This window comes from Thermobia domestica, chromosome 5 (genome assembly GCF_964235325.1).
Source record: "Thermobia domestica chromosome 5, izTheDome1.hap1.1, whole genome shotgun sequence".
NCBI lineage: Eukaryota > Metazoa > Arthropoda > Insecta > Zygentoma > Lepismatidae > Thermobia > Thermobia domestica.
Window position 1 is genome coordinate 271,898,316 of NC_137458.1, and position 144,179 is coordinate 272,042,494.

General features: G+C 36.3%; 1 protein-coding gene across 1 annotated transcript; it reads left to right on the top strand.

The window, feature by feature from the left end:
• The first annotated feature begins 14,994 nt into the window (after positions 1-14,994).
• On the top strand, positions 14,995-89,496 carry LOC145684851 (uncharacterized). The gene is made up of 3 exons (XM_081757216.1): positions 14,995-15,136; positions 44,159-44,251; positions 88,420-89,496. Exons 1-3 carry the CDS (start codon positions 15,122-15,124, stop codon positions 89,380-89,382), a joined length of 1,071 nt encoding a protein of 356 aa, XP_081613342.1. The 5' UTR covers positions 14,995-15,121; the 3' UTR covers positions 89,383-89,496.
• The last annotated feature ends 54,683 nt before the right edge of the window (positions 89,497-144,179 follow it).

The window sequence follows — 144,179 nt, forward strand, 5'->3', positions numbered from 1 at the left end:
AATTATTTTATTAACAACTATATCTCACTTCCTGTTTTACACGAAATAGCATTTTAAAAAGCGAATGAAATCCAAACTGAAAAACTGAATAAAAACGTTGCTTTTCACCAAATTTTCCATCTGATAAAAAGTTTTCTTGAAACACTAATTACAGCATATAAATAATATAATGTACTTACGATTTAGTATAGTACCATTGTTTTATGATAGAATTTATAGTGGGGGGCGCGGTGGCTCAGTGGTAGAGCGTTCACCTCCGGTGCTTGGGGTCCCTGGTTCGATCCAAGCTCGCGCCGTGTGGACTTTGTGGTGGACAAACACCGTGCTCATGGGTTTTCTCGGGGTTCCGTTTCCTCCCACTTTCTTCACTCCACCATTTCATTCATTTCTCATAATCACCGTCTCCTTTGGCCTAACCGGCATAGGCGTGGGACGTTAAACTCAAAGATTTCATTTCATTTCATAGAATTTATAGTACCTTGTCAAAACGTTTGTCTTCAAACTGTCAAATACAAATCGCCGTAAATTATGTAATCTACTGTCACAAAAAGTATACCATATTATTTTCGGATCGCTATAAGGAAGAAATACCATACTATTTTGTGATCGGTATGGTAAAATACTATTTTTCCATACTATTTTACCGTAAATTATTAATTATATGTAAACATTGTTATTTTTAAATGACTGAAGCGAAGTAATCTCACGATGATGTTTTAACATCTGGTCATTAGGGGAGCCAGGAAATCATTTGGTTAGCCTTGCCCCGATGGGCCCCCCGTGGCTACACCCCTGCCTAAGACGTACCTGGAAGATCAAAAATAGTACCCATCAGTATCAACGACCTTCTGAAAACGTTCGGGATGGACATGGATTCCTTCGCGGTAGAACTTGGTTTGCCGTGAAGCAAAGAAGGTATCAAGTGCATTTTGCACCTTTACTACGGAGTTGAACTTTAGTTCTCTAATGTGAGTGTCCAAGAAATGGTTCAGGGATAATCGGACGGTGCATTGTCCAGGGAGTATGGATGGTGTCCCGGGTCACTCTAATCATGTGGGGCTTAGCGTTGTCTCGTAACGGGAGAACCCCTTAGCGATTGAAAAGTGCTGGCTCCAGGGTTTTGAGTTTTTCTTGAACACGGCTCAACTGCTGACAGTAGACAGTTGCATTAATGTTCTGCTCTGACCAGCCGGTAGCAGTTAACGATGCACGATGTCGCGAGCAGTCCACCAAACACCCAGCAGGACTTTCTGCTGCATTACTGGTTTCAGCTGTTTTGGAACCAGTTCATGGGATTTTAACCAATGATGACGACGCCATGGAGCTTCTCATCACATGTCAACATCCTGTCCAGAAATGGCTCCTTCCTCAGACGAGACAGCAAAGAAACACAGGTGTCTGCACGCGTAGTCTTCTGACCCGGAGTTAATTCATGTGGGATCAATAGACTCAAATTGTAGTGTTTCCCAAGTTGATGGAGGTGCTGCCGGATGGTTTCTCCACTCACATTGAATGTTAGCCCCAGTTCCTCACAGGTCTCTCCACTGTTCGCCTCAATTGCTACCTAAAGATCTTCATTTTGCACATGTATTGGTCTTCCGGCACGTGGTGCGTCTTTCGTGAGTGTTTTGTCACCGTCCTTAAACTTTCTAAACCACCCTTGCACTGTCTGCGTAATCACGACACCCTCACGAAAGGCCTGAGATATCTTCCGCCCCGCTGCAGTGGCGTTTGATCCAAGTTTGAATTCGTACAGCATACACGCCCTTATGACGCTCTGTGGAGGTTCCATATTCACTATGTCCTTACACAAGTTCATGTTGTAACTGAACTGCCACAAGCAGGTAGAATGTTGGATATACCCCCACCAACATTTGACCTTCGCCTTTTATCCATTCGCATTCAACTCACGGTGTGAGGATCAATTGAACACAGACCTCCACAAAAAGCGACAGGACTTTCTTGGTTACCTTTATATATCTCACAGGACATAATATGTTTCGTATAGAGAATTATTAAACTTAGTTTTAATATCTCGAGCTCCGGAAGTCGGAATGTCAAAACTCCAGATTCGTGTTCCTCGTGATCTAGTTTACAAAATATATAAAAATCAGGTGGGGTCCACTTTGCTTCCCTGCAGCCTACTTTTCAAACGAAATTCAGTTTTCCAGAGTGTACATTTTGTTTCAAACTGAGTTCTGCCCTGGCTAACATACATAAATTCGCTTCTATAAGTGTCGTTAAAGTTACACTTGAAATTGTCGTTCGGCATTCTTGTAGCTTATGAAGGCATGAATAATTCAAGTATGTTTGTCACAACATCTACAAAAGAATATTCATTCGTATAGAACCTCCAATACATTACATTAAAAACACATGAACTACACAAAGAAAACTATTGTGCATTAGAGCAGATCTCTTATTAGCGAATGGCCCTACACCCGCGCACTGCTCAGATAGCTCACAGCCTGAGCCTGAGCGCGAGTCCAAATTTAACTCAATCGCGATTAAGATTGTCAAAGGTGTAGCGGTTTACGTTGAATATACCAACACTTTATTCACTAAGTCGTCTTAGATTTTTCTCCAATCCCAAAAAGCGGGTGAATTTTCGTGATTAAGATAGCGAGGGACGAATATAGAACCTGACAATCGGGTGGTACCCGCAAAAATCGGGTAATATGACAACACTAAGCTAAATAGAAAATAAGGTAGGCCTATATCCCTATTTAAGATCACTACATCTGCAACTCATGAAATCCAATTTGAAATCTCATCCACTTAGACTGAGATCTTTTATATTATCATTACTCTTTCACCTTGTTTCTAAATAGTACTGCCACTCTTTCTTTTGTTAACAAAAAAACACCACCTCCCTTTCTTAAAAAAAAAGAAAAAAAATTAGATCGTAATACACAATTTTATTGTTGATTTGTTGCGACTCCGTTAAATGTGAATGTTGTGGTTTTGCATGTGTTGACTGGTTTCTTATCGCACGTCCCAGACACCTGCAAGAGTTCATACGTGCAGGGAACACCGATCATATTTTATTCTATATCTTTTTACTTCCCAATAACGATAGCCATGCCTCTTTGTGAGAAACTGCAACTTATGTTCTTTTTTATTCTGCCAATTGTAAAAGAATACTAAACAAGAATTTCCCTACACGTTAAGACATTTTAAGAAAAAATATCTTCTTTCACCTCTACAAATTTTGAGCATTTTTCCCCTACGCCGGGAGAAATTTCCCTCCATCTGGCAACTGTGAGCCGAAGATGGGAAAGATTCTTTGCTGTTTCCTCGTCGTTACTTGATATTAGTGCTGTCGAATTTTTGTGACTTCTGCAGTTTTCGGTTTTTGAGAAAATCGGTTTTCAAAACCGAAACCGCAAAAGCGGTTTTCAAAACCGAAACCGCAAATGCGGTTTTCAAAACCGAAACCGCAAATGCGGTTTTCAAAACCGAAACCGCAAAAGCGGTTTTCAAAACCGAAACCGCAAAAGCGGTTTTCAAAACCGAAACCGCAAAAGCGGTTTTTAAAACCGAAACCGCAAAAGCGGTTTTCAAAACCGAAACCGCAAATGCGGTTTTCAAAACCGAAACCGCAAAAGCGGTTTTCAAAACCGAAACCGCAAATCCGTTTTTTTAAACCGAAACCGCAAAAGCGGTTTTCAAAACCGAAACCGCAAATGCGGTTTTCGAAACCGACATTTCGGTTTTATGAAATTTCACTTTTTTCAAAAACCGGTTTTCGGTTTTTTCAAAAACCGGTTTCGACAGCACTAATTTTGATGTGCCACATTCAATTGTGTTTTTCTTATGTATGTGTGTGTCTTCAGGCCTGAGCGCATGTGTTTTGAACATGGGCGGATTTATGGGTTGTCTGCTGTGGGCGGATATTCCGGGGGTTTGTATTATCCCTCAGTCATATCGGGGTTCGAGAGTTTTTCCGCAGGAAATTGTTAATATAAAAAACTTGGTTTTTGAGCATTTTTGTGCATAATTTTTTATAATACAACATAAGGGGATATTTTTAAATATTTTTTCAGAAAGTTGCTGGTAGGGGATCAAAGTTTCTCCATGCCTCCCTCCTCGTAAGAACAGAGACGATCTAAAATGGTTTTTAGTCATTACACAAATAGAAATGCAATCTTTTAGGCAACATACCTTCACTGTGTTTCAATATTTAGATAGCTGGTATATCGAGTCAAAATCGCAATAAAACATACTGCCTCTGCTTTCTTTCCACTTCGAACACTGATTAGGATCCATGTTCATATGAACGTTTTTGCTTAGAATCACCCATCCTGTAGTATTGCCCCTTCCTCCAAATGCAATGCAAATAATTTTTCTTATAATTCCATATCCGAGTATGCCTCTTTTAGGTCCACAAGCCTTCAAAGTTGCCAGCTTGGAATAGCATGTGTCATTCAGATTAAAGCAAAGCGCCTGAAATGTCCATCAACCCGCTATACTTAGCTCCTCTACTGGTTGCCTTTTATAAGGGTATCAACCTTAACGTCCTAATGGCAATATTAAACTAAATAGAGTCAAAACGACGCCTAAAATGTGGTACAGAAAAATAAAAACAAGTTAAAAAAAAAAAAAAAAAAGAATCTGAATGAGAACTGGAAAATCTACTCAAAATTTGGAATTGACTAGCGAACACCACAAGTTTCTAGCACTTGTGGTTTTCGTGATCTCATTGTCGAAAGGATTGGCCACAAAAAAATAAACTTTTCCTGAGCACAAACACATAAACCTAGCATTTTAATATATAGACTGGCTGAACCTGCGCTTTCTACTCAGCGCATCATTCACATATGAGCATGAACCTCTTTGTCATTCCTCACATCTGTACATGTCCCTTTATAGACGAAAGTGAAGGACGTCTTGATTAAATTCGGCAAGGGGGTATCATAAAAGGGATTTATTATTATTATTATTATTATTTTTCAATATCTCGCACGGTTTGCAAGATATGAGCCTAGTTCGTGTTATAGTTTCTAATGCATGCATGATCACTGCTTTTTTTCATCTTGCACACAGTATATAATAAGCAAATACATTACACACACAATTAATTATAATGTCAGTGACATGGTCTTCATTCGACAAAACACTCCAAGCAATAAAGATTCATCTTAGCCTGGAAAAATGGTTTAGTTTTTCATTATAATTTGGCCATGAAACAAACGCCTGAGAGTTATACAACCCCTATATACAACAATATGGTGTTGGACTGTATAACTGGCAGGATATGATGCTTAGCTTTTTCGAAATTTCAACACTTCGAGTACAACCATAAAAATGTAATAAAGAAATGGCGGCCACATTTTTTAAATATTTAATTAGGACTGGACAATCTACACAAAATTTGCAATCGGCCTGTGAAAACGGCACGTTTCTACCACTTTGGGTTTTCGAGATCTCAATGTCAAAAGGATTGGAGGCAAACATATAAACTTTTCTTTGGAGATAAACATACAAACGTAGCATTTTAATATATAGACTAGCTGAACCTGCTCTCTCTACACAGCGCATCATTCACATATAAGCATGAATCTCCTTGTTATTCCTCACATCTGTACATGTCCCTTTACAGACATAAGTGAAAGACGTCTTGATAAAATTGGTATTTTGTAATAAAAAGTACAAAATAAATAATTTTAATAAACAGTAGAATTAAAATAGAAATATTATTTAAAAAATAATTAACCAAGAACACAGACAGCATGATAAGTCATCAATTGCTGTTGAGTTCATTTTTCTAGTCGCTGCCATAACCTAGATTTTTGGGTAATCCAAATTCTGGTCACACTGTAATTTCTATGGATGGCAACACTGAAAATTCTTCTGATTCGTATTTTCGGATGTAGAATAACATTATCTATTATTGAGGTAAGTTACATTTCATTATCACTTTTCACTTACGAAAAACTGGCAAAAGAAAAATTGTTAGCTTTTGAAAAATATTTAGTGGGCTGTCCCGCCAAAATTTTTCTCTGTCCGTGTGTCCGTCCGTCCGTTCGTCCTGGAGAAAATAAAATATAATGAACTACTTAATGGATAACCACCAACTTTACACAAAAGTGTAGAGGGTACAAAGTTAAAAATCGAATTTCTCGATGGAGGCAATATTCAAACAGAAAAGTGGTTGAAACCAACCGTTTTCGGTTTTAAAGTTGATCAGTAAATAGGGCAGAAACGGAAATATATAGCTAGAAGTGGTTACTTAGAGCCAAAAGATAAGGGATAGCGAGAAGTATTTTTTAAAAATCGATTTAACATTCTAAGAAGTCATAATTTTCTTTTAATTCTCTATTTGAATCAAACTTGGCAAAAATCATCCCTACATTGAAATCAAAACCCGAGCTAGACCCTGGCGATGGCCCCGCATAACGTAGTCGGTAACGCGTCCCGGGTTCGATTCCCGGTTGGAGCACTCGGTCGAAAAAGTGTAAAACGGATTCCAGGCCAGCCACCCTGAATGAGGTTTTCCTGGGTTTTCCTCATTCACAACAGGCAAATGCCAGGATGGTACCTAACTTATAGGTCCCAGGCAGCTTTCTTTCTTCCCTTTCGCTGGATTGTGTGCTCGCTGAAGGACGCCATCTCTCAAACCTGACGGGCTAAATGGCCATAGATGTCGAAAGCCCAGAAATGTAAACCCTAATCTAACCTAGGCTCTGGTAGTGGCTGAGTTTCTAGTATTAATTATTGAATAGGTACCTAGATATTAAAGTGTTTATTATTATTATCATTATCATTATTATTATTATTATTATTATTATTATTATTATTATTATTATTATTATTATTATTATTATTATTATTATTATTATTATTATTATTATTATTATTATTTATAGCCGACATCCTAGCTACCTTAGAGAGGGCTACGTCCTCTTTTAGGAAAGCGATGGGATAAGACTGAGAATTGTTATCTCTTCGGTTCGTTTATATGATTTATTTATTCTTAGGATGAATTAGACTGAAGGAACACAATTTCATTAATAGTTGGTGTGGTTAGAAAAATGGAGATAAAAGTTACACGAATACTAATAAATTACATACGTATATAACAATTATCCATGATATTGATTAAATGAGGACAAACTATCAATTGTTGGCAGGTAGCGGAAAGGGCTTAGTGGTAGAAAACTTGCCAGATAAACACCATGTGCATGAGTTTCTTCAACATTCTCCTATTTCCTCCCACTTTCTTCATTCCTCCGTTTCATTCATCATCTTCACCATCTTCCTTAGCCTCGGCGCATAAACGTGGGACATAACACTAAAAATTTAGTTTAATTGTTGACCTAGTAACTAATAACACAGTGTGAACGGCACACGAATGAAGTGAGAGAGAAGAACATACATAAATGTAAAGATTTGATTTGGTTTTAGTATTAAATTTATATTACTGGAGATGAGAAATACAATAGACAATACAGAAACCAGTGGCGTATTTACGATTTTGTTTCCGGGGGCTTTGCTAATTTTAGTCCTGGAAATGTGAAAATTCGGTTAGATATTTCACTTACTTTAATAAAATTTCGGGGCGGCTTAATCCCGGAAGCCCCCTAAATACGCCACTGACAGAATCTAAGGGATTTCTTGCATAAATGCCATCGTTAGTGCTGTAGCTGTGTTAAGTCAAGTTCAAGGACGTTGACGTACTATCTTCAGTCAAGGGAAAGGAAGAATATGAGAGGCTTCGGGCATTCACTCCTTTCCCTGAAGTTCTGAAACGTGAAATCTGGTATGTATGTGGTTATCGCATAGTCTGCGTTTCTTGATGACACAGGCATCGCCGGCGAAAACATAGGAAATATTTCGTATTTCGATGATCACGTACAATTTTGTTCAAAAACCCTGTCTGTTAAAAAAAAAAAAAAAAATGTGATTTTAGCGCAAATTAATCAAATAAATGTATGTTTTCTTCTTTAAGATCTTAATTTCAAGTCCAAATAATAACTTAGCCTATGCATTCTTGTGAAATTACAGGTATAAAATGAGATGGGTGACAAGATTTCTTAAAGAAGCCTATGCTTCTGTCTATTATTAAATTTCCGCAGTGCTTAGAACAAGATTAATTTTAGGGGGCGCGGTGGCTCCGTGGTAGAGCGTTCACCTCCGGTGCTTGCGGTCCCTGGTTCGATCCCAGCTCGCGCCATGTGGACTTTGTGGTGGACAAACACCATGCTCGTGGATTTTCTCGGGGTTCTTCCGTTTCGTCCCACTTTCTTCATTTCACTCATCTCTCATCATCCTTTAGACTAACTGGCATAACAGTGAGACGTAAAACTCAAAGATTTCATTTCATTTCATTTTCAAGATTGATTTTAAAATATATTAATTTGCACAAATATTTATAGCGTAGCATTCACGATTACTACTACTGCTACTATTACAACAACTACTACTACAACTACTATTACTTCTTCTACAGCTACTATTACTTCTTCTACAGCTACTACTACTACTACTACTACTACTACTACTACTACTACTACTACTACTACTACTACTACTACTACTACTACTACTACTACTACTACTACTACTACTAATAATAATAATAATAATAATAATAATAATAATAATAATAATCAAGGTAATAATGATAATAGAGGAAAACAGTTGAATCGGGAAGGGTTCAACTCAAATCTTGCGGTCGGCTGTCCTAAACATAAAAAAATGAAATCTTTCTGTTTTACGTCCGACGTTCATGCCAGATATGCTAAAGAGACTGTGATGATAAGAAATGAATGCAATGGTGGAATGAGTAAAGTGGGAGGAAACGGGAAAACCTCGACAAAAGCTATAGACGCAATTGTTTGTTCACCACAAAGTTCACTTGGCGCGAGCTGCGATAGAAATAAATAGGGACCCCACGTACCAGAGGTAAACTTCCCGCCACTAAATCATGCACCACCCCGTTCCATAAGATGACCAGGCCAGAATTTCAACATGCGAAAACGGGACACGTATGAATCGAGAATGGGGAGGAGGGAAATCAGAATAGGTGAAAATTCACAGATTGCATTTCGGGCGCCAGCAGTGTTTTCAAGTTACAAAATACACAAGTAAAAGTGATACCGCAGCTTTTGTTAAGTAATGCCCTACAATTGCTAAAATAGTCTTATACACAGTCATTTTAACGAAAGAGCGAGAATTTTCTCTGATCATTTATATGTATATTTTGAACAACAATTTTGGGATACTTTGTTCATATTTACTCAAAAACGGGACATTTAGGTTTTCTGTTTGAGATGCAGAAAAAAATGAGACAACCGTTGAAAAAAAGAGGACTGTCCCGGCTAAAACGGTACATCTGGTCACCTAACCATTCCATGATATAAGTAAGGTGATACGGCAAAAAATCATGTCCTCCCTGTACTTTTTAAAGTTATCTCCATCCATTTTGCGTTCTAAGTAGTCAAATAATTATATTTGAAATTCCATCAATAATAACTAACTGAAGTGTTTTCTACCAATGAATAGCTGTGCCCAGTGGCGTATTTACGATTTTGTTTCGGGGGGGGGGGGCTTTGCTAACTTTCGGGGGGGGTTGCCTGAAAATGTTAAAATTCTGCAAGATATTTCATATACTTTACTATAGTAAGTAAGATTTCGGGGAGGGGGCTTAAGCCCGGAAGATAGCCTAAATCCGCCACTGGCTGTGCCAATGTGCAGTAGTGCAGTTTATCTAAATCTTACCATAATTATTTATTGTCTTCTTTTCAAATATTCAGTCCATTACGTATCTAATTAACTTTTTTAAAATTTTATCGCATATTTTTATACGATAGGACACTATTTTCATTATTCGATTAAAAAGTACTGTTGTGCTGCCAAAATGTCTTGAGCCGTGGCAAAAATGCGAACTAAAGTTCACACCCTCACACACCCAAGCATTGAGCCAATAAGGGTTCAGCTGTTGCTAAGCGAGAGAAAGCGAGTGGAATACCTTCAGCCGATAGCAGCGCTTGCAACGGAAGACTAGGGATCAAGTCAATGTGGTATATTTATAGTAAAGCTTATTCTTTTACTTCGTTTATTTTGTTTTCAAAGCCTGGAGGCAGCGTAGAACACGTTACGTATAGTTTCACGCCTTTCTGCGTCGAGACAAAGAGGGTGATGACGTCATAACTTTTAAAAAAATATTTTTTGTTAGCCCTACTTTTATTATTTTTTGGAGGGTTTACTTTTGCACCTAGAAAATTGAAATTTTCCACAAACACCCCTTAGTATTTTCCAGATTTATTTCAGATCTCTGCGTTAACACAGGGATCCAGAGGGGCCCAAAGTTGGAAAAGAGGGACTTTTCTATCAAAAATCCTTAGTTCCCTCAAAATTTCCCTTCTTGGGGACATGACAGGCTCCTTTGGGTGGTACCGTTTGAAAGGCTGTTCTATTCTGAAGACAGTGATGTACGAATCATGATCCTAAGATAAATATGGATGATGCTGTAGCTGCTTGACTAAATGTCTATAATTTACCTAAAAGAAAGCCAAATTTTAAGGTTAGTTAAATGACAGAAATTTTCCTGTCACTGGAAATCGAACCTGTATTGTTTTGTTGCAATACAGTTAAAAAACAAACAAATATACAAATATGACCGAGATGAATTCATGGAACTCAAAAATCCACAATCGATAAGGAGCTGGAGGGGTTAATCTCCTCAACAGGCCACATTTTAACTTTTTCAATTTTCAATGAACAAGCAAAATGTCTCACATCACGTGCACTAACTTTAAGTCTATAGTGGGAAAAGTAATTTTTTTAATAAATTAAAATGAAAAGTTAAACCTCTGCAAAATGTAATACATTAAATTAAAAAAAAAAGTAATGTAAGAAAATTTAAAGTTAACTTTAAAATTAGGTAATTCAAGTGCTAATTAAAAATGACATTTTTCACTACTATGCAATGAGAATTGTTTTGAATTCTGAACGTTAATATGAGATTTCATGGATAAAGTTGAGGATATGGGAAATTTGACTAATTTTATGAAAAGTTACTGTTTTTAAACAAAATGCATAACTAATAAACAGTAAAATTAAAATACCATAGAAATTAGAAATATTTATTTCACATGGTTTCTGAGAGAGAGATTAAGGAATACTTTTTTAATTATTAGGAGATATTTTAAAACTATTATTGATTAAAATTTTAACTCATGAAACAATTAATTAATTCAATTACAACAAGATATCACAATTTTAACTGATTAATGTACTCGTTAACTCTTTAATTGATTAATTACCAACCTCGGCAAGTTTAATCGAGGAATTTCGTTGAAAACAATCAGCTAAGCTATTTGCCAGGTGTTTAATTGCCTGTAGGCACAACACCTCTCGTTACGTTATCGTACGACCAACATTTATCTTCTATCGCTGTAAATAATCTTCAGAGAAGTGACTCTTTGTCACTTATTAAAGGTTAAAAAAAAGAAAGAAACAGAATCAGTAGCTAGTACATTTTAAAGTATTGATTCAATATCTCATCCCAGTGATCCTCGGAGTAAGGGAGGACTTAAGGAGTAATGCTGATGGAAAAATAATGGAAAGTTCTGCATCTACAGCTAATTCAACACTTTCTAGCTTGCTCATCTGATTACTAGGCTTCCGATTTTTGCATATTTACATGGTTTGTTTCTCTAATGTGATATAAATATGCTGCCTTAACAGATATCCATTACAACTGGGCTGGAACTGAAATAACCAAGTTTTATGGTGCATATAATGCATATTTGGAAGGTTAGGATATATCTCTACCGTCACTGCATATAAATGCATAAATCATGGAATAAAAAAAGGGGTTTCCCCTTTCCAAAACTTTATTCATTTAAAAAAAAAATAAAAGATTTCTGAAAGGAAGAATCTCGAATTCATAGATGTTCAACGATTTAGTATAGAAATTTAAGATAGTTACCGTATTTTTCCAAGTGAAATGCGGATCCTTATCATTATAATGGAAATTACTGGAGTTCGAAACGTGTTAGATGTCTGGGTTGGCAACGATCAGACGGCAACAATAGCGCCGGTCTCTTGGTGGTGCTGTTTTAAGCAAAACTTCGTACTACGTAAGAAACAGTAGAATAGTAACTATACGTACTATAGTTAGTTAGTTTGTGTTAGTAACTATAGTTAGTTTGTGTTCATTCGTTATTGTAACATAAGTATAAGCACAATTCTATATATCATACTAATTTCTTTAACCTATGTGACCCAATTTTTTGTACTGGAACTTATTCAAATTGTAGACACTCATTTATATTAGCATATATATAGAGAGAGGAAGGTTACCAAAGAGCACGCACTTAATATTCATCTTCAAAAAGCTCTGAAAGTAATGAAGCAAAAATTATATAAATTTTCATTGAAGTTCAGGCTACATTGTAAGAAATAGAAAACTTTACTACTAGATGTAGAAATGGGGATGTACATTGAAAAGTTAAAAAACCCAAATGCGTACTCTTAAGAAATAGTGTCCCAAAGAGTGCGTTTTGCGGTCCCTAAGAGTGCGCACTCAACACTTATCATACTTGAATTCCAAACCTCTTCGTAAGACGAACACTGCTCATGTCACCATCGTTTACAATTAATGCAATAAATCCAGTCTTCGTCAATTGGTTCTTCATTCAATTCGTGACACACTGCGCATGAAGATTTGGTTGATCTCAGCTACAATCAGGATTTGGTTGATCTCAGCTCAGGTTTGCTTTCAATTGTTCGTAATTTTATCCAAAATGTTTATTATTACTAATAAACACCATGTTATTTAACTATAGATGATTCTAAACTATTTTGCTTTTGTTTCCAACAATTTCTTGATTACACGTCCATGTGGTTTTAAAAATTATATTATGAACATACACGAAATTTAAAATATTACAGAAAATCTTCGTTCAGTTTCACTCACAAATTATGATTTTATTAGTAAAATTAATGTTTTTTTTTTTTTTTTAATTCATAGTTCGTGGTTTCATCACATTATCCCACCAACTGGAAAAAATTCCTGAAAAACACCTTTAGTGTATGTCTTTTTTTTTAATTCTTAGTTCGTGGTTTCATTACAATCGTAATCGAAGCCGCCATGTTTCCCTCAGTATCTTCTTCCAGAACATTTCCAGAAGCTTCATTTTGATCATTTCCTCACTTCTTAGGACGATGTCATCATACCATGAAGTGCAATGACAAACTACCATGGACCAAAGACCTGCCTTTGGGTAGAACACCACATCATCATCATCATTATTGTAATTTAAGAAATTCTGTAAATTTAAAATACTTCTTATAGATGATTGTTTCTTCTTATAGATGATTGCACTTTTCTGTTGGTGCTTGTATCGAAGACAAACAATTACAAATAATTCTACAATCCATTCAAACATCCTATTACACTCCGATAGTAACTGATAAGAATAACCACATTGTTTGTAATATGAATGCTGCTACCCACACACTCTCTCAAAGAAATTGTCCCAAAGAGTACGCTCGCGTTCTTTAGTAACTCACTAACGCGCACTCTTTGGGAAACAGCAGTCAACTCGAGTAAAATTCATCCAAGTTGCTGCACATGCAAAATCCTCGAAACAAAGCCATGGTAAACAATTCTATCTGCATTTATGTTTTCTACCATGCAACATGGGTACTGTAGTTAGCTATTATATAACAAAAAAATCTTAACTAAGAGTACTAAAATATTACATCAAGAATTCAAAAAAGTTATTTTTATCTGTATTTTCTGTTTGCAGCGATAAGTTAACTTCCCTTTTCTTCGTATCAACTCTCACACAAAGACGCATCAAATAGCGTAGCAATAATAATTCTGTGTTACCACTTCAGTGTAATTGGCACTGCGCGCTCTTAGGGCGTGCGTGCCCTTTGGTAACCCTCCTCTCTCTCTCTCTCTCTCTCTCTCTCTCTCTCTCTCTCTCTCTCTCTCTCTCTCTATATATATATATATATATATATATATATATATATATATATATATTATAGGATTATTGGATACTTATTTTCTTGCTGTATATTTACCTTTTCATAGCATATTTTTGCAATTTTTAATACATGTGGTGGACAAACACCGTGTGCGTGGGTTTTCTCGGGGTTCTCCCGTTTCCTCCCACTTTCTTCATTCCACCATTTCATTCATTACTCATTATCACCGTCTCCTTTAGCCTAACCGGCATAACCGTGGGACGTAAAACTCAAAATTTCATTTCATTTCATTGCATGCATATATATATATATATATATATATATATATATATATATATATATATATATATATATATTTTTTAAGTGCATATCAATCCGTGAACGAAACCACGTAGCTGCCTGAACATGTGCAAAACTTCTTGTGGCTCATTCAAGATTGAAACAGACGATGTTAAATATGACCCACCAAAGAAACCTTCATCGTTATTTTTTTTAAATCTGAACTTCATATTTTCTTTAATAAATTAGAAAAATCTGTTAGATTTTTCTGCAAATAAGTATGTATACAATGTTTACTAGTGGATAAACAAAGAAACAAACGCAAAGGTATATATTTATAAGTAATGGAGTAGAGTTCCAGAGAAAAAAAAATATTTATCATGGAAGAAATCTAAGCATAGTGTGAATGAAGATGTGTTTCATATTCATACGACCGTTGAAGTTTCCAATGGAAGGAACAAATGTAAAATCAGCTGGTTTGTGTCCGCTCACACACATATATATATACGTATACATACGTATCTTTTAGCGTGTGTTTGTGTTTATGTCAAAAATAAGCTTCCCTTTCTTTCAAAAAGAGAAGTGCATAGCTTGAGGCGCAGGTGAAGGCAAAATCAGAGCACACACCAAAGATGAAAAAGACACTCTCCATCGACTGGGATTGGCGCTCGCTCGTATAGCAGCAGCATCCATCCGATGCGATGACCTGCATTTGGCCAACCTGTTTGCTTACAAAAAGAAAGAGTTAAAAAAAAAGTACCTTTAGGCGGCCCGCTCTTGGAGGTTCTTCTTTTTCTTTTTAACCGACATATATAAAAGTAGTTTTCCCGCTGTCGAAAACGTCATTTCTCAAATACATGAGACCAAGACCTTGACATTCTCCGTTAGAGGAATGATGTCTCTAGCGGTAAGTATATGCAACATACATTTTCTTCCTCTTAGCTGAATCTTTTCATTCACTTCTAGTGTTTTTTTTTTTTTTTTAATCAATGTGTAGTGATTATTGTAGAATGTGTTCAAGATGATATCAGTTTCGGAAGAAAGCCAGTGTGAAGTTTTACTGTGTTTGTTGTGTTCAACGATTTCCGACGTTAACTGACTTAGTCACTAGAATTAATGCGTGAAATATGTTATTATTGCCAAGAAAATTCAAGACACTAAATTGTTTCCTTCTAAGCCGTACAGATGGCAAGAAGGAAATTCAATTTGTTTTATTTCAATTTAGTTTGACCTTGCTTTAGATAGAAGTCAAGATCATTTCAATTTTTTATAATGAGCTCAACTATGACCACCGGACATGAATCACAGGGTTACAATTGAAGCTATATTACGCAAACAAGAACAAACCGTAAAGTCTTGTAAGTGTACATGATAAAAGAAGAAAGTTAATACATTTTGGCGAAGTGGGTGATTTGTGTGGATGAGGCTACGATTCCAATGAAGTGCTGATTGATTATGAAAGCTCTTGAAGAACTTTCGGACTAACAAACAGTGATGAAATGTGACAAGATGTTCGTTCTGTGTAATAGCTGAAAACAGTGTTAAGTCGTGAGATGTGGTGCCTACAGTCTTTCTATCTCAACTGTGCCCTTTCTGGCGCTGCTGTCGATATGTGACTTCCCGTACCTTCCTCGAAAGAGGGGAGACAAGTTGCTGCGGCCGAGATCATTCAATTGTTGGATGCAGAAGCGTTGCTACAATGGATTATTTCACGGACTTCAGTGTGCTCTGTCTTGTAGCCATGCTAAGTAGCTTACGATCTTCACTCGTGTAGACCAATTGACTGAATGACAAATTGGCAACACAACTGAGGTCCATCCATTTCTCTTCCCTAAGCAAAGAGAGGGTTTCATTTGCTAGAGGGTGGCGAGGATGGGGCTGAAGTATAGTTCGCATATTTTCCGAGGGCACAGTTGGAATAGACAAGCTTTAAATCTTGCGAACTGTTTAAATCATTAAATTGCTCCTGTGTATCATAACAGTGTGGTCCTAGGTTTCGTTTCTGCTAGAAGTCAAATTTTGGGCGTGTACTCAACATAGATGACATTTGGGAACAATTTGAATTAACATATACTGAATTTCAGTCTACAAACCCAAAAATAATGACGTTGGAAATAGACACTAAAGTATTACCAAGATAAAATCAAACATGACTCATCTAGTGAATGCCAACAGAAGCAGTAGGAAGTTACCAAAGCTTGAGACAAAGGTGAAATTATATATATAAAATAAACAATTTATCAAATGTATTTCACGAATCAAAAATGTATCAATTAATACATGTTTCCACATTTTCCCTATTCGATATGAATAATTCGTGCTTTTCCTCTAAATGAAAATCAAACAACAAACGAAAGATACAAATAGAGGGATTGCAAAAGACAGTTTGGCAAATTACGTTATTACAAATAACTACGTAGATCTGTTGTAAAACTAAGGATCGTGTGTCTGGAACAGAGAAGGTGAAACAGTGTATTTACAATATTAATAAAAGATAGAAGGAACTATAGAATTATCATCATTTAAAAACGTAAAGAACAACTCTGAACTATAGATGTGAGAACTGAAAATTCTGAAATAAACAAGAAAAAAGTTTACATAGCACAATTCCCCACTAAGTGCATACGAAAAAACGGGAAAATTTCTGTTACTTATTTCAAAAACATTATTACAATCATCTAGGCTCAACGATTGGTGAACATTCTAAAGGATGTATACACACCCTATATTGAAGTAGGTGTTCTAATTTACTGTATAATATTCTAGTGTTAGGATTAAATCTTTCAAGGTTATGAAGTGACGAATATACGTACAGACTATCTGTAAAAATAGAGTTGCTTAGAAGCAAAAATTGTAGCTGGACAAGAAGTGATTTTGTAACAATATATTGGATATTCTGCTTTGTTTATGTGTCGCTGGATTGTGTTGAATATTTAATGGAGGCAACATAAAGTAGTTAGTCAAATTTTGTGGTATGTATTAATCTTTAATACTAATACCACTTGACTTTTTTTTTTAGCGTAGGCCTAATTATGATTATATAAAACAGGAACTAAGAAAGTAATAAATACAAGCTGTAACGTTGCCTTATTCAAACTATACTATTTTATCTTTGGTAAATCATTTACTAAGACCACCACACGTTTAACAAATGCTTTAGATATACCGTATGTGATTAAATGCCTATAATAACTGAATATTAACAGATGATATAACCCACTTTGATAAAAACTAAAATCATAGGATAAATAGGCTACATTCCAGGGGCGGATCCAGGACCGACTTCTGGGATGGGGGGCGGTAGGTTGTCATACTGCTACTTTTAAGGGCTCCAAACTTTGGGATGGGTTTTATTTATATATATAAAATAAGAAAGCTTCCTGTTTTAGGCGGGGGGGGGGGGGGGCGATCGTCCCGATCGCTTCCCCCTGGATCCGCCCCTGCTACATTCGTGCTGTTTTCACTAAATATTCCAGACAATCCCTCTTTCGTTCGTGTCATATAGTTGCACCAGACATTAAGTCTGTGTGTGCTACAAATGTTAAATAGTTTTACGTTTAAATTATTTTATATATATATATATATATATATATATATATATATATATATATATATATATATATATAATTAAGAGATTAATAAATCCACAACAACAATAATGAAAGTTTGTTATAAATTGTCCTTAATCTCAAAATTACTATAATGTGTAATCGTTCCATATTCTTCTCTATAGTCTTTCTATGATATTTGGAGTATTGACCACCGCTATTTACATAGAAAGCTTCACCTGTTGAGATAGCTATGTATTCTTACTTTGAGGTTGATACATTATGTTAGATATTGGCATGAACAAAGTATTATATTGCCTGAAGTCTTAATATATCATTGAACAAGTTAAATTGAATTGAATATAAATTGTAAAATATTTAGTTTTGATTTTGAAAATGAGTGATCTGGAAATCTTATTTTAGTGTGTTATACACGTAACAGTAAATTTAAATAATTTTTACAATTAATTGTAGGTCTATTTGTGAGAAATAAAGAACTATATACACGTAAAATGTTCCAACAACCAAACACACAACAGAAACACTCCCAAGCATATACGCGCCATCTTCTAAACCCCTTTCTACAATCCAGCGACATATAATTAAAACAGAATACTCAGTACATTGTTCAGTTTCATTTACAAAGTTACGATTTTTGCTTTTAAGTAACTACTATTCCTATATTCACCTGTGTACTAATGTTACAACGTTAAAAGTTTCACTTGTGCTGTCTTAAAGTCAAAGCAGAAATAATTTCACTGATGTCTTCCTGAGGGTACGCACTACAGAAAGATTTATCACATTCTATGATTTCCTTTTAAAAATTTGGATCCAATCCAATATATCGGTTTTCAAGATGGTCACTGATATGCCCTATTAATGTATCTTTGTTTGTTTGCCCCTTTTTAACTTATCACTACTACAGTGCCGTGCCGTGGAAAATCAGCGCCCGGAGCGAGAGTATACGACGGCGTCCCGTACACATGAGTGCAGTCGACAGACCAGCCGCGAAGCGTAAGAAACGTTCTCGAAACCTTGAATAAATCCTTGATTTTGAACACATTTTATGACTTTCTTCCTTCCGTTTATATATATATATATATATATATATATATATATATATATATATTTTGCCTCCCGAATATTGAGCCTCCATACTTCGGCGCCCGGGGTCGTCACTCCGTTCGCCCCCCCCCCCCCCCCTCACGGCACAGCACTGACTACTATAGACTAAGCTTTGATTTCATATTTTCTACACTATTTAATTTTATTTCGGAGTAGGCTATCTTCAGTATAATAGACCTGGTTGAAAATTCCTTGGCACGGAGGATACTATATACGTAAGATTTTTGTTCATACTTTAACCTTGGTTAGGGATGCGCACGAGACTAGTCTAGACAGAATTTTTCTGACAAAATTCGAGTCGAGACATCGCTTTTACAGCACATTTTCGAGACGAAACAGCCTCAAATCTTGTCACGTGCGCATCTCTAACTTTGGTTCGAGATCTCCTGCATGAGAATCAAACCTTAGTCATTATCTTTCTTAGGATCACGCAGGTGGGACATTGTAAAGGCCTCCCTCGTGGCTAAGCTGATAGCGTCGTCATCTTTGGCGTGGGAAACCTGGGTTCGATTCCCGGGTTATGCTTCAATCTCTACCCCTTGGCGAAATTCTGCGTAGACCGCTGAACTGGATGATAATATCCTAAGAGAAAAGAACTGTAAGAGGAAATCTTCCCTTGTTGTGCAAGTGTCATGTATTACTAGTTGCTACTTACTGTATTTCCGTGCACTATAAACAGTTTCTATAGAGCATCAGAGCCTTGCAGCATCTACAAATGATGTGGCACAAATCAGCTTTAATTGTTTCACGTGAAACCGGGAAGTGAAATGTAAAACGTAAGATTTTTATCTTCTTTCTATGTCGATCTACTCAACATAAGAAAAGGAAATGGTTAATTGCAATAAAAGGAAGGAAAAAAGAGGAAAATAAAATAGAGAAAGGTTTATTGTTTTCGTATTTCATCTTAAAGACAAGGATAAGAAAAGAAAAGAGAAACAAAAAGAAATGTGGGTATAGTAACAGAGAACAATAATTAGCTATTGTAGGAACAGTACTGTTAGTTGTAATGAATAACAAAAATCTAACAAGATACCCTGCAGCGAACATGGGAAATTTCTTGCACAATCAACACCAGGTTGTTTTTGTTGTGTTTTTAAAGCAATGTTGAAGTACTGACGATGCAGAATTCATATGGGAATTCGGGAGAGACTGCAATCTTTAAGGATGATGTCTACTATTATCATCATCATAAGTTAGGATTTAGGATTTAGATTCCTGGGCTTTCGGCATCTATGGCCATGTTAGTCCCTCACATATGAGGGATGACGTCCCTCGGCACACTATCCGAGGAAAGGGAAGGAAGAAACGATGGGGGAAGAAAGGAAGTGGCCTGGGACCTATAAGTTAGGTACCACCCCGGCATTTGGCTGGTCTGAATGAGAGAAACCCAGGAAACCTCACTCAGGATGACTGGCCTGAAAAAGCTTTTTACACTTTTTCGATCGAGTGCCCCCTCCTAGGGGAATCGAACCCGGGACCGCTCGCACTGAAGGCTCATCATCATAAGTATTCTGCCATTATTTGCAGGTTACTTGCCGCAACTGAGAAGCTTCCGTGTACCATGGTTTTCGGCTAACCATTTTGTCTTCACATACGGTTTTCCTGTTTCAATATCATCCATTAAAAATAGCCCCCTTTACTCACTCAGTGTCTCTTGCCTATCACCATGCTCTCTAGCACGTCCCTCATATTACAATATTTCCTTTGCAGACAGTGGATAAAAGTTAAGGGGAACGTGAGAGGACGCCCTTCCCCCACTTCCAAAAATATATACATGGCATTCCTCCACTTCCTAAAAATTACAATGAGCACGGGGGACGGCGTGATCTCATGTGTCTCCCTATCTTTTCGGATCCCCTTTTACCCCTGCTTGCATATATACAGATATAGTACATATATAACAACACTTCTAACATTTTAAAAAACTGTCAATTTTATTATTGACAAAGGACGATATACTTTTTAACACCAAAAAATGTTTTTTTTTAAATCGCGAAAACTACGCATGAGAATTTCTTCCAACACACATGTTATTTTATTTAGTTCGATGCATTCCATCGACTGATATGTGTCTCAACTTTTGATATTATTTTAGTTAAAGAGACATTAGGGCTGTATTTCTTGTTATTCATAAAAAAAAGTATTGTCATCTTCAGTGATGAGCGCAAGAGTCTTGCATGCAAGACCAAGACAAAGACCAAGACCATACTGCAAGACCAAGAGCAAGACTCTTGCACAAGTACCTGCTCAGTAGTAGAGCGTTCACCTTTGATGCTGAGGTCCCTGGTTCGATCCCAGCTTGCACCATGTGAGCTTTTTTGGTGGATACAGACCGTGTGCGTAGGTTTTCTCGGGATTTTCCCGTTTCCTCCCACTTTCTTCATTCCACCATTTCATTCATTTCTCATCATCACCATCTCTCTTAGCCTCAGTGCATAATCGTGGCACGTAAAACTAGATACTACATCATTTCAAAACGTATTAGTGGTGTTCTTCTAAAACTGAAGAGAAATGTAACATTGAACATCAGTAATTCCGTACACCATAGGTGTCGACTCTGGTTCCGAGGCTCAAGCATCCGTTGCAAATTTTTAATGTGTGCTCATAAAATCAATATCGAAATAACATTTTCATGACATCGACAAAAACTTGTGTATGTGACCGCAAGTTTGGTTTCATGGGTGGGTGCTTGTACGTTGAAAAATTGTTTATCAATATAACTTTTAGCCTCATCAGATGGCACACGAGGATTGGGCGATATAATATTATACAACAATAAATAATCCATATTCACAAATGAGATTGATTTTGTACAGTTATTCCAAATAACTTGGAGTTTGATGCTGTGTTTTTGTATTTCTCATATAGGTCAAAAGTATTTGTATAAGTTGAGTTTATACAAAAGACATGGACAGTTGAGTCGTTTTCAGTTTTTACTCAAGTTATACTAAAATATTAAGAGGTTTGGTTATAATCGTTATTATTTTAATTTTTTTCTCTATTTTTGGCCAATATTGCTAACATATCATCAGCATAGCTATTCTGCCATTATTGGCAGGTCACTTGCTGCATCTGAGAGGCTTCGATGTACTGTGATCCTCAGATAGTCTCTTCGTCTTGACGTAGCAATTTTCTGTTTTAATACCTTCTTTCAACTGTGGCCTCCTTTGCCCCTCCCTCTCTTTCTTTCCACCATATTCTCTAGCATGTCCCTCGTAATAATGTTCCTTCTCTGCCAATGTCCCAAGCAGTTCCTTTTCCTCCTCTTAATTACATCTAAATTCTTCTTTTCTCCCCTACTATTTCTAACACCTTCTCATTCGTTTTCCGTTCAACCCAGCTAATTCTCTCCTTTTATCGAAAGCCTCCAATATTTTTTCATCGCTTTTGCGTAATGTCCATGTTTCTGTTCCATAGGGTACATATTGGAATCAGTAAAATAAAATCTCAATATTTAATTGGAAGTTTGTTCAATACAAAGATTAGCTAATCTTAGTTGAAAAATATATCTACCGCCTTTAGAGTGTAAAAATAATGTAGCAATTTATGGTATTTCAGTAATCTGTGCCGCTTTGATTTTCTTTCATGCGTCTCCCCAATATGGGAACCAGTAGAGTATTGAATCTGTTAAAAAATGTAAAAAAGATTACGAAATGTTGTAATTTATCTTATAAGTAGTGAAGCGTGGGGACCCATTGAAAAAAAAATAAAGGTTATCACCTATGTTGTATACTATCATCATACTTACACGAAGGTAAACTATATTTCATTTAGAAACATACATTGTATTTCCGTTACTATTGGCGCATTGTAGAATTTATCCAGAGTAAAATTTACTTATAAAAGGCATAAGATTTCTTACAAGCAAAACTTGCAAGACTCTTGCAGCAAGACCAAGACCAAGACCAAGACTGGGTGTGCAAGACCAAGAACAAGACCAAAGGTTCCAGTGCAAGACCAAGACCAAGACTGGATGTGCAAGAATAAGACCAAGACCAAGACCACCCGGGTCTTGGTCCTGGTCTTGCATTTGCTCATCACTAGTCATCGTCCTTCGGAGCCCTTGTCGCTGGTCTAGTGGGCTAGCGCGTGCTTCTTTCGTTCACGTGGTCCAGTGGTTCAATTCTTGGTGGGAGATCGCAAAAAAAAGAAAAAAAATCACACAATCTTTCACTTTCATTAATCATCCGTCTGTATTATCCCAAATGGCATAATCGCAACTAACTAATAGACCCTGTGTCTATGGAACCCGGAGATTCAATGTCGCATTCACAAAAGCTCTCCACTGACTTCTATCCTTAGCCAACTGGATCCAGTTTCTACTTTGTATTCCTATTTCTGTGAAGTCCATCTTAATATTGTCCTCTCATCTGTGCCTAGGTCTTCCTAATGGTCGTTTTCCGATTGGCTTTGCAGTTAAAACTTTGAAAGCTTTCCTACTTTCTTTCAGTCTGGCTATATGACCTGCCCACCTGCCCCTTCTAGACTCGGTGCCCCTAACAATGTTTGGTAAACGGTATAAATTATGCAGCACCCCGTTATGAAGTTCCCGCCATTCCCCATCCTGGTTCCTCTTGGGTCCGAATATTCGTCTCAAAAACAATACAGGAATCGAATGGCATAATCATAGGGCACAAAAAAATTCTTGCTTTTCTCGTAATGAAAAGATGATTGAGGGCATATTTCATGCTCAGTTTCCCCCCAATAAGTATCATGGTTCTTGTACAGTGTCAATCTTTGTTTACAAAGGATTTTTTTCAATTTTATCGAAAACTGCACATGGAATTTTAAACTCATATCAAAAAACCTCATTTTAAACTCATGTATATCATTTTGTTTAGCCCTATAAAATCTGTCGATTGCTAATGTAAGTCCCATCATTGAGCAATATTTTTTTTTTGCGTTAAACTCGAATAATACTGGAGAAATAAGTTTGCGATCCAACTGTTAAGATATGTTATAGAGACAATTTGAAATTATATTCATACTTTTAAGAGAAGCTTTGAAATCATAGTACTTATTTTTTCTGAAACATTTATTTTACTGAATCTTAAAAGAAGTACATTAACATGTTCTCAGTTTCAAGAAAATAAACTATTCCGAGACACGGAGTTCGCTAAGGATTTACGAGTAGCTTTTTTAAAAAAAGACAAATAAAGCTTTGAACACTCTGCTCCAATGCATTTCTACAGTTACAGCTTTCTTAGCTTGCTAGAGTTGACTTGGAATTTATAGTCCCTTTGTAGTTCTGAGGTTATGTGAAAAGTGGACCTAGAATTTAAGGTGGAATTCACAACATGTTCAAATTTCAAGGTATTTCCCTTCAAATCGAACCCAAACCTTTGTGTTTAGAGCTTGAAATCCTTGTATTTTAAGTATTGAATACAAATATCATTAGCATTGAATTAATATTCACACTTTTTTTTCTATCATTCCCTGCAAAATTTGCGGCATATATGTCGCAAAGTGTTGAAATATATGTACAGATGGTGATCAGAAAAATGGAAACACCTGTAGTTGGCAACACGTCAGATGTATGGGTTGGCAGTTGTGTCATGGCGCCCGCAGCTCCGGACCGCTGGTGGTGGTGTGTTAGGTCGGTCTCCATACTATGTCAGGCGCAGTGGAACAGCAGTGTCCAGTGGCTGCAGCAGACGGAGGTAGTGTAAAATGGGAGACCTCTCAGATTTTCAAAGAGGGCAAATTGTTGTGCGCGGTTATGTGGAGTGAGTGTGACGGCAGTGGCTACTGTGTTAGGTGTGTCGCGTGGGACAATGTCGAAGGTGATGACGGCCTACACAACACACGGGAAAACCACATCGGGGAAGCGGAACAGTGGGCGGAAGAAAATCATGAATGACAGGTCACGCCGGGTATTAAAGCGCATTGTCACGCAGAACCGTCGTGCCACTGCGGAGCAAGTGACGGAGGAACTCAATCAGCACCTCCCCCACCCTGTTTCGACAATCACAGTCCGCCGCGAATTACATGACATGAACTTACGTTGTCGTGTTGCACGGGCCAACACATAACGCTTTCGCACGCCGCAAATGGTGCCGCGACCATGCAACTTGGACCGTTGAGGACTGGAAACGTGTGATGTGGTCGGATGAGTCATCCTTCACCCTATTCCCAACCACGGGCCGTGTTTATGTGTGGAGTACGCCTCAAGAAGCTTATGATCTGCAGTGTCTCCGCCCAACTGTGAAACATAACGGCGGCTCGGTGATGCTGTGGGCCGCCATATCATGGTTTTCATTGGGTCCTGTGGTCACACTTAGCGGACGAATCACTGCCAACGATTATGTCGCAATTTTAGGAGACCACTTGCATCCTATGGTCCGGATGTTGTTTCCGGACAATGACGCCATCTTCCAGGATGGTAATGCACCCATTCACACAGCTAGCGTTGTTGCAGCGTAGTTTGAGGTACATCGGGATGAAGTTCAACACCTCCCCTGGCCCGCCGAATCCCCAGCTCTCAACATAATTGAACATCTGTGGTCCGTCTTGAAAACACGACTCCGGCGACGATTTCCACCTCCATCCTCTCTCACAGAACTGGCCGATGCCCTGCACGAGGAATGGTGTAAAATTCCACTTGCTACCATTCACGACCTCTATGCCTCCATCTCACGTCGCATCAAGGCTGTTCTGAAGGCGAAAGGTGACCCGACACCATATTAATCTGGTCAGTAGCAATTTCGTTCAGGTGTTTCCATTTTTCTGATCACTATCTGTATATATAACCATGGTTAAAAAATTGTGTTTTTATACAATTACGTGGGTAGAGATAACTAAGGATAAACCTTCAAATGGATACTGTTACAAGTTTTTAAATTAATTTTTAAATATAATTATCAAATATTTGAGCTGAAATTCGATATTAAGAAGAATGAAACAAAGGATAAATTTATCAATTATTTATATATGGTCAAAGTAAGACATCTTTGAACTTTGCCATACATAATGTTTCTACAAAGGTCTGAGTTCATCAGCCCCATCTAATGACGTTAAATCTACTGAAATCTACAATTCATTGGCTACAAAGAAATAGCCCGTTCATTTCTATCTTTGGGAAGGGGAAATGAAATTCCTTAAAAAGAAAATAATAAACTGCACTTTTTGTGGGCAGAATTGTGACAACTATTATATATAGCACGAGTTTCTCAGTCGCAGGAAAGAGTTAAAACTTCATGAGCACACGCAGGGCCAAGATGGGCATTTTCCCTCCCTGAACTTCCGAAAGGGGTCCGGCATCTCAAAATACAGATCAAAAAATACTGGATTGGCTTATTTACCCACTGAAGTATAGTCGAGCATTTCTAGTTGACTTTCATTTATTTTTTAAAAAATAAATCTTTATTAAACCCACCACAAAGTCCACACGGCGCGAGCTGGGATCGAACCAGGGACCCCAAGCTCTGGAGGTGAAGACTTAGAAGGGATATAGAGGAAGTCAAAGGGAAATTAAAGGAAAGTAGCAGAAAAGAAGAAGAAAAGAAAAAGAAGAGGGGATCAGAAAATCTTTTGATAGAACTAAGAGATAGTGGAGATCAAAAGAATTTTTATGGGATAGGTATATCAGATGATCTGTGGTGAAACAGAAGAAGATAAAAGAGAGAGACGAAGACATAGAAACAACAGAAAAGTACGGGACAATTACCGAAATACAGTAAAAACAAGATTCAAATGAGCACTAAAGGCACTTCATATCCCAAATCTATTGTTCGAGACTCGAGCTTGAACTTTCATAATAAGACACATGTCCCCTCATACAACTCTGGCCTGGATCCAGGCAACTGTACAAGTTGGGGTTGCCCTAGCCCAGCCCAAATGATGAGAAGTGCTAAGTTAATAGTTTTATTTGTTGTTTCTGATCATTAAATAATTTTCATCCATTCACTGACTCTTATGTAATGAACCAAACACATGTTTGAGTTAGCCAGGGAAAAAAAATCCAGGAGATAAACGCATCTTCCATAAATTGAAGTTTTGGAGAAACTGTTATTATCCCCAATTCCATTCCATTGCTTCGGCTTGCCTTTACGAGCCGATTCGAATTAATTAAAGATTAGTCAGCTTCATCACCTAGGTTATGACTCATATTTTAACACATTTACCATTAGTACATACACATAACAAAGATCGTTAATTTGCATTAAACCTTAGAATTTACTACTTAAAACTAGAGTTACCACTTACTGACACATTCATATCGTATTGACAATGTATTTAAACAGGTAAATGGGTTAAATATTGCTTTAAGAAAGGCAAACACCACCTAACTACTGTTTCGTAACATTTATTACATTCACTAAAAATAAATAAGAACACAAGAAAATATATTAGTTACATGCAAATATACATACATATATTAGTGTACATTAGGGTGAATCGAAAAAAAAAACTTTTTTTTCGCAGTCGATAACGGCTTATACAGGAAAAGTTGCCCACCTATAACAGTAGTTCACTGATTTTTTTCCACATATATCGGACAATGTCTTCCGGTGCTGCAATCGGCCTAGTTTTGGAAAAGTCAACTTAGGCAACACGCATTACACAGTATGTAGACTGTCTATTTTATCTTCCAATGCGGTTCGGCGTAGCATATTTCTCTACATAATCGTTCTTCAACTTTATTCACTGTACTGACATCACCAATATGTAGAGTTCTTTGGTAATTTTAACCATAAAATGGCTTAAAATAACCCAGAGTACAAACGAGGAGGTGAATGCACGTCGTGCTCCGTCTACCCACCTACCCAGTAGACAATAGACATGTTGTTAAGGCCTAAAGTTTAGATGACGAAGTCTTGTTTCGACTCAAAGGTATGAATATTTTTCCTGGACAGCAGTCTTGCTCGAATGAAGCCGTCTCTTTCTTCAAATCCATATTTCTTCTCGGACGCTACAGTAACTTCTTGTACCATCCTTTCCATGGTCTGGGTATGACATGGAAATGCCATTATCGACTTACACTGCATTTGTGATGTCTTCTTCAACTTCTTACCATGTAGGTGCTTTAGTCAAGGGCAGTACGTTGACTTTGACGGAAGACCAGCTTATCATATCATAATAGTTTTCAGTTTCAAAGTTAACGTCAGGCACGACAAACTGTCGAATGGATTTCTTGGGTGCCATGACGCAGGCCATTTTATTCGTCTCCATCCAAGAGTCCGAATAACTGGGGAAGAGTCGGTGATCATCGCCAGCAATATATTTTCAGGATGTGCGAAAAACCCGTTTGTTTGGAGCACCGAAAAGACTATTTTCTTCAAGTTATCCGGTAAAATTGCTGACGAAAGCTGGCTGAAAGCGCGGGCCAATTGTCGCGCCCCGTCACTACAAGAAGGATACCGTCGAATCGCGAACCACATTGTTGCGTAGACCTTCACAATGAATATGACAAGCTGTTAACATGTCAAAAATTTCATGGGTAACTGTTCCTTCTAAATATTATTTGTGCAGTTTCATCTACTTATATCAGTAGCTTATTTTTTTAAGCCTAACGACATCTAAACTTTATCCTAAATAAATAATGAGCGCCAGTAATTTAACACCAATTAGCTAATACAAGACGTGCACTTTAATATCACTTTGTATTCCCATATATACTGATATAAATTATAACATATGTATAAAATTTAGATATAAGAGTCAATACATTTTATAACTGTAAAAGCTTCAAAAACTACAATATAAACAACCACAATATATACCCTTCTTTTTCTTCTTTTAATAACAATTTTACATTGCAATGATCTGATCAGTATTATTTCAATTAACACGTCTTTCCAATCTCCCAACATCTTCCCCCGGTCTCTGCAAGACAATGTTTTGTACTATCTCCTTCCTTTCCTCCTTGGACCAAATTGATCGTCGACCTCTGCACTATCTTCCTTCTTGATCAAATACCTTGCCATGCTAATTCTGAGCACTAAGCTCCCACTACTTCTGCGCACATAGCTATTATTGAGCACTAAGCTTCCTGAGCACACAGCTCCACTTACATTTTCAAGCTCACAGCTCCTGTTGAGCACTAAGCTCCATGAGCACACAGCTCCACTTAAATTTCCGAGCACACAGCTCCTGCTGAGCACTAAGCTCCTTGAGCACACAGCTCTTGTTGAGCACTAAGCTCCCTGAGCACACAGCTCCACTTAAATTTCCGAACACATAGCTTCTGTTGAGCACTAAACTCCAAGAGCACACAGCCCCATTTAAACCTCCGAGCGCACGGCTCGTGTTGAGCACTAAGCTCCGTGAGTACACAGCTCTAATTAAACTTTTGAGAACTAAGCTCACTTTTCCATCTATAACTTTACTTATGCCCTTTACCATTCCATTTTCGCCTTCACCGAATCTAAGTTTGTGTACCTCAAACTTCCACCATCTTATCAATAGTCATGAGCCGAACCATAATTTTTTTTATAGCGTTGGTCCGTTTTAAGTAAGACTGCGCAATTTGTTAACATGTCAAAAATTTCATGGGTAACTGTTCCTTCTAAATATTATTTGTGCAGTTTCATCTACTTATATCAGTAGCTTATTTTTTTAAGCCTAACGACATCTAAACTTTATCCTAAATAAATAATGAGCGCCAGTAATTTAACACCAATTAGCTAATACAAGACGTGCACTTTAATATCACTTTGTATTCCCATATATACTGATATAAATTATAACATATGTATAAAATTTAGATATAAGAGCCAATACATTTTATAACTGTAAAAGCTTCAAAAACTACAATATAAACAAGCACAATATATACACCCTTCTTTTTCTTCTTTTAATAACAATTTTACATTGCAATGATCTGATCAGTATTATTTCAATTAACGTCTTTCCAATCTCCCAACACAAGCCAAACTAAAGAAGGAGTAGGCGACTCTTCGCTTATGTAAAGGCACTGAATGCGGCATGTCGTCGTCAGCTAACGGGAATAATTCATGCCAACTATATAAGAAGGCCAAATATATGGGAAAATCTAATGTGGTGGCATCATCATAGAAGAAAAGCAATCCTCATTTTTATACTGTACATAGCATTAATTTTCTTTCTATGCGGATCGTCAGCACTAATTTTTGACATAATTTACAAAATTAGTTCAAGTTATCCGGTAAAATCAAATTCTACATAACTACACTAAACACGAGTACACTTTTCTGAACACCAATACATTTTTCAATCGGAAAATGAAATGAAATCTTTAAGTTTTACGTCCTACAGTTATGCCGGTGAGGGTAAAGGGGATGGTGATTATGAGAAATGAGTGAAATGGTGGAATGAAGAAAGTGGGAGGAAACGGGAGAACCCCAAGAAAGCCCACGAACACGGTGTTTGTCCACTACAAAGTCCACACGGCGCGAGCTGAGATCGAACCAGGGATCCCTATCACCGGAGGTGAATGCTCTGCCACTGAGCCACCGCGTCCCATTTTTCAATCGGCTCTAATGCGAAAACATGAGGGGAATAATTAGGACCAGGTGGTCATTGTACCAAAACTAACCCATTTCCTAAATTATATTATTATTAAAATTGATCCCAAAGGCATAGATTAAGGAAGATTCTTTTCTGGAAAGAAAGGAACTCTCACGTCATTATTCAACCGATACTGTGTTTTGGAAGCTTGGTCAAAGTAAGAGCAAAGAGGAGTCCCTACGAATTTACACGGACAATTTAACATTTAACTCAACAGATATAAAAACCTCGTATACCGCCATGTCTAGTTTCACTAAATTACGAAAATACTACACATACAAAAAACTATGCATGGACAGGCTACCGCAACTTAACTGAATTGGCGAGGAAAAGGGAATATTTTGAACGTTTCAAAATCTCCAAATCTTAGTTTGAAAAGGGCACAAAACCAGAAAACCAATCCACTAAAACTTCACACCTGTCCTAGGACGTTTACTATTTCGAGCATGGCGATCACAAGGGAAGGTTCCATATTTAGTCGCTCTTGGTGTATTTAAGATAAAATTCCAATACTTCAAGTCTCCATTTTGACACTGGGTTGTTTATTTAACTGTTTAACTTAAGATTACCTGGTTTTAGTAGCTCTTCCTCAACATTTGTCAAATTTTGTACAGCGGCGATGTATGTGCTGTTAACTCTACGGTAGCTGAAGAACAAAGACGAAGTAAAGACGAGCCAATTACTAAGGTGGCATATAGTTCCCAATTGCAAAGCAGAATTTCGCGGCGGAAAATATAAAACGAATAAAACAATAGTAAAAACTAGATCAAACCAGATTTGTTGCAGGATATGGGTATCTCATCGGGACGAAGGGGGATCGTGAGTGTCCTACCAGATTTCGGATTGGTGGAAAATTCTATCCAAGTTTTGACCTATGAATTTCATCGAAATAATGCATATTTTATAATTATCGGAATGAGATGCCCATACACAAAAATTTACGGAGAAAAATAATATATGAATAAAAGAAATTATTTCCCGAAACTCTATATTTCTTAATTATTTTGAAACTTCTAAATTAATTTTTTATTTGGACAAAAACAAAATGGATTTGGTATGTAAACTGAAAGTTATACAATAAAACATGATAATATATACTATTGTTATACAGTATGATTGAAAATTATTCGGACCGGAAAAAAATTGATACTAACTCAGCTGTAATTGAAGGTTACAAAATCTTCATTTAAGGTCTCTTTCTGTGATTTGCTGATATTATCCGTGAATAATCGTCACAAGCAATGTTCCTTCTAGACATGTTTCTTTGGGGGACACTTTCCCCGGAGCTCTGAGAGTGCTCCCCGGAGAAGACCAAAATAATACGTCTATAATACAATAATGAATAGAATAGTACCGTGTGAAAATAATATGTCCCCTACGAATACTAAGTGTGCCTCCCGGAACATGTTTTCTGATAGAAACACTAGTCACAAGAGTGTATGAATTAAATTTTTTAAACATTTGTTTGAGCACACAAAATATTATGGGACAAAATCATGTTTTAATCCTTTCCCTGATTACCTAGTGTCAATTAACTGTTCTGTTTCGTTCAGTGCAAAAAATTGTATCCCCTAGAACTTTCCGGAAAGCTGCGCGCACACACACACACACACTCAAAATTCACTGAAGTTCACACCACGTGTCTAAATATTTATGCATCCATACTTCTTGCAATTATATAATATGATAATTACATTTAAAATCTAATTTAAAAATGTATTACTAATCACTGAAGGTTATACTTAGCTACCGGTAGGTAATTGTAATGTTACAGGAAATACACCTGCTTTTTAATCGTTTTTAACTATATTTCAACACTATGCCACACGAAATACAAAATTTCCGGTTAAAAGGAAGGAAACGAAATGAATATTAAATTATTACTACGGAAAGGTTTGTGTTTATTTACGGCTTGAAATGAAATATAGAAATGCACAAGGTTTAAAGCTTAAAATAAAATGGAATCGAATGCGTAGTTCTAGGCATAGACGTTGTTTTTAGGAAAAGTATTTAGCAATTATATCGCTCCCACAGATCTACACCTAGAACTTTTTGTTGAGGGGGATTCATACTCAAAATCCGGACCGGATGAGCGCTCGTATGGTGCAGACGCACGTATATATTTCTTTAAAATTACAAAGATTTTTGGGGACCTGGGAGACCTCCCGTAGGTGTGTTCCTCGCTTCCGTAGATTTTGTTTGAAACGGGAGATATTATTATTATTATTATAAGAGGAAATGGAGAAACCCGACTTAATTCACTGATTCAATGTTGTTATCTTCTTTCTCACCTCAACCATAGGTTGAAGGGCAACATGGAAATTTTAAAAATTTTCTCTCTCTTGGGAGAGCTGTTTTATACTTTGATAAGGTCTCTTCTTCGTAACTACATGTAGATATTCTACCCTTGGTCTTCCTCTTCCTGATTTAACTTCTGCCTTTCCCTCTATCAGCACGGTGATCCAATCGGAGTGCCGAATAAGATGGCCAAGCATACTGTTTCTTCTTTTTCCTATTATCTTCATAATCCTTCGACCTTCATTTCATTAACTTCTTTAGTGCGTCTTCGTTCCTTTTCCTTTCGATCCAAGATATGTGCAATATTCTGCGCCAACACCACATTTCAAATGCTTCCAGCTTGGATATTTAAGCTTTTCTCAATGTCCACGTCTCTGATCCATAAAGAGCCACGCTTTATACCAGGGTCTTAATAAATCGTTTCAAATGTCCAATGACACATTTCTTGATGTTAGCAGTCCTTTTTTTCCTATTCAATGCTTGCTTAGCCTGTGCTATTCTGGAACTTATGTATTTTTCGCTGTTATAACAAAGTCATATGCTCTACAATAGAACAAGGGATTGTTTTTCCTTGTATTGTAATGCTTGGCTGGAAGTTCGCTCATACACCTTTGAAAATTAGAAAAAGTCATACATTCGCAACAAAGTAAGAACACCTGACGTCAGCGATATTATGTTTAGAATTTTCTGAATAATACCTATTCGGAGTACGTATTTGACTTATTTAGTTATTAGTTTACGTGCCATACAAGTATTAGTTCTTTAAATGGTTTATTTTGAAGTATCACAATCATCTGTTAATTTTACCTTATCTGTTAATCAATCAATCATTTTAGTACAATAGAACTACTATTTTCATTTCCTCGAATGCAAAAAATTTTTTCTGTATTTTCCGGTTTCCAGTTTCCTTTGAAAGCCTGACATCTAAGTTTCTGATATCTGCATAATATCATTATCGAACAATGTTCCTGATCTCTTATTTTAGAAAGTGCAAGGGTGGACAGAAACGTAAGCAGGAATTTATTTCGAGAGAGGGGTCGAAATTCAATTTGTAAAATTATCCAGGTTTCAGGGATACCCACCCACTACGTAACGTCTCTGGGGATAGGAATGGAACTCCAAAATTTAGAAGGTGATCATTAAGTTTAATCGGGTACTCACAAGCACGTAAGTCAAGGGGGAGGGAAAGGCGTAAGCACACTGTCGGGGCGACAAACTAAAGTACCAGCGTTTCATGCAGAACAAACAACTACCAAATAAACTTGAGGTCACCGATTGCTGCAATAGAAACATTCTTTAATATATTAACGCTTGAAAAATACACGAAGTTCTACTCACTAAACTTCAGCACGAAGATCTAGAGGAAGGATCAAAAAACTACATCTACCCGACGAACTTTTTATCAGCGGCCCAGAAGATTAATTTTGGTGATCGCCAGCAGAAATATTTTCCTTCCCTCTTTTTTTTTCTTGGAATTTTACTAAGGGGATGCCATCTCCTAGCATACCCCATTTCCACCCCTGAGTTTGTGTATTAAAGTACTGTAATCGGTTCCTTTCGTACGTAAATTAACAATTTTGTATAGGAGCTTATTTGACAATGATTCATTTTGGTCTGACTACAGAAAAGCACATAGTGTATGTTTCGTTTTCTGTTGCCAAAGTGTTCAGTAGTATTGGAACATTACACGCGACAGTGATAAGCAGATGCTAAGGAGAGCCAAATGTCACATGATATACAATTAAAGAAAGATGAATATGCAGACACGGACGAAGGTTTGCTTTATGATTTGAAATTTACTCACGGAAGTTTTAATTCTATTGCACTGAAATTAGTTACAGATTTAAAAAGATGAGAACAAAATATCTGAATATTTAAAGGATGAATACAGCATAAAAATTATTCCTCGAAACCAGTGCTTCAGTTGGACCGGAACTCCATTCCCATAAATATTTGCCTTAGATATTCAGCAATTCCGTAACAAATTAGCTCTTGAGCCGTGTGCATTACGCCAGGGCAAGATAAAAACATTTTAGAAGCCCGAAGTATTTAAAACATTTTGGTATTCCCATATATATGTAATTCGAAATATAAACAAAACTAAACCATAAAATAAAGTTTTGTTAATCGAAATTGAACCAAACTTGCATTAAGATGAAAAATCAAGATTTTTTTTTTTTTTTTTTGTATATTTCCACTTTAGTTATATTTAGTCCGGGATTAGCTCGGACACTTTGGGATTGAAGAATTGTCCCGAATCTTTCGAAAAGTTAATAGAAGGCCGGAAATTTTTGATCTGTTTGGTCAAGCAGTTGGCTTGCAATGTTGTTTTGTGTGGACTTTAATGGAAAAATCAAGCGTGATAAGATATTTCTCGGGAAAATACTTTCATAAGAAGTTTTTAATCAAATAATAATAAATAGCTAATTGTAAAAAATGTATTTTAAGTAAAGAAAATGAGTAAAAAAGACATTAAAAAAAACAGGTGGGTCTATCTTTCATCTCAAAAGCCACCGCCGCACCCAATTCGAAAAGATGCCTGGGGTTGGTGTTCATAGATTGTGGTAAGCCTAATTATGCTTGAAAATTTTACTCCTATTTTTTTTTAATTCAAAAGGTTTTAATCACATCTTCAATCATTACTTATTATTATTATTATTATTATTATTATTATTATTATTATTATTATTATTATTATTATTATTTCCGCCAAGGACGTAATTTTCTTTTGATGGAATTAGTTCTTATTTTCTGATGTTGTACAGAAAGTATCCAAATTTACAGACTACATACCACGTTTCCCTTGTTTCGATTTAGGCTACGTGGCAAGATTTTTTTCCCTTCGATTTCATGACTCTTGTCTGAGGTCTACATTCTCTGAGTTAGTTTTGTTATTATATATATATATATATATATATATATATATATATATATATATACGAGTACCTGTATTTAATCATTTAATATTAGGTGACGTTTTGCAGAATCATGTTCAAATGCAGCATTTGTAGTAGTTTACTATATGATCCATGATAAATTTGGCTATGGAAAATTTCTATCATACCCCCTTCCCTCGATGCCCTAAGCACGTGCTTATTTCCGTAATGGTTAATCCACCCGTGCATCCCGGTAAATATCTCTCCAACTAAATCACTGCTCTAAACGAAAAGGTCATTTGTATCCACGACTCTTGCATATATATATATATATATATATATATATATATATAGTATATATTGTATCATGTGAGGTAGCTTTCCATAGAAAACAGAGTACAGAAATATCATTGTTTATTACACTATATATTATATTCTCAAAACAAGTGAGAGCTCCCTCGTGGCTAAGCGGTTAGCGTACGCGCCTTTGGCGTGGGAGACCCAGGTTCGATTCCCGGCGGGAGCTCATGTGGCTGGGATTTCACGTTAATCAGTAGGTCCACGTCTCATATAGCCTCGCTGCTGAAAGGGACGCTAAACTAAAAATCAACTCAAAACAAGTGACTATTTTTTTTTCTTTTTAGATAGACGTTGAAATATCTGAATGGTTTCGACACTGTTATCTACTATACCGTAAAAATCCTTACCCTCTGAAATCTGCTGCATTTAAGTCCAGCGAAGGTGTTGGCAATATTTTACACTTTTCCGAGCCCTATTTACCGACAGAAGAAAATCAATGTAACACCTTATATTAATGTTGAGTCTCGCCGAGAAATCGAATTCTGTTTAGGTGCTCACTATACGTGTAGGACCACTCCTAAAACAATCAACCAACTATTTCAATTTTTAAAGTTGATCATCAGTCACAATATTATGCTCTGCTGACCGTCATTGTGTGTCTAGCAGATTTTAGGCAATATACAATGAGCAACTCGTTCATCTGTCCGGGCTCCATTAGATGTTTTGTGTGGAATGGGAATTTGTTTAAACACACACAGCTATCTTTGACATAGACGTCCAGAATTGATAGTCACATTCATTGATAACAATGCAATAGTAAACATACATGTAGACTGCAAGCATAACATTATTAGCAGTTGCCTTAAATCGAAATGATGTAGTTTTAGTTAAAATTTCTATGGTTCATTAAAGTGATTGTTATTCTAAAGTCCTTCTAAAAGTATTTATTATTTGGGGTACTCTTAACATTTATTTACAATTTTACTTCGACCTTCTGCACATACTATTTATTCGACTGAAAGTGCCATCTACAGGCGATATTTATAAACTACTAGTCGAGACCTCCAAAAATGTCACAATTGTCTTGTTTACTCATGAAATGTGAGATCAAAAGAAGAGAAAAGCCACGGACGGATAAAGAAAGCAAGTTACTATATTTATATAAACAATTCTCATACCTTAAATAGAAGGTATGAGAATGGTGCGAATGAAATGCCCATTTTGACGTGGGAAAATCACCTCGCATCAAAACATAGGGATGGGACTGAGATTACGCGTCTAATGCAACAAACTTCGCATATAGCCAGAAAACAGGCTGGAGCATCCAGACAGTCAGGATATTGATTTAGTTTGATTTGATTTTACAAGGGTCATTCAAGGTTGACCGGGATTTTCGTACTTAAATAATCGATGAATAGCCGGATCATGATGAAACTTGCAGGTGACGTAATGTATTCCTTCTCGAGTAACTAGCGCCCACTACGACGTATTTGCCGCATGCGCAGCAGTTGCAGCGAACATGGCGGCAAGCAGTGTGTCTATGGCTGTGAAGCAGCAGTGTGCAATCCAATTTCTTGTGAAGGATAAAGTTAAACCAGCTGAGATGTTCAGAAGATAGCAAGCACAGTATGGTGAACAAACGATGTCACGGACAAGAGTGTACGAATTGTGTGAACAGTTTCGCGAAGGACGGGAGTTGGTGACAAATGAAGCGCATGGACACATTCGCCCGACTGCAGTCACACCAGTGAATATCGAACGTGTTGAACAAATTATTCTCTAGAACCGGCGAGTAACAGTGCGGGATATTGCTGCCGAGGTGAATATCGGTGTCGGGAGTATTGAGACAATCATTCACGATCACTTACGCTTCCGCAAAATCTGTGCAAGGTGGATTCCCAGCCAGCTGACATTTGATCAGAAGTGGACACGCATGACGGTCTGCGAACAGCTTCTGAATCGGTTTAGAGCCGAATGTGATGAATTGTTGCAATCCATCAGCACGTGCGATGAAACATGGTTACACAATTCAACCCCAGAGACCAAAAGAAGCACTATGGAGTGGCAGCATAAAGGTTCCCCGCCACCCAAGAAAAGCAAAAGAAGATCATGGGAAGTGTCTTCTGGGACATGAAGGGTGTTATCCATGTGGATTTTCTGAACAAAGGGAGCACAATTATTGCCCAATATTACTCCACATTGTTGAGTGGTGCTGTACGAAAGTCCATTCGCAGGAAAAGACCTGGGATGTTGTCTGGAAATGTCCATGACAATGCCCGCAGTCAGACGGCCAATATGACAACAACAACTCTCGCCCAAATGCGCTGGGAAGTACAGTCCAGATTTAGCCCACAGTGATTATCATTTGTTTGCACCCCTTAAAGACCATCTGGAAGGGAAGAAATTTACGACAGATGAAGCATTGTGGAACGATGTCATCCAGTGGCTACAAAAACAACCAAGTTCTTTTTCTGTGCCAAAGGAACCAGGAGCTGCTACAACGATGGCAACGGTGCCTCGACGCGTACGGAGATTACTTTGAAAAGCTGACATAGTTTGGTGCTTCTTGTGCTATCTGTTTCCTCTGAAGAAATAAAAATCCCGGTCAACCTTGAACGACCCTTGTAGTTTGGTGTCCATTTCAGCAGTGAGGTTGTGGACTTACGGCTTAACGTGGGATGCAAAGCATATACCGGAAATGGACCCCTGTCTCCCACGCCAAAGACGCGTACGCGCCCCCAACCTAATACTTTGCTTTCTTTAAAAAAAAACGTAAAAATAACAAGAACTGGCCAAATTGACTCAACATTGATATTATTTGAATTTCCAAACCAAACAATGTATGTATTGCATATCCTCTCCAATTATTCTTACTCTATCCGAACTATATCCGCGTTCGAATTGCCTGGATAGCCGAATATCTGAATCTACATTAAAAGAAAGTTTAAAAATAATTGGAATATTAACTATATGTATTCGTTCATAAAAATATATAATTTTGTTGAATTCTTATTTAAACCAACGATTAAAAAATGTTTAATTGGAATTTTCGCGCGAAGCCTATATTTTTGGTGAATTTCCTAAGTCGGTATTTCACCAATTTCAGTGATACTGTATTTCTCCTTCGCATATTCTAAGAAAATTATGTTTCTCCTTTATTTATTTATTTATTTATGTATTTATTTGTTTATTTATTTATTGTTTGCCCTTGCAAAGTCAATGACAAGGATAATATAAATCTCACGAGTTCAACCGAACTCCTCCGAATTGGATCAAACTTGACACTGATGTAGACCATGATCTACTATCTACGTAAGTTTCTTAAATATTACGTTGTGTAGACCATTAATTCCGAAGTTATACGTAAATTAAATACCAAATAAAGAACTTTTTCTTGTTTCTGTGTAAGTTACTTTTCCTTTGGTGATTGCCTCATTTACCAAAGCAGCATGTACTGATTTCAGCATGTCCGGATTGCGTGCAATACTCATTAATCCGGGTAATTGGAAATTGACTTATCTAAGTTCTCCTTTTCCCGGAAAACTTGTGCATACTAGGCGAATGTCTAATTCCTAATAAGTATATAAAAAGATTGAGTGTTACAGTCATTTTAACCCGATCTCGGTGTTCTGCAGGATAATAATTTAATACATTTTTGTTAACCCTTTCACTACCAATTATTTTTCGGAGTGAGAAACATTAATATATATGGTTATTTTAAGTTGTTGTCAAAAGTATAATTATAAAAAAAATATTTCCCGTCGTTTTGTTTTTCAAAGTGGGAAAGGAGGTGCATATGCATCCCACTGATATTTTTACGTGGGACCTATATGTCCTAGTAGTAGTGAAATGAATGCTCATCTTGTATTTTCAATTATGATACGTATATTGTCAGGAAACCAGGTGGAAAGCCTTCCAGTGGAATTTGTAATTATAAGAATTCTGTAAACCATTAGCAGGCTTCTCTTTCCAAGTGGAACATCAATTCATAGCAATAACATGCGGTAAATTACCACGGGTTCTCTGAGAATGTATTGTGGGACACATATGTCCCAGTGGTAGTGAAAGGGTTAAATAGTGGTTATCTCAAAGCATCCGCCATTTTAATGAAATCTATTCGACTGAAAAACAAAATAATATTTTGAGCGAAACTTTCGATAGCTAACGCCGATTTCATGTTTATTAATGCATCGTTATGACTACTTTCCATTGGTAGAGAATTTTATTGGAATTGATTATAATATACCGAGTGTAACAAAAGTCCAGGACCATCGTAATGCTTAAAGGTACGAAAAATGGAAAAATATGAAAGTTCTTGGAAATAGGTTATTTTCAATCTGAAACGATGAAATTCTTTTGCAATTGCACCAGCCGTTTGTGCATCACTCTGCTAATGTACCCAGTGGTAAATGAAAAATCAACATTTCTAAAGATATACCACATTGACTTGACTTAGTTTTCCCTTCCGAGCGCTGCTGTCGGCTGAAGGAATTCTACTCTCGCTTAGCAACAACTGAACCCTTATTGAGTCAACGCGTGTGTGTGTGTCGAGGGTGTGAGCTTTAGTTTACATTTTTGCCACGGCTCAAGACATTTTGGCAGCACTATAGTTCAGTAGGCTGTTCCCTATAAGACTCTCACCATACAGAATTGTTGGAGGATGGATTCGAGGTGTTTTAAGTTCCTTCACACAACGATATGCTTGTTCCTTATGTACGAGGCGCATTCGGAAAGTAAACTCTGATTGGTCGGTGTGCTTGAAGTAGTGAGGGCAGTGCTACCAACTTTGGACAGACGTGCGCAGTAGATTAGTCTGCATTCAGCCGTGGTAGAGTGAAAGTTTTCTGATCACGAGTTCCACTTTCGTAGCGTCTCAAACTGTGTGCTGCAACAGAAAATCCTGCCAAGTGCAAGGTGCAAGCTGTTATACTTTTATTACGGCAAAATATTATTCGGCAGCAGCTGCTCATCGGGAGCCTTATGATAAAAAAAGGAGAATCATTGCTAAATAGGATCGTAACCGGTGATGAAACGTGGATGAAGTTCATGAATCCTCAAACTAAACAACAGACAATGGTGTGCGCCCATAAAAATTCGCCTAACAAACAAACAAACAAACAAACAAAGAACAAAACAAAAAATGGCAAGATTTTTCTGGCAGAAAACCCAAGGCAACCGTGTTTTGGGACGCTAAAGGGGTGTTGCTGGATCAAGCGTGGATCGAAGCAGGAAGTGACTTGGATCTCAGCGCTTTGGTGATGATAACGAGATGAAAGATGTAGTCACAGGCAGGCTCAAGACCAAAGATGTTATAAAATAGAGGATCTGCCCTTACAACAAAATTTTGAAGCCATACGTCACAGTTTCGCCACTCCTACTCTGCCCACTCCGCCCAATAAGATCGCAACGTTTTGAGCCAACAATCATGGCGGAAACAAAAGTAGCCAATCAGACGATGGCGGGAACAAGAGTAGCCAATCAGACGTGCCAATGCTCGGTTGTTTTTTGGCTTCATTAGTTTAATAGGATGAAGATACATATGGGCAGATCCTCTATTTTATAACATCCTTGCTCAAGACACAGGTGGGAGATTTTTATGCTGATGGGATTTCTAAGCTAGTGCAGAGATATGATAAGTGATTGAATGTTTATGAAAACTATGTTAAAAATAGAGCGAAGAAGTAGTTTTCAGATGTATATAACAAATTACTCTTATTTACTTTGGTGTTTCTTTTTTTAACCAATTAGCGGTTACTTTCCGAACGGCAATCGTAATTTTTATGTGGCTTTACGTTCCGTTCAACCAGCCTGCTAAACTGGCAACGTTGCATTTTCATTTAACATTGAGCGCATTAGCAGTGTGGAATCAAACGGCTAGTATTACCTGACCAGGATAGCAGTGCGGTTTTGGGAGGATGGCGCTGCTGTTGTGTTTACATCAGTTTCTGGGCAAGCGCGGTGGGACAGGGGAGCGGAGAGTTTCACTCTGCAGTGTATCCAACGGTTTTTAAAAGTTGCAGTTTGGATGTTATGCATAGCCTAATCTCTTTCCGCTTAATAAAGAACGCCGTAAGTTATGTGGTTGTAGTGAACCATTCCTTCAGTAATGCAGATGTATTGTGAATAGTGATATATGAATGGAAATTACCAATTTAAGAACAACATAGCACAATTGACAATTCAGTGAGCTTCTACCGTGTATTAAGCAGATTGTATAAAAATTGATTACGTTTTATTCGATGTCATTATAAAATAGGAGTGGGGGGCGCGGTGGCTCAGTGGTAGAGCGTTCACCTCCGGTGCTTGGGGTCCCTGGTTCGATCCCAGCTCGCGCCGTGTGGACCTTGTGGTGGACAAACACCGTGCTCGTGGGTTTTCTCGGGGTTCTCCCGTTTCCTCCCACTTCATTCCACCATTTTCTCTCATCATCACCGTCTCCTTTAGCCTAACCGGCATAACCGTGGGACGTAAAATAAAGATTTCATTTCATTTTTTTATAAAATAGGAGCAACCTGTAAAACGCTGCTCGCTAGTTTGTTTGCAAGTTAATATGGAGGGTATATTTTTGTTGTAGTTGTTTTTTTGCTTGTCACAAGATGTTCTGCAAATAACTTCAATATCTTTTGAAACTGTTTGTCTTAACTTGAGCCAGGAGCGGATCCAGGCTGAATGTTTGGGGGGTGGTCGTTCGAAGTCAAATCAAGGTAAGAGTGTATTGCAAAAACAAAAAAGTAAAACAACTTTAGAAAAGGAGAAGTAGCTATTGTCTGCAATTGTTAGAACAGAAATGGCCACATGCGATTTCGAAGGTGGACATTTTTTTGAGCAAGAACGCCAATGTGAGTAACTTCTTTGACTTCTGCAACGTAAAACAAAAAAATAGTAAGGCCTACCTATTTTAAGTTTTATTTTACATTTATAATACAAAGTTGAAAATTCTTAGGTTTCATTTTTAAAATAAGAAAAATATCCTATTCTGGGGGATGGCAATCGCCCCGATCGCCCCGCCCCCTGGATCTGCCCCTGACTTGAGGACATGCGTGAAGTGGTTTATTACGAACAGGACAAAAAGAACTGTGATAGATTGATTATAAGTAATCCGGTTAGAAACACTACTGCTTGCATTTTAGTTCCAAAACCGGCCGCCCGCACTCGTTCGCTCGTCAGGTAATACAATCGGAAAATTTCCACCATTTTAAATTGAAAACAACCTATTTCCAAACAACTTCTCTCTTTTTTCTTTTTTCTTTCTTTTTTTTTGGGGGTCAGTGCTTAAAACAGAGCTAATCTATCTATGGCCCCGGACATTTATTACAACCGGTATATATTTCAGAAATCCTATATGTGTTGCCAATTATGAAAAATATACCCTGTGTCCATTTCCGAGAAATTAGTGTCAAAAATCTCAGGTTGACATCATCTGGATTGTTCTTGAGGATAAAATTGCTCTTGAGTTTACTGTTAAAATGTAGAGATGTCTCTCTTTTTGCATGTCAATAATATCTGAGTCAATTGAATGCACTTTATATATATATATCTAGTTACAAAAGTGCAATGTAATTCAGCTAAAACTCTTCGTTTACTGTGGAGAAATTGACAGAAGAATTTAATTTTTAGATAACATTGCAATTCTTAGCATTTAGGAACCTGTAAATTTATTTGAACTGACTTAATTTTATTTCCACACGCTTGGCAAATAGCTGTGAGTATCTGCATTACTTTTTACTGATTGGGTTGCTAACAGACGTCTATCAATAGTTGATTATAATAATTGAACTTACTGGTTTGAGAAGTTCTGACAAAGAGAGCAAACCTGCGATAGTGATACTTGACGCCCGGCTAACTGGTATATTTCAGGGCCGTGCCGTGGGGTAGGGGGCGAGCGGGGCGACGGCCCCGGGCGCCGAAGTAAGGGGGCGAAAAATTCGGAAGAAAAAAGGAAAAGATAGGAAAAATTGCTTGGAATATATGTATGGGGGCGCCGTCGTATACTCTCGCCCCGGGCGCTGATTTTTCACAGCACGGCCCTGGTATATTTTGACAATTTCTGTTCTTGTTATGGTTCTGTATCTGTATGAATTAAATCAATACTATAGAAGTGTTGCTCTCGCATTTACCAAAAGATTTTTTATTTGTGCTGAGATTTATCCTTTTATCGACAGGCCTTATAAAATTCGGTAATAAATGCTTTTGTATATTTCACCCAATTTAACATGTATTTCCACAATATCTCATTTACTGTATACACACAATACGATAATTAATAAATATTTTTCTTTCTATTCAATATTTCAGGCCCTAGTCACTGCTGCTGTCTTGATATCGAGCTCGCATGCAGAGTTTCCATTGGGTTCCTTGCCAACGGAGACAGCCCCATTAGAGTTCTATGTAAGACACTGTTTTCTTATTATTTATGATAAAATTAGATTGTTATGATATAATTGATAGAGGCTAATTTATAACTAGAAGATATGAGTATCTCTGGTTTGTAAATGTACTAAGGATTACCTTAAAACAAGTACACTAACATATTATTGTTTGCTTTAACATACGTATATTAACAAATTGTCGGATATTTAATGTATTCATAATACAGTAAAATCCTGGTATTTCGAATCGGACACACTGAGGCTATTTTGAAAATTCGGATTATACAGAGAAATGGTGGCGAAGACAAACCATAATATCTTGGAGTGAAAATTGGGGAACAGCTATTTTTTGTATACCGAAACGGATAGTTTCACATTACTTGACCAATATTACTTGGGAGGGATTTAAGCCCGTTGCCCGCCCCCTTGCCACTCTGGTGTCGTCATTGAAAAGGAAACAAATATTTTTATATTACAGATTTTTGTATAACTACAATATACCACATTCGTTTATACTATATTTTAGCATTTCACGCAAACTTTTTTTTAAGAGGGTTATTTTTATTACTTTGAATGTTCTCTGGACCACCCTACTTTGTCTCAATTCGAAAGCTTTTTTTTTTTTTTGTGAGTGTGTGTTTATGTGCGCGCGTGTGTGTGGGGGGGGGGGCTCATCAGAAACTTCGTAAAACAAATTCTCACACGGAAACATGAAAGGAACCACAGATCAAAATGGATGCACGAATACATTATTGCCCATCGAATTTGGTCATAGCGATAAAAGAGAGGGTAATAACTCAAGCATGAAATATCCGGGTAAGGTCTCGTCGGGTTAAAGAAGCTTAGTAGTTATTTTGAATCTAGAATTCATTATTAATGCATCAGTGAATATTGAATGTGTGCCAGTTTTAAATTTCTGATTTACCATTTGTTTTCGTTGATAGAAGACTTCCTGAATCTCCTTTTCCAACCCTGCCACCGCCCTTGTTCAACATCCACTGGTAACATTAATGAAATCTAGGGTCGAAATAAACACTATGTTCTTCTTTCACCAAACCTTAATAATAGACACTTCCGGTCCGGACCTGTTTGAGATTCTCAATTGTTCTGTGAGATAAGAAATTCACTTGAATTTTTCTTCCCTGTATTTTCTGAACTAATGTTCTATCAAAGGGAACAACTTGAGGAGCACTCGTAGTCAGCGGACCACAGTTTGGGAAACACTACTATGTTCTATTATATTAAATTGAATTCCTTTATTGAATTCTTCTATTTAAAAAAAAGTCCATCAAGTCCTATTACTTTTCTAATATTTACCCTTATATACTCTTTACCAACAACGTTGTATCCAAACTTGAGAAACGTATGTTTTGAAACCAAATAGTAAGAGTCATTTCGTCATTTCCCTCGAAGAGTAGTACACATGACATTCAAACATAGCGGTTGTCGTTTTGAGCACACGAGCAAAAGATCTAAATTGAGTTGTCATATTGATTGCTTACGTTAGAATGAACGCAAAAAAAAAAACAGAACAAAATATTTTCCATAATTAACTAATTCTAAAGTAATGGAAAAAATGAAATCTTTCAGTTTAACGTCCCACGATTATATCCTTTAGGCTAAAGGAGACAATGAATAGGGTATAAGGTAATTGAATGATGATCAAAGAATTGGTGGAATGAGAAAGTAAGAGGAAACGGAAGTACCCAGAAAAAACCCACGGACACGATATTGTCCACCACAAACTTACTTGGGCGGGAATAGAACTAGAGACCTCATGCACCAGAGGTAAGCACTCTACTATGTAGCCACCGTGCAGTCTAAAGTAACGGAGATACAGATGGTGATCAGAAAAATGGAAACACCTGTAGTTGGCAACACGTCAGATGTATGGGTTGGCAGTGGTGTCATGGTGCCCGCAGCGCCGGACCGCTTGTGGTGGTGCGTTAGGTCAGTCTCCATAGTACGTCAGGCGCAGTGGAACAGCAGTGTCCAGTGGTTGCAGCAGCCGGAGGTATTGTAAAATGGGAGACCTCTCAGATTTTCAATGAGGGCAAATTGTTGGTGCGCGGTTATGTGGAGTGTGTGTGATGGCAGTGGCTACTGTGTTAGGTGTGTCGCGTGGGACAGTGTCGAAGGTGATGACGGCCTACACAACACACGGGAAAACCACATCGGGGAAGCGGAACAGTGGGCGGAAGAAAATCATGAATGACAGGTCACGCCGGGTATTAAAGCGCATTGTCACGCAGAACCGTCGTGCCACTGCGGAGCAAGTGACGGAGGAACTCAATCAGCACCTCCCCCACCCTGTTTCGACAATCACAGTCCGCCGCGAATTACATGACATGAACTTACGGGGTCGTGTTGCACGGGCCAAACCGCTCATCAGGGACCATAACGTTTTCGCACGCCGCAAATGGTGCCGCGACCATGCAACTTGGACCGTTGAGGACTGGAAACGTGTGATATGGTCGGATGAGTCATCCTTCACCCTATTCCCAACCACGGGCCGTATTTATGTGTGGAGAACGCCCAAAGAAGCTTAGTGTTGCCACGAGACGAGACAAGACGAGACTTCAGGCTGTCTCGTCTCGTCTCGTGCAAAGCATGTCTCGTCTCGTGTCTCGTCTCGAAAAAGTGTGCTCATCCCGTCTCGTGTCTCGTCTCGAGAGGTTCTGTCCCGTCTCGTCTCGTCTCGTCTCGTTTGTCTCGTTTTGTCTCGTATTGTCTCGTAAAAAAATATAGCAGCATACCATGGGAACGAAAGTTAAATGTAGCAGGCTGCACCATGCTAATCAAGATACAACTAAGTTACAAGTATTAACCAGAACACAAAGACTAGAAATGTCACGGTAGCTACATCGTGAAGCCTTCACCCCTGATGTATGTGGTAGTCGGTTCGATCTCGGTTAGTGCCATGTGAGCTTTGTGGTGGACGAACATCGAATGTGTGGGGGGGGGGCGCGGTAGCTCAGTGGTAGAGCGTTCACCTCTGGTGCTTGGGGTCTCGGGTTCGATCCCAGCCCCTGCCAAGTGAACTTTGTGGTGGACAAACACCGTGTGCGTGGGTTTTCTCGGGATTCTTCCGTTTCCTCCCACTTTCTTCATTCCACCATTTCATTCATTACTCATCATCACCGTCTCCTTTAGCCTAACCGGCATAACCGTGGGACGTAAAACTCAAAGATTTCATTTCATTTCATTTCATTTTTCGAATGTGTGTGTTTTCTCGAAGTTGTCTAGTATCCTACCATTTTCTTCATTCCACTAATTTTCCCATCATCATCCATTCGGGGTGGGCCAAAGTTGCCTAAAGGTCTTAAAAATAAATTCAAATAAGCTCACAAGGCAAGGACAAATAGTTTACAAGATAATATATCTCTGCTGTTAGTTGTCTGAGGCTTCTCGACCCTGGCTTTTCTTTCTTTTTTCTTTTTTTTCTTTTTTTTTTTTTTATATTCTGAAACATTGAAATTTGTTTCACCAGTTTCAATACACGAATATACAGTAAATTGCTCATAGGTACGTCGAAGATGAAGACACTAATGTCAAATAATGTTTACACGACAAGCAAAGTTCGATGTAAAGGTGTCACCATCCACGACACTATCGTATACTATCAGCCCACTTGCTTTATAGTGTCTGTATATATATATATATATATATATATATATATATATATATATATATATATATATATATATATATACAGACACTATAAAGCAAGTGGGTTGATAGTATATATATATATATATATATATATATATATATATATATATATATATATATAGAGAGAGAGAGAGAGAGAGAGAGAGAGAGAGAGACAGACAGACAGACAGAGAGATGGAAAGATATATAGATAAATAGAGATATAGATATGTGTGTACACTTTGATTTCATATATTCCAGCCTTTAGGTTTCCATACCAATCCAAAAACTACTTTCCATTTTAGCATGTTTAGATTTGTTGCAATTATTTTTTTTTTTTTAAAAAAAAGCTCGGAACCAAATAATTTTATTGAGTAATGGAAAGTATTTGATTGAAATTTTATATGTTACTGCACAGTAAGCTCTACTTAAAGTGCCATAGTAATGGGAGCTGAACGACACATCGGACCAAAGAATGCTTGGGGCCAGTCTTCACCTCCATGGTACAAATCTGTTCCCATAACCGCGGGGTGTGTGCCACTATATGGTGGTTGCCCCACTTGTGTAACGAACTCATGACAGTACACCCAGATTAGCTAGTGGTCTAAAAAAAGTTGATTTTTGGGTGGCCATTTTGGATTAAAGTTTCTTATATTGTCGTGATCTATTCGCAATCATACAACGTACATCTTCATACCAAGCTGAGCGGTCTGCGGCGATAGACCATCGGCTTGGAGGCCCCGGGTTGAGTCCCGGAAGGGTCATGCGTATGGATTTTAACAGCATTTGTTTTTTCGTATTGTGTCAGGGGGCAAAATCGTACGGGATAAATGGATTTCAGTCTGAAAAAATTGGAGAGAATATCCTCCCCAGGATACTTTCATGGGAGTAAGGAATTAGTAAAAATATAGGATATACATTTTATAGCAGGTTTAAAATTATGGTTTGGGTATCCTATTTCTTTTCTGTTAATTATATTCTTCAATGTTCGAATTTTGATCATTCTTATGATATTTTCTGCTTTCAATGGAGTTCCATGAATATTATACCAAATGTTCTTTACACTCTGTAAGAAACCATTTCTGAAAATAATTTAGGTCCTAATGAATATTATTCACTAGGAAAGGGAAGTATTCCCCTCCTCTGAACATGGAAGCAGAGCAAGGTCCGTCGACCCTACTGTTCCGCGCTTTTACAGGTCCCTTCATAACTCGTTGTTTCTGCGTAGCCACTTTCTCCAGCTGTAGTGTGACGTCACAGTGGTGAAGCAGGGACAAATATCGTGTGGTAAGCCTATGTTCCGCCTTAGCGATTTGCAAAGGGAAACAAATTTTTAAATGCAATAAAAGTAAATACTACATACAGATACAATATGTACTCACTATAGCATTGAGTAGCACTTGAAGAACAGCTTTGCATCCACTGTCTTAAAGAACACTCCTCCTGCGGAGTTCGTGTGTTTTTCTACTCAAAAACCGAATTCTGAAGTATGTCTTAGCCTTGTCGAATAGTTTCAAGATCGAAGTGTCTTTCTTAGGACATAAAACGGTCAGCCAATCACATTCTTTTTCTTTTCTTCGGTCCACAGTTTTTTGTGAAATATTCGAAATATAACTTCATACTATTTTATTGCTTCCATCCACCTGGAAGAAGGTGAAACGAGACCACCACATAGCCTCATATTGCCACCATTGAACTTCGAAAGAATCGCAACTATCTTGAATCCTGAGACTTCAACTTTCGATATGATTTCGAAGAGTAATTTTCTTTTCATAGTCTTATCGAAATCATAATACACTGGCTGTTTCCACACATCTATTAAGCCTCGAATCATTGGCACCTGTACATTTCTGTGTGGTCCTAAAAATAAATAAACGTTTTGGTCATAGCATACACGCCTATTAACATTCAATTCATCAAATATAAGCACTGAAAATTTTTCCACACTCTTTAAGTAGCGCCCTTGCTGAGTAAAAAATTTTCAAAACTGGGGTAGGAATACCAGGAAAAAACGGTAATTTTTGCATACAACGTCGAAATGTTGACACATTGGGTACGGGGATTCGAACTTGTAACCGCAGATGATTGTATAATTTATCAATGAAGCGTGTTGTGTTAATGCATGAATGATATCTTAATCAATCCATCTTAGTTTTTTCTTGCCATTCATTAGCATATTTACTTGGCCCTGTATAAAACTTTTTCGTAATATATCCACCACCGGTTATTAACCACTTTATTGAAACGATCACAATATTATATTTTAGAACTGGCCTTTGAAATTAATTCTTTATTATATTTGCTTTCCAATTCTTTTAACTTCGTTTGTAAACATATTATTTTGGCTTTGTACATACTGTTATACTTCAGTTTTTCGTTCTCTTTACGCAAAAAGGAGAGCTCTTCTTTTGGTTTATGCCCCTCACTCTCCACAAAACAAACGAAAAATAACATAAACAAAGAGTTATTTTTTATTTCAGTCACAATAGTTATTTCATCTGGCTGCACCCCAATGTCTGATTTGTTTTTTCTTTAAACACCTAACTTCCGTACATTCAATTCTTTCATTATTTGCATCAACACGGTTCCGTATAGTAAAGGTAAGTTTAGTGAAGGCACGTCTTGTTTAAACTTTTTCTTGGGTAGAATATTTAGAAGCTCACATTTTAAATTATGTCTATAAGCTTCGGGAATAAAATGATTGGAGTAGACGCTGGCGTTTTCAACTTGAAAGATGTCTTTCCGACAGCATTTCTTTTGCCAAACTTTCCGCAAAGGAACCGAGGGAAATACATGATAAATAACTTTGGAACCCATAGTATTTCTACTATAATTGCGACAAGTACTTAGTGTAGAATTCGACATGCTTATAGGCTAACACGAGCACTACAGTAATTAATGTTTTCTTAATACAGGAAAGCAAGAATCACTCACTTTCCTGCAAAAATCAAAGAAACAAACAAGGGTGAATGACAAGGACCTTGGGCGAAAGCTGTTTCTACTCCCGCCGTGATGTCACAATTTTACTACATCTTCGGTTTTCAAAGAAGGGTAGTTATGACACGACCTTAAAAGAGGAAAGGAACAGTAGGGTCGACGAACCTTGGAAGCAGAGGGCAATTTCGCACACTGGTCAGATCAAACATTTCCGCGTAACAAAACGAAGGTCCCCCTGTAAGACCTCTTCATTTAAAGTGTTATTGTTAGTATCATAAATTTGTTGAAAGCAAACAATTTGAAGGGTTCGTCGATAATATCTGCTTTCTTTGTCCTTCGCTCGCCTTCCAAACGAAGAGGTGAATTTTACAACATGACTGCTGTATAATAAGCGAGCGATTGGTAAAATGGTAAAAGTGTATTTTTATGTGTATGTGTGTGTGTGAGAGAGAGAGAGAGAGAGAGAGAACGAGAGAGAAGACAAAATTTTAGTTGCAAGATGACATAGTTCAATTGCCGTTTTCGGTTAATTTCGGCTCATATAGCAAAAAGAATACCGCCACCAGAGAATCCGCCATCTCAACCAGAACTTTCAACTACAGCCTGCAATGAGTGTAGACCTTATCCAGTTTTCAAATTGAATAGATGGTGGTGGTAGTTCGGTTTCTTGACCTTGTAAAAATCTTCCCTGTCTTTGATTTTGTTTGTCATCATTCCAGCCAGAAATGAAAAAAAAAATGAGAATTCCTCAGTTTACGGCAAGGGGAATTGGGGACAAGACATTAAGGATGATATTTATGGAAGCTCATGTATCACGATTGTTTCATTCAATAGACAGAGGACATTTTTCTATGAAGGCTTTTCAACATGTTTTCTCACAAAGGGGATTTTCCTTTTGCAATCTATATGACCACTGGCAATTTCAATCTTGGCCATTGCCGCCAGCGTTTTCATTTTCGAGACACGAGACGAGACGAGACATTTCACGAGACGTCCCGTCTCGTCTCGTGTCTCGTCTCGTTTTCGAGACGGGACAAGTAGGCTGTCTCGTCTCGTGTCTCGTCTAAAAGGGTTCCGTCTCGTCTCGTGTCTCGTCTCGTTTACGAGAAGAGACGAGACGGGACACGAGAAATGTCTCGTCTCGTGGCAACACTAAAGAAGCTTATGATCTGCAGTGTCTCCGCCCAACTGTGAAACATGGCGGCGGCTCGGTGATGCTGTCCTGTGGTGATGGTTTTCATTGGGTCCTGTGCTCACACTTAGCGGACGAATCACTGCCAACGATTACGTTGCAATTTTAGGAGACCACTTGCATCCTATTTTCCGGATGTTGTTCCCGGACAATGACACCATCTTCCAGGATGATAATGCACTCATTCACACAGCTGGCGTTGTTGCAGCGTGGTTTGAGGAACATCGGGATGATGTTCAACATCTTCCCTGGCCCGCCCAATCCCCAAATCTCAAGATAATTGAATATCAGTGGTCCGTCTTGGAAACACGACTCCGGAGACGATTTCCACCTCCATCCTCTCTCACAGAACTGGCCGATGGCCTGCACGAGGAATGGTGTAAAATTCCACTTGCTACCATTCACGACCTCTATGCCTCCATCCCACGTCGCATCAAGGCTGTTCTGAAGGCGAAAGGTGGCCCGACACCATATTAATCGGGTAAATTGCAATTTCTTTCAGATGTTTCCACTTTTCTGATCACCATCTGTATGTGTCACGTCTGTTGAGGAGCGCACCCAAAGGGAAGGGGGAGGGATGCACCGGCTCTGGACTTTCTCCAAAACTTCGTAACTAAACATAGATTTGTACAGTCCGCAGCAAAAAAACTTGCAATATAAGCATGTTAGTTTATTGTGAAACGACGAAGTCTTTTGCTCCAAAATAAGTGTACAGAGGAGGACGCCGAGGTTTCTCCTGAAGAGATTCATGCCACTTAGACGTTATATTGATTTCCTGCGCTGTTAGGCGTAGTTTCACAATAAACTTACATGCTCCTGTTGCAGGTTTTTTGCTGCGGACTGTACACATTCTCAATAAAATTATTCTTGTTTAACAAGGAAATGATTGATGTAGCATGATCTTACAGTTCATCTGCACTCTTTCTCTTATAAAAAGAACCTAGTTCTATCCTTTTTCCCTGAAAATATAGGTTGAAATATTTTACAATCACTTATCGTATTTTCAGGTGCAGAATAATATCCGTTCAATACTACATAAACGAAGTAATTTGTAATATTGGACCTTACCCCCCTACCAAAGCTTAGTCTCTCCCACCGAAATATTTTTGGGTACGCGCCTGCGTCTGTTGGACAGGCAACGAAGTGATCTTTCCGAGAACAAGAGCGACAATATACTATGCAATAACAGATTGCAGCAGGCTGGTAGACAGCCCAAAAATGTGTGTGTGTGTGTGTGGGGGCGATCCAACCATTTATAGTTCATTGCCATATTATAGTACATTTGCAAGCCTACCGTGAAAATTTTAGGGGGACCAACGAAAATTTAGGGGGCCCGGCCCCCTAGACGTCCTGCTACGGGCCTGGATTGCAGTAATTTTCATCTGTTCAAATTACCGCTTATTATTATTATTATTATTATTATTATTATTATTATTATTATTATTATTATTATTATTATTATTATTATTATTATTATTATTATTATTATTATTATCTAACCACATCTTATCAAACACAAGAAGTAAACGACCTAACTCAAACTTATTCCGCAACTGAATATATACCGTATTGTTCCGTAATGCTCCGTTATATGCACTCTTAAGTTACGTAAAAAGCCGGAAATTATTAACAAGTGGGACGCAGTGTGAGACAGACCTTGGATCTGCTCGTAAGAGATTTTTTACACGAACAATACAGTATTGGGAACTATTATTAAAGCAAAACATAATTTTTTTGGTCTGCAAAGTGCTGCCTCCGTGTTGGGAGAGAATGGAAAGTAAGTGATTTAATATACCACCCAATTCTTAGGAAAAGAATAACTTTCTTTTTTCTACAAAAAAAAAAGTTCTTTGTTAATTAAGGATTAAATTATACAAGGAGCTGCTTCTAGTGCTTGGCATTCGAAATTCTGCCTGTCATACGAAATTCGAAGTTTCGAAAATATTGCAGTATCACCGCTGAGTATATTATTATTATGTGGTCGTATCCTAGTATTATGTGCATTATTATACGCTTACAGAGGAATTTCTGGATCTTTTCATTCTTTCTAGCCGGGAGAGAAGGTGCCCAGTGGTAGAGCGCATGCTTAAAGTGCGTGGGGTCTCTAGTTCGAGCCCCGTCCAAGTAAGTTTGTAGTAGACAGCATTGTTTCCATTGGATGTTTTTGAGGTATTCCCGTTTCCTTCTACATTCTCATTACACCAATTGTTCCATCATCATTCATTTGCCTTAATAATCGTCTCCCTTAGCCTAACGGGGCACAATCGTGGGACGTTAAACGAAAGGATAATTTCCATTGTTGCTATCTTTGACTTTGTTCCGGCCTTTAAATGTGTTGACTCTATCGTTACCATGACAACAAAAGTTATTCACTTATACAACGATTCTGAGACTGATATAAGTTATCAAAAAATATACAATTCGTTCATTTGACATTGACACGTTCCGCTTATTTGTTTGAAAACTATCATTAGAAGAAAAAGAACAGATTCTGGCTTCAGTAAGACCCAAAACGCCCTACACTAGCGATAAAAAATATACTTAAAAGCTCTAAACTAGTGGCGGATTTAGCCTGGGGTAGGGGTGCCTAGTTTCCCCTAGTTTTTTTTGGAGTGACAAATATAATTGAAGCTATTATTTACAAAATTTTTGAAAGTTTATAGTAAACTCACGATATGCCTATCATAGTCTGGTTTTGGCTCCATCCCAGTTTTTACTTCTTGATCCGCCACTACTCTAAACACTTTTTCTTTAGTTGGCCCACCAATTTCCCCAAACTCCATTCTATATTTTTCATGCAATTATTCACGGACTTCAATTTACACAACAATCTACAGTAAGAAAGACAAGAAATATTATACATAGTGACATCTATTACCACGAATATTTACTTTAGAAATTTGCGTTACGCACTGAGACATTCACTTTTGTTATAATAATTGTCAATGTGTCTAGGGATGCGCACGAGACGAGTCGAGACAGAATTTTCCTGAAAAATTCCGAGTCGAGACACAGCTTTTCCAATAGAAAAGAATACATTTTTCGAGTCGAGACATCACTTTTACAGCACATTTTCGAGACGAGACAGCCTCAAATCTTGTCTCGTGCGCATCCTTAATTGTGTCCCTTGACCTACTTCCAAACCAACGTTAGAAATCTCTTAAGGAGGGTTGAAAATCATTCCAGATGCGTTATGCACAAATTGACGTCTTTCGCTTTTATAATTTGGTTTTGAGGTTTCGAAACAAGGGTATACGAGGGTAATCTCAAAAGTCTTGAAAGCGCTGGGGACGCAGGAAACTGTTCGTGAGGGTGTTGACAGCATTGCTGAATTAGTTGTTTCTTCCATCCCCAAAACAAGCTTGCGCGCACGTTCTGGTACGCTTAGTCTTGGCTTGGTAGTCGCTTAGCACTGCAGCCAAATCCGAAATTCACACAGTTTATTCATTTTTTTAAACGCGAAAGCCGATTGAACCGATTGAAATTTATCGTCAATTGACGGATATGTGTAGTGAGATATGTATGGATGTCAAAAAACGTTCGCAAGTGATGTACGGAGTTTGCTGTTGGTCGTACTAAACGTGACAACGAAGAAAGAAAGGGGCACGAGACCGTCAATTTCCGATGAGACGGTCGCGAGGATCGAGCAAACCAATGACTATAAAGTGATCACGATGAGTCGAGAAGCTTGACCTAGATTTACAAATTTTACCACCCAATAGACCGCGAGGGTGTGTCCCGGTCGTCAACCCCCCACCCATGAAATTTTGGTAGTGTCGTCTATCGCGCTATACGGATAACATCTCTTGATTATACGGTGTTGCCAGATAGCCGCTAAGATTCGTTTTGTTGTTATTATTGTTGTTGTCATTTTATATGTTTGCTATTATTATTACCGTTACCATTTATACCTAATGTGATTGATGGTAATTTTCGTGTGATAAATCTTTAAGAGGGATTTCTTTTTCGCTTCGTTTGCCATGCCCTCTAAGTTTGACAACGTTGTTGGTACCCTTATGCTATTTCATTTTTTCTCAAGAGCCCTTTCGGAAGGCAACTCCACGAATCGTCCCGAATTCTTCCGATACATCACATGTGAAGGAAGGAAGTTCTACGATTCGTGAAGAACACATGCGTCACAAGTCGTCGCGATCACTGTAGTCAGTGATGTCAGATGGCGGGAAATTTCCCGCAAAACGGAAAATTCTTAACATTGGCGGAAATGCGGGAAATTCTGGTTGGAAAAGGGAATTTCTGTCAACTGTTCTTTCCTTTCATTCATGTCGTCCCTTTCTCACTCCTTGTGTTTATTTATTTTTACATGGAACAATGCATAGATTGGAAATGTTTCTGAAGGTTAAAAGAATTAGAACAGGAAGAGAAGTTGACAAACCGAACCAAATAAAACTGATTGTTTATGGCGCCAATATCCATTTTTCTGGGAGAAAAAGAAGGGAGAGAGGGTTTATGGCCCTTTGCTTACGATATTTGGTATGGCCAGTCATTCAAGGAATGTTAAGTGAAGGGTAGGAAGAAAGGATATGCTTGGAAGCAGAACACAGACACACACACACACACCACACAAACACACAAAAAATGTATATTTCTCTTTATACAAAATAAACTACAGATAGAAAATAGAAGGATGGCCTTATGATAGATTTCTTCTCCCGCAGGAAAAGATGTACTTCTGATTGATTGCTCATAGTTATTTGCTTTTAACTTCAAGTTATTAATACAATGATTAATTAATTAATCATTAATTATAAATTAAATTAATTAATGATTAGTATTTTTTCTTGGCGGGAAATTTTGCAAGCGATCGGGAAACTTCAGGTCTTTGAGCGGGAAGTTTGTAATTCTGAATCTGGCAACACTGACTGTAGTTCGCGTTCCCTAAGTTTAAAGAACATCTAGGCGGAATGCGCTTCAGTAACGACGACTTCGAGGTGAAAGATGATGTTCCACGCTTCCTCAAACACTAGGCGACGCGGCGAGAGCTGGTATGACATGGGGATACAATTATGCCACAGCGCCTTAAAAAAAATGTATTAACCGAAATGGTGAACTAAAAGATACTTTAGTTTTGGGATTATCCTTATGCTATATATGTTTAAAGGATAATAGATCAACAGACGGCATTACCTGGTTTATTATTATTATTATTATTATTATTATTATTATTATTATTATTATTATTATTATTATTATTATTGTCGCCTGCCTGTGTAGCAAATCAGAAAGCGTAGAACAGCATATTCATAACCTTGTTTTCCAGAAAAGAAATGACTGGCTATGCGTAAATATATTTAGAAACATATGTAGAAGGTGCAATAAATTTGTAAATTGAGAGATTTGTTTTTATAAAAAAAATTTCATATTTTAATTTCTTTATTAGTAATTAAGTAATTGAATGTCATTTATACCTAATAATAGTAAAAAATGAAATTGAATTTTTTTTTTTTTTTTTTTTTGTTTAAGGTATCAGGTCAGATGCTCAAGTGTGTTTTGCTCAACTATTAAAATGTGGGACATTTCCTCAAGTGTCTTATTTTGCTATTGATCATGAACTGGAAATCCATCACAGGCGCGAAAATATTGGCTAATGGCCAGAACGGGGGTTGAGATTTTCATATATGATAAAATATGTGCAGGGTTGCCACAAGTTAGATATCATATTTTCCATATTACGAAGGCAAAACATTGTATCTGAGCAATTCAAGGTACAAACTGGATTTCTTTTATTGCTTAAAAGATTTAAGAAAAAGAGAATAATTAATTACAAACGATACACAGTATGTACGAATTCTTAAATAAATAACATTAATTTCTCAGGTTATGTACAGTATAATTCAAATGAGCTGTATTGAAGGAGATTATATTAAATGTTCCATTGTTTGAAACAAAATGTTTTATGCGTAGAGTATAACAACGATTAAGAATAGTAGGCCTATTAGCCAAGAGAAGAGATTTAAGGCTGTTTCGTCTTAAAAAGGAGGCTTGAAAGTGTTGTCTTTAAAAATGAGTTTTTGAAAGAGTTCGATGTCACCTCCAAAATTCTCTCTCGACATTATGTTGGGTAACACTAATTCCATAATCTATATAGTACTATTATATAAAAGAATGGAAGTGATTCGCTCATCATCGCCTAGATCATGCTTCTTTAGGTAAAAATAAACGTGAAATTTTTGACAGAATATTCCTCGGGTGTACTCCACTAGCGCACAAAGAAATGAAATAAAGTGCTTATGGTATTGCGAGCACACAATATTCGATATTGCGTTGTCATGGTTAGATTTGTTTTACAAATTATGGCTATATAAGAGATTGTTCCTGTTACATAGAGAGGCAAATATCAAGAAATATAATAGACGTTTATTATAACACGATTAATTGCCACATTTTGATTTGCGAAAAATACGGGAAGATGTTTTGTATGAAAAGGTAAATAGCAAGAAGTATAACATATACGTAATATTATTATATAGTAAATTTTATATCCACGATATGTCTTTAATTGACGTTTACCCATTTTTAGTTAGCACCTATAAAAAAGAGAATAGTGAACATCACCGGCTAGCACCACAGTATAAGTGCCGCTAAATGTGTAACTTTCGTGAAGGGGAAAATAAAGTTTGTTTGTGTACCAGTTTTAGACAATTTAAAATAGGATTCTTGAATTTCATTTATGCACAATTATTCTTGCTGTTTACTTTGAAAATGATACCATATGTTAATAGAGAACAGCTGTTTACTTTTTTAAAGAATATGCTGACAATATGAAAGTATAAAGACGTGACACGTAATATGTTGACCTATCTCCAAATTCTGTTTTCTTCTCCAGCGCGAAATAAATTAACTAATCTTGTGTTCAGTGATAATGCAATATTTGTTTCGAGGGTGGAGGATGGTGATTTTGAAAAAAAAAATCACTTGCCAAAAACTGTTTTACACAATGGAGTATCTTTGCATCATATTTTGTGCACTCGAGGTTTCTTATTTGTGTCATGATCGCACAGAGGCCTTTATTTGAGCACTCCCGGCCTACGGCCTATCCCTTTTATTACGGAGGCAAGAGATAAGAAAGGATTTTTGGAGCGCGTATTCCAAGAGAAATAAAGAGGTTTTTAAAGTTTTCTTTTCTTTTTTAAAAAAAGAATTCAGTATCTCACACATTCATGAAATTAGAGAGATGAAACTCAGCATATAAACTCTTCTTTATAATAAGAGAATACGTATTTTTAGCGCTTTCAAAAATGCCGTTTCTAGCGGAGACATTTCTATAATATTCAAACTTCTCTTCCTTTCTTCAGAGACTGTCGAATGTGAAGATTCGCTTAAGTTGGAGATGTGGAATTCAGTACATAGATTTTTAGTTAAAAATAAGGGAACACATGTTTCAAGAGCAAAAAGAAGGTCATATTTATTATATTGAAAATTCCTTTTATTTATACATAAAGTGCCGAGTGTAACAATTTAAATTTCCGGTATTGTATTTATTACACTTTATCTTCCTGTAAGGAAAACAGAAACTTCTGCTACTGTATGTATAATCAGAATACGATAAAATATGTATTTAATAACTAGCCTTCGGTTGTCTGGGGACTTCGCCCAGAAACCGCCGTGTTTCCTCAGCCTACGGCCTCACATCTCATACACCTGCAAGCATACCGATTTTCAGTTCAAACATCAAGTTTCATGTTTCTAACTTTCGGGATCCCTAGATATGAATGTATTATTATAATCCGTAAAGAGGATTACGTAATATTTTATCATTTAATATTGAATTTGGAAGTTGTAGTATGGTTCTTTCAATTCCGGTTTGAGTAGAAAGATTAGTGTTGAAATGGAATATAGGCTATTCTTGGGACACTTAATTGATTAAAGAAAATTGCTTCTCGCTATCTATTACCATTTTTAATTTACAGTGATCAGCATTATAACCGGAAGAGAGTAACTTCTACTTCCGGTTATTCTAGAATGTTAAGGATGAAGATGAATGTTGTCCTTGAAACGTTTAATCGATTACGAAAACAGGTTTTCGCTATAAATTACTGTTTTTGCTATATAGTGATCAACGATAAAAGAAAATGTGTCTTATTTCTACAACTTGCGATTTCACTAGAGTGTTAAGGATGAAGATGAAAGTTGTCCTTGAAATTTGTAATTGATTTCCGAAAACCGTTTATCTCTGTCTATTTCCGTTTTTCCTCTGATAAATGTGGAAACCGGAAATGGCTCATTTCTACTACTTCCGGTAGGCAAATCACCTCCATCAACGAACTCCCTCGAGATAATCACTCTATCTATCTATGGCAAAAAACAGAATTTAAAAATTCGCATTCGTTCAAAAGTTATCGTGTGGAGTAACGGACGTATGTACTAACATTGTAATCTTATAAGTACCACTACGTGATCCTAATAATAGTAATACTTCGACTAGCTAGGTGTTTCGCCCTCAGACTCTTGCATATGTTCAGCCTACTGTCTCGCAGCTCATAAACGTACAAGCACACCGAATTTCAGTTCAAATACTAACTTTCATTTCTCTAACCATCCTGAATGCCGAAATACACTGATAATTTCAAGTACCAGGCGACTTTGCCCCCAAACCTGCGTTCGACCGGCCCACGGGTTTACATCCCATGAACCTATAGAGTACCGAATTTCAGTTCAAATACCAAGTTTCATGCCTCTAATCTTCAGGGATCCAAAAATATGAACATCTTATTGTAATTGTGATCCTCACCTTTTTCTTTTCTTCTAGGCCAGATGTAAAAAATACGTATAGTGACATCTTATCATAATAATTGCATTCCCTACCTTTTCCCCACCATTTTTCTTCCTCTTTTTATTAAAATATCAGATGTTTCTAACCTTCAGAGATTCGAAATATCGATATATAATAATTGCAAACCCCCACTTCTTTTCCACTTTCCATTTCTTTTCTTACCCTTTTAGTAAAATATCAGAAAACGCTGAAAAAAAAGTATCACATTATTTTAAATGAGAAATCTCAATACCAAATTTCAAATCTGTCACTTTAAGGAATTCGGAGATATGGCCATCTTATTAAGTTAATTTCCATTCCTATTTCTCCCCCTTCCCCGTCGAATTTCCAAAAATTCTTTTTTAGTAGTACCCTATGTCATAAATCTTACATATTGTCCAAATTTCAAGTTTATAGTTTGAGCAGTTTGGTCTGTGGGTTGATATATATTTGAGAAGTTTAATTAAGTGCAAACTTTTTAGTCCAGTATGTAGGAGTCTGAACTAAAAAAAAAGTAACTTAATTAAACTTGCAGGGCAGCTTCTTTCCATCAAGTATAGGCATATCCTGGAAGTGCGCTTTAAGCTTCAGCAAATATGGCTGCCATACCTAATTTGGCCGCCTTTGTCTATAGAAGAATGATGCTTTCCTTGATTTCTTACTTTACGTTCAATTCTACGGTCTTGAAAGTTATAACAAAATATTTTCGAAGTAAAATTTCATTTCGTTTGATATATAATACATTTTTGTAGGTTAGGTAGATATGAAGTTACAAATGATAGAGTAGGCTTGTGTCTGTTTCTTTCAAGAGTAGTTTTCTGATTTTTTAAAACTCTTTCATAAAGAAGGCAGATTTCATCAACCAGTCAAAATGTATAAATACATGAAATTATAGGAGGAAGTATGGGTGATGTAATACTGTTTTCACATTAATTTTCAGGAAGTGACACGACTTTGTCTCTGTTCCAGAAAGAGAACAAGACTTGTTAGAAATTACTTGGGAAATAGTTAATTGCAATAAGTTGTGAGTATATTCAACAAATGTATTTCGAATCCGAAATAGCATTTCCAATTACACTTTTGTGCATCGTATGATGAAAACGCACTGGCTTTGTCTTTATATTTCGTATACAGAAGATTTATTTCACACCAGTCACCCAGTCCTCAGTTTTTACCTATAAGAGCAAGTTCGAGCAGACGACACGTATTGAAGGTGTACCATCAGGAGAAAACTTAACTTCACTAGAGCAAGATATTCCAGCAATTGATTGTAGATCGGAGGAGTAAATGAAGAATATACTCAATTACTTGTTTGGACACACCAGCACCAAACTTTTTTCTTTTTCTGAAGCTTGTGTATTGCAAGTGTAATACTCTCATGTACTTAATCCAACTATTATGTTAGTAATCTTCGAGATTGTACATGTCGGCGTTTTATTCAGACATGTTGGCGTTATATTAGTGTTGAACTACCCTCGAATTATACGTTACTTTTGTGAATCTTTCGAAGTTCCTTCTTTCTTTTTAATTTTTCAGAGTAATAGGTAACTTTCCTGTTCTGAAAGAAGCAGAGTTTATTACATGAAACCTAAATTACTAAAATAGAAACGCTCTGCTTAAAACTCGTCGTTTCAACATTTTCCATTTGAAGCAGCAGTGGGTCTGATCCAACTCAACTGTATCGCTTATGTCCCAGCAGTGCACCTTACCAGAGATTGGTTAATTTATGTGTCTTTTATGTACTATAGATACTTTTATAGTTTATAAAAAACTGAATTTTGCTTAAATAACGTTTTCTCTTCGGACTATTTGCTAAATAAGTTTATAGAAATTTTCGCATAATACCCTATTATTTTCAAATGTACCATATTTTTTATATATAAATTCTAATTATGGCATGTTTCTTTCATTCTTTCATTCATCAATGTCTCCTATAGCCTTTGAGCGTAATTGAGAGAAGTTAAATTTGACTATAGGTCTATATACTACATAGGCTTTGGCAGAAATATTCGATGGGAGAGGATATGTAATAACTGTGATAATAATAATATCTTCCTATTGTGTTTTGTAGAGCGCATGTTCACTTCTCTTCCTGATACTCCCCCTCTCCACATAAATATGAAGAGTATGTGGGACGAACGATAAAAATCATATTTTCACATTTCTGAGATACTTTTTTTTTAACTGTTTTAAATTGCAAATTGATTTTCATCGTTCTTCTCGCCTACTCTTCATACTTTTTCTCCACTTCCTGATATTCAGGTTCCAAATACCAAATCCCGATATTCTCTCTCCCCATTATTTGTTTATTTAACTAAAATAAGTAAATTTGATATTCCTTCTTTATTTACAAATAATAAAATATTTGGAATTTTATCTTATCTCCCCCTTTCAAAAGTTCTTGAGGTACACTATGCAATACAATACCCCACTCTGGAAAACATTGGGAATGTATAAAATACAATCGGGGATCTCATCCAAATCTCCTGTCCAATGCACTTATGATACTATAGTACTTATGATGTACTTATGGTGTGGTGCTTGAAGTAATCGTCTCTACATTTCCTTCACGGTTTGGTTAAAATATCCCTTTATTTGGATAAGTATATACTGTAGCCTGTTAAAAATTTTCTGAACATTTGGAAGCGATGTAACGTAATGCCTATAAATTAACCCTCCTCCATACATTAAGATTGTCACTTTTCCAAAATTTAAGTAATCTGAAATCCATTCTATTTAAGTAGTAATTAAAGTTTAATCCAAGTCGCCCGATCCCTCCCCCACCTTGGATCCACGCTTGCCTGGATGGCCTAACCAGGATGTACGGACTCGGGATTTGAACTCGGAATCTTACGATTAGTAAGTGCAGCACAAACTATGTACCAGATACTATTTTAATATTGTCTTTTCTTCTTAATTAAGATTGAAGGAAATTTTGATAGAACTACTAGTAAGAGTTATGCCTAGTACGTAGGATAATAACAAAACATTTGACCAAAGAACGTAACTTTAAATTAAAATTGAGTAGGCTTTGTTGTGAGCACCGTGTGCGTTGGTTTTCTCGGATACTACCGTTTTCTCCAACTTCCTTTACTCCAGCATTGTGATCCGTCTCATGCTTGTGTCCTTTAGCCTCGGTGCATAATCATAAGACGTTAGGCTAAAAAAATAAAATAACGGCGTCAATAGAAATTCGATACTTAATCAACATAACTTCTTATTTTTGCTTCGCTTTCACATTGAGATAATTTAGTCAGTACTTTTAGGTTGTGATATGTTTTTAAAGAAAAGTTCAGTTAATTTATTGTAAAACAGACATTTTATATTGTAAAGTCTTAGTTTATGCTTCTTTTTCAGTTGAACTAGTTTCAACTATGCTTAGTTTACCATATTTTTAAAAGCAACACAATTTTATGTGACACACTGCAACCCTGTCTATCGGAGATATTTCATAATAGCCTGCAGCGAAACCATCCATCCCCTTTCTGGTATTTGCTAAGAATGCAGCAGGTGTCCCTTCTGTTTCGGTTGATGATCATCAGATTAAGAAAAAAGATAACCACTTTAGGAAATGACTCTAGTTTAGAGACTTGAGGAAATAGACACTTGGGCAAATGACCCTATTTCTTGTTTAATGGGTCACGGTTATGCGAGGGACGGATGATTAATAGAAGTGAATGATAATGAAATTGAATTTTTTGTTCTTTCCCACTGAGAATCAAATCCGGTACCACATACACCAAAAATACGCGTCAGGCACTGGGCCAGTAGCGACAGCTAACCAAGAAAGATTAATAAACATTTTGCTATGATGCTATTTTTTCTCCGTATATTTCCCGTTGCGGACAGTCTAATGAATATATCATAATCTTATTAGAAAGAACTGAAGTAAAATCCATCTAATAAAAGTGCTTGAGTGATAACAATCGTATTATTAAGGGTATAAAGTTCTATAAATTGATTTGAGTTTTTAGGAATTATTTCCCAAGTTAGTAAATTGAAAAGTATCTAATTCATTAACAATATACCCACGTAAGAAATTTAATAAAGTAAATATTACTTGAAACAATAAAATGTTTCGTACTTCATAAATTCAATCCATTTAGTCAACCATGTGAAGTAAAATACTGTGCGACATCACTTGAGACAATTTATGTTTAAAAATCTTTTGAAGAATACTAAGAGATTTATTGTTATACACTTCCATAAATTAAAAATATGGTTGCAACAGGGCTGTAAATTGTGGGGGGCAGGTGGGGAACTGCCCCCTCGGAAAGCTCTCCGTCGTTCTAGGGGGGCCCACTTTAAGACAAAATTTTCTTACTCCATATACGATACGAACATGAAATTATAAATGAAGCATCAAAGAAGTTCACTGCATTAGATAAACAAAACAGCACACAAAAGGCAAATAACTATTTCAGTAAAATATGTCTACTATTAGGAATCCTGGGAAAAATTCGTATGGGTTTGAGATTTGTCAATATTGTCTCCTTAGTTAATTTGTCGTGTATGGAATGGGCCCAGGGGCATAACTAAAGAGGCCTCGCAGACCTTGTCATGCGAAAAGACCTACAGGCTCCGGGTAAGAGATAGATGGACAAAGGGGGCTCAAGAATTAGAAAAACAAATTTTGTAGGAGGCCCAAATACGCGCTTTTCCCCCTAGAAAAGAATCTAAGTTACGGCGCTCGGTTGCAATATTAAAAAAAAAAAAAAAAAAAAATTAAGTGCTAAAAATCTGCTTCCCCACTTCCTTATATGAGACCCTGAAGGGAGTTGATAGCTATTTGAATTGTGTCTATTTAAATTGGGTAGCTTTGCAGTCGTTGAAGAATTGAGTTCTTTAGAAAATAGTGAACTGTTAGAATTGGCACAATGTTTTAACTGTGGGATTCGTCGCTTTTCATTTCTTGAAAATATTGTATTCTAGACAAAATAGGGCACTTTACTGGCAGTGGCGGATCTAGCCCGGGGACAGGGGGTCTAAGACCCCAGTATTTTGAATGACAAAAAATTGAAACTATTATTTACATACTTTTGAAAGTTTATATTAAACTCATGATATACCTATCATAGTCTGGGTTCTGGCTCCCCCCACCAGTTTGTATCTTCTAGATCCGCCACTGTTTACTAGTAAAATAAGACATTTCTCAATTCTAATAGTTCCCGATTATCTCAAGAATTCCCGATTAGCCTTCAACGAATGCAGTACTACGAATGTGCCACGTACACAGAGAATGAGTCTGGGAGATCTGGATCCCCCAAATTCCGACTTATCTGTAAATTTAGTCTAATTTTCGGGATGATTTTACAAATTTTAAGGTAATGAATTTACAGTAGGCACCTGGCCGTCGATCCCTATTTGGGCCGCATATAATTAAGGGAATTTAGTTTAGTGGTAAGCAGATTTTAGTTCTTAACAAAATTTTAAAATATTGCACACATTTTTAATTTATGAAAAAGTATAACAGCAGGTCAGTCTATAAAATTGATTAGTAAAATATAACACAACTACTACAACGAATACTTTTTCACATGGAACATAATTAACTCTTAATGGTTCACACACACCTCATCGATTAATTAGGCCGCGAGATCTTAAAATTCTGTACGTGTGTTTGTAACACTATATTTAAAAAAGAAAAATAAAATAAACAATATTTCCGTGCCAATCTCATGCAATTTTTTTTTTTAAGTAAGCGTTTCCATGCCAATCAGATACACAATACTTTTTAATGTTAGATTTACAGTGTAAGGTCATTTTTTTCACTTTGGGAATGGAGTTCTTTCCTCAGATGGAACATTAAAGTAATTTAAAGAGGCTGAGAATTGGAAATCTTATCTTTGGAAAAGAAAAAAATGATGACAATGTTAGGTGAATGATTGATTTCCAAGGTTAAAATTATGAAAGAAATTGCATTTACGTTTTTTTTTTTTTAATTTACTTTATTAGTGTTGCCTTTGCTTTATTACTGTAATTATAAACTCTGAATTCTATTGTTTCTTTTTATCGATAAAGGAAAAAGGAAATGGTTCATCTTATTAAAATGATTCAACCAGGCCTTGAATTCTGTTTCGTCATGTAGTGCGTGTTTTTACCATCTTTCATAATTACTTAATAATTTCTAGAAGCACGGTTCTCTGGTACACAAGGATTTTTCTGTTAAACATTGTAATTTCGTTTTGTCTCCACTAGAATATCAATGCAATAATGTTCTCTAATCGATGTGAAAGGGGCGCGGTAGCTCAGTGGTAGAGCGTTCAACTCCGGTGCTTGGGGTCCCTGGTACGATCCAAGCTCGTGCCATGTGGACTTTGTGTGGACAAACACCGTACTCGTGGGTTTTCTCGGGGTTCTTCCGTTTCCTCCCACTTTCTTCATTCCACCATTTCATTCATTTCTCATAATCACCCTAGCCGGCATAACCGTGGGACGTAAAACTTAAAGATTTAATTTCTTTCTAATAGATGTAATACTCTCATGTAACAGTATGAAAAGCATCGTTCTAGGTTCGAATCCTGGTGGAACCATAAAATTTCCCATTTTGTTCTAGAATTAAAAATCAGTTGAGAAGCTATGTGAATTATGAGGCAGCGAATTTTGGTCTATAAAGTCAGGAATCTCTGTCTGGGAGCCAACGTGCTAACAACACTGATGCAACTAAAAGCTATTTCACTGGTGTCAAGGGACGTTTTATTATTATTATTATTATTATTATTATTATTATTAAGTAATTAGCCTTTTGGAAGGTCCTGGGACTAATGAGTGTTTTTTTTTCTTCTTCTTAATTTTCAGTTTGGGCCTGGAAATGTTTCTTTCCATGTATCTCGATTTTCAGCTTCCTCTTTTAACTCCCAATACTTTCTTCTATTTTTCAAATCATTGAACACTTGTGTTCTCCTTCTTCCTATTCCTCGCTTTCCTTCCATCTTTCCTTCTATGGCGATATGAAGAAGACAATTTCTTCGAAAGATGTGTCCAATCAAATTGGATTTTCTACGAAAGGATGGTGGATAGAAGCGTCCTCTTCTCTCCTATCCGTTTTAAAACATCGTCATTTGTTACTCTCTCTATCCATTTTATCTTCTCCATCTTGCCGCAACACCACAAGTCAAAGTTCTCTAAATATTTCTTCTCTAACTTGCTTAAGGGCCTTCACTACAGTGAAATTAAACTACCGCTAATTTTAGAGTTTTTCTGTAATATCTTCAAAACAAATAAAAATATTCAAAAAGCAAAAAAGTAGTGAACTAGACAATACGATTTTGCATGTTACACCTTTACCACAATTCACCTATCTGCTTTTGGTATGCCGCTATTTGCAGAATCCGCAAAAGATGCTGAATGTATCTACAGTTACAAATCGAAAGCAGATAGATGAGTTGTGATAACGGTATCACATGCAAAATCGTATTGTCTACTTCACTACATTTCTGTTTTTCAAATATTCTTAATCGTTTTGAAGATATTAGCGGTAGTTTAATTTCGCTGTAACCATAAAGTCTAACACTCCATATATAACACTTGACCAAATTCTTCCTTAGTCCAATATTAAGGCTGCTAATTAAGAGAGACCTTTTCTTGTTGAATGCTTCTTTGGCTATGGTAATTCTCAATATGATCTCTTTTTTTTGCATCACGTGTCTTTTATTCCTGGAAAATTTTACCTCCTCGTTGGTTTGCAGTTACTACAACGACAAAGCCACAAGATTGAGTAGCGACATATTATTTCATATCTTCTTCATCTTCATCTTTTCATGGCAGGCCTTTTGGCCTCTGGGGGAAGTTTCGGGCCGAAGCCCTTGCCTTCATTCAATATCTAAAGATAAGCCTATATGTTGATTTTGTTTATTTGATTGGCTGTGGGAATAATTACTTCTTAGAATATTCTTTAGACAGAAGAGAAATAGGACTAAAGTTAATAAACTTTTTAAAAATATTAAATAAAATTATATTTATTGATTGATGTTGATTTTTTTTCTTTGTAGCTATTGAAAAAAACAAAGCGGAAAAATTCCGGCAAAGTCCGGTATGTATGCAAATTTGACAGAAAGTCCGAAAGATAACACTCAGTAAGAAATTGATAAAATTTTACCGAAACAAAGAGGGCTTGTTAAATGAAATTTTGTATTCATATTAAGAATAAGAATTTACTAGAAAAATCGAAATTTTCTGTCTTTATTTACCAGAGAACTACTCTGTATTATAGGGAAGTTTATAATTTAACGTATACACATATATAATAGTTGTTTACTATGTATATTTTCAGGGCTCAGTGTTATGAAGGGTCGAAGCCCCCCGTTTATTATATTTAGTTGTTATAAGTCTCCCTATAAGTTATAGTTCTCTGGTGAACGAAAACAGAAAATTGCTATTTTCTCTAGTAACATTTCATTCTTAAAACAGTCTTACGCATGTATATATCGCCTGGTTATCGATTCCACAGATGTCTTATGATAACCTACAAGTCCTGGAACGCCATGTTTTACGCTTTGCTTATTCCTTACAAACACAGACGCCAACATACCGGTAAGAAGTCTGTCGTCGCGCATCTATGCCAACACTCTTACCACATCTGTATAGTCTTCACTCTCGTTACGTTCAACGCCATGTTCCAGACGCTCATCCGATTATCCATGAACTCTTACGTTAGACCAGACTCCAACTCTCCCATGTTACATATATTAATCGTTAGACCACCTTCTTGCTATCCCTGAACATAATCAGGCCATCGCTCACTATAACACCCGTTGCCGTATATAATATCACCATCAATGGATTCATTGCTCATAATTTCATCAATTAACTCCTTTGTTTTCTAACTAACAGGGCTCCAAGTGTTTAAACTAGTGGTGGGCACAAAAACCGGTTTTTCGGTTTTCGGTTTTTAGAAAAATCGAAACCGGTTTTTTGAAAATTTTCGGTTTTCTCCAAAACCGGTTCGGTTTTTCACCTGATCCGGTTTCGGTTTTCTTCAAAACCGATTCCCGTTTTTTCCAAAATTTGTTCTATTTCTGACCAGAATGGTGTTTCGTTGTTCTTCGGAAACCGAATCCATTTTCACAGAAATAGTTTTGTTTTTTCGAAAAGTTTTCACCGAACCGGTTTTGAAGAAAATCGAACCGGTTTTGGAGAAAACCGAAACAGGTTTCGGTGGTAAAACCGAACCGGTTTTGGAGAAAACCGAAATGTCGGTTTTTCTGGTTTCGATTTTTATAGAAACCGGTTTTCAGTTTTTATTAAAAAAACGGTTTTGCCCATCCCTAGTTTAAACTCGCTCTAAGTAGCCCCACAGCAGATTAACACCATTGTCGTAACTATCATATATCCTTGTGTTCTGTTACCTTCACTTCATTTCATCATATAATTACATACCATGCTTAGGTCACCTTCTATATGTCTAATCTGATAAATATAACAAACAATAAATAAATCCTGATATCTACATACTACTAATAAATAAATGTTTATGGCCCCAGAGAAGGCGTTGCCTTCTACGGCCCACCATCTTCGGATGTAATTAAATGAAATTGTACATTGAAAAAAAATAAGAAAAGGTATGTTTACACTGTAAGATCTAGTAATTTTTTGAAGGGCTATCTACGAGACAAGATTTGTGGCTGTCTCGTCTCGAAAAATGTATTTGTTTCTATTGAAAGTTCTATTTCGTCTTATATTTCGACATGAAAATTCTGTCGTGTCTCTTCTTGTGGAATACTGTATCTTGTCGTAATATTCAAAAAACTGAAGAAAGGAAAGTAATATCCAGCTTAAGGTTAAATAAATAAATAAATAAATAAATAAATAAATAAATAAATAAATAAAGAATTCAAAAACAATGGTTGTAATCCCTTGAACAGGGGCGTAAATAAGGGCCCCGCAGACCCCGCATTGCGGGAGGGCTCCAAGCCATTAGGGGCCCCCAAATAATGAAATGGGACATAGAGAAGGGGCCCCCACCTCACACTGTTTGCGGGAGGGCCCCCAAGATTTTAGTTACGCCACTGCCCTTGAACGGTGTACCACCATTTCTTCATTTACTCGGAATGGATATACAGGGTGGAGTAAAGGATACGTATGTTTTTCTTTTTTTTTTTTTAAACCGCTAGTATTCGGCGACGAGTAGGGTTATTGATTTTAAGTGATCGCTGACAGCTAGCTCAGACAATGTAGTTTCAGACTCTGTGGAATGTTGGAGCGTAGTGCATTGTGTGTTCGCGGTTGAACAGTTCTTTAGAAACAATGAATCTGTGGTCACGGTTCAACGTCTTTTCCGTAGAAAGTTTAATGTTGAATGTCGAGGTACAATCCCAGTTCGAAACACAACACTCCGGACGATGGATTGCAGCGTTCAGAAGTACTAGATCTGTGATGAAAAAGAAACCACCTGGTCTTCCTCTTTCAGCTCAAACTTCAGAAAACGTAGATAGAGTGAAAAGGGCAACTCGCACTAGTCCGAAACAATCCGCTAGGCGACAGGCTGTATCGCTGGGTTTGTCACATCGTTCGCTTCATTGCATCTTACATGATGACCTCAAATTTTCATTTTCATTGGAACGACGTTGAACCGTAACCAAATAATCATTGTTTCTAAAGAACTGCTCGACCGTGAACACACGATGCTCTACGCTCCTACGACGTCCCATAGCGACTCAAACTGCATTGTCTGAACTGTCTGCCAACAGTCGCTCAAAACATGCATTTCCTCTGCTCCACCTTGTACTTGCTTTTACCCGGTATAGAAGCAGTGATGATGTCAGATTTTCCCGGGACCTTTAATTTAGGGAGCGGAGATAAAAAAAAAAAAAAAAAAGGTAGTACAGTACTATAAATACCATGAACATGAATAGAGATATAGCTCTAAGGGGAAATTCTCCAGGTCACCTCCTGAAATCATCATTATAGGCTTCTGAAAACCTAAAGAGGCTCAAATATGCCTAATTCTTTTACTTTTCTTTTTAATAATTGCAAAATATGTTTCGCCACTGTAGTCTTTTGGATGTAAAATATAGGTACAATAAGTATATGAAATTGTTTTCAGGTTAAAATTGCAATTCACTAGTCACAAATTTATCACGAACTGACATGCATTAGAAGCCGGAACCTACAACTTCATTTTGTAGGTTTCATCTCCTTTGTATTTATAATTTTATTAATGTACGTAGAAGAAGAAAAATAACATTTAAAAAAAAGTAAAAGTCACTGCTCTTACTTATAATTTATACGTAAAAAGTGCTTATGAATTAGAGGAAAGTGAAATGTTCATTTTTATATTGTCGGTTGGGTCATGATAACTTTTCTTTCTTACCCATTTTTTCTTTTCTTTTCTTTTTTTTTCTTTTTTTTTTTATTACGAGAGGGCTCTCTCTTTTACTGAACGTTTACGTGCATTTATCTTTAGTCTTACACCAGCGTATGGAAAAGGACAGTGTTGACCTTGATGTATATTGAATGGAAGGTCAGCCTTGTGTGACCTTTAATGATATAACTTGATTCGTCTCGTTACTATGTAACCTTAAAAGTCAGTACTTACCTGTATTATGCGAATGACACATAAACACAGCTCATAACCACTCCCATAGGCAAACATAAGACTGTCTTTTGGTAATATGCATTTCTGGCTCAGATGTTAGATTTAAATTTATCAACTAATTATCATAAAATCTCAAGTAAAGGAACGTAAGAGGGGGTGAGAAGTGATGACCCATCCGGAACTTACATAAGGAAAGGTTACACGTTTATGCATAAAGAAAACTCAACTAATTGAAATTGATAAAATAAAAACTAGCGTAGTTGGAAGGTAAAAGAGGGAGAAAAAAGATTAAAAGAATAAGAATGAACACTAGCCTCGAATACTCCTCATCTGTCTTGAGATTGTTGTCGTGAAGAGTGATGAATGAACTCCTCTCTGAGTTTTCCCATTTCCTGGCTGGAAATGGAAGAAATTAAATGGAATTTACACCTGGATTGATATGCTGTCAAATCTGCCAGGGGCGAGAGAGGAATTGGAAGTGCTCTGTTGTCAGTCACTGGATGGTGGTATTCGAGGCTAGTACTCATTCTTATTCTTTTAGTTAAATCTCTTTTTTCTCCCTCTTTTACCTTCCACCTAAGCTAGTTTTTATTTCATCAATTTCAATTAGTTGAGTTTTCTTTATGCATAAACGTGTAACCTTTCCTTATGTAAGTTTCGGATGGGTAATCACTTCTCATCCCCTCTTACGTTCCTTTACTTGAGATTTTATGATAATTAGTTGATAAATTTAAATCTAACATCTGAGCCAGTAATGCTTATTACCAAAAGGCAGTCATATGTTTGTCTATGGGAGTGGTTATGAGCTGTGTTTATGTGTCATTCACATAATACACTCTTCATGGATTTCTTGTGCTGCGTTGAACCTTAGCACCTTTAGATCCGATTAGGTTTGGAGTTAGTTCTCTTTCCAATTGAGTCTGGCTATTCTCCCGTTAGATGTTACACACTTGACACATCTACTACTTGAAACGTGTCTCCAATGGTTTTGTGGGGGCGCGGTGGCTCAGTGTAGAGCGTTCACCTCCGGTGCTTGGGATCCCTGGTTCGATCCCAGCTCGCGCCGTGTGGACTTTGTGGTGGACAAACACCGTGCTCGTGGGTTTTCTCGGGGTTCTCCCGTTTCCTACCACTTTCTTCATTCCACCATTTCATTCATTTCTCATCATCACCTTCTCCTTTAGCCTACCCGGGATAACCGTGGGACGTAAAACTAAAGATTTCATTTCATTTCATTTTCCAATGGTTTTGTTTAAAGAGGGTATTGTCGGTAGTGATCATTCAACTAGGAAGCTCTTGCCATCGAAAAGGAATGTCATGTGGTAAGAAATGAGCTCTAGTCTTTCATTTATTGGTTAATTTAGAATGACAATATGAATATGATAATTTACAAACGCTTGTCTGAGGATGTACACTCAAGATTAAAAGTTTTGTGAAGCTGAATCAATAAATTAGTGAAATTTAAAATAGTTATTTTAAGAATTTTTCAAATAGTCCATTAATTGTGACTTTAGGTTTTGACACAATATAGCAGTAACATATGTAACTGTGGGTCCTGCAGAGTAGAGTTCCTTTGGTTCAATGTCTAGTACATAATTGAATAGGTTTCTGTGATAGGTAATTAATTTTTAAATAGTTTATTTAGCCTCTCTGTGTATTCGTCTGTCCGTGTGGGAGACAAAAAATAATCTCAGGAACTACTTGATGGATAACCACCAAATTTTGGTCAGAATGTATAATGTTCAAAAATTAGGAAACTAATTCGCTTTTCGAGGCGATATTCAAACCAGATGTGGTATAACTCAACTATATCTGATTCTGATTATTAATAGAGTAAAGATGGTTTTCTACAATCAATTAAGAGTCCGAAGAATATACTCTAATCTCTCTTTGTTAAAACCGGAAGTGGCAGAAAATCAATCACTTCCGGTTTTAACGGTTAGCGCTTGAGTAGAGAAGCAGTTTTCTGTGATCCATAAAGTGTCCCAAGAACACATTTACTACCTTAACTCTGTATAGTAAAAACCGGAAGTGGTAAAAATCGACTACAACTTCTAGTTTCAATAAGGCATAAGAGCAAAAAACGATAAGGATAACGAGAAACTGTTTTTTTTAGATCGATTTAGCGTTCTACGAATAGGTACCATCTTCTATCTTGGTCCCATATTCAAACCGGAAGCGGAAGAAATCAACCACTTCCGGTTTAACGTTGAGAGCGAGAAACAGTCTTCTTAATAAATTAAGCGTCTCAAGTATATATATTCCACCTCTATTCTAATCTCTCTACTAAAATCACTTCCGGTTTCAACGTTGATCGTTGTATAGTATAAATCGGTAACATACACCGATAAGCGTTTTTCTGTAATAAATTAATTAAGCCTTCCATGCTGGTTCGTAGCCAGCCCCCAAATGAAGGGGGTTTGGTAGGGGGTTCCGATCCAACCATATTATAGTTCATTTACAAGCCTAACGGGAAAATTTTAGGCGGGCCAGGAAAAATTTAGGGTGCTCGGCCCCCTAGCACCCCGTGGATACGAGCCTGTTTCCAAGTATATATTTCATGTCCACCTAATCTCGCTAACAAAATGGCAAGTGGTATTAATGTACTACTACTTCCTTTATCTATATGAATTAAGAAAATAATGGTGTGTACACGTGCTGCTGTTTCTGTTTTTAAATGTTATCAATAGGTGATCCTAATTTTATGTCTCGAAGGATATGCTTGCCATCTTTCCAATACGTACCTCAGATTACTTTTTTTATTAAAAATATTTTTATCTAAAAATATACACTATAATATTGCATTAGGTTTGTTAAATATTTAAAAGTATCTCAATTAAGCAATGATGTATAGTATTAAATCTTCCGTTTACTATTTACTATTACTATAAGTATGCCCTATATATTATAGGATAAGAATACTAATTACATGAAAGATAATTCTGCAAAGACTATGCTTCTTTGAATGTCGTAATCGAACACCAAGAAAATGTGCTTATGATTCTGATATGGGGGCAACTCTCAGAGAAAGGCTGGCTTTTGACCAGGGTTAGGAAAAAGAATAATTGTAAATGAATGGTTAGTTAAGAATTTGTGGGGGAAAATGTAAGAGGAAAGAGGATAAAATCTACAAAATACGAACACGAACCAATGACCTTTCAGGCATGCTTGTACCCAGCCCAAAAATATAGGGGGGGGGCGACTGAAGTTAGGGGGCCCCGAACCAACCATATTATAGTTCATCACCATATTATAGTTCATTTGCAAGCCTAAAGTAAAACTTTTAGGGGAAACAGCAAAAATTTAGGGGGGCCGCCCCCCTAGACTCTCCTGGATACGGGCTTGCTTTCAGACCTGAAATGGAAGCTCTGTCACTTTCTTAGATTTGCAAACGATGCTGTGCATAACTATCGGGAATCTTATCGAACGCCTATGTTTATCTATCGACATCTATCTCTCGATATCGAAATACGATTTTCTTTAAATCGATTCAGCATTCCAAGCAAAGGTTCCCTCTCATGTTTTAACACTATTCAAACCATAAGTGTTAGATATCAATTATTTCCTGTATCAATGTTGATTGCCATAAACCAGAACCGGTAACAGATGGCAACAAGCAATTTTTGGAAATCGATTTAGCGCCTCAAGAGAACATACCATCATTACCTGCAATACTCTATTAAAAACGGAAGTGGTTGAAATTTACTACTACGGTACTTCCGGTTTCAACATTGATTTCCATAATGCACATATCTAAACGGGCATTATCAATTTGACCTTTAAAACAGAAAAGGTTCCCCCATCCCTAATTTAGGGGATACAAGTAACGGGGCGGTCGAAAAAATTGAACTAATCCGATCTAACTGAAACTTAACGTGGTGGTTGACTTTTTTTTTTAGTTTTACGTCCCACGGTTATGCCGGTTAGGGTAAAGGAGACGGTGATGATGAGTAATGAATGGAATGGTGGAATGAAGAAAGCGAGAGGAAACGGGAGAATCCCGAGGAAACCCACGCACACGGTGTTTGTTCACCACAAAGTTCACTTGGCGGGACCCTTGACCCCATGAACCAGAGGTGAACGCTCTACCACTGAGCCACTGCGGCCCCGGTGGTTGACTTTGACCTTGATCTTGTTTACATGTGAAAATATTATAAAGTTATAGTGTGCAGGCGTTTGGTTCCCGAGTTACGTCATCAAAGTCACATTTTCGAAAGAAAAACATCAATTGAACTCATTCCATCTAGATTAAGCTTTACATGGTGGTGCACCTTGATCTGCTATTCAAGCATGCGGACTTTTCACGAAAAAAAGCATTTTAAACCAATTATTCGTTGTTTTATCAGTGCATCCTAACATGTGGACAGGAACTTTTTAATCTGAATAATAATAAGGAGAGTGACTTTAAAATTGTGACTGTTTTCAGAATTAATACACGTAAACATTGAGAAAGTGGCCAAACGTATTTCCTTTGATATCTTTTTTTTTTTTCATCCTGATTTCTTTTTAAAATTTTCCATGGAAAAGGTAAAGGAGTAAAACTGAGAATAAAGATTCAAAGATATTCCGGTCCAGTATCATCAGAGATGAAAATATCCAACATCCGTAGCTAGATTAGAATCGGAATATTTGTGAATTAGATTTTCGGTCACGTATTTCTTATTTAGAACTAGAAAGTAGCCATTGTGCACTTAACCTGTTTCCCCCTTCTCTTGATTACGCCCGTCAGATGGCTGGCTACTCATCCTTCACAGAACACTGTCACAAAACCACTTTCTTCTTTCTGTGCAGCTGTTGCTGTGATGATGCCCCTTTCCTAATTTTTCTTTCTTTCTTTCTTTCTTTCTTCTTCATTTTTACAGCTTTCAATTTCATTTTCTTCTGTGCCATTAAATTTCCAGATGATTACAATAAAATGAGAGTCACTGATTTAATTCGCTTTCTTTTTCTTTCTTTTTGTATACTGCCATAAAGTTGCATTTACATTTTGTTTATAAACTTGTTTTTTTTTCTATATATAACTTTAAAGCATAGTTTAAGCATTCTTTATGTTGTGTTTTTACATTTAGCAGTTCGAAATGAAATGAAATCTTTGAGTTTTACGTCCCACGATTATGCCGGCTAACGCTAAAGGAGATGGAGATGATGAGAAATGAATGGAATGGTAGAACGAATAAAGTGGGAGGAAACGGGAGAACCCGAGAAAACTCACACACACGGTGTTTATCCACTAGTAAGTTCACTTGGTGCGAGCTGGGATCGAGCCAGGGACCTCATGCACCAAAGGTGAATACTCTACCACTGAACCACCGCGGTCCCTGTAACAGTTCGAATTTATCCTGTCTATGCCAATTTATCCAGTCAACAGTGTTGTTAAAGACCGAATGTAATCTGGATTATATTTATAGATGGAGATAGATGACAGGTCATTTCGGAATATTAGAAAACTCTGCTCCATTTTTTTTTAAATGGCTTTAAGTTTAACATACCACGTTTCTGGTCCAAGACCAAGGAAGACGGTGATGATGATAGTGAGTGAAATGGTAGAATAAAGAAAACGAGAGAGCCTTGAGAAATCCCAATACACGTGCGGTATTTGTCCACAACAAAGTCCACTTGGCGCAATCTGGGATCAAACCAAAACCCCCACCCACTAGAGAAAACAGTTGTAAAATATAAGTTATAAGGAATCATTTTGATAATCTCATTTAGGGTCTATTACTTTTGTGTAAAATAATTTTGTATTAATTTTTTTCAAAGTTTATAAATCATTTGTATAGCATAGGAAATATTGTGCTCAAGTTGCATAAGAATTAAAAAAATAAACTTTTGTGAAAGTGTTTAACATTATCATAGATGTAATTGTTTCTAGTAAACTTAATGGCTGGTTATTTAAAATTAGTGTTTTGAATATTGGTGTGTTTTTCCTTTATTCTTCATTTCATAAATGGATAGTTTTCAACTTCTGAATCCATGTTGAGTTGAGCTTAATTCAATGTACTAGAAAAAGAAAGTAGGTCTACCTATTAGGTAAAATTAGGTCTAATAGTTTTCTGTTTCTCTTATTACTAGCTCTTGAAAGTTGAAGACCTAAAAATTGTCTAAAAAAGACCTATAAAAAGACCTAAAAATATCTAAAAAAGGACCTAAAAACTGAAAAAAATAACGTGAAAATACCCACGATCCAACTTACTTAGAATTACATATTTAATGAACATAATGCTGAAGAAATACAAGCTTTTTGAGCATGCATTATGTATATACTAACAATTTGTTACTTCAAAGTACTAATAAATTTAACAATGTCCAGGTAAATATAAAAAATCAGGTTCTGTAGTAGGATACTCTTTCATAATGGTATAGTTTCAACACTACTTAAAATTAATTATGGTTAATGACTTGAATCTACTGAAACTATGTCACTTAAGGGGGTAGACTACTAAATATTTTTCAAAATCTAACAATTTTCCTTTTGTCCGTTTTTTGTAAGTGAAAAGAAATAATGAAATGTAACTTACCACATTAATTGATAATGTTATTCTACACCCGAAAATATGAATCGGAAGAATTTTCAGTATTGCCATCCATGTGAATTACAGTGTGACCAGAATTTGAATTGCCCAAAAATCTAGGTTAAGGCAGCGACTAGAAAAATAAACTCAACGGTAATTGATGACTTATCATGCTGTCTGTGTTCCTTGTTAACTACCTTTTAAATAATATTCGTATTTATTTTGTAATAACTTATTTATTTTCTAATAACGTATGTAAGTTATTACAAAATAAATACAAATATTATTTAAAAAGTAGTTAACAAGTAACACAGACAGCATGATATGTCATCAATTACCGTTGAGTTTATTTTTCTAGTCGCTGCCTTAACCTAGATTTTTGAATAATTCAAATTCTGGTCACACTGTAATTTATATGGATGGCAATACTGAAAATTCTTCCAATTCATATTTTCGGGTGTAGAATAACATTATCTATTATTGTGGTAAGTTATATTTCAACATCTCTTTTCACTTACGAAAAGCGGGCAAAAGAAAAATTGTTAGCTTTTGAAAAATATTTACTCACTGGGTGTTCAACTACTGTCAGCTTCATGCTCGATGTATCACCAGGGAGGAACGGTAGGTCATCTGATGCGAGAATGCCATATATTTGAGTGCCGTGTATTTGATCATAATTCCCCCTTTTATAAAGACAATTCATTATCCTCCATTTGTGGCACCAAATTACTATGGTGCGTCCTCGTAAGTATTTACACACACACCACACACACACACACGCACACACACAGTGATAATACAAAATTCCATAGACAAATATTACGGCTTTAATTCCTAATGTTTATAAAAGCCGCTTGAGGCTCCAAGTAATTACTCAAAACTCGTGTACATATGTGAGAAATACTAAACATTCCCAACATTTTTTTTTTTTGTTCCCATATGAAAGAAAAAGAGCGATGAGAAACTACTTTCTAATGCGACAGCGGCACAATAACAAAACCTGTAGTCATATTTGGTCGAGAAACAAATTAGGTAACCCTTTGTTTCCTCGTAAGTACGAAACAAAAAAAGCGCTTCTCTCTGCTAATGAATTAGAATAATATGTAATAATAAAAGCCGCACAATTTGCAATCTTAAACTGTTATTAACGCGTTGTGATAACAAACAAGGAAATATAATGAACGAGATTTATAGCCTTATTACATATGCAATATGCTGATGATATCTGTATGCACGTTTGTATATACAATGTTGCTAACTTGAACGTTATTACGACTTAACTGCTTGGCAATAACACTTAAATTTGTTTTAAAACATATTTAGATAGCTATTATTTATCTGATCACCAATATAATTAAGTCTAAATACAGTGATACCTTGAAATCGCATCTTTTCCGCTCTAGAATACGGTACCGTGCGATTGGTTTGCTTTGATTTGATTTTTAGCGTGTCTTTTCAGAAGCAAGGCTATATGAGACATGGACCTATAGTTTAACATGGGATACGAACCACATGAGCTCCCACCGGGAATCGAAGTTGGGTCTCGTACGCCAAAGGCTAGTATGCTAAGTGGTTAGCCACGAGGGACCTCAGAACCCCGCTCGAGTCAGAAGACATTTTTTTTTCCTTTAAAATAATTGAAACTTTATTAATTTATTTTTCCGAACTCAAATTTCCAAAACGATGTTAATAGCAAAGACAAAGGATTTTATGGTAAAAACTAACAAATAATAATAATAATAATAATAATAATAATAATAATAATAATAATAATAATAATAATAATAATAGGGTCTAATAATGCATATTATTATTATTATTATTATTATTATTATTATTATTATTATTATTATTATTATTAGTAGTAGTAGTAGTAGTAGTAGTAGTAGTAGTATAGTGTTAACAACTCTGAATAGACCTAATAAAATTCCAGGTGCTTGCTTATAATTATCAAAACTCGTGATGAATAATTGTATTTTAAACTTCGAAATATAGAGCCTGGCGTTAAAATCGCTCAGTCGGTAAAATATCCATCAGTTGGTAACCTTATTGTATTCGAATACGACAAACTTTCTGGGAGACCCGAGCACTGGGGGCAACGTGTGCACAAATACTCACGAACAACGACCTGGCCATTTGGATATCTAAAGCCGCGTTCGAATTCTGAGACAAAATTTGCTCTAAAAGAAACTAACTAACTTTATTTTAATTCGAAATTGTTCGGGAAGGTAAGAATTCTGAAATTGTTTTGGGATTGGTGTAAAAGAAAGTGTGTAATCTCTATTAGTGCAAAATTTGGTTCGTCTAGCTGGTGGAGCGACGCAACCTAACAGTTTTCTCACTTGATTTGCTGTACGGAGTAGTTTGGTGCAAAGTAAGGATACAACCTTAAAAGGAAAAATCTAAAAGATTAGATTGTTATGGACAAACGGATGTTGCGATCTTGTTGTGTTCGCAGGTGGCCCTGGGTTTAAACACCAGGGTAAGTAATCCTAACTAATGTTACTGTCCTTTTCTCTTCTTTCCATTTGCAGCCTTCTAACAGGTTACTGCCTGTCGAGCTAAAAAAAAAAAAAAAAAAAAAAGCTTTAATTACGTCATGATTTTGCTTCAAATTCAAATTATATTTTGTCGAATGTAAACTGAAGTAAGGGTTTAGGTTATTTTCAGTACTGAAAAAAAAAAAAAAAAAAAGCGAACTATAGTCTTCTCCTGTCTCCGTGGTGAGTTCTGGTTATCTTCCTCACTAATGTTTGTAAATATGCTTAGTTCTACGGTAAAAAAAAAGTTCCTTACCTAATTAACCATTTACAAAAAAAAATAAATAAATAAATAAAAAAATAAAATAAAAAAAATAAAAATAAAATAAACTCAATGTTTCAAACAAGTATTAGGATTAGGATTAGAAATGAGATTTCTGGGCTTCCGGTACCGTGTTAGCCCGTTATGTGTGAGCAGTGGCGGCGACTGGGCGTTAAAAGTGGGGGGAGGGGGAAGATATGATCTGAATATGTGTATATCCTATATATGTGTTAGTTTTCCTGGTTGTTTCTAACACTTTGTTTGACGAAAAGTTGTATAACTAATAGGATACTATCTTTTTCAGTTAAAATACTGTATATCGTATTTCATATTTTATTAAGTAAATTGACAAGAACTACGCAAGTAGGTACTAGCCCTTTGTACTCTTAAACAACGAAAGTGTAAGGAGAGATTTAACTCCTTGCTCATGAACATCTTAAAATTCTGTATGGAAAATTGTGTGATTAGGTTATTTAATAACAAGTTTGCAAAACAAATAAATAGAAAGGATAATATTAATCATGGCAATAAGTAATGAGGCCTGTTTTGTAGAAGTTATATTGAAACCGGGGATTAATGAAGAATTTAACTTTAAATTTCACATTTGCTATTAAATGTATGTTATTAGTCTTCGAAAATGAAAGACAGTAAATACTACAAGCATTTGCTACGAAATTTAAAGAAATACTTAGGTTTGCAGCTTCCCAAAACATGTTTGGCGCCATAAGGTGCAGTTTTCACTTTCTTGGAACACATCAAAACACAACAATACCTAAAATCACTCCATACTCCAGTTATACAAAATAATCCTAAAACCTAGAGTTATGTTGAATTCACTAAAGTTAATTGTATATACACTCGTACACACAACTTCACTTGTATATTACACTATTGAATAATTAGATGTTCGAGCTATTTTGGAAACTTTGACATAATTTCCGAAAAGTCTTCAGCGTTATCTTTTCGTTATGAAAAGTACTTAAAAAAAATTAAAAATAGTATTAGAAATTAAAACAATGTCTGTAGCTGTCTTAACTCCAAGAGAAGACAAATAACCAATACTTGCTCATTCAACGGCAAAATATTATATGGCACAATTTTTTCCCTAGGAAATTGTAATACCAGGTTATCATAAAATAAGTATCGCTGTTCAGAGAACTCGGGAGACGTAACCACTCGACAGAATGCAACCAAACCTGCTAGGAGCATATTTGGAAACATGCAGAAGCATTTAGTGTAGAAAATAAAATTAGTTCCAATTTTCGCCACCAGGAGTAATTGTGGCGCTGTACAACACCAGGTAAGTGCAGCGTGGAACTAAAACAACACTAGCGATGGTAAATGATAAGAAAGGCTGTAATTCCTCTCCTCTGGGTCTCGTAGCGTTGATTACCAATGCTATTAATATCCCTTGTTCAGTGGCGGATTTAGGGGGAAGGGGGCTTTGAACTGAAGCGTTCCTTTAAAATTCTTGGATATCTTACAAAAACGAAGTTAGATGTTAGTATTTTCTGAGCTCATAAAAAGCAAGCTCCCTCTAAAATTCCAGAGAAAGATTAGTGTCAAATCTCGCCTCCAGAGATTGTTGTGTTTCTGTTCAGTGTAAGTACGGTGAATGTGGTATGGAAGACAACTTGATATTCAACGAAAAAAAGGCCATAATTATGCCCCCCGTGCGACGCGTGGCATTGATTTGTACTCCCATTAATAACCCCGTGGTGTAGTGATGTGTTATGGACGACGATGATGATGTGGGTTTCTGCCCATAGGTAGGTCTTTGACGTTAAGATCCTGGGCAACGAAAACGCGTGGTGACTAGTATCATATGAAATGATGATGACGTTCTAAGGACGGGACCTAGAGGTTAACATGGAATCCGACTCACGTATCTTAATACGAAACCGAACCCGGGACCTCTTGAACACAAGGCAAAGAGTGTGGGAAGAAAAAAGAAGCAAACATCGGGTCACCATCAATTTACTTCTACTAGCACATAGTGGCGCTCAAACCCATATCATTGAAACACATGCAAGAGTGAATAAGCATCTGGAGAGGTAGTTACAACCTTTCTTACCATTTAGCATCACTATTGTGTCGTTTTTTTCTTCCACGTTACACTTACATGGCGTTGTACAGCACCACAATTACCTCTGGTGGAGAAAATTGGAACTAATTTTGTTTCCTAAACCAATCGCTTCTGCGTGTTCCCAAATATGCTCCTACCAAGTTTGGTTGCATTCTGTCGAGTGGTTACGTCTCCAGAGTTCTCTGAACAGCGATACTTATTTTATGATAACCTGGTACATACAAAAACTTCACATTTCCAAATGAACCTATATACATTAAGGGGTTACTTCAAAAAAGTGGGGCACTTCCCCCTCTTGTCCCCTAATCGCCATCCCCGTGTATGAGGGATGACGACCCTCGGTGATCACCCTACCCGGGAAGGAAAAATGTATGGAGAAGGAAGGAAGCGGTCTGGGATCATTACATTAGGTACAATTTCGACATTTGCAAAAAAAAAAAAAAAAAAAAAAAAAAAACTTTTGTAGCATTTTTGTACATTTTTAAAGTCACTTGTGGCATCTGAAAAACGTATGTCGTCAAGCTGAGAATTTTTTCGTAAAATATAATCTTTCTAATAAAAAATATACCACAAGAGTAAACTGGTGTGATAAAAGTGAATAGACCTATATATATGCATTTTTACAAAAAAAAGGGTATTTTTAACATTTTTTTCGGAATTTAGGCCCTTAGTGGCATCTGAATCAATTGATTAATCGAACTGCGATCTTTTACATGTTATATGGAGGCTTTTCGAAAAAAAAAAACAAAAAGTAATAATAATACAGTGAAGCCTGTCTTTAGCGGAATCGAACGGGACTTGTAAAAATTTCCGTTAAAGTCAGGTTTCCGCTTAGTGGAGGTAGATCTTTCCTTTTAAAAAAAATACATGCTTATAAAGGGGCATACTGAGAAAATATATTGCTGTACGTACATTGTTCGATTACAGTACTTCTTTCTTCTACGAATAAATACACAAAAAAATTAAAATGAATACAAAATATACTAGGCACACGTTTTCTTTATTTTTCTAATAGCCAAGCAGGGTTTTCTGTGTACATTGCTGCTTGGCTGCTTGACTTTCCGCATACATTTTTGCCTGAGACAGGGTCCGTTGAAAATAGGTTTTACTGTACTATAAGTATACTGATTAGGAGGAATTAGATACAATCTAATGGACAAGGGAAGGGTCTTCTTACTGTTTCGTAACTTTAAAATATAGAGATTTGTTATTAATTGAATAAACGATTGTAGGATATTGTTTATTGTTTATTTTTGGTAGAAAGATAATATTATTTTAGATACATTTTGATTATTATTGAAATAAGTTACACAGAGAAGAAGGTTATAAATAATAAATATAGAAATTATAATTTATAACAATTTAAGCCTGTTATGAAGGAAGATCTCCATGCATAAACTTTTTATGTGTTGCTTTTTAGCATAATTTATGGCAGTACTTATAGGATACTTTGATGGTATAGGCTGGGGTTTATGTTGACAAGGTTTTAAGAGGCCCTATCACTGCGAAATTAAAATACCGCCAATTTTACAGTAATTGTGTAATATCTTCCAATAGATTAAAGATAATCGAAAAGTGGAACAAGACCTCCCTAGACAATATTATGTTACGTGAGATACCATTATTACGACTCACTTATCTACTTTCGATTTCCAACCATTTAGAAAATCGGCATTTATTTTCGCGTTTCTAAATAACTGCAAACGGAAAGCTATTAGGTGACTCGTGATAACGGTAACTCATGTAAAATAACATTGTCTAGGGAAGTCTTGTTTCACTTTTCAATTATCTTTTATCTATTTGAAGATATCACGTAATTACTGTAAAATTAGCGGTATTTTAATTTCGCAGTGATACAGCCTCTGCACGTTCTGGCTAACCGACTAAATCAGTGTTTCAATGACTGACTGACTGAATATCTTTTTTTGTTTACTATTTGTTTCATTTAAATACACTGGTTTTTAGCTTTCTACTTGTATGTTTCTTATTTTGTTTGTGCGTTTAGTCATTTTTACTTTTATTTTTTTTAATATTTCACATCCTTGAAGTGAATTTGTTTATGGAACCTCAGTCTGTTTGTTTTTTTTATTTTTAATTTTAAAAGTTTTTCATATACATTAATGAGTTAAAATTACATTACATTACTTTCACAATTTTATTCAACAATTTATACAAATGCAATCTCTGTATTTCACTTCCAAAACATTGTCATAATATTAAGAATTTTACTTGACGATGAGAATTAGCATTGACCAGTGGCGTATTTAGGGGGGGCTTCTGGGCTTAAGCCCCCCGAAATCTTACTTACTATAGTAAAGTATATGAAATATCTTGCAGAATTTTCATATTTTCAGGTAAAGCCCTCCCCGAAACAAAATCGTAAATACGCCACTGGCATTGACAGTTCTGAGTGCAGCTTCTCTAAGCTAACTCTAATTAAGACATACTTAAGAGCTTTCTTCTATGACCTAGGTTAGAGTGACTACCTTGTCTATTTTGTCGATTGGTAGCCCATAATCCATGTTTCTTTATAATAATAACCCAATAAATTGGTATTAACTATAAGAATAAACCTAACTTAAAATTCACGCTTATGCGAATAATGAAAATGGCTAAGCTTGGTAAATTTATAATTATGCTTTCTCTACTAAGCTAATGACACTGAACCTGATGTAAGTATTTTCGAACATATCCGTCCATGGATTTACGAGAAAAATGACCTCAAAGTTGGAATATTCATATTTTAATTATATCACAATATTAAGATAATTTTTCTCGTGGGCCGATGGTTGTATGTATTAAAAAATATTATCGGTTGATTCAGCGCCCTCACATTTTAACCATTGGCATGGGGTACATACATTTTTATAGATGTGTTAAAATTAGGAAGGTGGAAGGTAACATTACAGTATTATTCAATGTCTATGTTTTAATATCTATAATTCTCAAGTATGTACTCACTTCATATTTGTCAATGCATAGTCATGTCATGATACGGTACTTAAAACATTTCGACAAACACAAAATAAACATAAATTACACACAAGGGCGCCGATTTCTCTGTAAATTTTTTTTTTGGGGGGGGGGGGCGGTATTCAGATGCAGAAGGTATATATAGAATATATGAGGATTTTAAGACAAATTGCATTCAAATTATGCCAAATATTGTATATTCATAAATACAATAGGAAAACCCACATGAGCTTTGGGGCGGGGGACAGGATCGGCGCCCTTGATTAATACACACATTAAACTAATTTCCCAAAAGTCGATTTTTTCACTTCACTATAAATAGTCTCGCATACGTCCCTAATATGCAGGGCCGGCAAGTTTTGAGGGTCGGCAAAATCTGTCATAACTATATTATTTAAAATAAATATTTCTTGTTGGAAACAGACTTCATGATGATGGTAGTTAAATTTACTAAGCTGATCTTCTATTTGAATTCTACATTCATAAATCATGTTTAGCTCGCATTAGTTTAAGATTACATAGACAATGTTAAAGCAAATTGTGAAACAAATCCCAGCATGAATTGCTTGATTGCTGTCAAATATACTAGAATTCAATTCTCGAACAGTAGCGAAAACCTTTTACATTTAATAAGTTGTCACAGTTTTGATTTGAAAACTAGTCTTGTCTTTGTCACAAACAAGTTCCTTATCATTGAACGTGGAAGCAAGTTTTCAGAAAAGTGTTTTTAACAGATGTAAAAGGAAAATTAAGAAATAAAGATAAAAAAAGCTAGTTACACTGGAATTCCAAACTGATATATTGAGATTGATGCTCGATATTGAATTCTGTAAAAATGGTTTACCATTCTTCGTCTGCAGGTGTGTTTGCTTTATCTTTCACTAACATAATAGATTGTCATTTAAAGAAAGAAAAAACAGACACAACAAGATTGTATTTGTAGTGTTTAGACTTTTCTGAGTGCGAGTGGGCTTTCCTTCCCCTTCTTTGTTCATGATGGGGTAGCATACTTAAATTAGTGGCTTTCAAAATTAGTTCTTTCTGGAGAAAGCGGGCCTCAAATGATGCATTGCACGGGGCGGCAAATCGCTCAGGACCGGCCCTGCTAATATGTTAATCATAGATAACTCATAGCATAATCACAATATAACTGATAACGTGATAACTTGACCAAATGTGTGTCTCGGTAAATTATATATATATATATATATATATATATATATATATATATATATATATATATATATATATATATATATATATATATATATATATATATATATATAAGTGTAGGGAAATGTCCTTGAAACTGACTTAGGTATAAATTGAAGAGGAAATTGTATTTTCCCGCCCCTCTCTTTCTTTGTTTCTTTCTTTTTAACAACATCCTATTTGCTTTCTTTCTGCGAATTGTCTCCTTGTTGATCTTATTGTGTCACACAATTCATGTGCTCTTCCTTCCTTTCCACTGCCATCTTCACTTTGGTGAAAGTTAACGTTTCTCGCCGTGATAAAAGCGAAGTAAAGCCCACGTTACACTCAACAAAAAGCACCCTAAGGCGTTCTGCTCTCAATAAGACTTGTTTTACATTTCCTATGCGATGACTTAAAACTACTGTTAACCATTTTTGTTTCTTTTCAATAACAGCGTTTATATTCTTTACTTCTTTTTTTTATTTTTTTGTCTTTCAGTTGTTATTATTATTCTATTTTCTCTTTTACTTACAGCAAGATCACCCATTCTACTCATATAGCTTTGCCGACAGCACTATTCACAACGAGGACGTCAAGAACTTAGAAGCGTCTTCACAAAATCATGAATTTCTGCAGGAGCAACAATCATCCTCGGCGTCTCTGTCACCTGCGGCGTCCATAGATTCAGAAGGACATGCGTCAGCGCCAGCCCCGGAATTCCATCACTACCACCAATTCGATACGGCAAGCTTTTACGGCAATACCAATCCTTTGAATCCTCAAAGTTACCTCCAAGTTCATCACGGTATTCCTTCAGCACCTTCTGGAGCAGGTTTATCTCCATTGCCGTCACCGGTTTATGAACACGATACCCCTAAGCCACCGCCACTACGAGGACCCAAGACAGTTGCTAATAGTGACGTCACTGCTAGTGTAGCCAAACCAATTATCGATCATGGTTTTAGGCCAATACCCAATCCGGCATACAAAACAGTAGCTGAACCAGTGCGTGAGTCTGTCATTAAAGAAATTGATATTTCCAAACTCAAACTTAATGAACATTCCAAATATAAACCATATCAAATTAAAGACAATTGGTACAAGGTATACGGCGATGTTTCAGCTTTAAAACACGGTTACCAACAATACCAAAAGCACAAGTATTCAAGCGCTAGCCCTACTTCCGGTTTTGATGACAGTGCAAGTTACACGTACCATAAATACCCTGAAAAAATAAAATATTCCTCATATAAAAGCAAACCATATTATAACCTCAAACAATCTCCTTCAACCGTCACCAAAGCTTCTGTTTACCCCAGCGCCAAGAGAAACAGGGCGTCCGGCGGGAAATCTTTACATAAAAAATATTACAAGCATACTCATCATCCTCAACAGCAAAAGTCCATTCGCACAAGACCAAGAGTTCAAATGACCAGATTACGAGCACGAAGACCTCGCAGATATAGAAGTCATAACAAAAGAGTCTATACGCAATAAATAAATAAATAAATGTACAATATATATTATATTGTTATATTTTCTATTGTTGTTATTGTTAAATATTATTGTTAATATTTTTATTTTGTTAATAAATAATGTTTTTGTTATTTATTACGTTGTTCTGTTATTTACAAAATACGGGGATGGTTCCTAAGTGAATATCATGCTTTTAATTGAGTGTATACAATATATAAATGAAGGTACCTTAAAAGAAACGGCAACTTAAACATTTTTTTCGTCATAAGCATTCAATGTAGCATTCCTTGTTACACGACACATATTTTGGCAACGTGTCCAACACATTTGAAACTACGTTGGGCCAACGTATTTTCCAATTTTATATTTGGTCAACATACACTTGAAACTACGTTGGAGCAACGAAATTTTCAACTTTATATTTGGTCAACATACACTTGAAACTACGTTGGAACAACACCTTTTCAAACTTTATATTTGGCCAACATACATTTGAAACTACGTTGGCAACGTATTTTTCAACTTTATATTTGGCTAACGCACATTTGAAACTACGTTGAGACAACGTGTTTTCCAATTTTATATTTGGCCAACACAGTTGAAACTACATTGTACCAATGTATATTTCAATTCTATATTTGGTCAACATACAGTCGCAAGTAGTACGTTGGGCCAACGTATTTTTCAACTTTATTATTTCAAATATCTACTATGGCGAGCATTAGGCATGGTGACCAATCTCTTTTTATTTTCAATAAAAATCTTGAGGCTAATATCCTGAAGTTATGCTTTATAATCCAAATAAATGTTGAAAAAATCAATAGTATTGGAAGAGAATTTTGAAAAACTTAAATCTGAAAAAAAAACATGAAATTTGAACTTTCCTTTATTTAAAAATAAATACTCTCGGACAACAGAATAGAAGGAAAAATTGGCGAAAGAATATTCAAAGTTCTGGGGTAACCGTATTTGCTATTAGCAATGGTTTCAGAAGATATCCTCCGGAGGAGAATTTCAATACACTGGGATGAAAACTAGTCCTGCGAAAATACTGGAAATTCACATTGAGCACACAGTTATATAAGGTTTCTGCTTGAAGCCTTCTGGAACGCTTCCTGAAATCATCACTGTTTGAACTCACCGCTTCTACTATTATTTAATAGACTATTTTTTATTGGTTTTGGATTTTAGATTGAACGGTTACGCTCTTTAGGCTAAACAAATGTATTAGGACATGCAATTAAATGAATGCTTAAAGAACAATGAAAATACCCATCAACTGAACGGGATTCGAACCCATGGTAGATAGATCTTGCTATTGCCAATTTAATGACTTACTCTGCTAGCCAGTAGAACCTAATATTCATTCTACTAGCCTGGCAAAATATCATATAAATAGCTAAAATGTACAAAAATATTGTAAGAAATTCCATGCCATAAGTACTGCCCATGGGTTGTTGTTACAAAGAGTGGGATATGGAAACTTATTTCAAATTTAAGGTCCAAGGGAGAAATTTCTCGTTTCGTCTTGAAAACGAGATGAGAATAACATTCTATAGTTCTAGACAAGATGACAAGAAGACAATTCTCATTTCGTTTCCGAGACAACAACCAGGCCAGACAACAAATTTCACAATTCTCAAGTGCAGCACTAGTTCACCAAAGTCTTGGATCTCAAAACAGTGATCTACTAGTGTTACATGATTCATAGTATAAAAGCTATAAATTGATAATGTGATTGTACAAACACTATGCCGACCATTTACCAACGTTTAAAGATACATAAAGCCATTACAGAATATACCCCAAGAATAAATATTGTTTAAATATTAAAACTGAAAAAGGAAGGGCCGTTGCCATAGAAACCACCGTTTCCATAACAACGAATCCCGTCACGGCTCGTCAATCTAAAACTGATTGAGGGAAAAAGAATCTGCAACAAATGTGATGCACGGAATAAGTCGTGAGTGGGAACCCTTCACCCCTGGTGGGGATATTCATGAAGCTATCAGCTTATGTCTAATTATATTGGAATATAATATCCATTTCTTAATTTCGAACATACTAGGTTCGATCGAAACGAGAAAACTTTTTATCGGACTTCTAAAGAAAATAAAATAAAATAAATAAATACATGACCGTGTTTATTACATATAGAATTCCCAGTCACGACCCCCTTTTCAGTTTTATTAAAAATAGAAGAAGAAGAAGATGAAGAAAGGAAAAGGAAGATAGAAGAGGAAAGAGGTAACGTAAGAAGGTGATAAAGAGGAAACTGTTACTGGATATTTTGAGAAATATGGTAAAGGAAAGTGAATAATTATCGAATTGGGATCATTTCCAATAGCTATTGGGTGAATATTTGGTATTAAGGTAATCAAAGGTAGACACATGTTAACTCATACATCCCCGACCTAGATCCATTTAACCCCAACTACCGAATTATCCCAATCTAGCTCTGAGATAGATGAGAAAGTTCAATTTTACCGTTTATTCAATATTTCCAGAAGTTCTAGACTAATATCCAATATTTGAAAAATGAACGACGAAGTTGATGGCATGTTAGAATCGACCACAGAGGGAAAGAAAGAAAAAAAAATCAGAGTATCACATATTTGTCGAAGATTTTGACTTTCACAGTTCTCCCATGATGATCATTTGTTCAGGCTACTTCGGTCCTTTTTACTTCCTTCATAGAGCCAACTTAAATTAAGTTAGTATTGACATTCAATGACTTTAATTGCCAACTACCATTAATTATAATAAGTCACACATATATGTCAAAATAATTGGTGCACTTAATACTAAACCTACATTTCACTCACACACACATTCATACAGGACAATGTATACTTCGGGTTGTATTTAGTTGAATTAAACTAACCTAACTACATTTCTATAGACATTTATTACATTTCAATAAAAGAAAACTTAGTTTGACATAACAGGAAAAATTTAATACATGAAAAGAATGTTTCATAAGCATGCACAGAAATCCGCTACTTTCAACAAGATCAAATAACACATTTCTCTTTCTAGATATATTAAAAGTTGGATTACATGAAAAAAAAAATTCGACAAAAGACGAAAGACAAAAATAAAGAAAAAAAAATTCAAAGGTCAATATATTTAAGATTCAGTGCAATGAATACATATCATTGCGGGAAAAAGAAAGCAAAAAAAAATATAATTGGGTAATCATTCTTTAAAAAAAAAAACACTTTAGTAGCACTTTATTGAGTCTCTGTCCCAAGAGGAGACATTTCGACAATTTTATGAGTCTTTGTTCTCACGTCGATAATAACTCCTTTTTCAACTCTCTTTACGCACTGTGATTTGTGTCCATGAGAGTATTTAATCGTTTTTGTTTAAACTATAGACAAATAGTTGCTTCATATCGCATATATATTTAAATTTCTCATTTCGTCACTTGACGCACTTGATATAAAATTTCAAAGTTTATCAAGATTTAAAATATCGAGTCCAGTCCCAAACATTGGGAACATATTTCCATATTCCTGTATTCACATTAAATTATTAACCAAATTTCAGTTCATTGAATTTAAGATCGCTATTTCTTTTTTCTAGTATAGATCGTGTAGTCAAAAGATTCTAGTCACTAAATAGTTAGGTTTCCGATCGTAGAGGAAGGATTTGTTTCATGGTTTACTGATAGAAGGATTCGTTGGTGGGGCACACTGTTTCGTAGCTTACTAATTTCACTATGATCTCGCAAAATAAATGTGGATAAGGATTAGGGTTATTTTTACTTATCTTACGACCTGCTACTTGTTTTATTTACATGCAGTATTTAACATGATATTCAACTTTAATAGTTACAAACATCAATAACAACTCAACAAAATGTCATTTATTACAATTTACGCGGTAATACTATATATCACAAATAGTTGGTTAATATCGGGTGTCAAAAATCTATGGCAACCTAACACAACCAGGGTAAATACCGAGCCCTTCACATACATACTCGCATATATATATATATTCATATTACTCAATATAATAAATTTCACTTTAATATCCATCGTAGTATTTCGTCGACATTTAATATCTACATAACCTTTTTATATTCGATAAGTATTCATATTTTATTGGCTCAAAAACAAAAACCCTGACTATCAAAATTCACTTTTTTTTCCTCATAAGGTTGCAACATTGTACTTTATATGTAAACCCGATAATCAATAATCATTCTCAATTTACTAAAGATACGCGTATAAAAAAAAATAGTTGGTATTATTTAATAAGTTGACATAAGAGGTGGAAATACAACAAATAGAGCAGGCACGTAACTTTTAAAACTATGTAAGTACATATATAGATGTATATACAGAAAAAAAAATCAATGTTATTCGAAACTAGTGGGCCCAAACTACTAATACATACATACTATATGACCAATCAATAGAAAGAAAAACCAGAAATCAGTCGTCAATGGGTATAATTTGTACGATCAATGAATAACAAATGTTTCTAGGAATCTGAAAGCATAGTGTACCTTCTCGTCAGTTTCTCTCGTGATGGATTAAATATCGCGAAAATGGTCCTGAGATGTGCTGCAATACCTCCACGAATTGCATCCCTCGATGTCTCAGTTAGTACATACGATCGAAATAAGTGATATGAATATTGTATGTTTTCATGAGTTTCAGAAACCGGGGAGGGGGAGGTTGAAAATTAAAAAAAATCTCGAAGTAATAAGGAAGAAAGAGACAAGAGAGAGAAAGCGGCGCCAACGAAAGGAGAAAGATTAAAGTACTACTCACTACACAGAAGAGTGATCGAATTTAAATATATAACAACTCATAGCCAAAAATGTTTACATATGCCGAAAGAGGGTGGTTTACTTAAATACGTAAACTAGGGGGTCCTGCTGCCAAGGATGCAAGTCTGTGTCCATCAGACCCCAATCCCACAAGAGTTTGCTTGTAAGATTGAAATCCGAGCCCCGTATCCGGCCCAGACCAGCAGGATAAAAGGAGAGGGAGAAGGGACCAGGTAAATGCGTCCCCAATTTTGAAATCTCTAAGTAAGTAAAAAAAAAGTATTCGACCCCTCAGAAGAACTAAGAAGGTTCAAGGACAGTAATGAAACTAGAGTAAAAGTAATAGCTAAGTTATCCCTAACTACTGATTTGCCAAAATAAAAAAAAAAAATTAAATAAACTGAATTTTGGATCGGTGATTTCTATAACCAAACATCACCGATGGCTACCCCGCGCAGACATGCCACAGTCTGGGACGTCGTTAATTTCCCTCATCTAATTAAACTAAGAAAAGACATGAAAATACTTAAGGGGACTAGGGGTCGACGTCCGGGTACGCTAATGACATACATATTAATTTAGTAGCAGTTGATTTAATCGGATAGTCCGAACTGAGTTATATGAACACTGCACAATAAATAAATAAGGTAAGCAACGAAAAAAAAATCTCGGAGAGGCTATGAATGTTAAAGGTACAAATGACCGAAACCTGTACTTTTCGAAGATCACAGAATATAGCAGTTAGTTTTCTTAATTATCATTTCTGTCAACCTTTTAGAAGTAATTCCCACATGATGCTACCCTATCTATTGAAAGGCTTAAGATCCGGGGCTGTTATTATGAGGTACTTAAATGCGAAGTAACACACAATTCCCAACTACAATTTACTATTCAAGTAGCAAACTCGGTTGGATGAATGTACTGGTGTAGAAGTCAAAACGCGAGAGATTTTTTTTTTCGTAAACGTATTCATATTTTCACTATATAACATACACTAGGCCTATCCATTTAAATGTAGGTGTCATATCATCTCATTCATATTATTTTATATCATATTATTAATATATCATTACATTCATTCATTATCTACTAATTTTTGCGCGAAGTAATATTTTAAAGACACCCTATTTCATACATTTTACACGCAGGCCATACACATATTTACATTACACAGTAATAAATATATATAATTATCACAATCTATCACGCTCAAACTACTACACGATAACATTCATCGAACCACGTACTCTTTGTTTCGAAGCACCCAAATTGTATTTACTTCGCAGTTTTAAAAAAAATCATACGTGTATTTACTGAAAGTTAAATTGTCAACGATGATTTTATTTCTGATATGCTGATAAAACTAAAGCAACAATGGAATTTTCTACAGCCACGGGAAAAGAGAATTTAATACTACATTTTGAAACAAACAGTAACAGCATATGGGCTTTACTTCTATTAAGAAAATAGGTATTCTTTATTTCAGTAGATATTTCAGTTACTACTGGACCTAGCAAGCTGAAATTTTCAGTACAGTAAGATCTCATGCTATCTTATATGAAGGTATACTCATCTGAACCGAAAACAATGTCCACGGGATGTAATTTGAGAATAAATGTCCAAAATCAAACAATCTAGATCACTAAGTCATGCGATGTCGTAATGTCAACAAACAATTGATTAGCGAAACCGGACGCAATGGCGCTGTAGTGGAGGCATAATTTACCGTGTACTGAAATATATACTTGTACTCATTAATCAGAAATCTAATATTTACTTCGGTTTAGTATACTTCGAGTTAGACAAATGGTACTAAATTAACGCATATTTATACACTGTCCTAACCGAAAATTCACACACTCACACAAAACTACTAACTACATACACCACTGTTAGTACTATACATAAAGACAACTAACTAAACCAAACATGCACCATTTAATTACATGCATGTTGAGGAAAAATACTCCCTTGTTGGTATATACAGTTGGCTCTATTTAATTTAGGGGGGCAAAATGAGAAAGGTAACCCTAGGTCCAATTGACCTGACCAATTGTTTGAAACAGGTTTACAAAATAATTATTAAAGATCGATGCCCTGGGGGCACCTTAACGAGGTTTATTAAGGGACCCTTCCCCTGAAAGGGGAAAAGGCCCTAAAACAAATAATAACTAACCCATCCCCCCGCTAGAATTGGTTCAATTTGGAAAAGGGGATAGGAGCCCTTTTACGCTAGCTTAAGCTGCCATTCTGAGAGTTAACATTGCAAAACCTACTACATACAGACACTTAATAAAACAAAATCACATTTAAAATATACACTATAGAATATACGAAAACAGGTCGTATTTCCCCTAATCCCTAACTGAATTTGGAAGAAAAAGAAATAAAGTCACTATTTCACTGTCTATTCTAGCTGGGCAGCAAACATGGCTTCCTAGTAAACAGAACTGGATGTTTCACTAACTTATTGTTTCTTTACGAAAAATGTAGATTTTTTCCCTTTTTTTGGGGCTCCTACACAGCCTTCAATGTTCAACTATGAAATTAAATCAGATTTTTACCTGAATTCTATTAAAATCCTAGTCCTTTTACCGCAGATATGTAGGCGAAATTATAAGCTGCGCCTCGTAAGGTGTCTTCGATTATTCTGATAACATTGCGCCGAAAAAGCCAGAGGTAGGAGAATTCCTCCAATCAGAACGAAAACTTTAGCCGCGGAAATTACAAAGCAAATAGAAATTTGGCAAATCCAGATATAACCGGATCTGAAAGTGACTATGGACTAGTGAGAGGGGGTGAGGGAAAAGATTAGGTACCTGGCCAAAATCTACATTGGTCTGAAATTAAGAAAATTTATATCCAATGACAGAACTATGTTTCGGTATGACGTCAGAATGGTAAACCTTGTAACTATTCGACTTATATATCCGAAAATGGGATTTACACTTAATCAAAATATAAATAAATATATTATACAGTGGGAATATGGTTACTAATGAAACCTTTCGATTCATTATATTTAATTCGAAGTAAAGAGAGTAAATAAATTGTGTAACTAAACCGAAATTGAATTTAAAAAAAAATTACTAGGTACAGGGTGCGTAAAAAAAAATTGCCATTACTTTCAACTGTAATGGTACATTACAGTTTTCCCCGGCCCATTAACAAAATTTTGTTGGAATAACAAAATTTTGCTAATTGGGAATACTAACTACTGATGCTTGTTAAATTAACACACTCATTCATCCCATTCAAACGTTACCAGTCTCACTAGGACAGTATATTATATCTACTTGGGGTATTGCGCGAGTAATTCACTACGTTTATCTTCTGTACAATTGAAAATCTTTAAATTTCGAAAATTGTGAGTTCCGATACTTTTTTTTTTCAGTAGTGTTCATATAGCAATAGAACGGACAGAAGTTATAACTGAGAAATCGACAGAGACAACTCGTAAGGCTTCACTCGCCGACTAGCATATCAGATGACATTAGGATCTAGTTTCTCGACTATCACTTCCATTTAATATTGTTCTAGGCTCACCGTTACCACGCACTTGCGAAGGGACTGAATTCTGGGGTCGATTTACATTATTGTTACTATTATTGTTATTATTATTGCCCTGACTATTACCGTTCTCCCTTCTTCCGTACGTCCTGTTAAAATTCCTCCTGATGTTATCGCCCCTATCCGGGTTCGATTCCATGTTGGTACGGTCATAGGGACGATAACTCCGGCGATTGTTGAACATGGGCCGATTCCTGAATAGTCGCCGGCCATTAGTGTTGTTTTCTGAGCCATACCCACTAGGATAACGAGATCCAGCTTGGGTATAACTCAGGAAATCTGTCTGGCAACTTGCCGTTACCTTCGTCTTCGTCGGTTTTAGAATCTTTGCCTGTCGGGCGAAGTATCGTTTTGGTGGACCACCAACTTCCTTGCCGCACAAGGCAGCTAAACGTGAGGTGACTTCTCGCACCGTTTGGCACAAGTGGGACGCTATGGCCCGGGACTCATCGGGTGGAAGAGCGTTAACTATAATATCTACCAGTTCGGCCTGAGAGGGATGTTCAGCTATCTGATAATATAGTTCAATGATTTTCCAAGCATAGTCCAAGAGGGACCCATACTTGGAGCGATCATACCGGAGTGATTGTAAGTTTCTCTTTTGGAGCCGCTCGATGTGCTCTTTACAATACTCTTCTTTGAAAAGAATCAAAAAATCACTGAACGTCCGGATTTGGTATTTAACAGAGGCAAACCATGCGCCCGAAGCGGCGATCAAACATTTTTCAACTATCTGTAGGCGTTCCCCATCAGTAAGTTTGTACATGTCTAGATATTGCTGCAGTCTCCGCAGGAAAACTCGAGGTAACCCGTTAGTAATGTTCCCATCGAAAGTGGGAAAACGTTCAATATCCCGGAGGGAAACTTTAGAGCTCATACTATACGGGGCAGGAAAAGAATCTATTGGAATCAACGCGTTATCCTGAGCGGTTGGGGTTGTCACCGGATTTGCCACCGACGGAGTGGTCACTGAACTGAACGCTCCCATATGACCAAGAGAGGTTTTATAATTAGTGTTGACCATGTAAGGTTCGAACTTAGGACCCACCACGGCAGTAACCGACGGTCCGGCACATCTCCTTTCCCCTCCTGGCAGCACGCTGTAAGATTGTACCATTCCAAAGGTAGAGTGAGCATTTACGCTAGTGACTGTTGTAGTCACAACACTCGACTGCATCGGTACATCGAAATTACTCAACCATGATTTCGAGGTTGGCTGATGCGAGGGACAATACATGGTTGTGTCCCGTGCATCAGGCAACACTTGACATTTTCCCGGGGGGACGTTACTTGTTTCTGGGAAAATTTTCCCTGGAGAATCGCCATCAGGAAAAGGATAGGAGATATCAGACCTGACGATTTCCAATTTAGTAATATTCCCCTTAAGACTGTCTACTTCGGTTTGAATTTGACCAATCCTTTGATCAACCGACTCTAGTTTGGTTTCTATTGATAGGTTAGATATTACAACATTTAATTTACTTATTTCAGCCTGCTGCTGTTCAACCTTTTGTTCGATGTCACCAAATCTTTTGTTTGTACTCTCAAACCTTACATCTATTTCATTTAATTTTTTATTTGTTTCGTCTCTGAGCTGATCGGTAGACTGTTGGGCCTGGTATCTAACCTGCTCTAGTTCAGTAAACGATTGCTCTTTCAATTTGCTAATCGAAGAAGCAAAGTCTAAACAGATCTGGTCAAATTTATTGTTTAGTACCTCGAATCGAGCATCGGTCTCTCGTTTCGAGGTATCAAACTTTTCATTTATTTCACGTCTCATTTCTGCATTCTCACGCCTCAGATCTGCACTATTTTGATCTAACTTCTCATTTATCTCATTTATCTCACGCCTCATATCTGCACTATTCTGATCTATTTTCACTTCCATGTTAGTGAATTTTTCGTTCATCATTTCCATCATCTGGCGAATTAATGCAGACGTGTCAGACCCTCCAGATGACATTCCTTCCTTCGGGTTTGCCGTCTGATCCCGAGAATCACTGTGATTTCCATTCTTTTCCTCATCGTCGAGGTCAGATATCTCCGCTGGAGATATTTGGCCTCGGTCCTTTCCACAATCCTCACAGTATTTTATTATTTCGCCGGTTTGAACCTTTTCTGCATTTTCAGCAGTATCATCCAAATTGGAGCAAGCAAAATGGATCCATTTTAGTCCACAACCGGTGCATCTTATTAATCTCCGCGGGGCGCGAGATCTTTTCTCTTTTTCATCTAATATGCATTGAGTGCACGTGACTTCACATTCGCCCTGTGACACAACAACCTTTTTTGTTGCCATAGCTTTGAGACACTTTACAAAAGACAAGATATATATCAAAAATACACATATACTATAAAATACTTATTCGCTATCCAGACAAGTATTATTCATGAATTAAAGGACTCCCATTCTCTTTCCTTCCTTGAAACCCTTCTAGCGTTTAGTTCTAATTTAGAAAAAATTTTGACACTCCTTCTCTTTTTCCCCCTTAGAAAAGGAAACAAAAATGACAAAGTAGCCAACGACTCTACTTGTTTCACTTGACTATAAAATTTCTCTTATTAATTTCAATGTTGTAATCAATTCAACATGCCTTCAACCTCACTCTTTGACATTCTTAAAAAAATTCAGATCTATCGGTCGCCATTTAAACTGAGATCCGTTGCCATGGAAACAAACGTTGCCATGACAACCATTCTTGTCGCGGTTCACCAATCAAAAACTGATTGGCATGATAACTGGTATTATTCAATAAGCATTTTCAGATCCGTTACCACAGCAAACATACGTTACCATGGCAACAGTCTTGTCAGGTGTCGCCACTCTAAAACTGAAAAAGGAAGGGCCGTTGCCATAGAAACCACCGTTTCCATAACAACGAATCCCGTGACGGCTCGTCAATCTAAAACTGATTGAGGGAAAAAGAATCTGCAACAAATGTGATGCACGGAATAAGTCGTGAGTGAGAACCCTTCACCCCTGGTGGGGATATTCATGAAGCTATCAGCTTATGTCTAATTATATTGGAATATAATATCCATTTCTTAATTTCGAACATACTAGGTTCGATCGAAACGAGAAAACTTTTTATCGGACTTCTAAAGAAAATAAAATAAAATAAATAAATACATGACCGTGTTTATTACATATAGAATTCCCAGTCACGACCCCCTTTTCAGTTTTATTAAAAATAGAAGAAGAAGAAGATGAAGAAAGGAAAAGGAAGATAGAAGAGGAAAGAGGTAACGTAAGAAGGTGATAAAGAGGAAACTGTTACTGGATATTTTGAGAAATATGGTAAAGGAAAGTGAATAATTATCGAATTGGGATCATTTCCAATAGCTATTGGGTGAATATTTGGTATTAAGGTAATCAAAGGTAGACACATGTTAACTCATACATCCCCGACCTAGATCCATTTAACCCCAACTACCGAATTATCCCAATCTAGCTCTGAGATAGATGAGAAAGTTCAATTTTACCGTTTATTCAATATTTCCAGAAGTTCTAGACTAATATCCAATATTTGAAAAATGAACGACGAAGTTGATGGCATGTTAGAATCGACCACAGAGGGAAAGAAAGAAAAAAAAATCAGAGTATCACATATTTGTCGAAGATTTTGACTTTCACAGTTCTCCCATGATGATCATTTGTTCAGGCTACTTCGGTCCTTTTTACTTCCTTCATAGAGCCAACTTAAATTAAGTTAGTATTGACATTCAATGACTTTAATTGCCAACTACCATTAATTATAATAAGTCACACATATATGTCAAAATAATTGGTGCACTTAATACTAAACCTACATTTCACTCACACACACATTCATACAGGACAATGTATACTTCGGGTTGTATTTAGTTGAATTAAACTAACCTAACTACATTTCTATAGACATTTATTACATTTCAATAAAAGAAAACTTAGTTTGACATAACAGGAAAAATTTAATACATGAAAAGAATGTTTCATAAGCATGCACAGAAATCCGCTACTTTCAACAAGATCAAATAACACATTTCTCTTTCTAGATATATTAAAAGTTGGATTACATGAAAAAAAATTCGACAAAAGACGAAAGACAAAAATAAAAAAAAAATTCAAAGGTCAATATATTTAAGATTCAGTGCAATGAATACATATCATTGCGGGAAAAAGAAAGCAAAAAAAATTATAATTGGTTAATCATTCTTTTAAAAAAAAAACACTTTAGTAGCACTTTATTGAGTCTCTGTCCCAAGACGAGACATTTCGACAATTTTATGAGTCTTTGTTCTCACGTCGATAATAACTCCTTTTTCAACTCTCTTTACGCACTGTGATTTGTGTCCATGAGAGTATTTAATCGTTTTTGTTTAAACTATAGACAAATAGTTGCTTCATATCGCATATATATTTAAATTTCTCATTTCGTCACTTGACGCACTTGATATAAAATTTCAAAGTTTATCAAGATTTAAAATATCGAGTCCAGTCCCAAACATTGGGAACATATTTCCATATTCCTGTATTCACATTAAATTATTAACCAAATTTCAGTTCATTGAATTTAAGATCGCTATTTCTTTTTTCTAGTATAGATCGTGTAGTCAAAAGATTCTAGTCACTAAATAGTTAGGTTTCCGATCGTAGAGGAAGGATTTGTTTCATGGTTTACTGATAGAAGGATTCGTTGGTGGGGCACACTGTTTCGTAGCTTACTAATTTCACTATGATCTCGCAAAATAAATGTGGATAAGGATTAGGGTTATTTTTACTTATCTTACGACCTGCTACTTGTTTTATTTACATGCAGTATTTAACATGATATTCAACTTTAATAGTTACAAACATCAATAACAACTCAACAAAATGTCATTTATTACAATTTACGCGGTAATACTATATATCACAAATAGTTGGTTAATATCGGGTGTCAAAAATCTATGGCAACCTAACACAACCAGGGTAAATACCGAGCCCTTCACATACATACTCGCATATATATATATATATTCATATTACTCAATATAATAAATTTCACTTTAATATCCATCGTAGTATTTCGTCGACATTTAATATCTACATAACCTTTTTATATTCGATAAGTATTCATATTTTATTGGCTCAAAAACAAAAACCCTGACTATCAAAATTCACTTTTTTTTTCCTCATAAGGTTGCAACATTGTACTTTATATGTAAACCCGATAATCAATAATCATTCTCAATTTACTAAAGATCCGCGTATAAAAAAAAATAGTTGGTATTATTTAATAAGTTGACATAAGAGGTGGAAATACAACAAATAGAGCAGGCACGTAACTTTTAAAACTATGTAAGTACATATATAGATGTATATACAGAAAAAAAATCAATGTTATTCGAAACTAGTGGGCCCAAACTACTAATACATACATACTATATGACCAATCAATAGAAAGAAAAACCAGAAATCAGTCGTCAATGGGTATAATTTGTACGATCAATGAATAACAAATGTTTCTAGGAATCTGAAAGCATAGTGTACCTTCTCGTCAGTTTCTCTCGTGATGGATTAAATATCGCGAAAATGGTCCTGAGATGTGCTGCAATACCTCCACGAATTGCATCCCTCGATGTCTCAGTTAGTACATACGATCGAAATAAGTGATATGAATATTGTATGTTTTCATGAGTTTCAGAAACCGGGGGGGGGAGGTTGAAAATTAAAAAAAATCTCGAAGTAATAAGGAAGAAAGAGACAAGAGAGAGAAAGCGGCGCCAACGAAAGGAGAAAGATTAAAGTACTACTCACTACACAGAAGAGTGATCGAATTTAAATATATAACAACTCATAGCCAAAAATGTTTACATATGCCGAAAGAGGGTGGTTTACTTAAATACGTAAACTAGGGGGGTCCTGCTGCCAAGGATGCAAGTCTGTGTCCATCAGACCCCAATCCCACAAGAGTTTGCTTGTAAGATTGAAATCCGAGCCCCGTATCCGGCCCAGACCAGCAGGATAAAAGGAGAGGGAGAAGGGACCAGGTAACTGCGTCCCCAATTTTGAAATCTCTAAGTAAGTAAAAAAAAAGTATTCGACCCCTCAGAAGAACTAAGAAGGTTCAAGGACAGTAATGAAACTAGAGTAAAAGTAATAGCTAAGTTATCCCTAACTACTGATTTGCCAAAATAAAAAAAAATTAAATAAACTGAATTTTGGATCGGTGATTTCTATAACCAAACATCACCGATGGCTACCCCGCGCAGACATGCCACAGTCTGGGACGTCGTTAATTTCCCTCATCTAATTAAACTAAGAAAAGACATGAAAATACTTAAGGGGACTAGGGGTCGACGTCCGGGTACGCTAATGACATAAATATTAATTTAGTAGCAGTTGATTTAATCGGATAGTCCGAACTGAGTTATATGAACACTGCACAATAAATAAATAAGGTAAGCAACGAAAAAAAAATCTCGGAGAGGCTATGAATGTTAAAGGTACAAATGACCGAAACCTGTACTTTTCGAAGATCACAGAATATAGCAGTTAGTTTTCTTAATTATCATTTCTGTCAACCTTTTAGAAGTAATTCCCACATGATGCTACCCTATCTATTGAAAGGCTTAAGATCCGGGGCTGTTATTATGAGGTACTTAAATGCGAAGTAACACACAATTCCCAACTACAATTTACTATTCAAGTAGCAAACTCGGTTGGATGAATGTACTGGTGTAGAAGTCAAAACGCGAGAGATTTTTTTTTTCGTAAACGTATTCATATTTTCACTATATAACATACACTAGGCCTATCCATTTAAATGTAGGTGTCATATCATCTCATTCATATTATTTTATATCATATTATTAATATATCATTACATTCATTCATTATCTACTAATTTTTGCGCGAAGTAATATTTTAAAGACACCCTATTTCATACATTTTACACGCAGGCCATACACATATTTACATTACACAGTAATAAATATATATAATTATCACAATCTATCACGCTCAAACTACTACACGATAACATTCATCGAACCACGTACTCTTTGTTTCGAAGCACCCAAATTGTATTTACTTCGCAGTTTTAAAAAAAAATCATACGTGTATTTACTGAAAGTTAAATTGTCAACGATGATTTTATTTCTGATATGCTGATAAAACTAAAGCAACAATGGAATTTTCTACAGCCACGGGAAAAGAGAATTTAATACTACATTTTGAAACAAACAGTAACAGCATATGGGCTTTACTTCTATTAAGAAAATAGGTATTCTTTATTTCAGTAGATATTTCAGTTACTACTGGACCTAGCAAGCTGAAATTTTCAGTACAGTAAGATCTCATGCTATCTTATATGAAGGTATACTCATCTGAACCGAAAACAATGTCCACGGGATGTAATTTGAGAATAAATGTCCAAAATCAAACAATCTAGATCACTAAGTCATGCGATGTCGTAATGTCAACAAACAATTGATTAGCGAAACCGGACGCAATGGCGCTGTAGTGGAGGCATAATTTACCGTGTACTGAAATATATACTTGTACTCATTAATCAGAAATCTAATATTACTTCGGTTTAGTATACTTCGAGTTAGACAAATGGTACTAAATTAACGCATATTTATACACTGTCCTAACCGAAAATTCACACACTCACACAAAACTACTAACTACATACACCACTGTTAGTACTATACATAAAGACAACTAACTAAACCAAACATGCACCATTTAATTACATGCATGTTGAGGAAAAATACTCCCTTGTTGGTATATACAGTTGGCTCTATTTAATTTAGGGGGGCAAAATGAGAAAGGTAACCCTAGGTCCAATTGACCTGACCAATTGTTTGAAACAGGTTTACAAAATAATTATTAAAGATCGATGCCCTGGGGGCACCTTAACGAGGTTTATTAAGGGACCCTTCCCCTGAAAGGGGAAAAGGCCCTAAAACAAATAATAACTAACCCATCCCCCCGCTAGAATTGGTTCAATTTGGAAAAGGGGATAGGAGCCCTTTTACGCTAGCTTAAGCTGCCATTCTGAGAGTTAACATTGCAAAACCTACTACATACAGACACTTAATAAAACAAAATCACATTTAAAATATACACTATAGAATATACGAAAACAGGTCGTATTTCCCCTAATCCCTAACTGAATTTGGAAGAAAAAGAAATAAAGTCACTATTTCACTGTCTATTCTAGCTGGGCAGCAAACATGGCTTCCTAGTAAACAGAACTGGATGTTTCACTAACTTATTGTTTCTTTACGAAAAATGTAGATTTTTTCCCTTTTTTTGGGGCTCCTACACAGCCTTCAATGTTCAACTATGAAATTAAATCAGATTTTTACCTGAATTCTATTAAAATCCTAGTCCTTTTACCGCAGATATGTAGGCGAAATTATAAGCTGCGCCTCGTAAGGTGTCTTCGATTATTCTGATAACATTGCGCCGAAAAAGCCAGAGGTAGGAGAATTCCTCCAATCAGAACGAAAACTTTAGCCGCGGAAATTACAAAGCAAATAGAAATTTGGCAAATCCAGATATAACCGGATCTGAAAGTGACTATGGACTAGTGAGAGGGGGTGAGGGAAAAGATTAGGTACCTGGCCAAAATCTACATTGGTCTGAAATTAAGAAAATTTATATCCAATGACAGAACTATGTTTCGGTATGACGTCAGAATGGTAAACCTTGTAACTATTCGACTTATATATCCGAAAATGGGATTTACACTTAATCAAAATATAAATAAATATATTATACAGTGGGAATATGGTTACTAATGAAACCTTTCGATTCATTATATTTAATTCGAAGTAAAGAGAGTAAATAAATTGTGTAACTAAACCGAAATTGAATTAAAAAAAAATTACTAGGTACAGGGTGCGTAAAAAAAAATTGCCATTACTTTCAACTGTAATGGTACATTACAATATTATTGTATCATACACTTCGTGCATCTCTAATCACACAAAAAGATTCTGTTAACTTCTAGAGGAATTAAGAAAAAATCAAGGTATAAATTTTGAACATAAAATTACAAAATGAGACGAGAAGCGGAAATCATTTTTGAGAATTGAGACGAGATGGGAAAGAATTCTTCGAGAATTGAGACGAAATGGGAAAGAATTCTTCGAGAATTGAGACGAAACTGGAAAGAATTCTTCGAGAAATAAGACGAAACGAGAAAGAATTCTTCGAGAAAGGAAAGAATTCGTCGAGAATTGAGACAAGACGAGAAAGAATTCTTCGAGAATTGAGACGAGATGGGAAAGAATTCTTCGAGAATTGAGACCAGATGGGAAAGAATTCTTCGACAATTGAGACGAGATGCGAAAGAATTCTTCGACAATTGAGACGAGATGGGAAAGAATTCTTCGAGAATTGAGACAAGACGAGAAAGAATTCTTCGGGAATTGAGACGAGACGAGAAAGAATTCTTCAAGAATTGAGACGAGACGGGAAAGAATTCTTCGAGAATTAAGACGAGATTGGAAAGAGTTTTTCGAGAATTGAGACGAGACAAGATCTACAAAAACTTACGAGACAGGGCAAAAGACCTTATTACCCGCCTCGTCTCGTCTCGTCGCCAACATCCTGTACCCGGAGGTGTGTTGGAGATGAGTAACATGGAAAAAAATTTAGAAGTTGTATTGCGTTTCTTTTTCTTTTTCTTTTTTTGGAGGAAACGAGAGGAGAAAATTTAGGAGTGTGAGTCAAAGACCACTAGGAGATAGGCACCAGTAGTATGTAAGGACGCATAGCAGGAACTGATAATATGATAATAATTGTTATTAATATTACCATTATTCTTAATCATTAAACTGAAGCAATGGAAGTACAAAATAAATTTTATTTTTCCCTAAAATGTAATCAATAAATTAATTCATGACCTTTTGTTTATTTCCGCAACAAATATTACGGAACTATTACACATACAGCATAGTTTTTCAAGGCTATGATATTTACAAATTTTATACGATTGTATTATGAATGAACTATACATATATACGCATATAGTTCATTCTTAATACTTACACCATATATACATATGCATACAGTAGGGTTACCATTCGTCCAGGAAAATCCGGGACAGTCACGGAATGGAGATCCGGTCTCGGCGTCCCGAAAATATTTCTCGGGACGCTTAAATGTCCCGGATTTCAGCGAAGAAAGGAAGGAAATATTATAGTTTGCTTTTTTTTTCACAGGATTAGGTCCCTGTAATTATTCTTTTCAACTACTGAGTATGCAATTCAAAAGTTGAAAAAAAAAAAAAGAAAGAAATTTGAATCTATAAAAAAAGACGGATTTAATTAAGTTCTCGATTAAACTACTTTGACATTGAACAAGCATTCATTTCATTGGACCAGGGACAAAAGATTTTACTGCTTAATCTTATTGTTATCTTTAATACTCTGCTTCAATCTACATCTTGCTCCTTAAATATTGTAATCCGTTAAAAAAAAGATGCAACACGAACAGACAAAACGTGTCAAAGGAATCATAATACCTTGAATGAGCTAAAACAGGCTCTGAAAGCCAAGAAACATAACAGACCCTGAAAAATTAAAAAAAAAAAAAAAAAAAAGATAAGGGGTAAACCCTTTGCTTACGTTTGCTTAACTAGGGAGGAGAAGGTCTACTAAAATGACTAAAAACGTGATTACGTAATACTTGAACAACTATCTAATGGAAGAAAGTAATTCTCGTAATTTAGTAGCGTCCCGGAATTTTATTTGTGAAATATGGCAACCATAGCATACATTGGACTCTCGTTAATTCGAATTTAGATGATTCAAACAAAAGCTTATTCCCCTTGAAAGCTGTATTACAAATAATGTTAACATATCGTGGATGAATCGAATTTTGAACCTAATGTTTTGATTAATTCGAAGAAATACGGTACAAGAAAGTGGGGGGGGGGGGGACAAGTTCACGGACGTGTACAAGAAAAGTCATTGTTGGACAGATTGCAAACAGAACAGAAGATTCCACTTGCTACCAGTGTTCATAGTTTGAGGGAAATTTCGTAGGCAAATTTAGCAAATAGAGGGAAAAGAGGATATTTTTTTTCGATGAAACGTGAAAATCAACGGAAATTCTCGCGGTGACTGATTAACCAATATAAATTCTTAAAGTTTTATTTGTTCTTCAGAAATAAAGCTACACAATAGCAATAGTGGGTGTTTGTCTATTTGTGTCTGTTCAAAGTAGCACAATTTGCACCCTTTGTTGGCTAAGTGCACTGTAAATTTTTGTAAAAAAATAAATGAAAAAGTAAAACAATAATGGAAGCGAAAATGACACAAATGAAAAAAAAATGTGTTTGGCACTTCTTTTAATATGGCTAAATTAATATTATCATATAACTTCTGTAATAGGTATTGGACACTCAACAAACTAGGGAAAATTTGACAAGAAAAGGCAAAATTTTGTGTAACTCGAGGGAAATTTTCTTAAGGGAACCTTCGACGAACCCTGGTTGCAACTGGTTTTTAGTTACCCAGAAGCAATCGTAGGAAAGAGTCACACTAAAACACACACTATCTTATGATGAAAAAAAAAAAAAAAAAAAAAGATATGTAGACTACAAGTTCGGCGATAAAGTAAAGAAAGTCTGTGTCAACCTCATTCGAAGCTTCTGAAATGGTTGACAATTTTCAGAAGAGCTATTGAATGTAAACCAAATGTTGCTAATAACATATTTCACTGAACAAATGAAATTGAAAGTTTTTTTGTTGACTGTGTGAAAACTAATGAAGTGAAACTAAGTTAAAAATTAGAAACTTCTTTAACTGAAACCATATAATTAAAGGTTGCTACTCGTTAATGTGATACTACTGTATGTAAGTATATTTTCCATGTTACGTATGGTTTAAGTGCGAGTAAATGTTTGCGCAATTGTTTCATCCAAATAATAAGTTCTTTTAAAGGTAAAGTCTACAGATATTGTTATTTTTTCATTGTAGATACAGTAGTTTTATTCGCTTCATTTCAGGTATCTAACAATGCATAATTTTGGATAATTCTAATTTCTTTCTGTTAAACTAGTATTAATCTACACCTGATGAATCGATAAGTAATTTTAAAGTACTTCATTTACGTTTAGTTACATTAAAGTTACATTAATAATGTAACTTTAAGTTACATTAATAATTTCTCTGTTAGAAGAACCATAAGTTTCTTACGAAAGCGTAGAAACATCTGTCGAGTAATGAAATTTGGGAAGTAGGGTCCGGACCAGGTGGACCGCCCCCGTGGGTGGGTGCCTGTCCAGTAGTGTAAAGGAGACGGAAATGAGAGTAAATGATCAGAAAAGAATTGCAGTATTTAAAATGTGGAAGGAAACAGCAGAACCTCGAGAAAAACTCACGGAACAGTTGTTGTGCACCGCAAACTTACATGGTCTGGAATTGAACCAGAGGCACTTCATACTAGAGTTTAACACTATATCAATGAAACATCTTGCCTCCATACGAATAACTTGATAAAGTGAGATAAAATAAGTTCATACCGATTCGGTAATATTACATTATTTACTTCACCGGTGATAGTTAAGAGACCGGATTGGGCAAGATGCTTAATTCTTTAATGCTAGAGATATAAAAATGAACGTGCTGGAGTTTAGTTGTGGATTTATGCTTCAATTTAAGCAATACTTATTTTGTGTTTTACACTCTATACTAGATACACAAGTTTATTTGGAGGTCTGTAGTTTAATTAAAGTATAATTTATTTTGGCTATTGTGCTTTATATTTCCTATATTATGGCTTAAATATTAAAAATGGTAGGCTATATTCTTTGTATTTTGTCGAAAATCAGGAATTAATTGGGACAATTATACGAGCGCTCTTCTGTAATACGGGTTTCTATCTCTTCATAGAAATTTTGAAAGAAGAACAACGAATTTTGTCTGTTTGTCACACTGTTAAAAATACTTTTTCTTTTTAAATCTGTGTACCGAGAAAATGTTTTCTTAGAAACTTGAGTTGGAAATTCTCATTCATGAGAAATGAAAGAAAAGTGGAGGAGGCTGTATAAAGCGAAACTGTTGTTTTTCCTTATAAATGACAGTTGCTAAATGTCGATTTCAAGAGAAGGTATTTCTCGATGCACAGTTAAGAAACGGTTTCTCAAAATTAAGAAAGTATTTTTAAAAATGCAAGATATAGCTTTACGATATGCATTGGAAATAATGTAGTCGCAAGCACTGTTGGAACTTTTCCTAGAAGGGTACCGGTAAGCATTAACATTTGGGCCACCTAGAAAAATAAGAAATTTTGGCCCCTATGAAAACATGAGTTTTGCATCCCCTAAAATTCTACATCCATAAACATTTTTTTTATTACTCACAGGGACTTCAATTGGTGTTTTATTGAAGTAGGGCCAAATTAGTATTTACATTAAGGGCACAATACTTGACACTGCTTAAAGCCTCAAGAAATATATATTATTTGTGGGTGTCATAATGATAGATATTTTACTGAAATAGGTCCAGATCACATTTTACTTTATTTAAGTGTTTTTTTACTCTTTGGTGAACCAATTCCAAGCTTTATTTACGCATTCATGTTTCTATCGTAGTATATAAAGAAGCAAGTTTTATTTTGAATTTGAGTTGAGGCGAGGAGCTTAACTGGGAGTATTGTGCCCTGGATCTTGCTCACCGAGCTTCCCTGGCTGTTGGCCACAAGAAATTTTAGGGTACCATTGCGGCTATTGAGGACTTGGACAAATAAAAGAGAACTGCACGACTGCTGAAACGTGAGGAAATGCTCCAACAAAACGTAGACTCATGGTGCGCACAGACAACAAGCAAGAATATTCAAACCTAGATATAGTAGTTCAAGAAACTAAAATGAAATACGTCTAAATAGGCTATGTGGTTGCTTTTTATTTAAGTTATTAATATCTACAATAGCAGAAACAAATCAGTAATAGACAGAAATGCAGTATACGGTTAAATTTGTATCTAATTGATTATCGCAATGAATCTCCTGATACTCACAGACAAGCTTAGACATGAAGATATGCTGATCAGTACTTTAACAACATATGGCAATATGTGAGAAAACCGATAGCAGTATAACAGTCCAACAAAATCGAACTTTGATTAGCTCTTTACGCTGCAGACTATTAAAACATAGACTATTTCAACAGCACATATAGGAAATATTTAGTCTGTGGAACTTCTCCAAGTAGCTTCGGATGAGGAGGTACAGCATGACATCTTCGTGTTTGTCCGACGGGATACTCTTCCCGACAAGGAAACGATTTGCCGTTGGTTATCAAACTTTGAACGATCAGATTCTGCCTTGAAACAAACATCTCCCGGTCGATCTCGGTCTTCAAAATGTGGAAGTTGTCAGTGCTTTGATCAGGAATCCCTACGGCATTCTACAGAGAAGCTCGCAGATGCGTTGAATGTATCAATAATGGAGACGACCAAAGAAGCCATGTTACGTTGAAAACACATGGGTTTCAAACGGCATCCTGTGTACTTTCCAGAAACAATAATAATTATATAATTACCGTATTTTCTTTTGATTTGAATTTTGGATTTCTCTTCCGAAATAGAAGTTCTTTCGTTCGTACCCTTTTATGTCTATTTACAGCAGTGCCGTGTCTTGTAAAATCAGCACCCGGGGCGAGAGAATACGACGACATCCCTGTACATACATTCCAATTAATTTTCCCTACATTTTTCCTTTTTCTTTCCCGAATTTTCGCCTCCTTACTTTGGCGCCCGAGGCCGCAGCGCCGCTCGCCCCACCTTCACTGCACTGGCACTGATTTCAAGATTACTTAAAACCCATTTTACAGTTAGGAAAGCCTTTGATTCTAATCTTGTTAGAGTTTTCGAATCACTTTCATTGCTAATATGTTTAAAATAAACAAAATATGGAGTTAAAATATATGGAAAGGAACACACAAAGTGACATAAAGTACTGGTGAAATTAAACAATAATTTATCGTTTTTTCATTTTTAAAATATATTATGCTTTTCTCAAGAGTATCACCCTTGCTTTTATAGGGTGGTTTATCTACATGCTGGACAAGAAAATATCTTAGCACTCCCACAATCTAAAAATTAACTCAATAACAATTTGAATTCCAAAAATTCAATAGTACAATTTGGTAACTTCTAGAGGGCAGTGTTTCTCATATATACAAAACACAAACATTTTGAAGATTTTGACAGAACAAACTGTAAAAGGCGAAAGTCTAACTTTACTAGCAAGTATACAGAATGAGAAATGTATCTAAACATAAATGTTTGTGTTCATTTGTAAGTAAAATTGTGCAATTATGACTAATAACTCCTGATTTGTCATTCCAAAATTTCATTAATCAATTGCATTGAAAAACAAGTGTGTTAATAATTTAAATGATTAGGTGAACCTGAGATAGTTCTTTCATCTTTAATAGAAAGAAATAAGAAGGCATCACTTCTGGCTTGCGTCTTAACTTTTCTAAATGCGAGGTGGGTTGTCTTGGAACAGATGAAACCACATTCGACGAAATCTTTAGAAGATTTAATGAGGTTGCACCAGGCATACGCCCTCTAACAATCCAGAATACTTGTCTTCTAGGTGCTGCTCGCACATCGGAAGCACCCACTAACGTGCTATTGAATAAAATATCTACTTTAGAATTGTTCTTGTCTCGACTTTCCTCCATTTCAGCCCATTCAGCATTTTTCCTTTTACGAGCATCTTTATCAATCCCTCGCTTAACCTATTTTTTACGATGCTTTCCATCTTGGCATGAGAGTTCTTTGCTGGAAAAATATGATATTGTTCTGAAAACTGGCCTTGAATCAATTCTGAACTGCTCTTTAAATGACACCTCTTGGACACAAGCATGTTTACCTGTTGGTTTGGGCGGTCTTGGTATTCGACGAGCTGTGGATATGGCGATTCCTACATTCTTAGCGTCATACCACGGATCTCTGCGTTTAATCGAAGCTCTCCTTCCACAGGGTTATTGTTTGGACAAAGATGGTTCAGTTCAAGAAGACTCTAATAAGTGGGCAAACTTAGAAGATACAAGCCTTCCGGAGATTAACAAAAAGTGTTATCAGTCATCTTGGTATACACCAGTAGCATGTCAATTACATAATCATTTGTTACAATCTGTTGTTGTTCCGAAAGAAAAAGCCAGGCTTCTTGCTGCCTCGTCTCCCGAAGCGGGTGCATGGTTGATGGCGATACCTTCTCCACCTTTAGGCCTTCATTTGTCAAATGAAAGCTTTCGAATTGTTGCAGCCTTACGTTTAGGCTTAGCAGTTTGTGAGCCTCATCGCTGTCCAGCTTGTGGGGATGAGGTTAACCAACGTGGCTTGCATGGCCTTTCATGCATGAAGAGCGCTGGTAGATTCGCCCGACATGCCTCTGTAAATGATAGAATACCACGAGCCCTCAACACAGTTGGATTTCCTTCAATACGGGAACCTTCTGGTTGCTGTCGTTCAGATGGAAAGCGACCGGATGGGATGACATTGGTTCCATGGATGAGAGGTAAATGTTTATTGTGGGACTTCACCTTCACATGCGCTGATACATACGCTCATTCAAGTCTCCTTCTGTCAGTATTGAATGCTGGAGCTGTTGCTAACCGCAGAGAAGCTGAAAAGCAAAGAAAATACAACCTTCTCGAAAAGTTTGTTTTCACTCCAATCGTTATTGAAACAAGTGGTGCTTGGGGTGCAAGAAGTCTTGAATTCATTAGGAAGGTAGGAAGACGCATTTCTTGTGTTTCCGGCGAAGTTCGCTCCACATCTTATCTGATACAGCGCATATCCGTTTCTATCCAACGTGGTAACGTCTCATCGGTCCTGGGCACTTTACCACCTGGCAAGGAACTGGATGAAGTGTTTATACTCTGAGGGACTATAGTTTTTCTTTTGACGTTATAATTACATAATTATTTCTGATTTAATATATATTCATTATATTACATCTAACAAACGCATTTGAACTAAAATAACAAAAATAATTACTGTAAATAGCAATTAAAGTTTAGTCTTAAATTTAAATAATGAATTTCAAAATATTCCCTTAATTTCAAAATGTTTTTTATATATTCCAATAACTTTCATTAACAATTTTACACTATTGTGTAAATTTTGGGGTAACAAATATACAGAAAAGGTTACAGTAAGAACAATGGAGTGAAATTTAGAACACATGCAAAAGTATTATTACGTTAATGCATATATTTGGATCATATAATATGATCTTTGTTACTTTAATAACTTTTGCTTTTAGTCTTTCACTAATGCCGACATTGTCAAGGACTGGACTTATTTCCCTTTGTGTTCCTAAATTCGCCAAGGTCTGACATTTGGCGTATAACCTTCCAGTTTTGCTTTCTACGTGATATGTTTAGCCACATTATATTTATCCAAACTGGATTCAAAACATTCTTCGTGAACATCGTCAAAGTGATTGTTAGCCCCCTAGTACTTCTGTCTTATTGTAGGTTATAGAAGAAAAATCTCGTCCAGTTCTTTACCAGGAGCTAATGTGCTTAAGATCGATGACACATTCCCGCGCTGGATGGCGATGCTGATACGTTGGAAAAGAAATGCAGTAGCTCGGGGATCACCAGTTTTGATCGCTATTCTATGACCAACTTCATTAATGAAATTAGATCCTTTTGTGACCCAAGACCCATTGGTTTCTATTGCTACTGTTACAATCCAATATTTGACCAATAGGTTTGTGTATTTTTAGCCTTTTGTCTGATTCTCTGTGAGCGGCGAGGAGACCTGCCTGAATTGAAGAATGAGGTATGTTGGAAGGAGCAAACGTATCGGAATATGTGAAATCCCAAACCAGTGCTTTTCCGTTTTTCCACGGTACCAAGGTCATGCCGTCAGGCCTTTTACCATCAGAGCGGCAACAACCATTTCGTTCTTTTATTGAAGGAACTCCCGCTGATACGAGAGCTCTACAAATGATGTCGTTCACATTATGATGTCGAGATTGTCTTCCCGCACTTTTTTTTATATGAAAGACCATGTAATCCTTTATTATCAACATATGCGTTGCAAGCAGGACAGTAATGAAGCTCACAAATATTAGCTCCTAAGCGCAGAGCTGCAGCAATACGAAAGCTCTCATTAGAAAGGTGTAGGCCGAGTGTGTGAAAAGGCAGGGCTTGAAGCCATGCTCCGTTTTTGGAGGGAGAGACAGCTAACATCCTGGGTTTGTCATCTGGATTATTAGTTGATGATAGGAGTGAAGATAGACGAAGCTTGACTATAGGTTCATCCCAAACCGACTGAACATGTCTTTGTCGTTAGGTGGGGGATCCATTCCAACCAGACTAGTTCATTTATTGATACATTCTTGTACATCTCGAATCGAGTCCAAGTCGATCCAATTAGTTCTCGTGAGCCATAGAATGATGCGAGGAAAGAAGGTATGGCGATATCCATGGCTCGACGAATCCCAAGGCCTCCATTCTCAGCTGGTAAGGAAGCTTGTAACCATGAACTGTCTTTCAAAGAACAGTTTAGAATGGGTTCCAGTCCTGTTCTAAGAGTGTGGCCGAATTTGTCAAGTAATTTATCATCCTGCCAAGAAGGTGAGCAACGGAGGAAATATAGCAATCTTGGAAGTGAGAGTGAAGCTCGTAGTAAATAAGCGGAGTGTGCAGAAATTCGGATAATTGAAGAAAGGAGAATTCTAATTTTGATATCTTGTCCAATAAAATTTTGCTCCTTGATTCGCCAGAGATGGCAGCACCTAAAAGTTCCACATTGGTAGGTGATAAGAGTTTGATACCAGGTGCTACTTCGTTAAATCTTTCATAAAGGTTATGAACTTCAACATCTCTGGCGCTCAGAAAACTCACTTCATATTTAGCAGAGTTAAGAAACAATCCAATAGATGAAGCTTCTACACGAATTTTACTGAAAGCGCCTAATACTACGTCGGTATTTCCAGCTATGGTACCGCCATCTAAGTACCAGATATTTAAATCTGTGTTAATATCCTTAATAATGTGATGGATGGTTAGGGCGAACAGTGCTGGTCCAAGTGGGTCGTCTTGCTGTACTCCACGTTGTGAGTGAATTATGTTATTACTTATAAAAAGATTGCTTGGTTCGGAGTAGCATTGGTTGATGTATAAATAGTAAGTTGGAAAGTTAGTTTTAACAGATTGTAACATTGAGTCGCGGTTGAGCTCATTAAAAGCGTTGCGGAATTCAATTTTTAAAAATGCTTTCACTTCAGTATGGGGAGATGAGTAGTACATTTTGGCAATATGTACGGCTGATTCTGCTGCGAATGGTATACAGACCCCTAGTCAGTGGCGTATTTAGAATTTTGTTTCGGGGAGGGCTTTGCTAACTTTCGGGGGAGGGCTTTGCCTGAAAATGTGAAAATTCTGCAAGATATTTCATATATTTTACTATAGTAAGTAAGATTTCGGGGGGGGGGGTTAAGCCCGGAAGCCCTCCTAAATACGCCACTGCCCCTAGTTGATGTGGTGATAGTATATTAATCCATATTTTAATCTTTTTTTTTTTTTTTTTTTTTTTTTACCGAAATTGGGTTATATATCGCTTGTTTGATCTAAAGGATTTCCATGGAAACAGAATTTTGTTTGAAATCTTAATATTTCATACTAAAAAAAAGTAGTTTAAATATGGAACTTTGTACAAATGTATATGGAGCTTCACTGCACGTTTTGCGAGATTACTCGAAACTAAGAGAAATGGATGTGGTTGATTTTGATACTAGGCGCCTCAAATAATTGATGTAGCATAAAAATTTGATCTTACACTTTCATCTCATCTTTACTTTCTTTTTTATTAAAAGTATCTATAGTTGTACCATTTTTCTGAAATTATAGGTAGAAGTATGTGACAATTACTTATCGTCTTTTCGGGTGCAGAGAAATACTACATTAGACTTAGTGACTTGCAATATTGGACCCCCTACCAAAGGTTGGATCCCTTCCAAAAAAAAATTCTGGGTGTGCGCTGGTTGAGCTTAATAGATTCTTGATTGTGTGTTGGTATTTAGCGTCCGTTTTCAGAAGCTATAGAAAACGTGGATCTACAGTTTAAGTTAGAATCCAAATCACCATAAAGAGTTAAATGTTCTCCCACGGAAATCAAACCCTTAAATTCGTGCACTGAAGGTCAGCATGCTGATCACTAGATCAGCGGAATGAGGTTTTAAGTCTAATAGAGGTACACATATCTGTAGTAATGTACCGCGTGACACAGAATAACGCGAATTTTTGAAATGCATATTGGCAGCTGTGAACAGGTAGCAGCACCATTTTACCATTTTAGTATAATGGCTCAGTGGAACGGGCTACTGTGTGCGTTAGACATAAAAATGTTTTATAGAAACAATGATAGTTTGGAAGCTGCACAGATGGATTCTGACGTTTTGACAACTTAGGACGTCATGGTGCTGTTCCATCAAAATACGCCATAAAAAGTTGGATCAATAACTTTGAAGAGATTGGATCTGCCTAGAGGGACTGGAGACTGGTTTCAACAGGATGGAGCAACGTCACATACCGCACGGCAATCAGTGGAAGCTATGCGAGAACTGTTCGGTGACTGTGTGATCTTAAGATTCGGTAACGTTCCCTAGTCCTCTAGATCGCCAGATTTGTCCGTTTGTGATTTTTCTTGTGGGGGCTATCTCAAGAGTAAAGTGTACACGACTCGACCAAGAACTCTGGATGAGTTAAAATAGAGAATTGAGGATGAAATTCACAGTGTTTCAGCTGAGATGTTGCAACAGTCAATGATGTGTCTCAAAAGCAAATTTCAAGAAGGCATTCGTACAGGAGGATTACATCTAAAGGAGATATTTTTAAGAAATGATAAATTCCATGAATGTTTCTTAAATCGCAAATCTTAAGGTTTCTATTGCTATGAATAAAATGTTTTTCTTCCATCACTCTTGGTATTATTGGATTGTTGAAAAAAATACCGTTTTCTGTGTCACCCTGTACTTTCTTAAAAATAAAATACTTAAACGATTACAGTACTAATATGTATATAAGTGTCCTCGTAACCGATAAATAATTCCTCATCCTTAGCATGCTTTTTTCACAAATCTCATTTGTATGGAATTCGTATACTATGATGTACAGTCGTCCCAAATGATTGTCGCATATCTATAACTGTCTCCTTGTAAGAATATAATTTGATAATGATTTGGCAGGGTACTTTTAATACTGATACTATATGCATAATCGGGAAAAGTATATTTGAGGTAAATTTCATTGGAAAAGAATTATAAATACGAAAATTAGAGTGAGAAAAACAAAATGTTGCTAAATGGACAAGAAAAGTTTCTTCGTTTTATTGTTCTTATTTACTGTTCTTTTGACATGAAATTTGCCACATACATGTCTTTGCCGATTATACACATACTAACATTATAAGAATTTCTAGACTAAATCTTATTAAATTATATTCCTACAACAACATTTATAGACATGCGACAATCATTTTGGACATGATTGTACCAAACTTCTTTGTGTATTTATCCTGTCTGTCTGTGTCCGTCCGTCCAGGATACAAAAATCTTAAGAACAACTTCAGGGATCAACATCAATTTTGGGCAAAATGTAGAGAGTTAATTGCTAGGAATTGAGTTCGCTGACGGAGGTGATCCACTCACGGAGTTCCCAAAATCGACCATTTCCACTTTCAACATTGATCTCTATTCAGCAAAAACAGCAATAGACAGCAAGAAACTGGTTTCTTAATCGATCAAACTTCACTAATAACACTCTAACTGACCAAAGCAGTTTGGTCACATATACACTGAGAAAAAAAATTATGTGGCGTACGAAAAAATCGTACGTTACATTTGTATATCCTGTAGTTTCTGGACTTAACGTACAGCAAACATATAACTGAAAACGCATGATTTATAATACTTTCTGTAGAAGTGTTCCATCTGTACTTACTTTCCGTATGAAACAATATATTCGGTCAGGATCTCATATACAAATTGACGTATATAACATATGAGCTGACGAAGGCAACATACATATATGTATAATATAAGGAAGACTGTTAGATGTCAGACATCTGCAACGCCATGATGTAACATCTAAGGGCAGTGTCTATGTAGCATACGGATAACGTATGCTCCGTACTGATTTCTGTAGGAAGTAAGACGTTTCCTTATACGTATTGGTAAGCAAGAGGTTGGAGTTTTATGAGCAATCTTGAATTTTCCGAAGCTACAATGAATAGTTTACGATCAAACGTCCCAATAGCACATTTCATTTCAATTCTTAACTCTCTACTAAAACCGAAAGCGATAGAAATAATCTACAACCCACGGTTTCAATATTGATCTATTTGGAGCAAAAGTGATAAAGGATGCCTGGTTATCCCCTTTAGGCTAAGAGAGAAGGATGATTAAGACAAGGGAATGATGATAGAAGAATGGTGGAATGATAAAAGTGAAAATTCACGGACACAATGTTGTCCACCACACCCTTACTAGGACCGGGGATTGAATCAGGGACCCCAAGCATCAGAGGTAAACGCTCTATCACTGAAAAACCGTGCTCACACATTGAATAGTTCGAAATGAATTTTGGAACAGAGGTAATGCTTATCTTGACCTAAATTTGCATCATGTTACTTTCATTAAATGGTGTATATATATCCTAAGCGGGATAGTAAAAGTTCAAAAATTTATACCAAAAATTCAGTATCATGCGAGGCCGCAAAGCAAGATGAAACTCAGGGTGTAAACTCCTTATTATGAAATAAGTTGAGACCTGTCCCAGCACTTTTTAAAATTCTGTTTTGAGGAGGAAGGTGGAAAATACGTATCTATTTATCTATATCTATATCTATATCTATATCTATATCTATATCTATATCTATATCTATATCTATATCTATATCTATCTATCTATCTATCTATCTATCTATCTATCTATCTATCTATCTATCTATCTATCTATCTATCTATATTGCCTCATTGATATCGATGTTGTCTATTTTATATGATTGCATTATAGGAAAGCGGTTGAACAGTTTGAAATAATACCTAGCTCAAGCTGGGGTTTTATCACGTCACTTTGATTAAAGAATGTATCCCAACAAAATAAAGAAGTTGAAAAAATATCCTTAAAATAGAGCATTTTATGGGCTTTATTTAATAACTGAACTTTCAGTAAAATGCATACACTGTAGGGATGCGCATGAGACGAGTCGAGACAGGAGTTTCCTGACAAAATTCGAGTCGAGACACGGCTCTTCCAATAGAGAAATATACATTTTTCGAGTCGAGACATCATTTTTACAGCATTTTTTCGAGACGAGACAGCCACAAATCTTGTCTCGTGCGCATCCCTAATACACTGAGAAAAAAAACGTGTGTGACGTACGTAAAAACGTAGGTTACATATGTAAATCATGTAGTTTTTGGACTTAACGCGCAACAAACGTATAACTGCAAAAGTATGTTTTATACGTATTTTCCGTGCAAACGAAAGAATTGTATATAGGCGGTCAGGATATCACACACAGCTGGACGTATGCAACATATAGCTGATATTAGTGGCGGAGCGTAATTCCACAAGTAGGGTAGGCCCGGCAAATTAATAACACAAATAACATTTAATGTATCATAAACTGTTTAATATTACAGTCAGAATTACATTTTCCTTACTGAGTTAAACAAACAAAACTATCAAATCTATTTATTTTAAAGAACTTCCTTAGCTGTATTTCCAACACTGTTTAGAGTTGAATTTATATTATTATTATTATTATTATTATTATTATTATTATTATTATTATTATTATTATTATTATTATTATTATTATTATTATTATTATTCAACAAATATTTACATGAGAAAACAAGCAATATGTATTAATGGAATATTCCCTTTAGCTCCACTACAAATATTTTGAAGTGCATACATATTTTCTTCTGTCTGGGATGTGCACGAGAGATGAGGGTAATTTCCTCCTCACTTGCTGTTTTCATATTTTGCATATTTGAAAATGGAAGGAGAGAAAAAAGAAAGTACATTCTTATAGTTAGCTATCAAATTTCTTGGATAAGCGTTTGTTACTTGCATCTCTCACTTTAAACTAAGTGCAACACTGCATTTAATAAATGCATTACGTGATAATGGCTTCACTAGAAATATTAATGCTCAGAAGGAACTTCATTTGAATCAACGAGAGATGTTTAATATTGTATTCTATAGAGTGGCATATTTAAGGGGGTGGCTTCCGGACTTAAGCACTCACCGAACTTTTATTGCAATCTTTTTATTGTTTTATATATATTACAGAATTTTCATATTTTCAGTTATAAAGTTAGCAAAGCTCCTCCCGAAACAAGCAAAGACCCCCGAAACAAAATCGTAAATACCCCACTGATTCTATGAAATGGAAAACTCAACTAAAATTACACACAAATATAGTTATTTTATTCTGTATGATAGCGTTTGGTAAATTTATACATGTGTTTAATGTAAATTTATACATTTGTTTCTTGCATCAGACTTATATTCTACATGCTATTATGAACCATGCCCCACATAGAAAAAAAAAAACAGCTACTCTGAATAACTCCTGAGAGTACATACCTAAATTAAACAAGTTATTACTAATAGAAATACATAATTTTACACAGAAAATTCTTAATCTGTGTTAAGGAAATTTTTATGACATATTAGCATTGATAGATGCCTTCAACGCTAAACTAAACTCGCAGAGGCGAGTCTTCGCACCTTCCCAACAATGAGTGCAATCCTCAGCCATAGCTTCGCTCCCGGAGAAGCATAATTCGTAAACCTGTCTCTGATTTTCACGAAGCTTTGCACCCCTTGTAAGCAATGCAGACTGCAGTGCAGAAATATTGCCAACTAATTAAACAAAAAATGTTATATGCAATTTTGTGCTAAGATATGAATAAACAAACTGAAGGGAGAAAAACAATGAGATTAAAAATAAAATGGCATGGGCTTGTGATAAGAGAATCAGGAACCATTTTCTCCCGTTTGCAGTGGCGTACGCACTGCTCTCCTGAATCTTTGAACTACTATGTAAACGCAGACACGCATCAGGAGGAAGAAGGGCAGAACGTTGAATTTCTTCTACCCTACCAGTGTAAAAATTACAATTAAAACTTACTATTCCCCACTCCTAACATTTCCTCTAACTGAGAATCTACCTAAAATGTTAGGATTCAGAGCCACTATTACACGATGACTTAGTGTTCCTACTAGCAGATCTATGGTTGGATGGATGGATTAAAGTTTATCGTCCCCTTCAACAACAAGGTTCTATAAGATTTGGACCTGCAGCAGAACGAGTGATCCGAACTACATGAATTTCCACCGGAAATCAAACGCGGGTCTCTCGCCCGACGACGAGTACGCGGATCATATAGCCACGCAGGAGTTAATTATCAGATCTAGAAACGTGCAGTTGTACTCACGACTTCTATTCAAAATTGAGCTCTTGGGGGGCCACGGTGGCTCAGTGGTAGAGAGTTCACCTCTGGCACATGGAGTTCCAGGTTCGATCCCAGTTCACGCCAAGTGAACCTTGTGGTAGACAAACACCGTGTGCGTGGGTTTCCTCTGGGTACTTCAGTTTTCTCCCACTTTCTTCATTCCAACATTTCATTCATGTTTTCATTATCACCGTCTCCTTTAGCCTAGCCTGCATAATCATGGGACGTAAAACTCGAAAAATTTCATTTCATTTCATTTCAAAATTGAGCTCCTTGTACGTTTTCATTATAGGCGAGCGAGTGTTTGGAACAAGCAATTGTTCATTCTGCAAGAACTTGGAAACTGAGTTTACTTATTTATTGAATAAAGAATTTATTATTTTATGTCCTTTGTTATATGTAATAAAATACCTATAAAACATATTTTGAATCCTCGTGACTTATCCTTTCATTTGATATCTAACAGAAAAGTTACGCCATAAACTAATATCAGTCATGAGAGTATGAAGACTCTATCGACATCTTATTCAACAAATTCCAAGAAACTTTTTAGATTTTACATAGGAATAAAGACACATTATTTAACATGCCCATAGTACCTCCTCTTAATTTCACTGCAGCCAGAAAAAAATAAGACTCAAAAGTTATGAACATTCCTATCCAATATTATAAAAATTCTTAAATGTTGAAGATTCCTTTGTACATTATTTCATTTCTGAAACCGAATATTCAGTTTTTGCATCTTTTAAATGGTCATTTATTCTGATCGCATTTTAAAAAGGCGATATACAAACTATAACTGAAAAAAATAGCCTCGTATTACTTCGAAATGAATACTAGAACAGGTTTTATCCTCTTTAACTTTTCTCTATCCCTCTCTCTCTTTTTTAATTGACTATTTCCTCATCTCAAATGAAAGGTCAAAGATTTGGAATACTATAAGGAACTTATTATCTTCAATAAGAACAGCTAGTACACTTGATTTCTCTTTTTCATTTTCGTAGCACATTTTCATGAAATGACACAACTGTTTGACAACCATTCTTTGTGAAAAACTGAAAAATAACTGTGAGTTAGCAACATTGAAAATGAGACTAATAACAGTTTATTCTTCCATGAACAAATAGTACACAACAAATGCAATGTATTATGGTAATTAGTGTATTGTTAAGGCACAGTAAGAACATTTAGGTTTCGACTCAAAGTATGTATCTATATGGGATCGAAATCTTGAACCAAAATCGAATTTGTAAGAGAAAACTGTTACAACAAATGACAAAACACATGAAGTGCGCGCCGCAATTTAAAGATGTCGCCTAAGGAAGCCAACAGGTTACCTGCTGCTCCGAGTTATTCTGTTAAACATAAACAAGGCAAACCCGTAAGTGCAGAAGAAAAGCAAATACTTTATCAAACGATATCTACGTTGTTCAATTCACTTGAGGAAAATTAAGACCTATAATAGCTAATTTTCATGTTCTCATAGAATATTTATTTACTTAACTTTGTAGTACTAAAGTTAAAATTTGAACATTCGCATGCTATACAATGTAAGAAAACACATCAATAAATTGAACTTAAGGAGGAAAATTATCATTTGTTTTTCATGGATATGCATAATGAAAATGATGGTAATAGATTAAAAAAAATAATCTTCCATAATGATAAATATGCTTGCTGTTACATACCAGCGCCATTTCTTTATCGTTCAGTTGATAATTTGATATAACTCATTGTAATTTCATTTATAATTACAGTTTGGGGGAAAATAACAATGTTAAGTTGCTCTTAAAGGAGGGGGATTATATAGTATTGGGTATTTTGCCCTATATCACGGCAATGGTGTGAGAGTGAGATGAGTAATGCACATCGCAGTAGCAGAAATACATGCACGTGCTGCAGCAGAAATATTGCGGGAAACAGACGAAACAATTTCCTCTTCACCAATCAGCAAATAGTCGTGCGCGCAGTGATACAACATTAAGTTACGCGGTTTGTTTTTGAAAGGTGCAAAGGACTGTGAAAAACGCTAGCTGGCGAGGCTCAGACGGAAGAGACTCCGAGTGTTTCCAACCTATTATTTTGTTACCGAAAAAAGCGACATTTTGAAGTATTGACTTTATTTTATAAGAAATTAAAGATAAAGAAAGTATACGATAGAAAACAAGGTAGGCCAGGCCACAGAGCCTCCGAGTACGCTTCGCCACTGTCTGACGTGTATAAGATACGTATACATATGTAATATACGGAACATTCTGCAACTGTATGTTGTAACATCTAAACGGGAAAAAGGAGCAGTACATATGTAGGATATGAATAACGTATGCTCCGTACTGATTTCTGTAGTAAACATAAGGATACAGTATATTTGTACAACATACCGCTGTCCCGATAAAGGATTTTCCTCAGTGTATCCACTTGAAACATTCTCCATAAACTCTTCACGTGCAAAGAGCTATCATTACAGCTAGTATTGGCATAAAGGAAGTAGAAACTTGAATCTTTTGGAGACAAGACAAGTCTTATAATTATTTGTTCTATTAATGCATATATAAGCAAATGGAAATAATAATAATAACGAGTGCTTGAAAAATTTCGGGAGCCAGGTCACTATGACTGGAAATACTAGTCAGATGTCTAGCTAATTTAAGGTCAAAACTTGGAGGCCAATGTATTAAATTGGATTTGTACTATTACGGCAACAGGTTGTTAGAACTGGTGCCTAGGCCAGAAGAAAATTTTTCGCGCACTCTTTTTATTATTATTAATAATAATAAATCAATAACTTGAGATTCGTCTTAAAGCTTTGTTTTTCTTATTGCAGTTCTCTCTCTTCGTTCTATTTCTGGCTTTTAAAAAGGATTTTATTCTCTTCCAAGTTAGAGGACATAGAACTCAGAATACTGGACAAGTTATTTTGAAATCTATGAAAGAAGGTGTGACAAACTGGAGTTTGTACTTACTTGTTAGTTTATTCTACTGGCTCTAAGACATTACATTATATATATATTTTTAAAAATACCTGAATATAACGCTATAAATTTGTAAATAAAATTGTGAAATTAACAAATAACGATTTCCTATTATTTTGTTAATTTCGTAATTACCAAAGTAATTACCAAAATTAATTAGGATTGTAGCATTGGTAATGACTAATAACATTATTGAAGAAGGTTATTCGATTATAAAGCTTATTGCTAATAATAAAATAAGTCAATGATAATAATTACTATTAGGGTTTGAATTTCCATAATTTCAGATGCATCTTCAAGGTCTCTGATTTCATAATTTGTTCTTTGGTTGTGAATTTTTAATTCTGAAGAAAATGTTCAATAAGTCCTGGTAAATCACTAGCGGTTCTATAAGTATCGTTTAGGGAGAACGGACTTCCTGTTGGATGATGAGGATTAACTCGAGGTACGAAATACTGTAGAAGTTTCATATCGAAACAGAATAAAATGGTACAATGTCCTTGGCGTACTGGAATACATACCTCTTCTTATGAGAACAGCGAAACCAAACAGTGCTGGGTCTGGCCTGAGGAGAGATGAGTGACCATTAATACCCAACAGAGAGTGTTGGGATTGCGACGACCAACAACACCGACTTTCCAAAATTTATTTGGGTGCATATCAATGGCGTGCCGTGTTAGCCTATATGTTTTCAGAAAAGTCTCGTTATTTGATTTATTTTTAGTTAAAATCGTTTATGAACACTGTCATAAAGGGCTGTGCTATGATAAAATAAAATATACCGGTACTATAAGGATAATTTGGGGCTGCCTTAGCTCAGTCAGTAACACGCTAACTTAAACGCAAGATAAACGGGTTCAAATCCGGGTCTAAATTAAAAATCTTGTGGGTGTGCCGGAGCCACATTATTTGTGTGGGTACCGGAGCCCCGGAGCACCCACGTAGTCGGCGCGCATGGTGACGACCATCCAGCGTTGTGAAGACAACTCGGGAGCGTAAAGGGAGATGGGCAGCCAATGTGCGGACCACACATTACCCTAAAGACACAAGTACCAAAAGCGGGGTGGCAGACCATGGCTCCTAAGGGCTGTTGGACCAGGAGTTTAAGCATATATAAATTTTAAGAATTATATATTCGTTATTATTATAGATTTATATATATATGTAAGTTTTCAAAGAATAATATAACAAATTATATCCATATGATATGTTGAATTCTTGTTAGTAGATAGAGGGCAAGGCGGCTTAGTGGTAGAGCGTTAACCTCTGATGAGTGTTGTGCCTGGTTTGAGTTTTTGGTGAACAACATCGTGCCCATAGATTTCCTTGAGGTATTCCGGTTTCCTCGCACATTTTCATTCCACAAATTCTTCCATCATCATTCACTTGCTTTAATTATCCGTCTCCCTTAGCCTAAAGGACGTAATCGTGGGACGTTAAAATGATATATTTCATTTTCTTGTTGATAGATTTTATATATAAATAAACATGCTCTAATAATCTATTCTAATGTAATCCTGAATAATATAGAAAACATTGTTAAAAGTGGGCATAGGAAAGTAGGGCAACGGGTCTAAACTTGTTTATTTCATTTCTGTGTAGACCCTATACGAGGCAATAATTCTGTTCAATTATTACAGTGGAAAACTGTAATAGATAGCGAGAAGCAGGTTTTGGATATGGGTTCAGTATTGCAAGAATAGTTTCCCCTATTGAAACCGGAAATGGTAGACATCTACTATTACTTCTGGTTTTAATATTAATTGTAATAGAAGGAAAACGTTAATAGGAGGCAACAAACGACTTTTTATATGGTAGAGCATTGGACTCATGTTCACGTGGTCCCGGGTTTGATTCCCGGCCGGTGCTTCCCCAAGCGTCGTGAGTCAAACTGGGGAGACGCGTGAAAACAAGACGTGACGGCCACTAGTTCCTAATGCACCTGTTAGGGACATGGCATCGCAGTGCTCGCCGCTAGACTGGACATAGTTCAGCCGGTCGCTGAAGCAGGCTTAGGCCCACAAAGTGGGTTGTTACGCCGATTGGTTTGGTTTGATTTTAGTATAAAGTGTCCACAATTGAACAAAGTTTTACTTGTATTTTTATATACTAACTTGAGGAATAAAACTATTTTCAGACATAACAGTTCATACAGACACGAGAAAATTTACCTCAAAGAGTGCGGCCAACAAAGCATTACCCTAGAGCCCGATTTTATCTCCCCATGAATCTTCCCGAACTTGAGTACAAGTGATAGCTTCCGATGCGTAGAACACTCCTGTGAAGGTACCAGAGTGGTCAGATGCACCGTTCCTGCGATGTCTCGTTCCAAACGTGTGGGGTGCCATGAGATAGCGCCAGTATCGAGGCGCAGCCTTTTCACACCACGAGGGTATTTATGTATATACAATGTGAAGCCAAGATGTTATAGTGGTCACAGACATAACTCCGTATCTTATTAAACTCGTTGATCAAGCTCGTTGTTTTTATCTTTTCTTCTGTCAACTGACTGTATTTTTGTTTGGTGCTTATAGTAGCTGCAATAGAAAAAGATTACACTGCACTCATTTTCACTACTTTATTGCGCTTATTTGAGGAGAATGCCGGTCGAGGCGAAGGCAACTACTTTATGAGAGAGTCTGGAGTACCTACAGTAGGATGTTGTTCACACGTGGCCACCATTATTTGGTACTTCTTTTACGGCCACAACCATGAGTTTGTTGTCCCTTGTCATCGATTGTCCAACGTTTCTTTCCGCATTGAAAATGATTCCGATAATGAGGATATTTCTGATTGAGTTTCATACACTAAAGTGGCAGGTCGAACTTAACCTCTATACTGGCGCCATCTCGTGGCGTCCCACACCTTTGGAACGCGATATCTGAGGAATGGTGCATCTGACCACTCTGGCTCCTTCACAGGCGTGTTCTACGCATCGGAAGCTATCGATTGCAATCACATTCAGGCAAATTCATAGGCAGATGAAATTGGGGCTAAACTTGGCCGCATTCTTTGGGATATTTAATTTTATAAAATGCATGTGTGATATGGGGAGGCATTGTAGATAAAATGAGCAAGTGCTTCTCTTTAATAATAATAATTGTTATTTATTAGAATCTATGAACAAACATAACAATGGATGAAATAGTACTAAATATTCATCACATAACACATTTGAGTCAAGAAATAACAGTACAGAATACATGAAAGCATCAAAAAGAAACGTTTCCGTAAGGTCACCGGAGAAAGCCGAGAGTCCGGAGTAGCATACAGCTAGATTATAGTGAGTTAACTGTAAGCTGCATCACTCCACCTTACTTATAATGACAGTTATATTACTCAGTTTCAATATTATTATTACTCCACTGATGTACACTTATGAATCAGAAAGCAAGATACCTAAAGTAGAATAAAGATCTAATAAATGTATAAGATGCACAATCAAGAAACAGTCGCGTCGCTTCAACAGAGAAAGGAAAATGACCCCAAGTTCTCAGTTAGACGAAGACTGTAATGCGTTATAAATTGGCCTAGGTATTTTAGAACCTTATTTAGAAACATTTGAGAATAGCTTAATGAAATGTGTGTTTTCCTAGTACCAACGGCTTTACCTTGCAGAATAGATTTAGTAACCGAAAAATTGAAGGACATTTTCTCATAGTCAAAACCAAGTCTTAATTTAAGTACATTAGATTGGCTGTTGCTATCTTCTTGTTATGGTTGGAGTTTAACACAAAGGGTCAAATCATCGATTATTTTGTCATTTTTTATTTGCAGGCCAGATGAAACATACGGGCCGCCATTAGGTCATTACCAGTATTCGTAGGTTTCCGTAAGAAAATTTCCCTCAAATTGCTCAAAATATCCCTTTTCTTATGAAATTTCCCCTAGTTTGTTGAGTGTTCAATTCCTATGACACAACTTATGTCATAAAGAAAGTGCCAACCACGCTTTTTTTTTAATTCAGTTGCGTTTTGCTTTTATTTTTTGACTTTATCCTTCATTTTTTTCCCCAAAAAGTACAAATACACCCAACCAATAATGGGTATAATTATGCTACTTTGAACGCACAAGTTATTGCTATTGCATTGGTTTATTTCTGAAAAACAAAGAAAGATTTGAACATTTATATTGGTCAATTAGTCAGCGCGAGAATTTCCCTGGATTTTCAACGTTTTAACAAAAAATTCCCTTTTTTGTTAAATTTACGTATGAAATTTCCTTAGATTAGAGAATTTTTCCTTGAACTATTAACGCAGGTCATTACTGCTGCAGACAAGGAAAAGACGCGTTCAATGATTCATTTTGTTTAAAATGAAGATACATACATTAATTAAAACTCAATTTGGCTGTCAGTCCCCCATAATGAAATATGTTGGATTCATCGTAACTTATAATTATATTTTGAGATCCTATTAAATAGTCATTGTTGAATAAATAGATAAAACAATAAAGCAAATGATCCAACATATCTGATTATGTATTATCTACTCAATGGTAGGGGTATCACGCTTGCCAAAGGCGCTCATTGTCGCTGACTTTCGCAAGCATCATACGCGTACCTTCATATATGTTATCAATACAACACCTGTACATTCCGCTAAATCAAAAAGTAAAATGAGCTTTCTCTTATTTCAAGCAAAATATCTAGAGACACTAGGCCGGTAGCGAGCCTCAAAATTTAGAAAGGGGCCCGGTAGAAGTTAGAGGGGGGCCCGATCCAACCATATTATAGTTCATTTGCAAGCCTACCGTTAAAATTTTAGAGGAGGCCAGCAAAAATTTAGGGGGGCCCGGCCCCCTAGACCCGCCGTAGATACGGGCCTGAGAAACACTCTCTTCTCCAATGTATTCTGTCCTGCAGAATAAAGTATTTCATATATTCTAACATGCCACTTTTTTTTTTTTACGTTTCCAAAAATTCCGATTTTAGTAGATGCAGAAAGTTTTTTTTTTATGAAATATAATTTGACTCGAAATTATCTTAATAATAAGAAATAATTTTAAGTATAATGGTGTGTTAATTGACGTTTATATATTTTGGTGATGAATTCTCACCTTAAACGTAGATTTTAACTCTGGTACATTAGAATATTATAATAAATTTCTAAACAAATTTATCTGGTGCAAGGTCATAAGAGAATAAGAAAAAAAAAAAAAAAAAACAATATCAGACGAGCCAAACCAAAATTCAAAATATGTCGTTATAAGATCTTCCAATAGACAAAATGTTAATGAGATTAAAGGCACAATTCTCATTGCACCCGACATACACTAATAATATCAAATGAACGATGGTGATTTTCTGGTCAATTTAACAACTAAAACATGATTTAAACCGTTATGTCCTAGCATGGAGAACTTGTCAAAATTATAATGGATTTTGCAATATATTTAAATAATGCTGAGTTACATTCATCAACTTATGTTTCCCAACTTTCTACTAATATTGAAAACGCAAAACTATTATTTTAAATCTACAACTAAGTGTGAAATGTTACTCAATAGGTGGCAAGCCAAGTAAAATCCGACTTATAAATTATCTTCTGTTGTAAGAAATGAAACGGATGGAGTCTACAAGAGCTTAATATCTAACTTGTATCTCTTTTCGGTCTCTCAAATATTTATAGCCTTATAGCAGAATATTTTTGCCTGTTTATATTCTAGTGTTCATTGCCACAAATTATTCACCGATGATATATAACTTATTCTAGAGTTTGTTATAGAGTTATCACACTGTAAAAATTAATCTTTGAGAAATCGTTTGTTATCTGTGCACCGAGACAATATTTTCTTAGAAATGAGATTCGGCAATTCTCATTCATAAGGAATGTAACTATATTTTCTCGTTTCGCTTTATGTAACCTCATCTACTTTCTAACTCTTGTTTCTAAGAAAAGATTCTCGGTGTACAGATAAGGAATGGTTTATCAGATTTAAGAAAGTATTTTTAACAGTGCACTTATTGCATTTTGTGAAATTTTTGAAGGTGAGCATAGGTGATATAAACCTCTGTCCGAAAAATGAATATTATTTGTAATACACAAGAACATAAATTACACAATTTTTGCCCAGAAAATCTTAACTGTCGCTTTTAAATGGATAAAGGATCAATCAGCTTCCCCTGTGTATGTAAGGCAAATCTTCAAACACAATGAAATCCCTTCTTTATTACGAAGTGTTTCAAAGTTCTCTATACTTCTTAATTTCATGTGCTCCTAAAAACACATTCTAATTAATTGATGCTAATAATGTAAAAAAAAAAAAAAAAAAACTGTATATGATAACGCAGAAGCTTCCTTAAAACCTAGAAATTTAATACTTCCTTCGGTTTGTTAGCTGTATTTCATCTGATAATAATTTTAAATGTAGAATTTTCAAATCTAAGAAATTCAATGTCTTAGTTCAAGTATTCACCTCTATTGCCGCCCCTAGCGGAGTGAAGGGGGCAGGTGTCCACCCCTGGATTTTCGAATAGCGATCAATTCTTGGAAGTATATATCAAAACATTTTAATTTACTTACTTACTATAGTACTATAGTCATATATTAAACACTATAGTACTATGATTTATTTGCTGTAGCTAACAAGGAAATCTGCGTAAATAATTATTGTTTTATATGATGTTTTATATGCACTCGTGTTTCACAGTGTGCGTGTTAGCAATTGCCCTTGTGTGTCAATCTTTCCTCCCGTGGAATTGGTCTTTTGCCTCGCTAAGAAAATCCCTGTAGAGGAGCACTACAAATATCCTCCTGCACCATATCCTCCAAAGGGAATGGCGTTGTCATGCATAAAGAATGCAAACTAACTAACACTCCCCGAAGAATCCCTTTCAGCGGCGAGGCCATATGGTGTGGATTTACAGCTTAACGTGGGATTAGAATTTCGTGAACATAAACCCCAACCTAAAATATTCATTAGAGAATTAAAATTTGCGAAGAACGTCTCTCCCAATTTAGCATGTATGATTGGTGCAAGTCATTCACAGATATGCACACATACATTAAATGCAGGTCTATTACTTCCAGGGAAGTAAAGCAGTCTAGCCAGACGCTACTTTGCCTATGAAGTATTTCATAGTAATTGTATTCCAAATCTCAAATGAAACTTGAAGTCTAAATAACTATATTTCCTCTTGTTGCATAGTGTATTACATCACTCTTTTTCGATTTCATTGTCTGCTTTATGCTATAGAGCTGTCTTCCCATTGATGAAGTATTCTTGGTATGCTGTGAAATACGTGACTGAAGATTTGTGATTGTCTGAGGGAAAGAAATCATCGCTTATACTATAGTTGACACGTAGTTTCAACCGTAAAGTCTTCTCCGTAACTTCTGAAATGGCTTTCTTGAACTTCCCTTTTTTAGACGTTACTATATTAACTATTGATGAGACTAATATTGATAGTTGTGTTTGTTGCTTCTTCTATGGTGTTATGACTGAATGACTTGAGTTTGCTGAAATCTCGTGGCTGTAATGTTTTTTTGCTATTATGGCGATTACTGATCTTTAGCTTGGTTGCCTCATTTCGATGCAATTGGTGTCCTAGCGAAGCTTCCAGTCCTTTCTTTAGGTGTTATTCTATCTAGCTATGCTGAACTACACTCTTCTTCCGGATACTGTTGCCCCGTAAAGACGCAATGTGAGAATTAGCGTTCTTAGTCCCTTGAAGAGTCATATCGTGAGGTTAATTTCAGAACAATGGGAAAAAAATTAAGTTTGAACCACTGCAGACTAGCCAAGAGTCTCAAGGAATTAACAAAAGAGAATTACTGTAGAGAAGTTTCTGAATACTTAAAATAAGTATTGGAAATATGGAAAATTTCAGTTTTTCGCGTCTCCAAACAAGAACGCAAAGTTTAAAGACAGTAGCAGTCAAAGTAGCTATGTGCAACGAATGGAGACCAACTTTACTTTATCGTAATCGAAGACAAAACAATCCTATCCACAATTAGCTCTTTGGTCTAGTAAAGAAAATTTTAGGAAAGAATAAACTCAACTCCAGTGAGGACGTTTTTGACGCTGTGCATAAACAGATAAGTACGAAAACCAAATACCGATAAGTTTTGGAATAATCTTAACAGGTTCATGGTTTAGAGAGAAATTAATCTCGAGCCAGTGACCTTCAATCATACATACAATCATCCCACATTCAAGGTTTAGAGAGAAATTAATCTCGAGCCAGTGACCTTCACTCATACATACAGTTATCCTTCATTCACGGTTTAGAGAGAAATTAATCTCGAGCCAGTGACCTTCAATCATACATACAGTTATCCCACATTCAAGGTTTAGAGAGAAATTAATCTCGAGCCAGTGACCTTCACTCATACATACAATCATCCCATATTCGTGGTTTAGAGAGAAATTAATCTCGAGCCAGTGACCTTCAATCATACATACAATTATCCCTCATTCACGGTTTAGAGAGAAATTAATCTCGAGCCAGTGACCTTCAATCATAAATACAGTTATCCCTTATTCAAGGTTTAGAGAGAAATTAATCTCGAGCCAGTGACCTTCACTCATACATACAGTTATCCCACATTCATGGTTTAGAGAGAAATTAATCTCAAACCAGTGACCTTCACTCATACTTACAGTCGTTCCACATTCATGGTTTAGAGAGAAATTAATCTCAAGCCAGTGACCTTCAATCATACTTACAGTTGTTCCACATTCATGGTTTAGAGAGAAATTAATCTCGAGCCAGTGACCTTCACTGACACGTACAGTCATCCCACATTCATGGTTTAGAGAGAAATTAATCTCGAGCCAGTGACCTTCACTCATACATACAGTTATCCCACATTCATGGTTTAGAGAGAAATTAATCTCGAGCCAGTGACCTTCACTCATACATACAATCATCCCACATTCATGGTTTAGATAGAAATTAATCTCGAGCCAGTGACCTTCACTCATACATACAATCATCCCACATTCAAGGGTTAGAGAGAAATTAATCACGAGCCAGTGACCTTCACTCATACATACAGTTATCCTTCATTCACGGTTTAGAGATAAATTAATCTCGAGCCAGTGACCTTCAATCATACATACAGTTATCCCACATTCAAGGTTTAGAGAGAAATTAATCTCGAGCCAGTGACCTTCACTCATACATACAATCATTCCATATTCGTGGTTTAGAGAGAAATTAATCTCGAGCCAGTGACCTTCAATCATACATACAGTTATCCCTCATTCACGGTTTAGAGAGAAATTAATCTCGAGCCAGTGACCTTCAATCATAAATACAGTTATCCCTTATTCACGGTTTAGAGAGAAATTAATCTCGAGCCAGTGACCTTCACTCATACATACAGTTATCCCACATTCATGGTTTAGAGAGAAATTAATCTCAAGCCAGTGACCTTCACTCATACTTACAGTCGTTCCACATTCATGGTTTAGAGAGAAATTAATCTCAAGCCAGTGACCTTCAATCATACTTACAGTTGTTCCACATTCATGGTTTAGAGAGAAATTAATCTCGAGCCAGTGACCTTCACTGACACGTACAGTCATCCCACATTCATGGTTTAGAGAGAAATTAATCTCGAGCCAGTGACTTTCACTCATACATACAGTTATCCCACATTCATGGTTTAGAGAGAAATTAATCTCGAGCCAGTGACCTTCACTCATACATACAATCATCCCACATTCATGGTTTAGATAGAAATTAATCTCGAGCCAGTGACCTTCACTCATACATACAATCATCCCACATTCATGGTTTAGAGAGAAATTAATCTCGAGCCAGTGACCTTCACTCATACCTACAGTTATCCCACATTCATGGTTTTGAGAGAAATTAATCTCGAGCCAGTGACCTTCAATCATACATACAGTCATTCCACTTTCATGGTTTAGAGAGAAATTAATCTCGAGCCAGTGACCTTCACTCATACATACAGTCATCCCACATTCATGGTTTAGAGCGAAATTAATCTCGAGGCAGTGACCTTCACTCAAACATACAGTTATCCCACATTCATGGTTTAGAGAGAAATTAATCTCGAGCCAGTGACCTTCAATCATACATACAGTTAACCCACATTCATGGTTTAGAGAGAAATTAATCTCGAGCCAGTGACCTTCACTCATACATACAATCATCCCACATTCATGGTTTAGAGAGAAATTAGTATCGCGCCAGTGACCTTCACTCATACATACAATCATCCCACATTCATGGTTAGAGAGAAATCATCGCTTATACTATAGTTGACACGTAGTTTTAACCGTAAAGTCTTCTCCGTAACTTCTGAAATGGCTTTCTTGAACTTCCCTTTTTTAGACGTTACTATATTAACTATTGATGAGACTAATATTGATAGTTGTGTTTGTTGCTTCTTCTATGGTGTTATGACTGAATGACTTGAGTTTGCTGAAATCTCGTGGCTGTAATGTTTTTTTGCTATTATGGCGATTACTGATGTTTAGCTTGGTTGCCTTATTTCGATGCAATTGGTGTCCTAGCGAAGCTTCCAGTCCTTTCTTTAGGTGTTATTCTATCTAGCTATGCTGAACTACACTCTCCTTCCGGATACTGTTGTCCCGTAAAGACCCAATGTGAGAATTAGCGTTCTTAGTCCCTTGAAGAGTCATATCGTGAGGTTAATTTCAGAACAATGGGAAAAAATTAAATTTGAACCACTGCAGACTAGCCAAGAGTCTCAAGGAATTAACAAAAGAGAATTACTGTAGAGAAGTTTCTGAATACTTAAAATAAGTATTGGAAATATGGAAAATTTCAGTTTTTCGCGTCTCCAAACAAGAACGCAAAGTTTAAAGACAGTAGCAGTCAAAGTAGCTATGTGCAACGAATGGAGACCAACTTTACTTTATCGTAATCGAAGACAAAACAATCCTATCCACAATTAGCTCTTTGGTCTAGTAAAGAAAGTTTTAGGAAAGAATAAACTCAACTCCAGTGAGGACGTTTTTGACGCTGTGCATAAACGGATAAGTACGAAAACCAAATACCGATAAGTTTTGGAATAATCTTAAGAGGTTCATGGTTTAGAGAGAAATTAATCTCGAGCCAGTGACATTCAATCATACATACAATCATCCCACATTCAAGGTTTAGAGAGAAATTAATCTCGAGCCAGTGACCTTCACTCACACATACAGTTATCCCTCATTCACGGTTTAGAGAGAAATTAATCTCGAGCCAGTGACCTTCAATCATACATACAGTCATCCCACATTCATGGTTTAGAGCGAAATTAATATCGAGGCAGTGACCTTCACTCAAACATACAGTTAACCCACATTCATGGTTTAGAGAGAAATTAATCTCGAGCCAGTGACCTTCACTCATACATACAATCATTCCACTTTCATGGTTTAGAGAGAAATTAATCTCGAGCCAGTGACCTTCACTCATACACACAATCATCCCACATTCATGGTTTAGAGAGAAATTAATCTCGAGCCAGTGACCTTCACTCATACATACAGTTGTCCCACATTCATGGTTTAGAGAGAAATTAATCTCGAGCCAGTGACCTTCACTCACATACACAGATATCCCTCATTCATGGTTTAGAGAGAAATTAATCTCGAGCCAGTGACCTTCACTGACACGTACAGTCATCCCACATTCATGGTTTAGAGAGAAATTAATCTCGAGCCAGTGACCTTCACTCATACATACAGTTATCCCACATTCATGGTTTAGAGAGAAATTAATCTCGAGCCAGTGACCTTCACTCATACATACAATCATCCCACATTCATGGTTTAGATAGAAATTAATCTCGAGCCAGTGACCTTCACTCATACATACAATCATCCCACATTCAAGGGTTAGAGAGAAATTAATCACGAGCCAGTGACCTTCACTCATACATACAGTTATCCTTCATTCACGGTTTAGAGATAAATTAATCTCGAGCCAGTGACCTTCAATCATACATACAGTTATCCCACATTCAAGGTTTAGAGAGAAATTAATCTCGAGCCAGTGACCTTCACTCATACATACAATCATTCCATATTCGTGGTTTAGAGAGAAATTAATCTCGAGCCAGTGACCTTCAATCATACATACAGTTATCCCTCATTCACGGTTTAGAGAGAAATTAATCTCGAGCCAGTGACCTTCAATCATAAATACAGTTATCCCTTATTCACGGTTTAGAGAGAAATTAATCTCGAGCCAGTGACCTTCACTCATACATACAGTTATCCCACATTCATGGTTTAGTGAGAAATTAATCTCAAGCCAGTGACCTTCACTCATACTTACAGTCGTTCCACATTCATGGTTTAGAGAGAAATTAATCTCAAGCCAGTGACCTTCAATCATACTTACAGTTGTTCCACATTCATGGTTTAGAGAGAAATTAATCTCGAGCCAGTGACCTTCACTGACACGTACAGTCATCCCACATTCATGGTTTAGAGAGAAATTAATCTCGAGCCAGTGACTTTCACTCATACATACAGTTATCCCACATTCATGGTTTAGAGAGAAATTAATCTCGAGCCAGTGACCTTCACTCATACATACAATCATCCCACATTCATGGTTTAGATAGAAATTAATCTCGAGCCAGTGACCTTCACTCATACATACAATCATCCCACATTCATGGTTTAGAGAGAAATTAATCTCGAGCCAGTGACCTTCACTCATACCTACAGTTATCCCACATTCATGGTTTTGAGAGAAATTAATCTCGAGCCAGTGACCTTCAATCATACATACAGTCATTCCACTTTCATGGTTTAGAGAGAAATTAATCTCGAGCCAGTGACCTTCACTCATACATACAGTCATCCCACATTCATGGTTTAGAGCGAAATTAATCTCGAGGCAGTGACCTTCACTCAAACATACAGTTATCCCACATTCATGGTTTAGAGAGAAATTAATCTCGAGCCAGTGACCTTCAATCATACATACAGTTAACCCACATTCATGGTTTAGAGAGAAATTAATCTCGAGCCAGTGACCTTCACTCATACATACAATCATCCCACATTCATGGTTTAGAGAGAAATTAGTATCGCGCCAGTGACCTTCACTCATACATACAATCATCCCACATTCATGGTTAGAGAGAAATCATCGCTTATACTATAGTTGACACGTAGTTTTAACCGTAAAGTCTTCTCCGTAACTTCTGAAATGGCTTTCTTGAACTTCCCTTTTTTAGACGTTACTATATTAACTATTGATGAGACTAATATTGATAGTTGTGTTTGGTGCTTCTTCTATGGTGTTATGACTGAATGACTTGAGTTTGCTGAAATCTCGTGGCTGTAATGTTTTTTTGCTATTATGGCGATTACTGATGTTTAGCTTGGTTGCCTTATTTCGATGCAATTGGTGTCCTAGCGAAGCTTCCAGTCCTTTCTTTAGGTGTTATTCTATCTAGCTATGCTGAACTACACTCTCCTTCCGGATACTGTTGTCCCGTAAAGACCCAATGTGAGAATTAGCGTTCTTAGTCCCTTGAAGAGTCATATCGTGAGGTTAATTTCAGAACAATGGGAAAAAATTAAATTTGAACCACTGCAGACTAGCCAAGAGTCTCAAGGAATTAACAAAAGAGAATTACTGTAGAGAAGTTTCTGAATACTTAAAATAAGTATTGGAAATATGGAAAATTTCAGTTTTTCGCGTCTCCAAACAAGAACGCAAAGTTTAAAGACAGTAGCAGTCAAAGTAGCTATGTGCAACGAATGGAGACCAACTTTACTTTATCGTAATCGAAGACAAAACAATCCTATCCACAATTAGCTCTTTGGTCTAGTAAAGAAAGTTTTAGGAAAGAATAAACTCAACTCCAGTGAGGACGTTTTTGACGCTGTGCATAAACGGATAAGTACGAAAACCAAATACCGATAAGTTTTGGAATAATCTTAAGAGGTTCATGGTTTAGAGAGAAATTAATCTCGAGCCAGTGACCTTCAATCATACATACAATCATCCCACATTCAAGGTTTAGAGAGAAATTAATCTCGAGCCAGTGACCTTCACTCACACATACAGTTATCCCTCATTCACGGTTTAGAGAGAAATTAATCTCGAGCCAGTGACCTTCAATCATACATACAATCATCCCACATTCATGGTTTAGAGCGAAATTAATATCGAGGCAGTGACCTTCACTCAAACATACAGTTAACCCACATTCATGGTTTAGAGAGAAATTAATCTCGAGCCAGTGACCTTCACTCATACATACAATCATTCCACTTTCATGGTTTAGAGAGAAATTAATCTCGAGCCAGTGACCTTCACTCATACACACAATCATCCCACATTCATGGTTTAGAGAGAAATTAATCTCGAGCCAGTGACCTTCACTCATACATACAGTTGTCCCACATTCATGGTTTAGAGAGAAATTAATCTCGAGCCAGTGACCTTCACTCACATACACAGATATCCCTCATTCATGGTTTAGAGAGAAATTAATCTCGAGCCAGTGACCTTCACTCAAACATACAGTTAACCCACATTCATGGTTTAGAGAGAAATTAATCTCGAGCCAGTGACCTTCAATCATACATGCAGTCATTCCACTTTCATGGTTTAGAGAGAAATTAATCTCGAGCCAGTGACCTTCACTCATACATACAGTTATCCCACATTCATGGTTTAGAGAGAAATTAATCTCAAGCCAGTGACCTTCACTCACACATACAGGTATCGCTCATTCATGGTTTAGAGAGAAATTAATCTCGAGCCAGTGACCTTCACTCATACATACAATCATTCCACTTTCATGGTTTAGAGAGAAATTAATCTCGAGCCAGTGACCTTCACTCATACATACAATCATCCCACATTCATGGTTTAGAGAGAAATTAATCTCGAGCCAGTGACCTTCACTCATACATACAGTTGTCCCACATTCATGGTTTAGAGAGAAATTAATCTCGAGCCAGTGACCTTCACTCACATACACAGATATCCCTCATTCATGGTTTAGAGAGAAATTAATCTCGAGCCAGTGACCTTCACTCAAACATACAGTTAACCCACATTCATGGTTTAGAGAGAAATTAATCTCGAGCCAGTGACATTCAATCATACATACAATCATCCCACATTCAAGGTTTAGAGAGAAATTAATCTCGAGCCAGTGACCTTCACTCATACATACAGTTATCCTTCATTCACGGTTTAGAGAGAAATTAATTTCGAGCCAGTGACCTTCAATCATACATGCAGTCATTCCACTTTCATGGTTTAGAGAGAAATTAATCTCGAGCCAGTGACCTTCACGCATACATGCAGTCATTCTACATTCATAGTTTAGAGACAAATTAATCTCGAGCCAGTGACCTTCAATCATACATACAATCATCCCACATTCAAGGTTTAGAGAGAAATTAATCTCGTGCCAGTGACCTTCACTCATACATACAGTTATCCTTCATTCACGGTTTAGAGAGAAATTAATCTCGAGCCAGTGACCTTCAATCATACATACAGTTATCCCACATTCAAGGTTTAGAGAGAAATTAATCTCGAACCAGTGACCTTCACTCATACATACAATCATCCCATATTCGTGGTTTAGAGAGAAATTAATCTCGAGCCAGTGACCTTCAATCATACATACAGTTATCCCTCATTCACGGTTTAGAGAGAAATTAATCTCGAGCGAGTGACCTTCAATCATACATACAGTTAACCCACATTCATGGTTTAGAGAGAAATTAATCTCGAGCCAGTGACCTTCACTCATACATACAATCATCCCACATTCATGGTTTAGAGAGAAATTAGTATCGCGCCAGTGACCTTCACTCATACATACAATCATCCCACATTCATGGTTAGAGAGAAATCATCGCTTATACTATAGTTGACACGTAGTTTTAACCGTAAAGTCTTCTCCGTAACTTCTGAAATGGCTTTCTTGAACTTCCCTTTTTTAGACGTTACTATATTAACTATTGATGAGACTAATATTGATAGTTGTGTTTGGTGCTTCTTCTATGGTGTTATGACTGAATGACTTGAGTTTGCTGAAATCTCGTGGCTGTAATGTTTTTTTGCTATTATGGCGATTACTGATGTTTAGCTTGGTTGCCTTATTTCGATGCAATTGGTGTCCTAGCGAAGCTTCCAGTCCTTTCTTTAGGTGTTATTCTATCTAGCTATGCTGAACTACACTCTCCTTCCGGATACTGTTGTCCCGTAAAGACCCAATGTGAGAATTAGCGTTCTTAGTCCCTTGAAGAGTCATATCGTGAGGTTAATTTCAGAACAATGGGAAAAAATTAAATTTGAACCACTGCAGACTAGCCAAGAGTCTCAAGGAATTAACAAAAGAGAATTACTGTAGAGAAGTTTCTGAATACTTAAAATAAGTATTGGAAATATGGAAAATTTCAGTTTTTCGCGTCTCCAAACAAGAACGCAAAGTTTAAAGACAGTAGCAGTCAAAGTAGCTATGTGCAACGAATGGAGACCAACTTTACTTTATCGTAATCGAAGACAAAACAATCCTATCCACAATTAGCTCTTTGGTCTAGTAAAGAAAGTTTTAGGAAAGAATAAACTCAACTCCAGTGAGGACGTTTTTGACGCTGTGCATAAACGGATAAGTACGAAAACCAAATACCGATAAGTTTTGGAATAATCTTAAGAGGTTCATGGTTTAGAGAGAAATTAATCTCGAGCCAGTGACCTTCAATCATACATACAATCATCCCACATTCAAGGTTTAGAGAGAAATTAATCTCGAGCCAGTGACCTTCACTCACACATACAGTTATCCCTCATTCACGGTTTAGAGAGAAATTAATCTCGAGCCAGTGACCTTCAATCATACATACAGTCATCCCACATTCATGGTTTAGAGCGAAATTAATATCGAGGCAGTGACCTTCACTCAAACATACAGTTAACCCACATTCATGGTTTAGAGAGAAATTAATCTCGAGCCAGTGACCTTCACTCATACATACAATCATTCCACTTTCATGGTTTAGAGAGAAATTAATCTCGAGCCAGTGACCTTCACTCATACACACAATCATCCCACATTCATGGTTTAGAGAGAAATTAATCTCGAGCCAGTGACCTTCACTCATACATACAGTTGTCCCACATTCATGGTTTAGAGAGAAATTAATCTCGAGCCAGTGACCTTCACTCACATACACAGATATCCCTCATTCATGGTTTAGAGAGAAATTAATCTCGAGCCAGTGACCTTCACTCAAACATACAGTTAACCCACATTCATGGTTTAGAGAGAAATTAATCTCGAGCCAGTGACCTTCAATCATACATGCAGTCATTCCACTTTCATGGTTTAGAGAGAAATTAATCTCGAGCCAGTGACCTTCACTCATACATACAGTTATCCCACATTCATGGTTTAGAGAGAAATTAATCTCAAGCCAGTGACCTTCACTCACACATACAGGTATCGCTCATTCATGGTTTAGAGAGAAATTAATCTCGAGCCAGTGACCTTCACTCATACATACAATCATTCCACTTTCATGGTTTAGAGAGAAATTAATCTCGAGCCAGTGACCTTCACTCATACATACAATCATCCCACATTCATGGTTTAGAGAGAAATTAATCTCGAGCCAGTGACCTTCACTCATACATACAGTTGTCCCACATTCATGGTTTAGAGAGAAATTAATCTCGAGCCAGTGACCTTCACTCACATACACAGATATCCCTCATTCATGGTTTAGAGAGAAATTAATCTCGAGCCAGTGACCTTCACTCAAACATACAGTTAACCCACATTCATGGTTTAGAGAGAAATTAATCTCGAGCCAGTGACATTCAATCATACATACAATCATCCCACATTCAAGGTTTAGAGAGAAATTAATCTCGAGCCAGTGACCTTCACTCATACATACAGTTATCCTTCATTCACGGTTTAGAGAGAAATTAATTTCGAGCCAGTGACCTTCAATCATACATGCAGTCATTCCACTTTCATGGTTTAGAGAGAAATTAATCTCGAGCCAGTGACCTTCA

Excerpts from the sequence above, each read along its gene's own strand:
- LOC145684851 (XM_081757216.1), top strand. Across the intron at positions 44,252-88,419 it reads CAGCCCCATTAGAGTTCTAT|CAAGATCACCCATTCTACTC; the intron begins GTAAGACACTGT and ends TTTTACTTACAG.